The 133,608-nt window shown below is 36.4% G+C and overlaps 2 protein-coding genes across 7 annotated transcripts; one reads left to right on the forward strand and one right to left on the reverse strand.

Moving 5' to 3' along the window:
- Positions 1-22,086: 22,086 nt before the first annotated feature.
- SHPRH (SNF2 histone linker PHD RING helicase) lies at positions 22,087-119,574 on the forward strand. Of its 6 annotated transcripts, none has more exons than XM_050787324.1 (30): positions 22,087-22,306; positions 43,603-44,267; positions 46,470-46,599; positions 48,504-48,722; positions 50,620-50,698; positions 51,331-51,481; positions 52,937-53,045; positions 53,644-53,900; positions 55,475-56,134; positions 57,395-57,646; positions 58,465-58,543; positions 63,881-64,044; positions 64,157-64,413; positions 66,117-66,238; positions 72,348-72,436; positions 73,335-73,427; positions 75,876-75,983; positions 79,862-80,004; positions 80,788-80,961; positions 81,275-81,337; positions 82,917-83,142; positions 84,824-84,967; positions 86,071-86,172; positions 90,526-90,597; positions 93,747-93,935; positions 109,191-109,283; positions 109,899-109,985; positions 110,777-110,955; positions 116,094-116,174; positions 117,602-119,574. In XM_050787324.1, exons 2-30 carry the CDS (start codon positions 43,635-43,637, stop codon positions 117,696-117,698), a joined length of 5,052 nt encoding a protein of 1,683 aa, XP_050643281.1. In that variant the 5' UTR covers positions 22,087-22,306; positions 43,603-43,634; the 3' UTR covers positions 117,699-119,574. The 6 variants fall into 6 exon arrangements, with proteins under 6 accessions (XP_050643281.1, XP_050643278.1, XP_050643279.1 ...); XM_050787321.1 differs by lacking the exon at positions 22,087-22,306 and adding an exon at positions 34,638-35,290; XM_050787322.1 differs by lacking the exon at positions 22,087-22,306 and adding an exon at positions 34,638-34,871.
- LOC126952594 (nuclear envelope integral membrane protein 2-like) lies at positions 77,779-79,128 on the reverse strand. The gene is given in 1 exon segment (XM_050787402.1): positions 77,779-79,128. A coding segment is annotated over 1 exon segment (1,191 nt). The 5' UTR covers positions 79,066-79,128; the 3' UTR covers positions 77,779-77,874.
- Positions 119,575-133,608: the final 14,034 nt, after the last annotated feature.

A 133,608-nucleotide genomic window follows, 5' to 3' on the forward strand; every position in this document is an offset into this window, starting at 1 on the left:
TACATTATCAAGAATGTGAACAACCTGTAGAATAATAGGAAATATTTGCAAATCACATATCTGATGAGCATCTACTATTCAGAACTCTTATAGCTAAATAACTCTTATAACTCAATAACAAAAAGAAAACAAACCAATTAAAAAGTGAACAAAGGACCTAAATATATATTTCTTCAAAGAAGGTATACAAATGGCCAACAAGTACATGAAAAGATGCTTAACACAATTAGGCATTAGTGAAATGCAAAATATAAACCATAAGATACCACTTTACACCCAGGAGGATGGTGTTTTAAAAATGGAAAATAACAAGTATTGGTGAGAATGTGAAGAAATTGAAACATTCCTGCATTGCTAGCAGGAATGTAAAATGTTGAAGCCACTGTAGAATACTGTCTGGCAGTTTCTCAAAAACTTAAACATAGTATTACCAAATTACCCAGCAATTCCCCCACTAGGTATATACCCCAAATTATTAAAAACAGAGACTCGGCCGGGCACAGTGGCTCACGCCTGTAATCCCAGCACTTTGGGAGGCCGAGGCGGGTGGATCACGAGGTCAGGAGATTGAGACCATCCTGGCTAACACGGTGAAACCCCGTCTCTACTAAAAAAAGACAAAAATATTAGCCGGGTGTGGTGGTGGGTGCCTGTAGTCCCAGCTACTCGGGAGACTGAGGCAGGAGAATAGCGTGAACCCAGGAGGCGGAGCTTGCAGTGAGCCGAGATCACGCCACTGCACTCCAGCCTGGGCAACAGAGCAAGACTCCATCTCAAAAAAAAAAAAGAGACTCAAACAAATACAGGTACATGAATATTCATAGCAGTACCATTCATAACAGTCAATTTATTCCTTCCTGCCTGCCCCATCCACTCCACACATGTTCCATTAAGACACTGAAAACAACTCATATGTTCATCAATGGATGTATTGGTAAATAATATGTGATTTAGACATACAATAAAATAATATTTAGTAATAAAAAGGAATGAAGTACAGATACATGCTGTAATGTGGAGGAACCTCAAAAACATTAGGCTATATGAAAAAAGTCAGATGCAAAAGGTCATATGTTATAAGATTTATTGATATGAAATATCCAGAAGAGTTAAATCTATGCAGACAGAAAACATAATGCTGGTTTCCAGGTAATATGGTCTGGCTCTGTGTCCTCACTTAAACATCATTTTGAATTGTAATCCCCACGTGCTGGAGGAGGGACCTTGTGGGAGGTGATTAAATCATGAGGGCAGTTCCCCTATGTTGTTCTTGTGATACTGAGTGAGTCCTCAATAGATATGTCAGTTCTGTAAGGGACTTTTCCTTGTTTGTTTGGCACTCATTCTCTCTCTTGCTGCCCTGTGAAGAAGTGCTTTCTGCCATGATTGTAAATTTCCTGAGACCTCCCCAGTCATACAGAACTGTGTGTCAACTAAACCTCTTTTCTATATAAATTACTCAGTCTTGGGTATATCTTCATAGTTGCGTGAGAATGGACTAACACAGTAAATTGGTACTGCAGACAGTGGGGTGTTGCTATAAACATACCTGAAAATGTAGAAATACTTGATGTCAAGGCAGAAGTTTGCTGCGGGGGTGGAGTCATCTTGGAGAACCTCTGCTAGGGCAGTGCAGAAGGAAAATGTGGGGACTGAGCCCCTACACAGAGTCTCCACGGGGGCACTACCTAATGGAGCTGTGAGAAGAGGGCCACTGCCCTCCAGACCCCAGAATGGTAGAGCTACCAACAGCTTGCACTGTGTGCCTGGAAAAGCTGCAGACACTCAACACCAGCCTGTGAAAGCAGCCAGGAGGGGGCCTGTACTCTGGAAAGTCATAGGGGCAGAGCTGCCCGAGTCCCTGGGAACCCACCTCTTGCATCAGCGTGACCTGGATGTGAGGCATGGAGACAAAATAAGTTATTTTGGAATTGCATGGGGCCGGTAGACCCTTTGTTTTGGCCCATTTATCCCATTTGGAATAGGTGTATTTACTCAATGCCTGTACATCGTTCATTTTATCTAGGAAATAACTACCTTGATATTGATTTTACAGGCTCATCGGTAGAAGGGACTTGCCTTGTCTCAGATGAGACTATGGAGTTGTACTTTTGGGTTAATGCTGAAATGAATTAAGACTTTGGGCAACTGTTGGGAAGGCATAATTGTGTTTTGGAATGTGAGAAAGATGAGATTTGGCCGAAGCCAGGGGCAGAACAACATGGTCTGGCTCTGTATCCCCACCCAAGTCTCATCTTGAATTGTAATCTGAATTGTAATCTCCACATATTATGGGAGGGACCTTGTGGAAGGTGATTAAATCATGGGAGTGGTTCCCCCATGCTGTTCTCATGACAGTGAATCTTCTTGAGATCTGATGGTTTTATAAAGGATTTTTCCATTCTTTGCTCTGCACTTCTCTCCCCTGCTGGCACATGTGAAGAAAGATATGATTTCTTCTCCTTCTGCCATGATTGTAAGTTTCCTGAGGCCTCCCCAGCCATGCGGAACTGTGAGTCAATTAAACGTCTTTCCTTTATAAATTACCCAGTCTTGGGCATGTCCTTTTGCAGCGTGAGAACAGACTAATACACCAGGGAAGAGGGGGTGGTGGGAAACAATGGGGAATGACTGCTTAATGAATGTGGTCTTTTCTTTTGAGATGATGAAAATGTTTTAGAAGTTGATATAGGTAATAGCTGTGAATGTACTAAATGAAATTGAAATGTACAGTATAAAACTGTTAATTTTATGTAATGTGAATCTCACTCTTATTTAAAAAAGAAAAAAAGTGAAGGAAAAAGCTTTAGGTCACAATCCACGCAATAAAAGCCAGTAGGTTGGATTAGGCCCACGAGCTATAGTTTGCTGATTACTATTTTAAGAGGTCACTACAATATAACAAACAAGAATGACATTGTTATTGTCTATGACGTGGTTAGAAATTTCATAAGCTCTTTGAAGGCAGGATTCAAACCTCTCTTTCTACTATAAATTCATTATTCTTGGAGCAATCCACTGCTCAATAAATATTTATTCAGATGAATTAGTATTTTTTTTTTAAATTGGGATACTGGATAGGTCTTAATCACCCTTTCTCACCGTTAGGTATTTAGAAAGTAGCGTGAAGTTTTCGAAGAGTGAAATAATGAATTCTTTGGGAAATGTTAAGCCTGTGAAAATTCCAGGTGTGTGTGTTCGGTGGGGTGCATGAGGGGATGGGTGCGTGTGTGTAGCAAATGTGGATCTGCAGCTTAGAGGTGAGGTCATAGCTGGACATATGGACATACAGATTTGGTTAACATATATGAAATGAATCAGTGCTATCTAAAGTCATGGTCTCCAACTACAGCCAGTCCCTCATCACTGATCAACAATCTTTTTGTTTGGCCCCAGTTAGTCTCCTATAATACTAATAAATAAAATTCATCACTATCTCTGGAATCCTTATTCCATAACATTATTTCAATCTCAGTTGACTTTTCCCCCCACCATATAAAGATTATCAGAGAGGATCATATTCAATGTTTCTCACCCATCTACAAATCCATCCCTATTTTCCCTTTTAATTTTTCTCAGAGGTATAGTGTCCCACTCTTCTCCTAAGGTGAACTATTCCTCTATATCTTAGGTTCCATTCCCTCTCTTCTCCCAAAAGTCCCAAGTGCACGAATTATACCTTCCATACTCATCCCTCTTCAGCAGATTAACAGGGTCAAGTCCCTCTTATCTACAACACATTCTCTCTCTGTATCACTTGCTCTCTTTCTCTTACTCTTTCTCTGTCTCTCTCTCTCCCTCTTTTACTCTCTTCCTCCTCCCTGTCTCTCCCTCCCTTTCTCTCTCCTCTCTCTGTTGTTACACACACACACACACACACACACACACACACAAAATCCAGAATAAACTCCACCCACTCTTATTTAATGAAGAGGAGGAGTGTAAAATTCCAGCTAAAGAAAATTTCTGAATTAAAGCAACACTTAGTAGACCACAACAGCTGGGTACAAGAAAAGCAGGAGATGCCATTCCGAAGTCAGGGATGGCAAATATAAGGTGTTATTTCTCAATGTGATCAATTAACATCCAGCACTAGTTTGAAAATTCTATGAAGTCAATGATTGTGTTTGATCACATCCTTAATTCCTAAAAGAATGTCTTGGAAGAGTTGGGGAAGGCTGAAATACCACTGAGATAAATAGGCACTTGGAAGGGGGACTTTAAAGGCATAATGATAATCCAATCCAGGGTGGAATTTATAAAATTTGTGACACCAATCCATATGTTGTTCTCTATCATTGGTCAAAATCCTAGGTGCTGAAAAGGAAAATGGTGAGAAAGGCGGATGGAGAAAGACAAAGAATAAAACAGGTGCAGAAATAGGTTTAGTTGTGTACCTGACACCACCCAGGGTGACAGAGATTGAAATTCAGATTCTAATTATTGATAAGGATAAAACAATTAAGTACAGGTCAATGATTATTTACTATGATCCTTTAAAATTTTTAAAGCTTCAAAAGGGACCTTGTCAAGAAATCAACTTCGTTGAAAGTGAGTTGTGTGTGGAAGAAGCCCCACTTCTAAAGTGTAGGCACTCAGTTTTAGGTGCTGGTTCAAGAGAACTGAAAAAAGAAATAAACAGTTACCACCATACCTCTTTCATCAAGTAACAAGAAGCAGTAGTCTACTGCTGAGGGAGTGGGCATGGAGAGAGACCTCCTCAAAGGCACAGGTGTTAAGGGCCTGCTAAAAGCTGAGAATGTAGCAAGAATAGAAAGGAAGATGCTCTCCCACTCCAGGCCTCACAATAATCACAATATAAAGCAATCTCCACTGAGTAATATAAAGACTGTGCAGCATTAAAGATAAGTAGAGCAACAACAAAACCAAATCCAGTTCAGTTCCTGACTACATCAACTCAATCTTCTGTTGACAGAAAAGTAAGTATTCCTGTTTCTGAGCAAAAATCTTATTTATAAAAGTCTCTACTGTTATATATAATGTTAGGTATTCTTTTAAAAATTACTAGACACACATAAACAAAAGAAAAGCAAGAAAAAATATTACTAAATGTCTAGAGATAGAACAGTAAACAGAAACACAGTGACATCCTATATGTTGGAGCAATTATACAAATAGGTTGATACAACTACCAGCAGAGAAATGGGAGATATAAAGGCAATTGAAAATCTAGAAAGAAAAATATTCAGAAACAAAGAATTCCTTTATGTGCTTATCATCAGACTGAACAAAACAAAATTAGAAAAACAACAACAGTGAACTTGAAGATAGGTCAGTTGAGTTCTAAGTGAAATGCAAAGAAAAAAAAGTGGAGGAAAAAATATAACATAGTATCCATGGGCTCTGAAACAGCATCAAAAGCACCTAAACATGTGAAGCTAAAGAAGAAGGAGAGAATGAAAAAAAAAGATACGTTTTAAGGAATACTTGCCCAAACCTAAAAATCAACGAAAGTCAACAAATTTCATTTCAAGAAGCTGAGGGAACCCAAAGAAAGATAAGCACAAAGAAAAACATATCTGTGCAGATTAAAACCAAAGGTAAGAAAAACGTCTTAAAAGTAGAGAAAAATGCAACATTATATAGAGAAAAACAAGTAAAAGAATGACAGCATAGTTCTCATCAAAAATTAGGGAGCCAAAACTCAATGAAGATCACCTTTGAAGCACAAAATGAAACAATAAAACATTGTCAACTTAAAATACTACAGCAAGGGAAAATATCTTTTAAAATAATAGCAAAATAAAGGCTTTTTCACACAAACAAAAGCTGAGAGAATTCACCTGAGCAAACCTGCACTACAAGTAATGTTGAAAATTCTTCAGGTAGAAGAAATGAGACTAGATAGAAACTTGGATCTACAAGAAGGAAGGAAACATACCAGAAATGGCAAAAGTAAGTACAAATATAAAAGGAATTTTATTCTTATTTTAATATCTTTAACAGAAAATTGTCTAAAATAAAAATAAGAATGATGTATTGGGTAGTTTAAAACAAATGTAGAAGGAAAATGTGTGGCAACAGTACAAAAGATGTAAGGGAGAAAATGGAAATATGCTGACGTATATTCTTATAAGGTTCTTGTACTCTGTGAAGTGTTAACAATATTATTTGAAGATAGACTGTTAGAGATTTCTATTATAAACTTTAGAGCAATCATTTAAAAATTTTAAAAGTGGAATAACTAGCACGCCAAAAGTGAGCATAAAATGGAATCATAAAAAATACTCAATTAACCTGAAAGAAGGCAGAAGAAAGCAGATTGTTAAACATTAAGAACAGTTGAGCTCCAAATGGGCTGAAAATGTTCATTTTTAAAATAGAGCCACATTTCCTAGAAATAATGACTTGGTGAGGAAAAGATCAGAAAAGATAGTATAACAAATGATTATCACAGTTTTGAGTAGTAAATAAATACTTCCATGGATATGTTAGTCATCCAATAACTATGACCTTATTAGAGAACATAATTACAGTAGCAAAAGCTTGCTCCAATACTGAGTGAGACCAAATATACCTTTTTTTAACTTTCTATTCTTTCAGTTTTCATTGAGAGGAGAACAAAACAGTTTGTAAACATCACTGAGAAATAGGATGCCATATACAGGGTTCAGATATAATGAATCACCAGTTAGAAAGAATATAAGGCTAAAATCATCACTCATGAACTAAAGAGCTCGAAATCCAGGGAAAGGCAGAGGTAAAGGAATGCTTTCAGAGAAGCAGAGAATGCAAAAAATAGAATTCAAATAAAGTTTCTTGATAGAAAAGCAACCAACCACCTATGGAAAACACACACACACACACACACACACACACACACACACACAAAATTTAGAGCTAACAGGACAACCCTCTTGTCTGCATGTTATATCTCTTCTAAATCCTATCAAAGTTTGCCCATTTACTTTTCCAAGAAAAGAAAGCATATAATAGTCTAATGAATAAGCACTCTGGATTCAGACAGATCTGCTTTCAAATCCTAGCCCTTCTGCTTACCTACTCCTTAACCTTGAAAAAGTTACTCATGTCTTCTCAACCTTCACCTCTTTAATATTAAAATAAAAACAATGCCTTCATGGAATAGTTTTGAAGATTGATGAGATTGTGAATGAACAGTGCCAAAGACTGCCTATCACACATAAGATACCACATATGTAACCACTGTTATTTGAGAAAGTAGTCTAAATTCACATTGCTATTCTAATTGTTGTATTTACAGAAAAAAATTGGGTTGAAGCATCTTTTTAAATATAAATTATCATATATAACATATCTAAATTGCAGAATATGTGCTACCTATAACAACGTCCTGAAGAGGGTCTTTTTGAATGGTAACCAATCCTTTCATCACCAAGATGTCTTTTATGGTAACTTCATAACTTCATAGATGCAAAGAATTGTGCCACTTCATTTACAACAATGCAAAAATATCTCATTAAATTAACATCATCTAGCCGAAAGCAAAGAAACCTAATGCTTTAGTTAGCCTAAGTGGTGGCCTTTCCTTTGGGAAACAAAACTTCCACTAGACTTCCTTTTTTTTTTTTGAGACGAATTTCACTCTTGTCACCCAGGATGGAGTGCAATGGTACAATCTCGGCTCACTGCAACCTCCACTTCCCAGGTTCAAGCGATCCTCCTGCCTCAGCCTCCCGAGTAGCTGGAATTACAGGCACCCACCACCATGCCCAGCTAATTTTTGGTATTTTTAATAGAGATAAGGTTCCACCATGTTGGCCAGGCTGGTCTCGAACTCCTGATCTCAAGTGATCCACCCACCTCACCCTCCCAAAGTGCTGGGATTACAGCCGTGAGCCACCACGCCCAGCCAGACTTCTTTTAAAATTTAAATTTCTCTGATAGACCATGAAATATTTAAGAAAACTCTAATGCTCCCAGCATCCCTGATCAGGAACCACTACTCTAATATACTGAGAAGCATGCCTGGCAAAATCAAGTAATTTTATTGCTAACCAAGTGATAAGATAATCCTAGAAAACCAAATTACCTACATCACTTTTTCTTCTCAAATATTATTTTTGACATATTCTATTAAAAATTATGAGAATTCCAAATATAAAAATGCCAGAAAAGTGTAAGAACAACATAAAGCAATATCACCATAAATGACAAATATTTTCTTAGACACATAGGAACTAAAATGATACTTAGCAGTGGATCCTGGTCAAAGGACGTCAATCAGAGATTACTTGATGGAAGAGGCAATTTTTGAGTTTGGTTTTAAAGGGGGAAAGAAACATAAGTCAGTCAAAACATACACATGTTTTTCAGGGAGAACAGCTTTCCAGATAGGACATATTATATTTGAGAGCTAAAAGGCATTACAGGAATTGGAAACAAGATTAGCTTGGAAGAAAAGAAGGACTTATATTTGGGGATAAAGTCAAGTGTTGATGTGACTGGGGAAGGTCATCTGTACTATCTACTGTCTCCAACAAAGTTTATACCTAATTTATCATGATCTTGTTTTGTTTGTAGTTACTTTGTTTTTAGGGTTTCCAAGTCAGAAATTTTACCAAGTTCTGATAGTCTGCTCCAGGGTACATAAAACAAGGGGAGTATAAGTCTATAAGATACAGAGGAATTGCAATTGGCTATTTTCCCCTCCGTATGTAGTTTTGTTCTATTTTGTTTTTGTCAATTACAGATTTCAACATAGAAACAGTCTGCTGAAGAAAATAGCTTCTAGATATATGTTGTTCTTCTGACTGGTTGCTAAGAATTTTCAGTTCTTAATTTGGGGTCAGGTCCTTATTGTAATTATAGATTTCACTTTGAAGCTTAAAAATAAAAGGGTTGCTGTGTGCTCATATATCTGTCCTGCATACATGTTATTTTTTTTAATGTGTTATTTTTAAAGCATTAAAATTGCTTTGAAAACGTATTGCTAAGTGTCTCTGTTTCAATAGAAAAAGCTCAAATTTTGTCTGAGACATAAGAAGACATAATACCAGGAAGTCCAGGAGTCAGTCCATTGAATGGCTAAAAGGAAAATGCCCCTCATTCATTCATCCATTCATTCAAGAAATATTTTTAAACACTGACTTTTATATATATTCCAAACATTTTGCAATAATCAATGACTAATGATATGGTTTGGCTGTGTTCTCACTCAAATCTCATCTTGAATTTCCATATGTTGTAGGAGGGACCCTGTGGGAGGTAACTGAATCATGGGAGCAGGTCTTTCCCATGCTATTCTCATGGTAGTGAATAAGTCTCATGAGATCTGAAGGTTTTGAAAAGAGGAGTTCCCCTGAACAAGTTCTCTCTCTCTTTGCCTGCTGCCATCTATGCAAGATGTGACTTGCTCCTTCTTACCTTCTGCCATGATTGTGAGGTTTCCCCAGCCACGTGGAGCTATAAGTCCAATCAAACATCTTTCCTTTCTAAATTGCCCAGTCTTAGGTATGTCTTTATCAGCAGCATGAAAACAGATTAATACAGAAGGTTGGTAACAAGAGAGTGTTACCTGCATTGCAGAAAAGATACCTGAAAATGTGGAAGCGACTTTGGAACTGGATAACAGGCAGAGGTTGGAACAGTTTGGAAGGCTCAGAAGAAGACAGGAAAATGTGGGAAAGTTTGGAACTTCCTAGAGACTTGTTAACTGGCTTTGAAAAAAATGGTGATAGTGTTATGAACAATAAGGTTCAGGCTGACATGGTCTCAGATGGAGATGAGAAACTTGTTGGGAACCAGAGCAAAAGTGACTCTTGTTATCTTTTAGCAAAGAGACTAGCAGCATTTTGCCCCTGCCCTAGAGATTTGTGGAACTTTGAACTTGAGAGAGATGATTTAGGGTATCTGGTGGAAGAAATTTCTAAGCAGCGAAGCATTCAAGAGGTGACTTGGGTGCTATTAAAGGCATTCAGTTTTTAAAAGGGAAGCAGAGCATAAAAATTTGGAAAATTTGTAGCCTGAAAGTGCAACAGAAAAGAAAATCCCATTTTCTGAGGAGAAATTCAAGCCAGCTGCAGAAATTTGCATAAGTAACAAGGAGCTGAATGTTAATCCCCAAGACTATGGGGAAAATATATCCAGGGTACGTCAGAGGTCTTCACAACAGCCCCTCCCATCACAGGCCCAAAGGCCTAGGAGGAAAAAATAGTTTCGTGGGCCAGGACCAGTGTTCCCGTGCTGTGCATCCATTTAAACAATGTGCTGCCATTTAATATGTCTTCTATTTTAGATACTGAGTTTCTAACAACAAATTAATTCATAAGTACCTACAATATATGCTTATATAAAAGCAAACACTCCAATACATATGACAACTGTGTACTTGACATAAAAACAACACAATAAACACACCTGCATGACTGGGTTATTGGAGAATTCATTGAGTTACAAAGATGAATTTTTTTTTAATAAAGCTATACCAAATCTCTTTTGTTGAACTTCCTTTTCCTTCTGAGGAACTATTGTCTCACTATCCTATCTAGATTATATTATTTTTAGCTGCTTTGAGTTACTAAAACAGTCTGATTCCAATTTTTTAAACTTTGCTTTGTTCATTTTAAAATTTAATTCTACATTTGATTCAAAGACCTTCTTATATCCTTATCCTAACCCAAGCTAGGGCTGTGGCTCTATCGGCAGAAATATCTATTTTTCACACACATTTTTCTTCTCTTTGCCTCTTCACTGTGCTGATTCTGTCATTATTGAGCATACCTGAACCATATGAGGAATGGAAGAAAATATAAAATGATCACTGCTTAGCGCTTGAGTCTAAGTTGCATACCCCAATTCTACTTTACCAAAGAGTTATTGGAAGTATGCATGGTAACTGTTTATGTGGTTCTTGAATCCCCATTCTGCTATTGTTTCTTAGATATGTGGTTTGTGTAGAAACCCTTAGGGAGTGGAGAAGGAGAGAAGAGATAATCTGGATACTCCTAAGTCCCAGTCTGAAACACTTCCAAATAGCACCCAACTGTATCACCATTAACCTCTAACAACTGTGCCCCACAAAACTATTCAGAACTGTTGGGCACACGAGTCAATGAAATTATGCCAAATAATAAGCATATATTCCGAGAGAGAAGAGAAAAATTAGATAATGTTACTAGTAGTTTCTATGAGCTCACTTCGTCACTTGTGTCTGTGCTACCAAAGGATTCAAGAAATCTAAGAGGCAGATGTGAGTAGATACCATTCAGAAATTGAAATGCCAATCTTCTTCTTGCTGTGACCTTGAGGAGAGAGAGAGGAGAGAACACACTTTGTTCATAATCACAGCATTTCTCCAAATCCCACTACCTCTCCCTTATAATGACTATGAATGAGTGGACAGGGGCGTAGTGTCAGAGCCTCTTCTTGGAACTGGCACGTCTCAGTGAGCCCTAAACAACGACAGCTGTCCCCAACTACTGGTGGGCTTGGAATGTAATAGAAGGAATACATTTTCATTTTATTTTAAGCTTTGGGTCATAGTCATTAACTGGGGGCATCAGGGAAGGATGTTACTTTATATCTTGTCAAATATTAGCTAACAGAATCTCAGTTGTTTTCAGGTAGCTAAGATTCCTTGATGTGAGGGAAGGTAGAACTTTTTGCTAGCCCTAGAAAATGACCCATGATTAATATAAACCAGTCACAGAAGTTCCATTTTCCCATTCTCCTTCATTACAAACTCTCCTTCCCATATTCCTTGGAGCTAGAGGTAGCCATGTGACAACAGCCACATTCAATGAAACCTAAAGGAAAGTCTGTTTGGGAACTTTTGGGAAAAATTTTGTTTCAAGATACAAAGATCTTGCAAGAAGAAAGTTTTGTGCCCCTTCCCCCTTCTTTCCACTTGAGATACTAGTGTGTGGTTTTGCTGCCTAGAGCTGCTGTAGCCGTCTTGAGGCCATGAAGGCAAAGTCAATGAAAATGTGCAGGTGGAGGCCTGGCGCAGTGGCTCATGCCTGTAATCCCAGCACTTTGGGAAGCCGAGGCGGGCGGATCACGAGGTCAGGAGATCGAGACCATCCTGGCTAACATGGTGAAACCCTGTCTCTACTAAAAATACAAAAAAATTAGCCGGGTGTGGTGGCGGGCGCCTGTAGTCCCAGCTACTTGGGAGGTTGAGGCAGGAGAATGGCGTGAACTCAGGAGGTGGAGCCTGCAGTGAGACGAGATCGCGCCACTGCACTCCAGCCTGGGCAACAGCACGAGACTCCTATCTCAAAAAAGAAAAAATTTTCAGGTGCAAACAAAGCAAAATTTATGAACCAGCTGCTACAGCAAACCTGCAGCCACTTTCTTCCAGACTTCTTGCCTTTATTATTTAAGCCAAAATTCATCAGGAATTCTGTTAATTGCATGTAAAATCCTTCCTAACCAAGATAACTCATGCTTTAAAAAATTCACAGTTAAATTATTAATAGCCATGCATTTTTTATTTAAAAATTATATTTACCTCCAGATAACTTCCTTCAAGATATCAGGACATGCAAATACACTCTGTCTTGATGATAATATTGTTTTCTGTAATAATTATTGATTGGTCTCATTGTCTTTAATAGTTGTGACTTCAAGGGATTGGGAATGAACTACCGTTTTTTTTTAAAAAAAAACCTAAACATTTTATTTTCAAGTTATTTAACATTTAGTTCCTAGAGTTGGGAATACAGATTCAATGAAAAAATAAAATAAAGTTCTAAAGGGTGTGTTACAATTGGAAAAGTTAGAGTTAGACTAACCTTTGGAGTTAAGGTTATCATATAAAGAGATTATCATATAAAAAGAATTCAATAATTTGAACATCTGTCTCTGCAGAGGTATAGGTTATTGAACTTGGGAGAAACCACTACATGGTTCTAATTCCTACTTTAAAAAATTATTCTTTATGGGTAAAGGCAACAAAATATTTTAGAATAGCTTACAAGAACAGTTTAATGTCATGCACATTTTTTCAAGGAAAACCTTTTTAAAAATTAAATATAATCTATCACATATATGAAAAAGAACAATGGTTAATTGAATATGTTTATGATATATATTTAGATGTCACTTTCCATATTCTAACTGAATATTTCAGTTTAAGTAATATCTTTCTACAAACTACACATATATACTCAGATCTACTTTGGAGAAAAAGTGGCATATAACTATATATTGAATTATCTTTTACTTTTAATTTGTTCATAGCACATGTTCTAGTCATAAAATCAAGTTTTCTTCATTTTATTAAACTGATTAAGTGTGATAAATAACCATAGATAGAATTTATAAAATACAGCACTAGCTCTTTCTACCCAAGGGAGCTATTCCAGTTGTCTAGTTGCTTCATAGTCTAGTTATTGCAGCTAAAAGTAAATGGTTATTCTCTGGTTGGAGATTTTATCTTTGTAGGGAGAAATAAAATATTTGTTTGTTGAAGCAAGATGAAGCCGTTTTTGTTTCCCACAGGTATATAAGACAGATATTTCCAATGCTGTTATTCTCAAGTTACATTTGCTAATATTTCAAAAACAAAATTGGTTTGGGATTTTTTTTCTGTTGCCACTGAAGAATCATTAGGCTGTATATCACAAACAAAATGTACTCATTCAAAAAGAAAGGCCCCAGTCTTCCAGTGTATCTATTCCCTTACGTTGTTATTCTCAAATTGCTTGCAAAATAGTATTTTCCCTCTTGTAAGCTCAATGCATATAAACCACATATATACAAGAATCTGGGTATGACTTAAAAGTAAACCAATTTTCCTGTTTCTTAACAGTTGTCTTTACCAACCAACAACAATATTCTCTGATTATAATACCCAAAAATGGTGCAGACGTAGATGAAATTGTGATTTAGGCAAAGCTATTTTTCATGCCTTCTTAACCTCACCTCTGGAATGATCTTCCTGTTTTCTATAGCCCTAACCAAGGAATCATTAATTCAACTGACTACTTTTCACACAAGCATCTGGATGTATTGGACTTTGCAGGGTCATTGCTTGTCAAATGTATATACCCTTTCTCCCAGTCATTTGGAACTCTGCTTTTCCTGGTGAATCTCATTCTACCTGGTTTTATTGGGTTACCCTCTCCTAAGATATTTCTATATTTACTAAAACATTCTAAAAATAAAGTAAATGTGTTTTAAAAACTCTAAATTGTTATGTAAATGTAAGTGACCATTGTTATTTTTATTATTATGAATTTACCAGTGATCAATATCTATTGAGTACCTATTATATGCCAGGTACTTTTCTTTTTTTTTTCTTTTTTTTTTAATTATTATTATTATACTTTAAGTTCTAGGGTACATGTGCATAACGTGCAGGTTTGTTACATATGTATACTTGTGCCATGTTGGTGTGCTGCACCCATCAACTCATCAGCACCCATCAACTCGTCATTTACATCAGGTATAACTCCCAATGCAATCCCTCCCCCCTCCCCCCTCCCCCCTCCCATGATAGGCCCCGGTGTGTGATGTTCCCCTTGCCGAGTCCAAGTGATCTCATTGTTCAGTAATTGGGATACATCAATGAACAAACCACACAAAAACCTCCAACTTCTTTCTACCAAGGAGAAACAGAAGATAAATACTAAATACAATAAATAGATTATATAATATGCTATAAGTACCCTTGAGAAAGTAAGAACTATAGGTTAGGGAACAGAAGTATAAGGTAGACACTATAGAGTGGGATATAACTTTAACGGGTATTCAGGTTTCATTGAGGGAATGACATCTGAACAAAGATTTGAAGGGGTTGAGGGAGTTACCCTTGAGACTACATTGGTGAAAGTGTTCCAAGCAGAAGAAACATCCGGTGACAGACCCTAGGGCTTGAGGGTACCCAGTGTGACTGAAGACATGCCAGGAAATCATTTTGTCTGGAACAGAGAGAGTGGGGGAAAGAGCAGTAGGGAATGGGAAATGGGAAACCAGCTCATGTAGAGCCTTGTAGGCCATTAGGATTTGTTTGGGTTTTTTTGGGTTTTTTTGGTTTGTTTATTTGTTTTTGAAACAGGGAGTCATTGAAAGACTGTGAGCAGAGGAAAGATCTGACTTATGATTTAATGAGATAAGTCTGGTTGCTTTGACAAGAATACATGGTAGGGAGGCATGAGTGCAAGCAGTGAGACTAGTTAGGAGACTACTACAATAATCCAGACAAAAGATAATGGTGCCTTAATTAGACCAGGCTAGTAGCAGTAGAGATAGTGAGAAATGATCAGTCCCTGGATGCATGTTATGGGTAGAGCCAACAGCATTTTCTGAACATGGGATGAAATTTAAGAAAATAAGAATCAGGGATGACTCCAACATTTTGGCTTGACAAGGAATTTTTGGCAGGATGTAGTTATCATTAGCTGTTACTACCAGTAGGCTTGAAAAGTTACTATTACCAAGGTCTGGGACAAACTGTAATGACTGTAATGACTGTTCTTTAGCCTGCTTCTCATCTTAAACACAAGCAAGCAGGGTCAATTCTACGCACCTGAGAAAAAGTGTCTACATGGTATGATTTCCAGGGTACCAGGAAGCTATAATGCCCTCCAAAATCTCCCACTTCTTGTTTGTATTAGAAATCCACATTGTTAGAACTTTTCTGAAAGGTTTTGAATACTATTACAATACAAATGACCCTGAAGACAGATGCCTTTTAAGCTGTTATCAGTTAACAAATATGTTTATATTTTAGCATGCAAGAACAGTCGAAGAAACAGAAAGAGAGACCTGGAAAAAGCCTACTCAACTGGTACAGTTTCAAAAAATAAGAAACCTGAGGGCCATGGAAGTTAAGTGACTTACCCAGAATTATAAAACTCAGAGGAACATGATGTGAGACTAGAATCCAGGTCTCCTCATTCCTGGGTCAGTGCTGGTTTTAGGTAGATTTGCCTGGGAACAGAATGAATAGCGCAGGATGAATCCCTATTTGGGAAGACCATGGTGCTGAAGGCTGAAATGGACTTCAAACTCCAGCAAGAATCACATAGAAATCCTATTTGAGGCTGTTCCCTTTTGTGCTTTTGCATCAGACCAGCTCTAGGACATCTCTCTTTATTTTCATCTTCTCCCTTTGATGCATCTTTCCTTTGAGCCTCTTCCTATAATCATTCTCAAGATTCTCTCCAGTTAAAATAAACAAGTTAAGATGTAAACAAAAATTCTTACATTGATCCTAGATTCTTCTTCATCTCTCACAACCACCTCCAAGAAAGAAGACTTTACACTGGATGACCCCTTCTCTTCACCTCTTATTCAATCTTCAGCCCAACTGCAAGCAAGTTCCCCTTTCACTGCTACTTAAATTCTCCAAGAAAAAGTCATCAGTGGCCTCCTAAAAGATCAATAGGATCTTTTTAGTTCCTGTATACTTGACCTCTCTCTAGCATTTAACTGCTGACTGTTCCCTCATCATTAAAACTCTCTCCCCACTTGGTTTCTGTGACTTTATGCTTTCTGGGTTTCCCTTCCTCTCACTCAGCTCATATTTTCTCAGTCTCCATATAAGCTCTTGCTCTTATATTTGCTCTTTATTTAGTGGTGTTCCCCAGGGTTCGATTCTTAGTCCTCATCACTTCCTGATTTACAAATTGTCACTGATTTACTTTGCCTTTCCCTTGACTTCAACTACCAACTATGTGCTCATGACATCTCTATTTTCAGCCCAGGATTTCTGCTAGCCCCATTCTCATGTAGTCATTCATTTGGTCATTCAACTCATCTCAATCAAGTGCCCCTATGTGAATGGGTGGCCACCAATACCTGAGCCTCAACACAGCCAAAGATGAAATCATCTTTCTCTCCAAATTGGACCTACTTATATACTTATTTCTGTGAAAAGCACTGCCCAACTCTCAACAGCTCCTCTCCTCTCCATTGCTGCCTTGGTTCAGCTCCTTCCCATACTTGAGTTCCCCAGCTGCAATGGTGCTCTGAGGGTCTCTCTGTCTCCAGTCTTCCCAACTGTTCCATCTTCCATAACATGACTAGAATTATGTAAGACACAAAAACTGATCATATCACTTCCCTGATTAAAATCATTCCATGTTTCCATATGGATAATGGGATAAATTCCAAATGCCTTGTCATGGTATAAAATGTTTCGATACTCAAACTCTTAGCTACTCTCCTATCTTACTTCATCTTTTGTCCATGCCTCACCACCTCTTCATTTTCACTTTTCATTCCCCGTGTGTCCAGCAGCTTGCAATCTCTTCAAATAATGCAGTCTGCTTTCCATCTCCAGGCCTTCCAGATTTAAGAGGCTCTTCTTGTCTAGGATACCATAGATCCCTGTTTACCTGGAACATACCTATTAATCCTTCAACATACAATTATCATTTCCTCTATGAAGGAATTTCTAAACATCCCAACAAATAGAGATTATACCCTCATTTGTGCCCTCACAATATTCTGTATTTCTATCATATCACATACAAAAGTTCATTACACAGTTTTTAACAGTTTGCCTTTCTTACTAGACAGTGAGAACATTGACAAAGATGCTACCTCATTCAACTTTATGTTCCCAACAATTTGTAGTGTTTGACAGACAATTCTGTAAAATATTTACTGAACAGTGTTTATCATGTGCCAAGGATTTCTGCATATATGATATCTTAATTCAAATAAATATTTGTATACTAATACAGTTTCAAACACCAAGAACATGGCTAAAAGGGAATAATTTAGAGATAGAGGAAGGGGTGTGGATTTCCTGTATTCTCTAAATTATTCTCATATTGCAGGTATTCTTACAGTACCCGTCTACGGTGCTTCTGCCAAATAGACCTCATATATTTTCCTTGGTATTATATTAGCAATAAAGTAGCAGAGAACTCAACTCTGTAGAGAAATTGGCCATGTATATTTTGACTTCTTCTGTGCATTATTTTAAACAAACAAAGCCTCCTATAACTTTCAGGCAGGGTCTCTACCAAGCCACAGCATTTTTCTTCAAAACGTGGATGATGAACGCTTTCCTGTGAGACTTGATTCCATAAGTGCAAAGCATCCAAATTTCTTAAGAAATTGAAGGATATCAAATTGTAAGGACAAGCTCAGACTAAGTTAGGAAATCTGTCTAGATTGGTATTTTGATACTTGCTACAAATGACTTTAATATACCAGGTTTTAAAAGAAAACTGAAATAGCAAAATAACTCATAAAATAGAGATAATAGCAACGAAACTTTTTGTTGATTTTATGTAGTTATATTTATCTCTAATTAGAAAATAAAGCATATGGTACAAGAATCTAAAAGCAAAGTTTATTTACATCTGCAAATATAGGGTTTTTCCCATCATTTATTTCAATATCTTAAATTTTCTAATAACTTTTTATAGCCAGCAGTCACTTAAGAAATATTCTATTAGATCTCCTTGAAATGTGCACCATCAAAGGGATGAGGATAATGAGAAATTTAATAACTAAAACTGGTCCTTTAGGGTAGAGAAACCTTAATCAATCTGAAATGTTTTCTAAATATATATCTGTATTCAAAATAACTGAAAGCACATTTTCATAAATATGCTGTCCTACATAAGATGATGTTTCTTTTGTAATCAGTGTAATAATCACTGATGTTTTGGATTTATTTTAAATAGTTGATTAAATATTTCATTTCTGCCAACATATCCATTATGAATTATCTCCCTTAATGAGACAAATCTATGCTTTTCAGGTTGATTTTAATACATCACATCCAACTGGAAATAAATTGAACAAATATTCTGCACAGGAGAAAATAGGCATTAAAGCAACATGAACTTCTTCACTGGTCTCTGGTAAAACAGGGAAAACTTTATCTCCCACACCTTTGTAAATCAAAATTCAAAACCTCTCTGTTCAAAATATTTGGGGCAAGTAAAAAATTCTGGCCATTTTCATATTGTTTGGCTAAAAACTTTTCCTACATAAATAATTCCTTTTGAATGGATTGAAACGCAATGAAATATATATCAATTTTATTACAAATGAATCTTTTTTTGATGAAGGTCATTCAAACTGTTAAAATTCCAAGTTAAGAACTTCTTGTTTTTTTCTAGCTGTTAGGAACCCAGAGAAATAAGTTTGCTTGAGGTTTGGAAGAGGACAATGTCAAAAATTGCAGCATCTAAATTCTGAAGGTCCCAGGCCTGATACCATGTCCTTTTTGTTTCCTTACCCACATTCTCTATTCTCTTTTTAGGTAATCTCATCCACTTTCTTTTTTCTTATTTTTTTTTTTTTGGAGATGGAGTCTCGCCCTGTCATCCAGGCTGGAGTGCAGTGGTGTGATCTCGGCTCACTGTAAGCTCAAGCTCTGCCTTCCTCGTTCATGCCATTCTCCTGCCTCAGTCTCCCAAGTAGCTGGGACTAAAGATGCCCGCCACCACGTGTGGCTAATTTTTTTGTATTTTTAGGAGAGACAGGGTTTCACCGTGTTAGTCAGGATGTTCTCGATCTCCTGACCACATGATCCACTCACCTTGGCCTCCCAAAGTGCTGGGATTACAGGCATGAGCCACTGCGCCCGGCCCACTTTCATATTCATGTAGTGGTTCTCAAATGTGGCTCCAAAACCAGCACTGTCAGTATTACCTGGGAACTTGTTAGAAAACGTGTTTTCCAGAGCTCTCACTTCACAGCTTCTGAACTGGAAACTCTAAGGGTGGCCCCCAGCAACTGATGTTTTAACAAACCCTCCACGTGATTAGACCCACTGGGATAATGACTCCTTCTACCTATGTACAATTATCTGCTCCCTGAGATACCCTTGCGGATATTTAAACAGTCATTTCACACTTAGTATGTCCATCAAGAAGACAAACCTTCATCTTCTTCCAAATCTTCTCCATTTCAGCAAATGTCACTACCATTGACTCAACTTGCTCAAGTTCAAAACGATGTCATCCTTGATTCCTCATTTTCTCATTTCCCCCCATCCATTCTATTACAAAATCTTGTCAATTTTGCCTCCCAAATATATTTTAAATCCACCTACTTCTCTCTACCTGCTCCTTTTACATTCTTCCAATCTGCTTTCTAATCGGTCCCTCTCTTCCCCTTTTATGCCTCTCTGATCCATTATCCATATGACAGTCAAAATGACTTTGAAATTCAAATAATATCACTTCCCTGATTAAAAATTTTACCATCTTTAGATTGCCTATAGAATAAAATTCAAATGCCTCACCATGATCTACAAAGACTCACATGATCTGGCTTCTCCCTACTCATTCCTTTTCACATGATACTACCTCAAGTATCTACTGCACAACAAACACATCCTCTTTGTTCTTTGAATATGCCAATAACTTCTTCCACCAGGAACCCTTACTCTTGCAATCCCCTTTGCCTAAAAGTGCCTAGAGTAACTGGCTTATTCTCATTCTTCAGTACTCAGCTAAAATGATAATTCCTCAGAAAAACCTTTTCTAACCATCTTATTTAAAATAAAATAAATCATCCTATTAAAATTTCAGCCCATTACATGGGTTCTTCATAAAATTCTCCAGAGTAAATATCACTTCTACAATCATCCTCCTTCTGTGTTGATTTGCTTATTGTTATCTGCCTATACCAATTCAACTCTAAGTTCCTTAAGGAGAAAAATTTTGTCTATTTTGCCATTTTATTCCGAGTTTCTAGCATGGTGCCTCACATTCAATATATGCTCAGAAGCAATTTTTTTTTTTTTTTTTTTTTTTAGACGGAGTCTCTCTCTGTCACCTAGGATGGAGAGCAGTGGTGCGATCTCGACTCACTGAAACTTCTGCCTCTGCTCAAAAGTAATTTTTAAATAAATAAGGCAGCACTGCTTTTAGCTGAGTTCCTCAATGTAACATAATTAGCAATTTACTTTGAAACTATGGTATAAAGAAGGCATATCTTCTTGTTCACAAATTTTGCCCAAAGGCTTCATGCAAAAATGGTAATTTTTTTAAATGAAGTCTTGGGCAAAATTAAAATGTAATTAATATTTGGACAATTAAATTAGAAAATACATTATTGATTTGAACATAATACTTATATGCTTTTCACTTATTTTTTTTAATAGAGTGAAATGTTTTAATAGAGTGCCATGTTGTCCAGGCTGGTCTCAAACTCCTGGGATCAAGCAATCTGCAGCCTTGGCCTCCCAAAGTGCTAGGATTACAGGCATGAGCCACTGTGCCCGGCCTACTTATGTGATTTTTAAAAGATAAAACCCATTTCACAAGTGTGCTAGATGGCTTCAAAGGCCACATCTTCAGGCTCCTATGGCACAGCAGACCTTTCTCTGACCACAGGGACATTTTGGTAGAAAAGTTAAGAATCAAAAAAGAGATTTATCTTTAAAAATCTGGTAAAACACGTTCTCTTCCCCCAATCCCTATTTTTAGCTACCACTTTCTCTTTCTACTATGGGTCAGATACTGTCCTAAGTACATTTAGTCTTTTCAAGAACTCTGCAAAGTAGATATTATTAATTCCAGGAAACTGAAGTTCAGAGCAGTTAAGGAACTTGATCAAAGTCACACCAAAGATTAGTCTAACTAGTAGATGCATGTTTCCCAATATATATTTTGTCAACAAGATGTTACTAGCATTTTAGGAACAAAAAAAGAGTTCCAAGGTCAAATAGCTAAGAAAAGCTATGGAATCTTTGATCTCAAGCATTCTCAGCTCTATGGAGACATAGGTATTCTCACATACTGATGGCTGGAGAATAACTGGCATAGCAACTTTGAAAGGCAATAATGACAGTTGTCTAGGCTGGGTGCAGTGACTCATGCCTGTAATCCCAGAACTTTGAGAGGCTGAGGAGGGTGGATCGCTTGAGGTCAGGAGTTCGAGACCAGCCTAGTCAACATGGTGAAACCCCATCTCTACTAAAATACAAAAATTAGCCAGATGTGGTGGCGGGTACCTGTAATCCCAGCTACTCGGGAGGCTGAGGCAGAAGAATCGCTTGAACCCAGGAGGTGGAGGTTGCAGTGAGCAGACATCACACCACTGCACTTCAGTCTTGGTGACAGAGCGAGACTCCATCCAAAAAAAAAAAAAAGGCTATAATGACAGTTGGTTGGTCTCCATTTCTTCTCCATCCCAAGAGACATTTTCTGCATTTCTCTGCTCTAAACTGTTCCCTGAGAGATTGATTCCTACAAACTCATCACCTGAGCTGCATCACAGCTGGCTTTCCATGATACTCAGCCAACAGGAGATACCAGTAGAAGATAGGAAGACAGGTCAGATCATTTCTCACCTGTTGTCTCCCTGCTTGGTACCTCATATCTGATCACAGCTGCATCTCTCTAAGACTCCAGCTCCCTTTGGACAGTCAGCTCTCTCTGTAAGTAATATTATTTCTCCTTCTCCCTTCAAGTTTGGGCTAATAACAGCTTCCCTTGTTGCTAGTTTCTGGGTGGCTCACTCTCTCATGTTAGCTCACTCAATCCTGTCAATTCTTCTGTGGTGGACTCCTCACTAAAGTCTCTTGAACCATTTGAATCGCATTCTATTTTATGTTGAAATCCTGACTTGCTATGTGTGTGTGTACATGTGTGTGTGTATGTGTGTCTAATATGGAAATCCAAGATATACTGTTAAATGAAAAAAGAGGAGCACCATTATGATATGATCCAACAAAAAACACTCTAAGTATTTCTAAGTGCATATTTGTGTTAGTAAATATATAGAAAAAGATCTAGAAAGATCTTTTCCAATACAGCAATAAAATTTGGGATGATACACACTTTGGGTAGGAAATGGGATTAGGCATCTAGGAGAGATTTTATAATATTTTAATTTTTTAAGTGAATACATTCATGGACTACCTGTATAATTTTAAATATATATATATATTTTTAAACTATTGCAAATCATTCAGGGAAAAAAATCTGCTACACCTCCACCTATTTAACCTATTATTAGACACATTTGGCCACTTAATCCTTCTCCCTGGAACCTTTGTTGCCATCTCACACAGTCTAGAAAGTGCTACATCGGGCCATCTGGCCCTTAGTTAAACATGATTAAGAGAACTTTCTCTGTTTGGATTTTGCTTCTTGAGACCTACCAGATCCATGATGCCATTCATGTGTATTTCCTCACTCTTCTTATTATTATCCAATCCTGTGACCTCCCGTTCATTGGTCTTCTCCTACACTAAGGGGCAGACATCTCAGTTCAGCATCAAGGATTCTGAAGGAAAACCCAGAAATGTTTGCAGTCCTGTTTTATGTTAACATGTTCTACTTAAGCTTTTACAGCTACACTGTCCAGTATGGTAGTCACTGGCCATATGTGGCTCTTAAATGCTTGAAAGTAGCTAAACTGAGATGTGCTATAGGAATAAAATCGAAACCATATTACAAAGATCAAGTACAAAAACCAAGAATATAAAATATCTCATTAAGAACTTTTATATTGATTACATGTTACAATAAAAATGCAATTATAACAATTACACTATGATAATATTTTGGGTATAATGGGCTAAATAAATTTATTAATTAAATTAATTATTAATAAAACTAATTTCACCTAGTCCTTTTTACTCTTTAAATCTGGCTACTAGAAAATTTAAAATACATATGTAGCTCACATTATATTTCTATTCAACAGTACTAGCTAAGAGATGCCTACTTTTTTTATATTTAGATAAATACTTTTCCACAGGGCAGTCAGCTAGGCTGACAGTATAATTTTGACAGCTGCAAACAGGTTAGCCCCTCCAACAGGCAGTTCTCTCACCCTCAGGATAAGGTCACTCAATAAAATCAGAATCATTTTTACCATTCTTGACATCAACCTCCAGAATCCAGAAAACCAAGCTGAACATATCATGTTCAGAGTAAATATGTCCTCTGATGCTAACCTGGAACAGAAGAAAAAGAAGAACTTAAACTTATTGACTGAGTTGGCTCCCTCTTAATGAGGATTCAGTGATGAATAGGACATATCCCTTGCCCTCAAGGAGACTACAATCTACTAAAAATGAGACAACGAGTAAATAGCCAATTACAGTACAGTGCCAAAAATGTCATGAGAGGCACCTCCACAACGTACTGAAAAAAACAAAAAAGAAGCACAGTAACTCACACTAGGAAAATCAAGGCAAGGTAGTCTGAAACAAGACCCAGTGAGTTTGAAAGGAGTGAAAAGTTGTGAGCTGGCCTGAATTGGATGGCATTATTTTATTTTATTTTATTTTATTTTATTTTATTTTATTTTGAGACAGAGTCTTGCTTTGTCTCCCAGGCTGGAGTACAGTGGCACGATCTCGGCTCACTGCAACCTCTGCCTCCTGGGTTCAAGCAATTCTCCTGCCTCAGCCTCCCGAGTAGCTGGGACTACAGACATGCACCACTACGCCTGGCTAATTTTTCATATTTTCAGTAGAGACAGGGTTTCACTGTGTTAGCCAGGATGGACTCGATCTCATGACCTCATGATCTGCCTGCCTTGGCCTCCCAAAGTGCTGAGATTACAGGTGTGAGCCACCACACCTGAAGCATGTATACATAGCTGGAGAGGAGAAAATAATGCTAGAGGAGCTTCAGGTAACACAGTATGGTTTCAGTACAGAATCCAAGAACATAATGAAAGATAAAGAAAGGCAGATAGGTAGAAGCCAGGTCAGAAAACTCATTACTGATCAAGCGAATTTAGAGTTCTTCTTGAAGGAAATGCAGAGTTATTGAATAGTAAGAACAAGAAATAATTTAATCAGATATGTTTAAAAAAATAATACTGACATGTGGAAAGGAGTTGAGTAGAGAGGCACATGACTTGAGGCAGGGTGACCTTTAATTTGTTGCAGTGCTCCAGTGGAAATATGGACTAAGGCAATATGAACTAGCATAATGAGAGTAAAAATGAAAGTTCATGGTCAGAACTTGGTCATCAAGCAGACATCAGACTGGGAAGAATCAAGAATAGGGAGTAGCACAATGAAATTTACTCTGTGCCTCCTACGTGCCCAGAACTCTACTCCTTCCTTAGATAAACCCCCCAAAATAAACTATTAGCAACTTTCCAAGATAGAATCAAGCAAAAATAAAAATCTTAAGAGAGTTACTTCTAAAGAGAGTAGCTTTAGACAGTTTTCCATATTCCACCAAATTTAATGCCACAGAAGAAGTTAGGTTAATATTATCTATTGATAATACTAATTAATGTTAATTATCTATTGTTAATAGATAATATTGTTATCAATATTAAATATCTATTGACATTTTCACATTCTAGTTTTAGTAATTTAAAACACAATTTTTCAACGTGTCCTTTTAGAATCCGGGATAACACAGTATATTTATGGTTCCCAATACAGTAAATGCAAATCCTCCATATCGTTCCAAGGATTTTTCAATCCTGAGTAAATCATCATACCTTTTTCTCTGGCCACAAGAAAATTCGTTTAATCGAAAACACCCATCAATTTAATAATCTAAGATTTTTTTTTTTTTTTTTTTTTTTTTTTTTGAGACGGAGTCTCGCTCTGTCACCCAGGCTGGAGTGCAGTGGCCGGATCTCAGCTCACTGCAAGCTCCGCCTCCCGGGTTCACGCCATTCTCCTGCCTCAGCCTCCCGAGTAGCTGGGACTACAGGCACCTGCCACCTCGCCCGGCTAAGTTTTTGTATTTTTAGTAGAGACGGGGTTTCACTGTGTTAGCCAGGATGGTCTCGACCTCCTGACCTCGTGATCCACCCGTCTCGGCCTCCCAAAGTGCTGGGATTACAGGCTTGAGCCACCGCGCCCGGCCAATAATCTAAGATTTTTTAAAAAGATGCCAGCTTTATAAAAACTTTAAATTAATATAATAATTATAGTAACTTACGAAAAGAAAATACTTAGATGAAGTCAAGTCATACATGTGAAATTACACCAATGTCAGTTGCACTGTATGGATTATTATTGGCATTGGCTGAGGTATAGAAAATGAATCATCACAGTATCTCTCATATAACTTAGTGAGTAAATATGAAACATTAAGAAATACACAAGAAAAGCATGCAAAAAGAGTAAATAAGCTCATTTCACTTATCAAGATCTGTTTAGAAAAGATAATTATAATTTAGACAAATTTTATTTTAAGAGTGGATATGATGCCAAAGCATCTGAATATTCCACCCAAAGATGAAAGTTTCAAAGTCTATATCAGTGGTATTTACCTGCCAACATAACCTAGTTATGAACACTTACATTACCACAAATATTTATTAAACACCTACTGTCTGCAAGATAATCTGGTAGGTACTGAGGATTCAAAGATACAGGTATCTAACTCAGTGATTCTCAACCAGAGGTGATTTTATCCCCTAGAGGATGCTTGGCAGTGTTTGGGGACATTTGTGATGGTCATGACTGTGGTGGGGGGTTGCTACTGGCATTTAGTGGGTAGAGACTAGGGATGCTCCTAAACATCCTACAATGCACAGGAGAGCCCATCATAACAAATTATCTGATGCGAAATGTCAACAACACTGAGGTTGAAAAACCCTGACCATGAGATGTTTTCTTTTTTGCTTTTCTGAGCTTCAGTTCTAAAAACTGAAAAGAAAAAAAAAAAAATTCTACCTTGCTTACGAGCAAATGTGTATACAGTACATAATACACTTAAAGGTGTTTATATTCCCATTATACTTCTTGAATTGTAACTCAAAAAGAGAAATGAGTTGCCCAAAGACATGCAGCTAGTGTTGGATCAAAGATTTTAACCTGTCTGCAGAGTCTGATTCATTCTACTAGAAATTTGAGAAATATGCCCCTGGCTAGGAAATACTCACCCCATATTGCAGAATATATGAACACTGTGATAAAATTTATCTCTATGATTTTCCCCATTAAATTTCAGTGTCTTCAACAAAGGTCTGATTCTGTATCCTTTTTCTTTTTCTTTCTTTCTTTCTTTTTTTTTTTTTTTTTTTTTTTTTCTTTTTGAGATGGAGTCTCCCTCTATTACCCAGGCTGGAGTGCAGTGGCCCAATCTCGGCTCACTGCAACCTCCACCTCCTGGGTTCAAGCAATTCTCCTGCCTCAGCCTCCTGAGTATCTGGGGCTACAGGTGCACACCACCATGCCTGGCTAGATTTTTTGTATTTTTAGTAGAGACAGGGTTTCACCATAATGGCTAGGCTGCTCTCGAACTCCGGAGCTCATGATCTGCCTTCCTTGGTCTCCCAAAGTGCTGGGATTACAGGTATAAGCCACTGCACCCAGTCTCTGTATGCTTTTTCTATTTGAAAGGGAAAAAAGAGCTCTACATGATGTGAATTCTAAGGAAACTTCTTTGGCCTTTACTTTTGCAACTCACCTTTACTTCATGAACTCACAACTAGCTACTATATTTACAGTAACCCACAGGAAAGGAGGGAAATAATTGAGGCACCCAAATCTCTTTATTATCATTTGGGAAAATTAGAAAGTTTTACGTTGTCTGATCCATCCAGAAAAGTGATTTCCATCAGCACAACACAACTGGTGAATTTTCTTCCTTGTCCATTCATTCTATTTGAACCCACTGGACAATTACGTTTTAATCTGTCTTTGTGGCTATATTCTTTTCCTTCTGGACAAGAGAAATATAATTTCAAAAAATGAGTATTCTTGTCATAAAATAGAGAACCATATTATATAGCTAGAGAAGACGTCATTAAAATAACAATTACTCAAAAGGCTGAGTAATTCAGATGTCTCTGAATTTTAAGGTAATTCAACAATCTTTGGGAACATGAAGAATGCCTAAAATCATTCATTTCTGAAATATTTATTTTTTTAAAAAATGCATCTTCAGTCCTAACTTCTTTGAAATCATGTCTTAAGACACTTCAGGCATTTTAATCAATGCTGAAAATTTTCTCAAAACATTATTTAGGATATAATTTCCAATTAGGAGTTTTATTTCGTGTACTTAAGATATGGTTCTTAACACCTGTATTTGTGGATGTTTATTTTCTATTTATTTTCATGACACTCTTGGTATGTTAAAGGTACGAAATGGGTTTCCAGGAAGGAAGTCCCAGTTTATAACATTGTGGCTACAGGAAATGAGGGTTTGATTTACATGAGCTTGGTTTTTTAGCCATCCAGGAATCAATTAGTTCATAAGTTGGAGATCATCTGTTCAAGTGGTTCCCAAACATCTGTTGCTGTATTGGTTTCACTGGAGTTACCTGAGATGGTTGGATGGTTTGGTTAATTTTTGAAAAATGAACTCCCAGGAACTCATAGTCAACATGGGGGTGTTATGGCATAAGATCATAATTAGGCCAGGTCCAGTGGCTCACGCCTGTAATCCCAGCACTTTGAAAGGCTGAGACAGGCCGATCACTTGGGGTTGGGAGTTCAAGACCAGACTGGCCAACATAGCAAAACCCCGTCTCTGCTAAAAGATATAAAAATTAGCCAGGTGTGGTGGTGTGCACCTGTAAGCCCAGCTATTCAGGAGGCTGAGGCAAGAGAATCACTTGAACCCACGGGGTGGAGGTCACTGTGACCTGAGATAGAACCACTGTACTCCAGCCTGGGAGACAGAGTGAGACTCCATCCCAAAAAACAAACAAACAAACAAACAAAGAACATAATTAGTAATTAAATACTGTTATTGTGTGGTATTTAAAAATACTTATTTAAATTTATTTAAAGCCCTAATGACGAGTTCAGAAATTTAACAGAGCTTAAAGGAAATGGAATTCAAACTAATTTTGTCATTGTCCCAAGGTGACCTAAATAACACACAAATGCTGAAGTCTGAGCATGGCGCTGCCCTGCTAGTGGATGGAAGCTTTGGAAAGGCTCTTCATTTCCTGGCAAGCACCATTTTATGTTAACATTATTATGAGTAAGATTTCTTGAGGTCTTAGATTCATTTTGAAAATGCTATCTACTATTTTTGTACTTCATAATGACACATGATAGTGACCGTTGAAATACTCAAAGAATATTTTACTTGTAGATCTCAAAATTGCATAATGAATATTACTCAGAGTCATAAGCATTGACAGAGTCGCCTACAATATTCCTATTCCTTAATGCCTAACACCATACTGACAAGATTAATTGAAAAATACGCCTTAGGAGAAAAAGTAACAGTTGGGTAAGGAGGGTGGGGAGAATCTGGGATAGCGGGAAGGAGGGCCTATGATACAGATTATACTATCTTCATTGTTAAACACTGAATATAATCTCCCATCTTTCCTTACCAGCAGATTCACCTTCAACCTTCTTGCTTTTACCTAATTTGAATCGTTGCTTCATTCACACCTAAAACAAACACTGTCATAGGTTCATGTCCAATGCAGCATTTTGTGTACAGACTACAAGTTTTGCTTTAGAAGTTATGGGAGGCAGAAGGAACACAGCTTGAGTTTTTAGTTTTCAGGTTGAGCTTGCAGCAGGGGAGACAGAACAAACTTTGGACTTTGAAACCAATCCAACTTGTAAATCATCAAGAAAAAATGAAATTGAAAATTAAAAATTAAATCTATCCAGGTCTAGTCTAGGGAAAAGCTGTAAAGTTCTTAAAATGAGGATTTGGGTTCAGTTCCCACACCTCCTGTCCTTGATATATCCTGCTTATGCTCCTGCAAAGCATGTCCGACCCTTGGTACCATTTTATGTTTGGTTGATCTGATATCACTCCTTTCAGCATAGCTGATGACTCCTGCTAGCACCAATTTTCCAAGACCATGTTTTTTCTTCCCACTCTTTTTTTAGTACTACATGCTTTTTAACAGTGGTTTTGGACATTGTAATTCATTCCAGAATAGTGGAGATTTTGATCCTAATATTTTCAATTTGTCAGAAGAAGGGAAAGCAGTCTCAAGACAGGTTGGTAGTAGGAATTGGCAACAAGGAGTCATCTTTGGGAATCCCCAATCATACTGGGTGGGCCACCTACTTTGTTTCCAGAGCGCTGGCAAAGGTAGGTGGAATACGGAATAAATTTCTCTAGTCATTTTGTTAATAATGTATTCAGGAGAACACAGTGTTGGTACTGAATGATCCTTATTGTTGATATACAAGCCCTATGTCACCAAGTAATGACACACCTCTTGCCTTCAGTTTGCCCATGCTTACTTAGTAAGTTTGATGACTAAGTTGTATATTTTTATTTGACAGACAACATGATTTAGTAATAAGAGACAATAGCCTAGACAGAGGAATCAGGAGTTTTAGGTCCTCTTGTTCTCTTACAGCTAAATTGTGGCAAATTACCAAATTTCTGAGTCTCAGATTGCTCTCCTGTAAAATGGAAATTTTAAAAGCCTATTACTAGTCTGGGAACCAAATGGAAAAATAAATATAAAAAGGCTTTGCAAAATATACAGTTCTTCACTGATAAAGCATCATTTATCTTGTTTCTGTCCCTAAAGGGAGTTAAATTTGCCTTAAGTCCTCTACTCCCTCTCAACTAGTCCTCCTCCTTAAGAACAACTTAGAATATTCATTTGTAAAATAGATGCCCCAGTTAGGGGTATGGCTACAATAAAGCCACTGTCCCCAAAAGAAAATGAATCTACAGCTAAAGTTAGTGAGACCATACAAGGAAGAAAGTGGTCTGATTGATCTCATATTACAATTTCAAGAAGGAGCAGACGAACTCCATGAACACTGAGTTATTCGCTGTCAAGATGCATGATGTCCAATCAGTTCATTCTGATTTGTGGAATGTCATTAGATCACTAGCATCTAATAGGTGGATGAACTCAGTGTACTCAGGGGTGAACAGGTGTCTCACAGCTGGGAGCTGCCAGAGGGTCAAGGTGCAATCATGAATGATGTTTTCTGAAATTAGCTCTGATGATTCTAATATTGAAAAACATTGTTCCACAGAGAAATTTTTCAAAGAATACACAGAGCATTTGGTAAATACGGGATTGAACACTGGAAAATTTAAAAGAATTTTGTTTCATTATAATCACTGAATGGCAATGTACAGAATTCCATCTCTACAGTTGAAATTGCATCTCCATACAATAGACAACTGGACCTGAAGCTTAATATCTTGAATGGACATTACCATGATTACATATATAAATTACCACAATCAAGGTGAACAAAGGTGAAATGATGCTGTGGTTATTTTTAAATATTTCTGCCTAGCATTAGTTGGATAGACTCAGCCAAACTTTGGGCCTACTTCTCTGCTCCGATGATGATAAGTGACATAAAAGTAACAAGGATAACCTTACACAGCACAATATATGTTTAAATAGCAAGTTGCAAATTACACTTCCAGAAGCAAGGTTATATCATCTTGTATTTGACAAAATGATTGGTTTGCAAAGGAAGGAGGATCCTACTTGCCCATTGTTCCAGCATTAGCACTACTTTTTCCAGCTTGCCTCATAAATCCTGGAATAAGGTAACTGATTTCCATCTATAGGCATACTTTGGAGATATCACAAGTTTTGTTCCAGGCTACCACAATAAAGCAAATATTGCAATAAAGCAAGTCGCAGGATATTTTTTGGTTTCCCAGTGCACATAAAAGTGACACTGACACTACAAAGTAGTGTATTAAGTGTGCAATAGCATTATGTCTAAAAAAAGTATATACCTTAAGAAATATTTTATTGCTAAAAAATGCTAACATTCATCTAAGCCTGAGTCTTAATCTTCTTCCTGGTGAAAAGTCTTGCCTCAATGTTGATGGCTGCTGACTGATCAGGATGGTGATTGCTGAAGGTTGGGATGGCTGTGGCAATTTATTAAAATAACACGACAAGGTTGGCTGCAGCAATTGACTCTTTATTTCACAAACCATTCCTCCATGATACGCAATCTCTTTGAAGGCATTTTACCTGCAGTAGAACTTCTTTCAAAACTCAAGTCAATCCCCTCAAACTCTGGACTGCTTTGTCCACTAAGTTTATGAAATATTTTTAAAATTATGCTGTCATTTCAACAATGTTCACAGTATTTTCCCAGGAGTGTATTCCCTCTCAGGAAACCAGTTTCTTGGCTTATGGATAAGAAGCAATTCTTCATCCATTCAAGTTTTACTATGAGATTGCAGCAGTTCAATCATATCTTCAGACCCCACTTCTAACTCTAGCTCTCCTGCTGTTTCCACCACATCTGCAGTTACTTCCTCCATTGAAGTCTCAATCCCCTCAAAGCTGAGACTTTGAGTCTCTGGGTGTTGGAATCAACTTATTCCAAACTACTATTGATGATATTTTAACCTCTTCCATGAATCTCAAATGTTGTTAATGACATACAGAATAGTGGATCTTTTCCAGAAGTTTTCAATTTACTTTGTCTAGACCCATCAAAGGAATTACTATCTATGTCATCTATAGTCTTATGAAATTTACTTCTTAAATAATAAGATGTCAAAGTTAAAATTACTCTCAATCCATGGGCTGCAGAATGGGTTTTGTATTAACAGGCATGAAAACAACATTAATCTCCTTGTACATCTCCATCAGAGCTCTTGGGTGACCAGATGCATTATAAATGAGTGGTAATATTTTGAAACAAATCTTTTTTTTTTTTTTTTCTGAGCAGTAGGTCTCAACAGCGGGCTTAAAATATTCTGTATATCTATGTTATAAGCAGATGTGCTGTTATTCACACTTCATTGTTCCATTTATAGAGTACAGGCAGAATAGATCTAGCATAACTCTTCAGGGCCCTAGGAGTTTGAGAATGATAAATGAGTATTGGCCTCAAATTCAAGTCACTAGCTGCATTAGCCCCTAACAAGAGAGTCAACCTGTCCTGTGATGTTTTGAAGCTATGAAAGTCCTAGATGGCCTTTTCTTTCTATAGAAAGCTGTTTTATCTACATGGAAAATCTGTTGTTTTGTGTGGCCACATGCTTCAATTATTTTAGTTACATCTTCTGAAAAACTTGCCACAGCTTCTACAACAGCACTTGCTCCTTCACCTTATACTTTGATGTTATGGAGATGGCTTCTTTTCTTAAATCTCATGAACCAACCTCTGCTCGCTTCACATTTTTCTGCTACAGCTTCATCACCTCTCTCAGCCTTCACAGAACTGAAAAGAGTTAGGGCCTTGCTCTGGATTGGCTTTGGCTTAAGGGAATGTTGAGACTGGTTTCATCTTTTATTCAGGCCACTAAAACTTTTTCCGTATCAGTATTAGGCTGTTTCATTTTCTTATCATTTGTGTTTTCATTGGAGTAGCACTTTTAATTCCCTTCTAGAACTTTTCTTTTGCATTCACAACTTAGCTAACTTTGGCACAGGAGGCCTTTTTTCAGCTTATCTCAGCTTTCGACATGGTTTCCTCACTCAATTCCATCTAGTTTTCGATTTAAAGTGAGAGATGTGCCACCCTTCCTTTCACTTGAACACTTAAGAGTCCGTTGTAGGGTTATTAATTGGCCTAATTTCAATATTGTTCTGTCTCAAAGAATTGGGAGGCCTGAAGAGAGGAAGAGAGACAGGGGCCATTGGTGAAGCTGTCAGAACACACACAACATTTATTAAGTTTAGCTTCTTCTATGAGCAGAGTTTGTGGTGCTCCCAAAAAACTACAATAGTAGCATCAAAGATAACTAATCGTAGATCACCACAACAGATGAACAGCAAGTGAACACATGCTGCTTGAAAAATGAAGCTGACAGACTTGCTTGAGTCAGGGTTGCCAAAAAACTTCAATTTATAGAAAAACACATTATCTGCAAAGCACAATAAAGGGAAGTAAACTAAAAGGATGCGGGGATTTGCTTATGCAAACAGTTTCGTGTCTGTGATAAAGGAATATACTAAGTAAAATATGGACTACCCTGGACTGTCTCCACAACTACAACCGATGTTCACTTGGGCAAGAACTTAGTTCAAGTGCTTCGGTGGTCACACAACCCAAAAGGCCTCCACAGCAGAAATGCTGCTATTAGGTACTCACTCACTAATTATTGAGTCCCCAGTGTTTCCTGAGGGTTATTTCACAGGCTCCTGACTCTGAAACCTCTCAAAGTTATTCCAACGTTAAGCTCATTTCTACGAGAAAGAGGTGAGAGGAAAAAAGACCAATAGTGGAAGGCCAGCTTCAGCACAACACATGTACTTAATAGTTTCTCTCATCTTAGACTATATATTCACATTTCCCTTTAAAGTCTGTTTTTGCGGGAGAGAAGCTTTATTCCTACCTACTTAGTGGCTGCTTTATAACAGTAAAATAGACGCTTTTGCAGAATTCTTTTCTGCTTTTTTTTTTTTTTTGGTGAGACAGAGTCTCACTCTATCACCAAGTGGGGAGACCTCGGCTTACTCAATCTCTGTCTCGTGGGTTCAAGCGATTTTCCTCTCCTGCTTCAGCCTCCCGAGCAGCTGGGACTACAGGTGCGCACCACAACGCCCGGCTAATTTTTCTATTTTTAGTAGAGACGGGGTTTCGCTATCTTGGCCAGACTATTCTCGATCTCCTGATCTCAGGAAATCCGCCCGCCTCGGCTTCCCAAAGTGGTGGGATTACAGATCTAAGCCACCGCGCCCGGCCCCGGCCTTTTATTAAAGCTACAAATCACACACACTCTTCGCCTCACAGGAGAGCCCGCTACTTCGGGCATCCAGCCCTCCTGTATTCTCTAATGGCGTGGGGCAGAGCTATCGCGAGACTCCACTGTCTCCTCAGCAAGTCTTTAACAGTGTGGACTTGCGCAGAAGAGACTCTTGAAGCCAGTTCAGGAGAAAGGGGGCGGGGTGCTCTGACGAGCGCGTTCGCCTTGACCCCACGCTACAGCGCGCGCCGGGCAGCTAGGCGCTGGGGTTTCTGGGTCTCCCGGGGAACCCGTACACTATCCCGCAAAAAGCGCTTGTGCCCACCTCAAGCCAATGTTCGGTGGGTGGCGAATGCGTGCCCGTGATCTGCGGGATCTGTAGAGGAGCGCAGGCCTGGTGCAAAGAGACTCAAGAGGCTCGGAGAACCAGCTTGGGTAGGCGCTTGGGTGATGGAAGGTCAGGGGTCAGAGGTCGGGAGGGAGGGAGGTGGCCTCTGGCCTCCGGTACCAGGGAGGGAGGACGCTGGTTGTCCTGGAGCCCGGGAAGCTCAAGGGCTGAGAGGGAGCCGCTGCGCGAGTCTTCCCCACCCCTTCCCGATCCCGGATTAGCGAACCCCGGACCACCGTGTCCCTCCGGGGATAAAGTGGGGTCGTGGGAAAGCAGGCTGTGCTTCTCATGCATTGGGGCCTGCGGTGTTTGTCTCGAGCGTCCAACACCCTAGGATCCGGGAGTCCGTCGTCACGCTCCTCGGCCTCGCGGTCGTTTGTTTGCTCGGCCTGCTGGGAGCGATCCGGCGCTGACAGCCCCGCTCAGACTCCGGGAGCCGCTTGTGGGTCTTTCGGAAGATAACTGAGTGGGTATCACCGTGCGCCGCAGATCTGCCCCCAGAGGCTGGAACTGGGCGGCCGCCTCCCTTCTTTGTGCGCGGCATTGTGTTAGTAAAAGGGGAGGCAGAGGCTTCTCAGTCCGACTCAAAGTTCTCCGTTACCTCTGGAGCCAGATTAATTACATTCGAATTCAGAACCACTATTCCACATTGTACAGTTTGGTAGTTGCTAGGTTTATGAACGAAGATAGGGTGTTGTTTGATGATTGATGGTCACTGTATAATAAATACAGTATTATTAAATAATGACCAGGAAGCTTTACACTTTTTCCAAGTAGTTGGACATTATCACGAGGTAGAAATCTTAGATGTTTGATGCCTTCCAACTTGTACTTAAGGAACTTGGGGCTTTTTCTGAACAAAATAAGATAATTTTAAAGTTATTACTGTTACTTGAAATTATTCCAGTGAGCATTAGTAGGAATGATGAAACTCTTGAATAGAAACGATCCATGATATCTTTACTGTTACCAAAAAGACTAGTTTATGATTAGTAAACATGCTGGAGACAGAGCAGTCCTGAGCAGTATTGTGATAATTATGTCCGTGTTCGCAAACCTGGACTTTCTAGAGCTTTGAAGGACCAGTTAACCAGTAAGCTGGCAATTGAAAATAAAATAGTTTACTTTTGAGAGATGCTATTGTATATCCTCTTTGTCCACTCGAAAGGAGCTGGACTTACAGAATTATTAAAGCTTTTATTATTAAGAGTTTAGGCTAGTAAGATTTAGGGGAAACAGAATTTGGTGGTGAAAAAACTTAGGGCATTTTTCAAGTTTATGTAACTAATACATTTTAGCATTTAGTAGATGGAAATACTCTCACCTTGCTGGAATTATTTCTACAGAAAAGGAAAAGATTATGTTAACCCTGGGTCATTAAGAGCTTCCTAGTACTTAGTAACGAGTGGGCTTCGTTTCCGTAAGACAACATTTTGGACAGGAATATGGCAAGTGTATAATCCTGTTTGCCCTTTATAGCCTAAACCCAGATCTACCATGGATTTGTTGTAATTCAGGATTTGTATGTATCTTATAAACATGAAATAATATTTTTGGGGGAAAAATGTGAATTTAAGTTGTGTTATTCATTTGTTGGATTGTCTTAGTAATTTAACATTTTATGTTTATTTTTCTAGCATTCCATCCTTGTTTTCTGTTGAAGGTAAAGTTCAGTCAGTTTTCCTGCCTTGTTCTAGTATTTCATTTTTCTCAGAAATACTAAAGAATAGTTTCATATTACCTATAGTCTTCTAGAATGTGGATAAGAGAGACTTCTCTAAAAAGAAATATGAGTAAAGTACTGTTAGGTCCTCAAAAGGAGGGAATATATCCACAGAATTAGAGATCTTTGTTTCACCCTTTTTGTATGTGTTTACTTCCTAGTACTGACCTGGCATTGGGAGTACAGCACTGAATGGGATACTACTCCTGCCCATCTTTCAAAGTGAACATTGTAGCAGTTGGGATCCAGGAGAGAGAGGACCTTAACTCAGCTTCTCTGGTCATGGAAGCCTTTCCAGGGAAGACTGGGATGGAGACAGGCATAAAAGCAATTCAAGCAAAAGGCTTTTACATTTAAATACAAGACAGTAAAAGTGTGGTCCATATAGAAAACTTCACATAATTACATTTTACCCAAACACTGCTAATTAAGAAGGAGGAAGAAATAGTTGTCACTGATAAGGTATGAAGAAAACTGGAAGAATATGGGATGTGGTTAGGTACAGAATTTCACCAGTACTTGACTTACTAGTTGCCATATTGCATTTTAGTCATAAGTATTTTTGACCAAATACTATTTTCTTTGGTGCGAAAAGTTAACCCTAAATAGAGATTTCTTTAAGTAAAGACTCAGTCAAAACCAAGAGCTTTTTGTTTGGTTGGTTGATTTTTTTGATCATGAATGTTTACTCAGCTAAGAACTGGACAAAGGCAGAGCATTGCTAGAAATTCTGGTATTGACTTTTCTGCAGTGTATTATTATCACTGATAAGTGCCTTGAGGCACTAATATTGGAAGAATCAGGTTGAAAGAAAACATCTGAAGGAATGTGCAAATTATAATGGTGTACATAATTTAAAAGATACTGGATAGGTTTTACCAGAGAACAGAATAAATAGTTGAAGTAATGTTTTCTGGTTTGGTAATGTGTCTGTTACAAAATTATTGTAGGAAACATGGCACATGTTACTTCTCACATTCCATTGGCTAGGACTGGTCACAGGACCATACTAAGCTGGACAGCCATTTCTCAACTACTCTATACTTTGAGTGGAAATAAGTGGATTTTAGTAGGCAGCTGGTTATCCATAACAAGGTTTTTTGTAGGGATTCTAAAAAATAAAGGGAGTAGTGCCTGGGTGTTTCCCTGAGACATTCTGACTTAGTTGGCTAGGCGTCAGGATTTTTTAAAATTTCCCTGGTGATTCTGATGTGCAGTCAAGTTTGAGAAGCACTGATCTGTGGTCCCCCATCCTGCGACATTAAAGTTTGGTTATTGTGAAATGTAATTTAGAGCAGGGGTCCCCAACCCCCAGGCTACGGACCGGTGCCAGTCCGTGGCGTGTTAGAACCGAGCTGCACTACAGGAGGTGGGCTGCGGGCAAGCGAGCATTACCACCTGAGCTCTGTCTCCTGTCAGAGCAACAGAGTCAGTAGATTACCATAAAAGCATGGACCCTATCGTGAACTGCATATGCGCAGGATCTAGGTTGTACACTTCTTATTAAAATCTAATGCCTGATGATCTAAGGTGGAACAGTTTCATCCCTAAACCACCCCCTCCCCACCCCACCCCTCTCCTCCGGTCCATGGAAAAATTGTCTTCCATGAAACCCGTTTATGGTACCAAAAAGGTTGGGAACTGCTGGTTTAGAGTATTCTCAGGATGACAATAAATAGCAACTACCATTTATGGAATACAGGCCAAATTTCTGGTACTGTGCTGTTGTACTTAAACTATTTCTAACCACAATCCTGCTATCATCCCCATTTTAGAGATGAGAAAATTGGCACAGAAGACTGCATAACTATTTCAGTGCCACACAGTAAATGCCAAAGCTGGAATTAGAATGAATGTAAGACTTCAAAGCATCGCGTTCTCACCTTTAAGCCACATTACTTTGCTAATGTGAGACTCTGCTAGAGAGTTGCTTTTGGAGTTTTCAGAGTTAATGATTCCACAAGAACCATGTTATTAATATTATTATGGTTAGTGTGATACATTTTGTAACTGGCCCAATTCCCTTTCTACACTCCTTCTACCCCTTCACCCCCCATATCCATGCTTTTTGCCATGTGCAGTTTCACCTAGTAAAGAAGTGTAGTATATTTCTCCACTACTTAACATTGGGTCCATGGATATGTCTTGCTTTGGTCTGTGGCACCTTAGTGGTTTTTAAACACTTTGAAAACTACTTGTGTGATTGGATTTGCAAGATGATACACCTCAACCATTGCCATAAAGAACATTCCTGAGTTACTTTGCTGATCCAAGGAGAGAGGATAAGAACTATATTAAGCAGAGCCAAACTGCTTTTCCAGAAACCTAGCCTAGATTAACCTCCTTCAGCTAATGTGCAGATCTATGAGAATAAATGATTGCTGTATCAAGGTATTGAGCTTTGGGGTAGTGTGTTAATACAGCATGTTTGTGGCAGTAGTTAACTGATAAGGCTAACTTTTCAAAGTTCCTGCAGTGACCTGACTCACTTTCAGTATTCCAGCTTATGCTTTGAAGAAAACTGGACAAACATAAACACTTAGGAAATTAAGAGCTTTCTATATGATTCCTCCAAGATAAGAGAGGATAAGATGCTTTAAAAGTAGTTATCATAGCCAGTGAAGCACTGGCTAAGAGAATAGAATTCTCATGATTGACTTAAGCACTGTCTGATATATAGACTTTTTGCAATTATGTGAATGCTATATATTTGTGCTGTTCAGTGCAGTAGCCACTAGTCACATAGGGTTATTGAGCACTTGAAGTGTGGCTAGTGAGACTGAAGAGCTGAGTTTATAACATTTGATTTTATTTACAGTCACACATCACTTAATGATGGGGCTGTGTTTTGAGGAATGCATCATAGACAAGTTTGTTATGTGAACATCTTAGAGTATACTTACACAAACCTAAGTGGTACCGCCGGCCTACTACACACCTAGGCTCTATGGTACAGCCTACTGCTCTTAGGCTACAAACCCGTACAGTATATTCTGTACTGGATACTGTAGGCAGTTGTCACACAGTAGTATTTGTATATTTAAACATATTTAAATATGGGAAATGTACAGTAAAGATATGGTATAAAAGATAAAATATAGTACAGCTTTGTGGGGTGCTTAGCATGAATGCAGCTTATAACACTGAAGGTTGCTCTGAGTTAGTCAGGGAGTGAATGTGAAGGCCTGGGACAATACTGTACAATTCTGTAGACTTTGTAAACACTGCACGCTTGTGCTACACAAAATTTAGTAAAAAATAATGCAGTCAGGCGCGGTGGCTCACGCCTGTAATCCCAGCACTTTGGGAGGCCAAGGCGGGTGAATCATGAGGTCAGGAGATCGATACCATCCTGGCTAACACAGTGAAACCCCGTCTCTACTAAAAATACAAAAAAAAATTAGCTGGGCATAGTGGCGGGTGGCGCCTGTAGTCCCAGCTATTTGGGAGGCTGAGGCAGGAGAATGGCATGAACCCAGGAGGCGGAGCTTGCAGTGAGCGGAGATCGAGCCACTGCACTCCAGCCTGGGCAACAGAGCGAGACTCCATCTCAAAAAAATAAAAAATAAAAAAAAAAGTAATGCATTATGATGTTACAATGGCTATGATGTCACTAGTCCATAGGAATTTTTCAGCTTCTTTATGGAACCACTCTAATATTTGGTCCCTTATTGACCAAAATGTCATTATGCAATGCATAACTGTATTGAAAGTTAAGTAGTCATATGCAGCCAACAACTACCTTATTGGATTTGCTTTGGCCAATAGTAGACAGAAACTACTTACTTGGAGCTGCCAAGGAAACCACCTTCCTTTGAATCACAGGGCCACCTTGTTTCTAAATAAAGGTTCAATCATCAGGGAAGGAGAATAGACCTTAGGCAGGTAAATAATGTCACTTTAGTTTCTTTATGGTTATTGGTCTATTCATATTTTCCTTCTTGGGCCAATTTTGTTCATTTGTATTTTGTTAGCAAAATTTTATCATTTATCATTTTATCCAGATTTTTCAGGTTTATTGAATAAAGTTATATTTAATATTAAAATTTCTAAATCTTGTGCATCTACTTTTTGTTTCTGCTCTTTAAATCAACTTTAAGATATAGTTTATATATAAGAAAATTCAATTTAAAGTATATAATTTGATGAGTTTTGACAGATGTATACTCTGCAATCATGTGTTGAACATTTATGTTCCAAAGCCTGCCTTCCTGTTCCTTTGCTGTCAGTCACCTCTTTCTACTTCCTTGCCCCTGATAACCACTAATCTGCTTTCTGTACTTAGGTTTTTGCCATTTCTAGAATTTCATGTAAATGGAAGCATATAGTATATAATCTTTCACATCTAGCTTCCTTCAGTTTAGCATAATGCTCTAACAGTTCATTCATGTTATTTTACAGAAGTCTCTTTTTATCACAGAATAGTATTCCATTGTATGAATATGCCACAATGTGTCCATTCACCAGTTGTTGGACATTTGGGTTTTCTTCCAGTTTGGGGCTTTTAAGAGGAAAGCTGTTAACGTTGAAGTTTAAATTTTTGTGGATTTATGTTTTGATTTCTCTTGGATAAATACCTAAGAGAGGGATTGCTAGGCTGCGTATTAAGTTATATTCAATTTTATTAGAAACTGATAAACTTTTCCAAAGTGTGCTGTATTCGAATGTTGGAGAGTTCAGTTCTGTTTGAACCATATTTGCAGTGTTTTAAATTTTTGACTATTATAGTGTGTGAATAGTGGCATCTCATTGTGATTTCTGGGTTGAATTTGCATTGCTTTAATGACTGATGCTGGTGAAAGTATTTTCATGTGCTTATTTTACACTTATGGGTCATCTTTGGTGAAATGTCTGTTCAAAATTTTTGACTGTTTTTTAAATGTTTATCTTACTATTGATTTGTGAGAGTTCTTTACATAGTCTGCAAACATATCCTTCATCAGATACTTGATTTGCTAATATTTTCTCCCATCTATGACTTGCTGTCATATTTTGATGACAGTATCTTTTGAAGAACCAAAATATTTATTTTTGATGAAACTTAATTTATCATTTTCTTACATAGTCTGTGGTTTTTGTTTCCTGCTTAAAAATTTTTGTGACTTTTTTTGGGCGAATCCAATGTCATTTAGGTTTTCTCCTCTGTTTTCTTTGAGAAGTTTTAGTTTTAGCTTTTATTTTTATTATCTATTTTTAGTGAACTCTTATATTTTATGAGGTAAAGCTTCATTTTGTTGCATATTGGTATCCATTTACTAAAAGGATACCTTTCCCATTGACTGCCTCTGAACTTCTTTCAGAAATCAATTGACCATACATGTGTGGGTCTACTGCAGGACATTTTATTGTGTTCCGTTGATCTATATGTTTGTCTTTACACCACTGCTGCGCCATTTTTATTTCTTTTGACATACGTCTTGGAATCAGTGTAAATCATTCAACTTTATTTTTATTTTCTAAAATTATATTGACTTTCCTGTATTGTAGGCATTTTAATATAAATTTTAACATCAGGTTGTCAGTTTCTACTAAAGAAACCTGTTGGAATTTTGAATGGAATTGCTTTTCTGTAAGTTAATACTAAGAAATTGACATCTGAACATTTTGAGTCTTCTAGTCCATGGACATAGTATGTTGTATAGATCTGTAATTATATACTATTATACTATTTTCTAAATTTTTATGTATGCTTGAAAATTTTCAGAATAAAAATATAGTAAGTTATCTTTTGGAGAAATTTAAAAATCAAAAAAGTTTACTATATTTATGCACATATTTTTAATTTTTGCTTTTTATTTCCTTGTGTGTGGATCCAGATTTCCATCTGATGTTATATTTCTTCTACCCAAGCACTTCTAACATTACTTAGATTTTAGGTATACAAGTGATAAGTCCTTTTGGCTTTTGTCGATCTTTTCTTCACCTTCATTTTTGAAAGATATTTTGCCAAGTTTAGAGCTGTAGGGTGGGAGCAGTGGCTAAACCAGAAAAATAGGGCAAATCTGGAGAGAAGTCCTCACTTTTCGGTACTTTAATCATGGCATACCTTATTGTGATTGTTCTTTATGTTTGCCTTGATTGGGTTTCATTGAGCTTCTTGGTTTTCTGGGTTGATGGTTTTTATAGAATTTGGAAAATTTTCATGTATCATTTTTTCAAGAAGTTTTTTATATCCTTTCTTTTCTGCTGACATTCCAGTTTTATGCATGTTTGACTCCTTAACATTGTCCAGTAGGTTTCTGATGTTCTATTTATTGTTTTTTCAGTCTTTGTTTATCTTGGCTTCATTTTTGACAGTTTCTGTTGTTACTGTTGTTTCCATTGTTTAAGCTTATTCTCCTCCTTTTTTTCTTTGCCATTTCTAATGTGCTGGTAATCTCATACAATGTGTTTTTTGTTTCAGATGTTGCATTTCCATCTGCATAAATTTTATAGGAGTCATTTGTATATCTATAATTTTTTTGTCATATTCATATTTTCCTCTACCTTCTTGAACATATTGAGAATATTTACAGTAGCTGTTTGAATGTTTGTTTCTGCTAATTATATCATGCTGGGGCTTTTTGATTTTTTTCTTGTCATGGGTCTTATTTTTCTGTTTTCTTTTCTTTTTTTTTTTTTTTTTTTTTACGTGCCTGATAATTTTAGATTTGATGCCAGACATTTGTGTTAGATTTTGTTTCACTCTTTTAAAGTATTGTTGGGCTTTGTTCTGAGGGGCAGTTAAATTACTTGGGATTAATTGAGAGATTTACCTTCCTATTATATTGCTCATTAAATTATTTCTACAATTTTATACAACAAATTGCCTTTACTAAATTTATCTATTAAAGACTAGTAAAACCATTAGAATTTATTTGATGTATAGATTATGGTTAATATGTTCATTCCTTAGTCATATTGACCTGGTAAAAAATTGCTCATTGCTTTATATGTCACTGAAGATTTCATATTATGTTTATGGGCTGTGAATTTATGCTGAATTTCTCATCTGGTAACCCTTAAGTACTAAATCATCTCTTGGTATACCTCCTGTTGTTTCATTTGTCCTCTAGGGTTCACAGTTACCAGCCAAGAAAACTTGAAAATGAGCAGCCGGAGGAAACGTGCTCCTCCAGTGAGGGTAGATGAGGAAAAAAGGCAGCAGCTTCATTGGAATATGCATGAGGACAGAAGGAATGAACCTATCACCATAAGTGATGATGATGAGCAGCCCTGCCCAGGTTCCGATACCTCTTCTGCTCATTGCATCATTCTAAGTGATAGTCTGAAGGAAGAAGTGGCTCACAGAGACAAGAAGAAGTGTTCAAAAGTGGTGAGCTTCTCAAAACCAATTGAAAAAGAAGAGACTGTTGGTATTTTTTCCCCTTTGTCTGTAAAGTTGAATATTGTGATTTCTCCCTATCACTTTGACAATTCCTGGAAAGCATTTCTAGGAGAATTAACTCTTCAGCTTCTTCCTGAGCAGAGTTTAACTGAAAATTTTTCCGAAAGGAGTATTACATTGGTGAGTTCAGAGTCAAGCAATCAGTTCCTGATTTATATTCATTCAAAAGGTGAAGATGTAGAGAAACAAAAAAAAGAACCAATGAGTATTTGTGACAAGGGTATTCTAGTGGAGTCATCCTTCAGTGGTGAAATGTTAGAAGATTTGGGTTGGCTGCAAAAGAAGAGAAGAATAAAACTTTATCACAAACCAGAAGGAAATCACATTATCAAGGTACTTAATTTTTTGTGGTGTCTTTTGAGGCTCTTCTACATTGGCAGTCCACTTTTAAATTAACCTATGAGAGAAGTCTGAAAAGCCAGCAATAAACCTTTCATTATTAAGTTTCAAAGTACACTTTAAGCTTTTAATAACTATTAAAAGTATGTTACAACTAATCATTTTCAGGCTACACTTTTTCAAGATCTTCCATCTCTACTTTCAGTGACTTGTTTTGGTCCTCATCATCTGTTCCTCTTACTGCAGCAGTCATTTAACCATTTCTCTGTTTGCCATTTTGTGTTTTCAAATGCTTTGATTTTGTCTCTAGAATTGTATGATGTGAATGCAAATGAAATTCTGTTCATTACTGCCTACAGAATTAAGCATAATCTTTCTAATCTGGCACAGAAGTTCCTCCCTTGACAAGCCCTTGAGCCTTATTTACCCTTTATTACTCTGCTTTTTATTTTGTCCCAGAAACTCCAAATTGATTTATTTCTTCCATATACCACACTGACTGTCTGCGTCTTTGCTTTTGCTCTTATAGTTCCCTCTGCTTCAGTTGTTCCCTTTCCCTGATAATTTCTGGTTATTTTTAAATATTTAGTTTAGCATTAATTCACCCAGGGAGATCATTTCTCAAATCTATTGGTGGTATTATGTGCCCTCTCCTCAGAATCTCTGGTAGATTTTTTTTTTTTTTCCCAGCCTTGGCGACTTGTCATGTACTTAACATTTTATATCATTCCCCTTTGGTAAACTATGAAGCCTTTCATCTTTACAGCCTAGTAAAGTACCTGGTACCTAAATTTTCAGTAGATGAATGAATAAATTTGTAATTTATTTCAGTCTCTGCCATTCACTGGCCAAATAACTTTATGTGAATCATTTAAATGCTCTAATTTCAGTTTCTTTATGAAATGTCAGTAATACCCATTCTTCTTACAGCATAAAATTGTGTTTAAAATGAGGTCAGATAATGTAAGAAAGTATACTTTGCAAACTGTGAAGCAAATTAATATGCTTTTATGTTAAACTTGAAATTTTAAAACGTTAATTTCATGTTGTTTAACTGAAAACTGTTTCATATATTTCTTTCATCAATAACCTTAGTTATAGTTTTAGAATTGTCAGAAGGAAAGGAGAAAATTTAGAATTATTAGATTGCAATTAATTTTTCCCTGTACAGTGAAACTGTGTAACCAGACATTCCCTCTCTACTGATTTTGCCAAAATTGTGGCTCAGTGATAACAAGTATGTAACAATTTATGACTCACATATCTGTGTTCTATGTTCCCTACAAACCAAGTCTTAATCTATTGTGTTTTTCCCGATCCTGAATTTTACAAATATTTAAACATTTATTGCTGCTGTAGTAAGACATCTCCAAGCAAGCCAAGACAGAATACAAACAGGAATGAAATACACTTTGTCATTCATTTCTGTGTAAGGCTGGTGGATTTCTGTTCTTTAGTGAAAGAATATGAGATTCTCAGTGATTAGGGACTCAGGTACAACATAGTCAACATGAAGTAAAGGGAACTAACATTTATTGAGTGTCTACCATTAGAAACTTTTATAGTTATTTAAGCTAGATGTCTCTCCATTTTGTAAATGAGAACACTTGGGTCAAAATAAATAGGTTGTTTTTTCTCCAATTCATTTAGCTTCTAAGTATCAATGCCAGGATTCAAAATCAAGTCTTTCAACCGTAAAACTTCATACTACATTACTTCACTAGGGTCAAAATATTAACATTAATCAAGGTCTGTTTTTTTACACGTTTTAGTGTTTGCTTCAGTAATAAGGATGCCCAAACCTAACAGTGTAGAAGATTCCTAGCATGTATATCATAATCTTCTGGGAAAATCTGCATTTTTAACAAACTTGATTGATTAATTCATTAGTTTTGGGAATCATTTTATTAGTAGATAGAACTAGGTGTTCTTATCGCATTCTCCCAGGTTCCATTTCAGTTAGGGAAATATTTTTTTCCAGCAACTCGAATTGTACATTGTAGGCACTTACATTTGTAATTTGTTAGTGAAAATGAAACACGTGGGGAAAATTTGGTAGGTATGTATTTATTATTTGTGGCACAAATGCTATGAATACCTTTAAAAATAGTGATGCTAATTTTTTCTTTCTTATGTCCTCATAAAGAATGGTGTATTTCAAATGAAACTACTTTTATTTTGATTAATTATTTGTAGGTTGGAATTTATCTTTTGGAAGCTGGCCTAGCAAAACTAGACTTCTTGAGTGATGCAAATTCAAGAATGAAAAAGTTCAATCAGCTTATGAAGAAAGTAATGGAAAAGTTACACAATTATATTATTCCAGGTAATGTTTACAGTAAACTTAAAAATTGCTATTACTTAGGAGTTGTGAGTTTTTTTCTCTAAGTGCTGGACATAACAATCAGAAAAACAGCTGATAAAGTCATAATAAAAATTAAATGATTATATGGCAAATTATGCTTATTTGAAACGCACCCACTAATATAATTTATTTCTTTGGTTAACTCTGTGTTTACCTTATTGTAAATATTAAAGGAATATTTGCAGAGTCAATATGCAAGTCAAAAGGCAGAGTGTAAAGGGATCTGAGCTGTTGGGATTTTTGCATTATTCCTGTGCTTTTATTTTGTCATGGCCAGAAATTCTTGGCTGGCGTTTATTCCACCTCTCCTTTGCAGTCTGACAAATAATTTCAAAAGCCTGGTTCCCATAAAGACCAGATAACTTTGCTCTGTTTCTTGGCAAGACGTTGCATCTTTGGTCAGGACTGCAGATTCAGAGTTGTCTGCCATTGGTCACCATGGGAGAGTGTGGATGGCTTGGTGCAGCTCATCAACACTGCTGGAAAAAGAGCCCAAATTCTCCAAGTTCTGCTCATGGTGGGTCAGCATTATTTCAGGTGCAAATTATAGAACATTGTCATACTGGAGTATTTAAAAATCAATTTCTAACTTTGATTGTTATTTCTCTACTACATTTTTTGCAATGCTTTATAATATCAGTAATAGTAAATCATTTTGCAAGTTAGATACTTTAAATGAGGAAACCTCTGGTTTTGGGATTAGAAGGAATGAATTTAAGTACATGTAGAGTTTTTAAAGTTATGGCCTTTTAAAAATATTACAAATTTGTGCATTTTAAAACCTGGTATCTAAGGAAAGCTTCAAATTTAGCTATTAATCTTAGATTATATAATTACAGTAAAAGTCTAAAAGAACCAAGCATAAAGCTATACATTAATTGTGAAGTTTTGGAAATTTTACATGGCATATTTTTTATTGGAAAAAAGTAAGTCATGAATTTTTTGGTGTGATCTTTTAGTTTTAGAAGTTATGAGGTGTGTCCTGTAAAAGTATATAGGCCTCTTTCAAAGCAGTTCAGAAATAAATGATAGACTTTTTCACCTTGAAAGAGTTATGTTTTTAATAAAGAACCATTAACTGAAAGGAGTTTGTAAATATGTTCAAGGTTTTTATTACTTTTTTCATGTTATAGTAAGCATAAATCTTCTTCCACAGAACAATTGTGCCCACCAAATGAAATTAGTATTTTTACTATTTTACAAATTTGCATTGATAACTTAATAATCACTTGTCTTCCAATTGGCTGCTACTGCTACCAAATGCCTATCCTTTTATAGCATAAGAAATAAAATGAGAACCCGTTTCTTATTGGGCATAGAACAGTTATGTCTCCATATGGATTTTGTATGTTAAAATTGTAAAAGTAAAATAAGTGTTCCTGTATAAACTTCAAACAGTATTCATATTGAGTTCCTCAAATGTTTGTAAAATATCTGCAGTGGACAATACACGTGTCAGCTACGTGTCAGCTTCTCTGAGGGGCTACAAAAATGAAAAACTTTGCCTTTGTCTCACTGGGGAAGGGACCAATGGACATAAATGATTGCAGTTGGTATTGCAGTAGATTACAATGTAATATTACTATATCCAGAATATAAAAGGATTGCACAACAGAGGAGAACATAATTCCAGCCAGGGAAAGCAAAAGAAAATGCCATGGAAAAAGTAGCAGTTAAACTTCCTTGAAGAATGGATGAGTAGATTTTTGATTAATGAAAAATTAAAGATAGGGCCTTTCAGTGACAAAACACTCTGAGCAAGAACCCAGAGTTGGGCAAGTTCATCGTATGCTCTTAGAATAAGAATTGCTTATAGTTAGAAAAGTTACGTCAGTTTTTGAGTACATTTGTTGTGTGATGTACAGATGTGTTGGAAGAGGATGAAGATGATCCGGAGAATGAGCCAGAGGGACAAGACATTGACGAGCTGTATCACTTTGTGAAACAAACACATCAGCAAGAAACACGGTCCATCCAAGTGGATGTCCAGCATCCTGCACTGATCCCTGTGTTGAGACCCTACCAAAGAGAGGCTGTCAATTGGATGCTACAACAAGAGTGTTTCAGAAGCAGTCCTGCTACTGGTAAGAATAAGATGTTTAAAGAAAAATTGATTAGAGAGATTACATCAGAGATATTAGGGCAGGGGGAAATTAATCATTAAAATAAACATCCTGAAAATATAAGATAAAATGGGTGCTATGAACAAAATTATTTTCTAAGAAATTATTTAAAATTGAAATCTAGAAAAATGAATTTGTGGGTTTCTTCATTCAGAAAAGTTTGAAATGGTTTTTCCTGCCAAAAGGAAATCAAAAGCTGCCTCAATTGGAATTTTTGAAAACCAAGAAATTTTTTTTACATTCCTTTCAAACAAAGAATTGCTGTTCAGAATCTGGTCCAGTGGGAATCTTACTGATCATCTGTAAGAAACTCACAATGTAATGGTGAATGTTAGTGACAGAAAGCAAATTTACAAAAGTGGGAGACTTATGTGTGACTAATTTACCTAGATTTTGCATTTTTTTCTTTACAATAATGTCATCTGTTGAGTATTTTTATGAAAGTAGTAGTTTTACGGGAGGCTTTTATGCCACTTCTTTATTGCTGTCTTTTTTCAGTAACTTTGTGGGGGTAAAAGTGATTTTTGGTTACATGGACGAATTGTGTAGTGGTGAAGTCTGGACTTTTAGTGTACCCATCACCTGAATAGTGTATATTGTACTACTATGTATTTTTTCATCCCTCACTTCCCTTCTGAGTCTCCAGTATCCATTGTACTACTCTGTATGCACCCATGTACTTATAGCTTAGCTCACACTTGTAAATAAGAATATGTGGTATTTGTTTTTCTGTTCCAGAGTTACTTCACTTGGGATAATGACCTCCATTTTCATCCAAGTTGCTGCAAAAAACATTATTTCATTCTTTCTTATGGCTGTATAGTATTCCATGGTGTGTATATACACCTGCTCCCCTCCACCCACATTTTCTTTATCCACTCATTGATTGATGGGCACTTAAGTTGGTTCCATATCTTTGCAATTGTCAATTCGTACTGCAATAAACATGTGAGCATGGGTGTCTTTTTGATATAGTGACTTGTTTTCCTTTAGGGAACAAGTTCCAGTAGTGTTCTGGAGTGAATGATAGATCTACTCTTAGTTCTTTGAGAAATCTCCATACTGTTTTCCATAGAGATTGTACTAATTTGTATTCCCATCAGTAGTGTAAAAGCATTCCCTTTTTACTGCCTTTGTGCCAACATCTATAGATTTTTGAATTTTTAATGGCTATTTTATTCTAGAAGATAAAAATATAAAATACCTATTAATCTCTAAAGAAGCCAACTAAAAATTACTTGCTGTTTCATTGGTGGGTAGAGACATGCTACTTATTTGGCATTTGGTTTAAATAAGTTAAAATATTAAGGGGAAGGATAGTGGAAGATTCTGGTAGAAACAAACTCAGCACTTCTGAGTTATGGTTTTAGATATTTTTTTCCCAGTTAAGTAAGCCTTTCTTCTCACTCTCAGACCCATAGAAGAGGTCAGGTCTGATTCGGGTAAATGTGTTAGCCAGCTGGCATATGTCTATTGAGTTATTCAAAGACTTCATATAATTTATTGCAAGATTTATTTAAAAAGACTCATTTATCAGGTAGGGACTGGTTATATGTATCAGTTTTCTGTTAATTCTCTGTAATCAGCTACAGTTTGCTTATCTGTCCCATTATTTGCTGATGTGGATTTGTGCCCAAAACAAAGAGAGCTAAAGAGTAATACCAGAAGAAAGGAAACTGAGGGACCTTTAGCTTTTTACTCACATGTTAAGTATGTGGCTTTTCCAAAATGAGATTTCACAAGAATATGGGTATCACTATGTCAGAGTATCCTCACAGTTAACCTATTCGTATTTTAATGTGATTATCTGACTGAAGGCAAAACAAAAATTTGTTATTATGATTATATTTTTCTTTAGAAAGTGCCCTGCACTTCTTATGGCGAGAGATTGTTACATCTGAGGGTCTCAAACTCTACTATAATCCATATACAGGCTGGTAAGGCAAAATTTTACTTATATGCTTGATTTAAAAAATAAATATAATGAAAAACTGTCTGAGATTGTTAGCATATCTGTAACTTTGGCTTTACCTCATGAAGGAGTCAAAGGTGAAGTCTTATTAGACATCTCTATGGATAGGATAGATTTAGAATTAATAGCACTTGTCATTTTTCAGTGAATGAATTTGGAATAATAGACATAAGGTGCTTAGTTATCAAGATTTAAAGAGATTATTATTCTAAGTAAAAATGTTATCTTGTTTATTATGAGGCCAGTTTTTTTTTTTTTTTTTCTTAGTAATCATTAAACATCATGAATGAATCAGTAGTTATTGCCCTTTGTATTTTTCTTTTTATTCATAGATTCATAAAGGTCATAGAAAGAAGGCAGACATGTTCTCTTTTGACTGCCACTCATTTCTGCGGAGTTACTTGTCAGCTCAGGCAGTTTTTTTGGTTATCACATTTCTTATGTTCGTAATCTAAGGTTTGAATTATTTTACCCTAAAATACAGTTTCAGTAAACTTAGACTTTATGCATTGCTTCCAGTTCTCTTTAGAAAAAGTATAATTTGTATTCACATTCTTGTGATGTGATTTATCTTGTTTTTTTTTTTTTTTTCCTTAGCATCATTCGTGAGTACCCAAATTCTGGGCTGCAGTTGCTTGGTGGAATTTTAGCAGATGAGATGGGTCTTGGAAAGACAGTGGAGGTTTTGGCTCTGATTCTGACACATACTCGACAAGATGTCAAACAAGATGCTCTCACTCTTCCTGAGGTAGGAGGGGTACAGTAGGGCTTGCAAAAGCAAGGGACATATGTTCTCGAAAAGCATCATATGTTGAACATTTGCTTGGCACTTAAGTCAACACTTTCTGTTCACTCTGTGGGTAATGATTTATATTAGTGGTTAGTTAACTTCAAGTGGGCAGAGAGAATGGGGTGTTTGTGACCCAGAAGGTTTATTTTTTAAGTAATGTTGGCCAACCTGGAAGAGAATTAGCAGTCACTTACTAAACTTCCTTCTAGTTGGCAGAGAAACTCCTTTACAAAAGTACTGTTGACTCCTCAAATGTTTTGTCACTAATAAAGTCTCCATATTGCTACTAAATATTTTTAAGAGCTATTTAAAAATATTGTACAAATCTCAGATATATAAATCTTAGAACCAAATAATTAGAACTTTGTTAAAGAACAGGTAGCTTAGTAAATAGATTGCTAAATGAAACAAATTTCAAGTCCTTGTCCCAAAATACATAATTGTGTATAAAAATATAAATTTTGGAGTTACAGAAACAAAATCCACTAAGGCAAATATAGTATATAGCTCATATTTTCTAGTAATGAAATCCAAAATCAGCGTTTACATTAAATCTTGCTGAAATGAAGTCAGTAGTTAAAGGTGTAATTATAATTAATTACCTCTAGGATCCACCAGTCTCACAGCTTTAGCATTATGTTATCTTTCAGTAGGGTCAAGTTTGCAGAATTAGCCTTTCAGATTTGAATAGGAAATAGAAAAAATTATGTTTTCTTTGTAGAAGTGTGACTTGGAATATGTTGATTTAGCTCAGTAACTTCTCTCTGAGATGTCCTACTCATTACTCCTTTAATTCCAAGTTATTTTCATATTATTATAAATTCAATGGGTTAATTTTATATTTAAATATACCTTTAAAAGTTAATTTCAGGCCGGGCATGGTGGCTCACGCCTGTAATTCCCAGCACTTTGGGAGGCTGAGGCAGGCGGATCACGAGGTCAGGAGATTGAGACCATCCTGGCTAACATGGTGAAACCCCGTCTCTACTAAAAATACAAAAAATTAGCCAGGCGTGGTGGCGGGTGCCGGTAGTCCCAGCTACTCAGGAGGCTGAGGCAGGAGAATGGCGTGAACCTGGGAGGCGGAGCTGGCAGTGAGCCGAGATCGCACCACTGTACTCCAGCCTGGGTGACAGAGCTAGACGCCGTCTCAAAAAAAAAAAAACTTAATTTTGGAGGTTCCGCACATAACATTTAGGTAATTTAAGATAATATGCACATTTTTTTTAAGTGATAGCTAGCTGTAAACTCAGAAATAAAACAATGTATGTATCTACAGCTATTTGGCCCTTTCTCTTGCAAGTTTTTTACAACTGTTTTGCATTTCCATAAAGAAGGAAAGTTAATTTCAATAAACAATTCAGAATACTGAGAGCAAAACACTGTGTAACTACTGACTGTTGTTTGTATCAGGGAAAAGTGGTGAATTACTTTATTCCGTCACATTATTTTGGAGGAAAACTGAAAGAGACAGAAATCCAGAATATCGAATTTGAACCAAAAGAAAAAGTTCAATGCCCTCGTAAGTATGACATCTCTTAAAGGAAATACCTTTTTGTAGTGATCTTTGCTAAAGTTCTTGCAATCCTTAGAGATATCTTGTAATTGTTATAAATAATTGTTTTTACAGTTATGTATGCTTTTCATAAATGAATTCAATTACAAGTCATAATATCTTAACAAAAGTAAAGATGTATTATTTTGTTTGACTTGGCCCAGGTAGTTCTTGCTCACTCTGTTGTATTTAAATCTCTTTAGCTTGCAGTTTAAACCAGGCTTTATTTATCTTTTAGGGAATGAACGTTTCATATACTAATCATTGCGTATACTTAAATAATTGTGAGAGTTTTCTTTTATAATTCTGAATGATTGTTGTTTTATAACATTAACAATTCAATATGAGTAATTCTTCCTTCAATTATTTGTATTACACTAATTTGTTTCTTAATATGCTGAGATACATTTTTATTACATATTTTTTCAAAATGACACTATGTTGTAATAAATCTTTGATTTATTTTTTTCTTAACTCAGTCCTCATGCAGATTAAGATTAACCAAGTTTTACTTTCTTTTCATTTTAATTATTTTGACTGAATTAGCATATCCTTTTACATTTAGCTACACGTGTGATGATCCTGACAGCTGTGAAGGAAATGAATGGAAAAAAAGGAGTGTCCATCCTTTCCATCTATAAGTATGTCAGTTCTATATATAGATACGATGTTCAACGGAACAGGAGTCTTTTGAAACGGATGCTGAAATGTTTAATTTTTGAAGGTCTCGTGAAACAGATCAAAGGCCATGGTTTTTCTGGGACTTTTACATTAGGAAAGAATTACAAGGAGGAAGATATATGTGATAAAACAAAAAAGCAGGTAACAGAGCTTAAGTTAAGCTGCATATTAAGTACACGTATGTGATACCTTACCGAGTACATTGACAGATCCCACCTTGACACTGAAACTCTTACAATCTGAAGATAAAAAACAAAATAGGAAGAGTACTTATATCTGTAACTTATATTTTCTACTTTGTGGATATAAACTCCATGAGAGTAACTTTATTTTGGCTATCATTAAACCCAGAGGATAATGCTTGGCACATAACAAATACTCAGATATTTATTGAATGAATTATAAAATTAGTTGGCTAAGCGTATTATAGAGTCTAAAGCATCTTCTGTATTATTTATTTTTAGTATTTTTTTAAGAGACAAGGTGTCTGTCTGTTGCCCTGGCTAGAATGCAGTGGTCATAGCTAACTGCAGCCTTGAACTCCTGTGCCAAGCTATCATCTTGCCTTAGCCTCCCAAGTAATTATGAGTACAGGCTCATGCTACCATGCCTGGTTAATTTTTCTTATTTTTTGTAGAGATGGGGTTCTCACTGTGTTGCCCAGGCAGGTCTGGAACTACTAAATTCTTATTTTCTTTATATTATTATCTTATAAAATTTCTGCATTTTGTTAGAAAACTGCTTCTGTTGGGCCAGTAATTTCAGTTTGCTTTTAGGAAAATAGTTAAAATATTTGCAATCATAAATAAAGACTAAAGACAACAAGTCAAAATGTGGAACTAGCAGCTTGGCCACCAAGAAAAAGACAAAAAAATTATTTCCTGGAGTAGAAAGTCTGGTATTGTCCTTGGGTAGCATTGAAGACAGCAATCAACTGTGCTTTTGGTAATCCTGCTACCACCAAAACGAGAAAATTTCCCATTGAATACATGTTGTGTCTTAACTCCGCTGTTCGACCTCAGCCCTGATATCACTTGGAGGAAGCTGTCCCTGTTACCTACCTGCCTATCATGCTCCCACTATGTTGTACAACCCTCTTAGGTATTCCTATAGCATCATTTTACTTTTTACTGTTCTCACTTTTCCAGTAGACCCCTTTGAGACCAGGGGCCAAATATTGTTCATATTTGTGTCCCTAGCATCTAACACAACTACTGGCACAGAATTGGCATTTAATAAGTAATTATAAGAGAGGACACATGTAGAAAAGGGAAGGAAAGAAGGAATCAATGTGCTAATTGCAGTAATCAGTGGATTATCTTTTACTTTCTTTGGATGCAATATGTTAGTACTTGGTATTTTTGTAGTTGCCCCAATTTGTGTATTTATGTACTTGAAAGTACTAGTCTTGTATTGATTTAGGCAGACTAAATCATAGTATGTTAATAACAAAATATCAGTAGCTTCCTTTATCTTCCTAATTTTTTGTCTCTTCAAATCTTATACTTGTAGAGCCTTCCTTTTCTTTTGCGATAAAGTGAGGGTCCTTACAGAGGGCAGATTGGAAGCCACTTATCAGGAGTGATTCTCCTCAGGGAAAAGGGTAGCAAAGACTGGCTGCTAGATTTTTATATGAAGTACTTACATAAAGTCAGGCGTTTAATTTCAGAAGTGCAACTATGTTGAAATCAATTAATTAAATATTTTTTTCATAGGCAGTAGGGAGTCCAAGGAAAATTCAGAAAGAATCTAGAAAATCAGGGAACAAGGACACAGATTCTGAATACTTGCCATCAAACACCTCTGATGATGATGACGATCCTTACTATTATTATTATAAGGCCAGGAGAAATCGTAGTAAATTGAGGAAAAAGCCTATTCCATCCACAAAAAAGGGAAAAAGTCAACCATTTATCAATCCCCATTCACAAGGTCTCTGTCCAGCTACTAGCAACTCCGGAATAACTGATGTTGCTATGTCTAAAAGTACATGTATCTCTGAATTCAACCAAGAAAATGAAACAGAGGACTGTGCTGAATCTCTAAATCCTGATGTTAGTGATGTGCCACCTTCTAATACCATGAGTCCCTTTAACACCTCTGATTATCGCTTTGAGTGCATATGTGGTGAACTTGATCAGATAGATCGTAAGCCTCGTGTTCAGTGCCTGAAGTGTCACCTGTGGCAGCATGCAAAGTGCGTGAATTATGATGAGAAAAATCTGAAGATCAAGCCTTTTTATTGCCCCCACTGCCTTGTTGCAATGGAGCCAGTGTCAACAAGAGCAACTCTGATCATCTCTCCAAGTTCCATCTGTCACCAGTGGGTGGATGAGATCAACAGGCATGTGAGGTCATCATCTCTTCGAGTCTTGGTAAGGCCACTTGGACTAGAGGGAGAGGAAGATGTGAAGTTTTTCTTGTTCATGATAGTTTCCGAATCTTTGTTTCTTTGTTGTTTATCCTCAAAACTAACTGAATGATTTAAAGTAATGTTAAAGCTTAAAGAAAAAAATTGAGACTAAGAACTAGAACAGTACAGTGTTCTTCTTTTCTAACATCAGAATTTCAGCAGTTTAAGCATTCTGAATATAAAGATGTGAACACTTTTTAAAAATTCTTGAGTATGTAAATGAAAAAATCTTGGTATAAGCATTTATAGTCTTCAGAGAGAAATGCAATCCAAAGGCAGCACTGTGGTATAGGAGCTACTTATCTGACCTGCCATCTCTTAGCTCCAGAATCATCCTCTAAAGCTTCAGTTACCTCAGCTGTAAAATAAGAGTTTACTTATACAGCAAATCTTTATTGACCACTTAAATTATGTGCCAGGAACTGTGCTGAGTTTTAAAAATAGTATCCAGTCATTTGTGAAGATTATATGATTTCATCAAGTACTGGGCACATAGTAATATTATTGTTTCCTAATATTAATACCCATCACTAATTTCATTCTTCCTTCTTTCCATGCAAATGTTACTGAAGGTTTTTATATTTCATCCACTCTACATAGGCATGGAGAATACAGTAATAAGTAAAACAATTTTTGCTGTTAAGAAGCTCTGTTCTGTGTGGGTAGGCAAAGCTTTGAGTCTTAGTTCCATCAGTTTTGAGCAAGTCACTTTATTTTTCTTATGTGTGGGATAGGAATGTTAACTACCAACAGAGTTATTGTTGAAGTTTGGAGATAATGCTTAGCACAGTATCTGAAATATAAAAGATGTTTCATAAATAATAGCTCTTATTTTTCTACATTTTCATACCATTGTGCTTTCACATATGCTATTGATTCCATCCTCTTACCTACATATAGCCCTTTTCTTTTTTTGCCACCTATGAGAACCTTTAAGATATACCTCAGGTTTTAACTCCTCTGTGATTTCACCTTCTCCGCTACAGAATTGGTCTTTCCACTGTGATGCTGTCATGTTTACATTTATTACAGTTTGTTGCACATCAATTATGTAATTCGTCTTCCACACTGGAACATGTCTTTCTCTAAACAGATATGGGATCTGTCTCATAGCATGAATGCTCCTAAGAAAATAGAGAGGACTTAGTAAAGGTATAAATGAGTGAATATTTCATTGCCTTTAGTGAGCCTTTTTGCAGTAACTGCCTGTATTATTTCCTAGGTATATCAAGGAGTGAAGAAAGATGGCTTTTTACAACCTCATTTTTTGGCAGAACAGGATATAGTTATTATCACCTATGATGTACTTCGTTCAGAATTAAATTATGTCGATATCCCACATAGCAATAGTGAGGATGGGCGTCGACTACGGAACCAGAAGCGCTATATGGCTATCCCGAGCCCCCTAGTAGCTGTGGAGTGGTGGAGGATCTGCCTTGATGAAGCTCAGATGGTTGAATGTCCCGCAGTAAAAGTGAGAGTTTCTGCAAAATCTTTTGAGGGCTGGGGAAGAAGTGGTAAATGGAATTAGGGGAACTTGAGTAGTTTAATAGTTTAAGCATAGTTAACCTGTAGTACTGATATTGGTCACAAGTTTGTTATTAAACACTACTGGTGCTTTTCTCTTGTGCTTTGAACTACATAACCCTTTGAAATTAATTTTGTACTCTGTGAATCTTGGCTCTATGTGAAATATATATTTCTCAGTAAGATGTCAATTTATATATGATGCAAATCAAAGTAAACTGTGTTTAGGAACTTCTATAAGCATTTCTGCTAACTGGGAGCTCATCATGTAGCCTCAGATAGCTTTGAACCGTAGTTGACTTTGACAGTCTTTTAAATCAGAGGCCAAATGGTAGCAGAAAATACTACTTTAGAGACAGAATTTTAATTCAGCCTTTGAATGTCATATGTCTTTTTTCTTTTGTCTTTGGCCAGTCTATAACCGGAACTGAATATATGAATCATATCTATTAGTATCTGGAGGATAGAGTGATGTAGGACATGGATCAGTTATTCAGGGGGCTTTTTCATTCTGTATGTATTTGAACTACCCCTCTGTTTTAGGGGACTGCGTGGCAGCTTCCCATTAATGAGAACCACTGTACTGGAAGATGGTCCATTGAATATGACATTCAACATTAAGTGTGATAACTGTTAAATAAAAGCAGGTACATCTCACCGGAAGTGTAGCTTTTAATGGGCTGTTTCTCATGAGTATGACTGACTTCTGTGTTCTTTCTCTGGTTTTCTGGATTTTATTTTTATTTCATTTTTCTCTCTCATCAGGCTGCAGAAATGGCCCAGCGTTTGAGCGGGATTAATCGGTGGTGTATCAGTGGCACTCCAGTACAGAGAGGATTAGAGGGTAATGTATGGTTTCCTGATATATTGCATGCATTTGGAAAGCTTCATTTTTTAGAGAGAAAAGTATTGTTACGCTTAACCTTTGCTGAAGTCCTTATTGATGTGATAATTCATGTCTTTATAGTTGACTCCTAATAGTTTTAAGCATTTATCTTTTTAAATGGGACTCAGGTGATTTTTCTGTTTATGTATATGAGGACAGATATATATTAAGAGGTCTCATTACCTTAAGTTGAACAATTACTGAACCTGCCTAAACAGCATAGATATGTCTGAATTAAAATCAGAGTTCCAAAGTCATAGGTAGAAAACAGAAAGAATCTAACCCAAAAAGAAACACTAACCCAAAAAGAAACAAAGGGTAGAGGCAGGGAGGAGGAGAGGCAGAAAAAGAGAGAAAGGGAGTTAATTTCAATTGACTGTGTCTATGAAAATGGAGACTAGTTTTTATTGTGTGAACCCATGAATACTAGGGCCATAATTTTAGTAATTATAGAAGTTGTTAATAGCCTTATAATGTCACACTATATGTATATACCATTATTCCTTGTACCATTGCTTTTCTTCAACATTTAGATTATGTCTAGTTTTTTCCTCCTCTCCACACATACATTGAAATTATCCTTCTACGTTAATCTTATTCAATATCACTTTTTCTGTAGAACAGACACTGCATTTCTAAAACCTTTATTCAAGTTGTGAATATCTAAAATGAAAAGTTTAACTAAATCTTGTTTTATGTATTTCCCTAAAAGCTGTTATTAAAGTGTAGTTAAATTACAAAATTTAAACATACTTGGAGTTCTGTAGTAAATACTCATCTTCAAAACTTATCTTTCTGAAAACCCAAGTTTTTGTATGTTTGTGTTCAGCAGCATGACTTACTCTGCTAAAACAGAAATCTCAGCATCTGTTACTTTGACCTTTAAAAGCAGTGTTTTCCAATGATTATTTTTAGGAGGAAAAGGTTTTCTAGTAATATTTTCTAGTATATATTTAAATATGTGCATAACTTAAATGTTACGTTTAGATACATATTTATAGAATCATATCAGGTTCAGTAAAGGACCACATTTAGTGGTCTCCTTTCATGTTTGGAAACTGTCAAAATTGTAAATAGGCATTAATAAGGTCTAAGATCTTACTCAGCTCAAAAGTTAGCTGAGAGGATATAGAAAAGAGTACATGATTATCAGAGTTACTCTTTCTCATTTTAATATTGAGAGAATATGAGCAATAATTTCTTAGTTCCTGGGTAGGTTTTTTTGGAGATATAAGATGTTGGCAAGTGTTTTGAGCACCTGTCACCGTTCAACAAATTCTTGAGTAATTTTTTAAAAAACAGCTTTATTTTATTTATATCTTTGAACTTCATTGAGGTATGAATGACATAGAATATAACTAAATATTTAAAATACCACATTTGAAAAGTTTTGACATGTATGTGTAGCCATGAATATATTTGCACAATAAGGCAAGTTTCCTCATGTTCCATGTCAGCTCCAAAAGAGCTTTTCCAGACTTTCTAGAAATTTGTCTTTCCCCCTTGCCTCCATATCTCTCTGGTATCTTTATGATTCTTGCAATTAAATGGTTTTTTTCTAGTTGTCACACTAGGAATGTTAGCCTACTCATGACTTACTATGTTGTATTTGGACATGGAAGTCTCATTTCTTTTCTTTTTGTGCTAAACTAGGGTTTCTCAACATTGACATTTGGGGCCAGATAATTCATCTTCTTTGGGAACTGTCCTGATGTTTTAGGATGTTTAGCTTCTACCCACTAGATGCTGGTAGCACTCCTACAATTCTGACACCCAGAAATGTCTTCAGAAATTGCCAGACTGAAATAATGTCATCTACTTGGAGTGTCAAATATGGAAGAATGCTTCCTAACACTTTCCATCCCCTACACTGTGTGTCTACATAATGTATTCATTTGTATATAGAAATCATTGGCTTTGGGGAATATAAAAACCAGGGTTTACATCCTGACTTACTAGTTGTTTGTCCATAAACAAATTCCTTAAACATTTAAGTCCTTATTTTTCTTATCTGTAAAATAACGTGTTTTAAAGGTGAATTATGATGAAGTATACAAAGGATTTAGCACAGTACCTAACAAATATTAAATATTCAGTGAATAATAGTTGCTTCTACTTCTGCGCTTGTTGTTTTTTTTTCCCATTTATGTAGTCATTTATGTATTTTAGTGTTTTGAAAGTGTTGACTTTAAAATAACAAATGCTTTGTGATGCATTTATTATTTCATTTATTATTATTTATGTGTTTCATTTATTTCTTTGTGAGGTAGGATAGAATCTTAGTCAGATTTTTGCTGTTAGGAAACCACAGACTGGATAACTACAAAAAAGAGAAGTCTATTTAACTCACAATTCTAGAGGCTGGGACATCTAAGAGCATGACACTGGGAACTGGCGAGGATCATCCCATGGTGGAAGGTGGAAGGGAGTACATAAGATAGAGAAAAGCATCAGGGGCTGGACTCACTTTGTAACAACCAACCCTTGAGGTAACTAACCCAATCCCGCAATAATGACATTAATCCACTCATGAGGGTTCCACCCTCATGAACGAGTCACATATTATTAGGTCCCACCGCCTAACATTGTTCATTGAAGTTTAAGCTTCTAACACATGAACTTTTGGGGGATATATTCAAACCATAACAGATGATAAGCAAAAGTACATACAATCCCTGATCTATTGAGCTTACAGCTTAGAGGAGAACATATATTTCTTAAAATATTTCTTACATACTTAGATAAATATCAAAATTGCAATTGAGATAACTTTCACAAATGAAAAAAATGGAAAATTCTAACTATAACAGGTGTCATTAAAAAAAAATCTTATTCTGTAACATCATACAATTGGGATGCAGAAGGAACTGACAACTGAGCTGTGATCTGAAACATTAACATGGGCCAGGTAAAGAGGAAAGAAAAATCCTCTGTTGTAGCGGAAACAGAAAATATTAATGTAAATAGATCATGTGGCAGAAATAGTGTGGCTAGAGCATAAAGAGCTAGGGAGATGATGGTGGATGGAGAGACTAGGTGAGTAGAGATGGGACCATCCATGGAGGATGTTATTCCCCATGTTAAAGAATTTTGTTTTTTTTCTTAAAAGTAGTAGGAGCTATTGAAACAATTTAAACACAGTGGTTGGGGGTCATTTTGTGGTTACATTTGTATTTCAAAAGATCACTCAAGTCGCAGTGTGGTTTAGAAGAGGGTAAGAGTGGGTGTTAGGATATCAATTGATTGCCTATAAGAAGTAATCTAGGCAAGTGGTGCTGACACTTAATTTGGCCTAGGTTTGTCCTAAAGGTACAGAAAAAAGTGGATAAGGCAAAATTAACAAGCCTCAGGGACAGATCAGGAGATACCAAGATTTCTGACTTGCATAAATCCGTGAATGGTGACTGGTTTCCCCAGTGAATACTACCAGAAAAGAAACATGGGCCAGGCACGGTGGCTCACACTTGTAATCCCAGCACTTTGGGAGGCTGAGACGGGTGGATCATCTGAGATCAGGAGGTCGAGACCAGCCTGGCCAACATGGGGAAGCCTCATCTCTACTAAAAGTATAAAAATTAGCTGGACGTGGTGGTGGGCGCCTATAATCCCAGCTAGTCGGGAGACTGAGGCAGGAGAATCCCTTGAACCTGGGAGGTGGAAGTTGCAGTGGAGTCGAGATTGCACCATTGCCCTCCAGCCTGGGCGACAGAGCAAGACTCTTTCTCAAAAAGAAAAAAAAAGAAGCACGTGTGCAAAAAGATTATGAATTTGAGATTTCGGCAAGTTGAGTTTGAGATGGCTTTGGGACCTCAAAGAAGAGGTAGCATATAGCAATTGAATTGATTTGAGCTGAAAATATAAATCTGTGAACCTTTGTATAGCAGTGATGCATTGGTTCTTTCAGATGTTGCTAACTCCCAGCAACCATCAAGGTAACTTAATTCAATCTAAAGATTTGTTGATCATCTTCAGAATAAGTGTTGTAGGTGTGGGAAGGATATTTGTATTATTATTTTATGGCTTCTGAAGAGAATATATGCCCATTGTGGAAAAGTTTGAACTGTACATAAAAGTATAAATAAAATTACAAACTGTACATAGTGGCTCACACCTGTAATTCCAGCACTTTGGGAGGCTGAGGTGGGAGGATAACTTGAGCCCAGGAGTTCGAGATCAGTCTGGGCAGCATAGGGAAACCCTGTCTCTACAGAAAATAAAAAAAAGTAGCCAGGCATGGTGGCACACACCTATGATCTCAGCTACTCGGGAGACTGAGGTAGGATCACTGAGCCCAGGAGGTTGAGGCTGCAGTGAGCTAAGATGGTGCCACTGCAGTCCAGCCTGGGCAACAGCAAGACTTTGTCTCAAGAAAAAAAAAAAAAAAATTAAAAAAATTATACTCATAGTCTTCATTTGAAGACAAAACCACATCAAATCTTTTCTATGTAGATGTTTATATATTTGAGCTTATTCTGCCTGCACAATTTTATATTCCTTTTTTTTTTCCCACTTAACATCATATCCAAAGCAGTTTTTCTTAACTCCTTACAGATAAATATATGGAAAACTGTTTAGGGTATGCTAAGTGGGCGGGTGGAGGGGAATAGAATATAAAATTGAGTGTGCCCAGTAAAGAGATATACAAGAAGTCCCATGCTCTAAAGCTAACAAATACAAGGCATGCTGAATCAGAAAAGAAAAATAGTTCTATTTTATGGGATTACCATAATTTATTTATTTGAGTCATTTTTCTACATATTGTTGCTATGAATATCACTGTGTAAGTAAATCTTATCTATATTTTTATTACTCTCTTAGCCTTCTTTTCTAGGAGAATTATTAGATAAAGGATATGAGGAATATTGCATCAGAGAATATTCTTCATGTCATCTGTGTGATTAGAAATTCTTTTTTCCAATCCAGCAAATCTTGCGTCTATTGGTTTCAGAGCATGGTATTTCTTACGTATGTCTTACCAAGTACATTCAGTTGAGTGATTTTTTGGTTTAACTTCTAATAGAAATTTCAGATTTTTGAATTAAGTATAAGCTTTGTTTAATGAATGATTCTATAAACCTAACATTATTTTAGCACCTAGCACAAAACCTAGGGCAGAATAGATGCTCAATAAATATAAATGGAATTGGAATTGAATTTCAGATTTAAGAGCCTATACAGCCTGTATTTTAATTCATGGAAAGTTCTATGTGCATGTAATGTCTGTAGAAACGCTTCTGCAAACTAGTAATGAAGTAATAGAGTTATTCTCAATGTACTTTATTTTTTTCTTTTCAGATCTTTTTGGGTTAGTGGTCTTTCTTGGTATTGAACCTTACTGTGTCAAACACTGGTGGGTTCGACTTCTCTATCGGCCTTACTGCAAGAAGAATCCTCAGCATCTCTACAGCTTTATTGCCAAGATACTGTGGAGGTCTGCAAAGAAAGATGTAATTGACCAAGTCAGTACAATAAGTTTTTATTGATACAGGTACTATAAGAGAAAAGAAACAACTGGGATAGAAAGTTAAATTTTTAGGTGACATCTTTTTTTTTTTTCTGCTCCTTTTACAGATCCAAATACCACCACAAACTGAAGAAATACACTGGCTCCACTTTTCTCCAGTGGAAAGGCATTTCTATCACCGTCAGCATGAGGTGTGCTGCCAGGATGCGGTGGTAAAACTCAGGAAGATTTCTGACTGGGCTCTGAAGCTCAGCAGCCTGGACAGAAGGACTGTCACCTCTATCCTGTATCCATTGCTGAGGCTCAGACAGGCCTGCTGTCACCCACAGGCTGTTCGTGGGGAGTTCTTGCCACTCCAAAAAAGGTTTTATTATCAACTTTTTTATATTGCAGTTGATATATCATAATAGACAATATTTCTGGCCCATAGTTGCATTCAGAGACGTGTAACTGAGTTGTCAGTTATTTTTAATGGTGTGGAGGGTTTTCTTTGGTGTGGAACCTCATTTGCAACAGAGAATTATATCAAAATTATTTTCATGGTTTTCAGCTTTTCTCTTTTGCAGTGGGTTTGGTTTTTTTTTTTTGAGACAGTGTCTCACTCTCTTTCCCAGGCTGGAGTGCAGTGATGTGATCATAGCTCACAGTGGCAGCCTCAAATTCCTGGGCTCAAGTGATCCTCCTGCCCCAGCCTCTAAGTAGCTAAGACTACAAGTACACACTACTACAGCCAGCTAATTGTTTTATTTTATTTTATTTTATTTTATTTTATTTTTTGAGATGGAGTTTCACTCTTGTTGCCCAGGCTAGAGTGCAGTGGCACAATCTCAGCTCACTGCAATCTCCGCGTCCTGGGTTCCAGCGATTCTCCTGCCCCACCCTTGCAAGTAGCAGGGATTACAGACATGTGCCACCACGCCCAGCTAATTTTGTAATTTTAGTAGACGTGGGGTTTCATCATGTTGGTCAGGCTGGTCTTGAACTCCTGACCTCCAGGTAATCCACCCCGCTCAGCCTCTCAAAGTGCTGAGATTACAGGCATGAGCCACCACGCCCGGCCTGTTTTATGTTTTTGTAGAGACAGGGCCTTGCTATGTTGCCTGAGCTGATCCTGAATACCTGGCCTCAAGCAGTCCTCCTGTCTCACCCTCCCAAACTTTTGGGATGACAGGCGTGAACCACCACACCTGGCCTTGAACATTTCTTTTAAAATTAGGATTATTGTTGAGGTTTTTTAAAAATTATTATTTTGTTATTTAGGGTTTTGGCTGTACTCCAGATATGAAAGGCTTTTGCTCTTTATTTCATAGTTCCCACATCAAGGAATTAGATTACCATTAAATGTTTTCTATCTCTCTGATTATTCATTCTGAGAACATTAAGAAATTTGTGTTCATAATACTCTGTTGTCCCAGAAAGTTTTTGTGAATCAGACTGCAACTCAGGAACTGGCCTTTGGCTATAAGAGATAGAAAGAGGATTCAATTTTGTCTTTGCTTTTAAGCAGGTTATAGACAAATAAGGGAAATGATGAAAATTACAGATTTCTAAACTATGAAGTGAACATGGTAAATTTCAAAAGGTATGCTTACACATTACTATGTACAGTTAGAGTCCAAAAACAATTTATATGTGAATGGTTAAGGTTAGACAACCTTTCGGTGGAATGGCATTTAACCTTTGAGGATCTTCATTTTTTACTAATTAAAAAAATATTCAGGCTCAGAGGTTTTCTAATTAAGTTGCAGTGCTGGGATTCAGAGTCAGTCTTACATTTTAATATTTGTAATGTTTAAATATATCATGTTGTACTTTGTTCTTGAGGAAGATTTTTCTAGTTTCATTCTACCTTTACTGAAATGGGAAAAATTTAAAGAATGATGTGATCAAATAAAGGTACTTACATGGGAAAAAATAATGGTAAAAATGGAAGCAAAAAAGAAATGCTAGAGATATCACAAAAACTGCAAGAGTCTCATACTCTTGATCATTTGTGATATAACACTCCCACTGGAGTAACACTTGGGATTTTCTTTCTGGTTTTCAACAGTCTACCTTTTCTTTTAGCACCATGACAATGGAAGAGCTGCTGACATCTCTGCAGAAGAAATGTGGAACTGAATGTGAAGAAGCACATCGACAGCTAGTTTGTGCTCTCAATGGCTTAGCAGGCATTCATATTATTAAAGGTAGAAGGTGATTGCTTTGTTATCTCTGATTCTTCCAAACACTTCCTGAGTAAAGTTAATTATAGAATCAAAATCCCTCCCAAAAAGATACTCTCACACAATACTGAATATAGTTTAAATAGATTCAACTTAATAGAGAGCAGTTTCATAGAACATCTCAAAAAGCTTTGAAGTTTACATATGATTTAACCAAACATTTCCATTTTTAGTTCTTTTTTGAGGAAATGAGGATACACAGATTTGTATTTAAGTTGTTAATCTTAGTCTTTAATAGTATAATAGTAAACAACTAGTCAAAATAATTAGAAATAGAAAAATGGTTAAATTTTGACACATTAAAGGGATATTGTTCATTGATTTAAAAATAGTATTGTTTGTAGGATCATTTTTTCAGCAAATATTTGTGTGCCACACCTCATCTAGGTAACGATGTTATGGTAAATAAAGTAACTCTCTGATCTTGCAGACCTTAAATTCTTACAGAGGGTGACAAGTACACACACACCCTCCCACACAGACACAAAATGTATGTGTGTAAAGTTATAGTGTTATATATTATGCACAAAATTAAAGCAGGTTAGAAAGAGCATCTTATATTTACATATCTACATGGATGAATATTAGTGACTTCTCCATCTGTCATGGATCACTCTTTTTGCGTTAGGTCTAATATCTTACAAACTGTCATTTCACGTATTTTGCCTGTTATTATAGTTTTTACAGGAAAGAGAGTAAATCCATTCTCTGTTACTCTATCTTGGCTGGAAGCAAAGTTATATAACTGGCACTTTTAATAAGCTCCATGTGGATACACCTTTCCATTCCATATAAATATGAGAAACATTAAAACTGTATTCCGTAGGTTCAAGAGTTAAGATGAAACGTGTTAAGTAGAAACACTGAAAACATTCAAACTTCTGGAAATCAAAATTTCAATGTCTAATATAGAAAATTGACTTAATAAATAAATTAGACACCGCCTAAGAAAAAAATCAATAAAGTCAAAGTATAGAATAGCGATAGAAACTCTCCAACATGAAAAGCAAATGAAGAATACTGAAAATTTTGAAAAAAGCATCAGTGAGGTTGTGGACTACTTCACATGGCCTGATATAAATGTGTAGAGTCCCCAAAGGAAAAAAGAAAAAAAAAAAAAGGAAGAAATATATTGTGGGTTTTATATCATGTAAATGTACAATGTACAAAAGCAATAATACAAAGTCTTTGTGGGGAGACATGGATGTATAATATTGTAAGATTATTATCCTGTATATAAAGAGGTATTATATGAAGGTGGACTGTGACAAGGCAAAGAATGTGCATCCCACAGCCACCACTTCAAAATACAACAAGGAGTTAGAGGTAATCCAAAAGAATAGATAAAAGTAAAAAAATAAAAAATCAGCCGGGTGCGGTGGTTCATGCCTATAATCCCAGCACTTTGGGAAGCCAAGGCGGGCAGATCATGAGCTTAGGAGATAGAGACTATCCTGGCCAACATGGTGAAACCCCGTCTCTACTAAATGTACAAAAATTAGCTGGGCATGGTGGCATGAGCCTGTAGTCCCAGTTACTTGGGATGCTGAGACAGGAGAATCGCTTGAACCCTGGAGGTGGAGGTTGCAGTGAGCCGAGATTGCACCAGTGCACCCCAGCCTGGGCTACAGAGCGGGACTCCATCTCAAAAAAATAAATAATAATAATAAATAAATCTTCAATCAAAAAAAAAAGCAAAAAGTAAAAAAGGATTCAAAAACCAAATGAGATGATTAGAAAACAAACAGCAAGATGGTAGATTTAAACACAAGCTTATCAGTGATCACGTAAACTGTAATGGTCTGAATAGCCCAATTAAGAGGCCTGGATTGTCAGACTGGATTAAAAACAAACAATAACCATCAATGTGTTCTCTATAAGAAACCCACTTTATATTTAAAGATGCAAATGTAAGAGGATGAAAAAAGATACGTTAACACTAATCAAAAGAAAGATAAAGCCACTATATTTCTGTCAAGTAAAATAGATTTCTTATTAATACTGCCTGCTAACTGATTGTACCACTGGAGCTTCTAAAGTAGATTTCAGAGCAAAGAATATTACCAAGGATAAAGGGTGTTACTTTATCACTAGAGAAAAAAATTCTAAATGTATCTAAAACAAGAGTTTCAAAATAAATACTAAAAACTGATAGAATTATAATGAGAAATAAACAAGTGTGTAATGTCGGAGATTTCTACATCCCTCTCTCAGTTATGTATAGAATAATTAAAAAATAAGTGAGGGCATACATAGCTCAGACACTGCTGTGAACCAGTTGACCTAATCAGTGTTTATTGACTACCCAACCAAAGAGGAATATACATTGTTTTCAAGTACATGTTAAATGTGTATGCAGATATGGCATATTCTGGTCTGTAAAACAAGGCAGTAAATTTCAGAGGATTCATGCCTACAGAGTGTATTCTGTGGCCAGAGTGGTAGATGCCAATAACAGAAGGATAATTGGAAAGTCCCCAAATACTTTGAAATTAAAACACACTTCTAAACCTTTGGGTTAAAAAATAAAAGGAAAAGTAGGAGATACTTTGAAGTGAATAAAAATGAAATACCAAAATTTGTGGGGTATAGCAAATCAGTTATTAAAAAGCAATTCATAGCATTAAACGTACTAGAAAAGAAAAAAGTTTCATATCGGAGACTTCAACTGCTACCTTAAGAAATTTAAAACAAGAGCAAATGAAGTACAAAGAAATCAGTTGCCCAAAGAAATGTTTGCTTTTTGTAGAATATAAGGAAATATTAAGCCTCTTTGAGAAGCCCGTCTGTAGTTGTTAGCTCTTTAGCATAATAGAACCAGAAATGGCAAGTATCTCTGTATCTCTTAATTGTGCTAGATACTTGGATACCGAGTTACAAGGATTCTCAGAAGCTTAGTAGAAATAGCTCTAGACAAGAACTGAATAGGATGGGCCTTCTTATATGCTGCAGTTGGAACCCTGTGAAATGGTGTATATTGGTCAAAATTTCCGAACTTCAGTGTCTTTGTCAATAAAATATACAGGTGCTTTACTTACCTCAACTATTGTTCTTAATACAAAATGTCGAAGCACATTGAAAACTTTATAAAAACATAGAGATGAAGAATGATGTTATTGATTATGGTAATATGAAGGTTACCTCGGATTCTTACTACTTTCAACCTACTCACAATGTAAATTCTGTTATCATTATTTAATAGAAAAAGGCATATTATTATATATTCCTGTTAAATTGTTCACATATAGTACATGTAACTTTGTGGGCAAATCTCCCCTCTAGGGTATTCCCTAGAAAGTCCTCAATTTAGCTAGCAGTGTATTGTTTATTATTAAGAGAAATCCCCCACCAGAAAGTCCATTAATAAAGGATATATTCCTTCTGAATTTAATTGTAATTTACTTTTTTTTTTTTTTTTTTTTTTTTGAGACGGAGTCTCGCTCTGTCGTCCAGGCTGGAGTTCTGTGGCCGGATCTCAGCTCACTGCAAGCTCCGCCTCCCCGGTTTACGCCATTCTCCTGCCTCAGCCTACCAAGTAGCTGGGACTACAGGCACCCACCACCTCGCCCAGCTAGTTTTTTGTATTTTTTTTAGTAGAGATGGGGTTTCACTGTGTTAGCCAGGATGGTCTCGATCTCCTGACCTCATGAGCCGCCCATCTCGGCCTCCCAAAGTGCTAGGATTACAGGCTTGAGCCACCGCGCCCAGCCTAATTGTAATTTTCTACTTAATTGTAATAGATTTGCTGCTTTTAGTTTTTATTAACTTCATAGTGATGTGTTAAACAATATTCATTTTTTAAAGTAACATTACATATATAACTTACATAAATTAGATTCTTCTAATGTGCAGATCAGACAGTGAAGGTCTGACTTCTCAAAGAAATCTAAAATTAATTTCAAACTCTAAAAATACTTGCTTATATGTAAATAAATACGTGTGATACATTAGTTCATATTCTGAGATTCTCCTTGACTGGTATTAAACACATTTTATTATTCCAATTTTGAACATTGTGTTTTCTGCAGATGATTTTTGGAGAAAATTAACTTGACAATATCAAATCCACTACAGTTTACTCAGAAATGTTAGCGCCATCAAGTGGCTAAGAATGGGTATTTCCAAATTTGACTTAAACCTTTATAACATTGAATATGGGTATTTTTGTGTCTTCCTCAGAAAGCATGTCTTTTTAAAAATAAACATGAAAAACCAGGTATTATAGTGAATAGGTCAAATTCAGCTGCTTCACACTATAGTCTAATCACTATACCTTCTTTAAAAGGTATGGTAATTATGAAGAGAAAATTGTTAAATGAATTATTCTCTATAAATGATAGTATAAATACTGATAGAATTCATAATGTCATTTGAAAAGCTTTTATCAAGACTCTTAACTAAAAAAACTCACTGTGAAGATAACTGAATGTTAATGCCTGCGTTATAATGTAACTTTATTATTGTGAAAATAATCTCGCTTATTTAAAGGGAATAGAAATTGGCTGACTACAGTTCTTTGATAATGTGTGTTTTAGAAAACTTTGTATTAGCTAACTAATAGAACTAGATGTAAAGCAATAGTATAAGAGTTATTGTTCCAAAAATTTCTTTTAAATTAGGTATTTTGCACAACACTGAATATGCATAATGCCACTGAACTACACACTTTAAAAAGGGCTGAGATGGTAAATTTTATGTATGTTTTACCAAAATTAAGATATGTGTATAAACTTACATATGAGCTAAAAAAAGAAACGACCTCAAAATTTACAAAGGTTTGCATATATATATATATATATATATATATATATATCATTGTAACTATGAACATGGTCCTAATTACATGATATTCATCAAACCAGCTTGAAGTTTTTTTTTAAAAAGAAGTATGTGTGATACTTAGGAAAAAAACTTGCTCAGCAAATAAGAGCTAGAACATCTGTGTACCTTTTTTTGGTATTTGATTGCATGGTTTTGCCACTGTTAGATTTTTGCTTTGATAGTATTTATAATTTACCTGTTTTGAATTTTCCAAGCAGCAATTAAGATAGATTCTATTATTCAAGCCATTAAAAATGTTCATCCCTTATTTTATTGAGGTATCATCAAACTTTCTATATAAAGAAGTAGATAATACATAGGCATTGCAAGCCATAAGATCTCTGCGCAACTATCAGCTTGACTGTTGTAGTACAACAGCAGCCACAGGCAGTACAAAAACAAATGAGTAGAGCTGGGTTCTAATAAAACTATTTATGAACCTTGAAATTTAATTTTCACATGTCACGAAATTTTTTTTTTGAATTTTTTTCAACTATTTAAAAATGTAAAATTCATTCTAAGCTGATGGGCCCAACAGATAGGCAGAGGGTAGAAATGACCCATGGGCCATACTTTGCCAGCCTGTGCTTTAATCGATACTTTTTGAATTGCTTTATTTGAATGAGGTACTAATTATGAATAGTAGAAAACAGCATACATCTCAGACTAACTGATTTGTGTGACCAGAAGTAGAGGTGAGATCCCTAAGTTTCTGACATGAAGTTTTTAATTGCAAATTATTTGGCCTAATACCAAGAACAATAATAGCTACCAAGAATAGTATATTTTTCTGATCATTATATGTAGGTTGGTCGGAGTGTCTTAAATTTTTTTATAAATAATCTATAAATACCTTAAGTTTTTCCTTAATTTCAAACATCATAATGACTAGTGATTGACACCCTTTAACTTCAGCAAAAGGAAATGTTTTTGTCTAAATTAAAAGTTTATCCAGTAGCATAATCTCAAAACATTACAGACAGGTTTGATTATAAACATATTTCAGTATAATTTTAAAACATTACAAATGTAATATAAGAACATTATATTCCATGGAATTAAAAAAGGAACTGTACTCAGCCTTTTTTAAAACTTGGGCAATCATATTAATACCAAGTCAGATTTCTTTATTAAAAAAATAGGTATAATCATTACATTTTATTTTTACAGTATTCTTAAATAATGGACAACTAGATGACATTGGGAGCTAAATATGTGACTCTCATACTTTAAATACATTTTAATTCTTTAGGTGAGTATGCCTTGGCAGCAGAATTGTACAGAGAAGTGTTGCGCTCCTCGGAGGAACACAAAGGAAAACTCAAAACTGATTCACTTCAAGTAAGTAAAGACTAAACAATTTCATCATATGTATTCTGGTTTTTTTTTAACAAAATAATTTTTCTGAACGTTTAAGAGGATAAATGGTAACAAACAGTCATAATCACTGGATGAAACTTGGGATTCAGTCTTCTCAATAAGCATTTTAGGTGATTTGTGTGTACACTATTTGAGAATCAACTGCTATTCTGTTCCATTCAGGGACGTTTTGGGCACAAGCCTGACAAGGTAAGTCTATATAAGCTACATTTAAAAATAGCTCAGAGTACTTGTACTTCCAAGAGTAGGTCAGTTTTATCATTTTTGCATATGAATATCAACATATTCACATGGTTTTCATTAAAAAGAAAAGGAACTAAGCAATAAAACCTATCTAATGATAATTTTTAGAGGTCATTAGGGAGATTTGGATATATTAATTATAACACTTCCCTGGGATCTGTCATTGACTTCTTGGATCTGTCATTGACTCATAAACAAGGCTCTGTAGCTAAATAGGAAGTGAGCATGAGTTTATTTATTTTGGCAAGTTTAGGTTTGAGTCCCAGGTAAGATGTCATTACCATTCAGAATATTGACCTTGGGACTGACTAACATGTTCACAAGTACCAGAGTGGATATTTAGAGGAACGTATGAAAAAGTGGAGGGAGAGGAAAAATTAAATATAAATCTTATATTCTGCATGGATAAAGGTTACAAAAGGCAGGTCCTAGACCTTAACACCCTGCTCTTGAGTAAAGAAAACAAAGTAGTAGTACCCAGATTGTTTTATAGGAAAAGTATTCAGTGATATGATCTTAATGTGGTGTTAGTGTTCTGTGTGCCATATTAATATTAGGTTCTCTTCAGAGTCTTCTTCATTGACTGTCATAATTATTGCCTTTGATGTGTTTGTAGAGACTTCATGCTACCCATAACTTAATGGAATTGTTGATAGCCAAGCACCCAGGGATACCGCCTACCTTGCGTGATGGCCGACTTGAGGAAGAGGTAATTATTATTTTTTTCATTATGTCTATGAAAGTATATTTTCTTCAAACTTTATGCTCCATATAGTTGATATATCCTAGGACATACAACGTATGAATAAATGTAATCACGTTTTCCTGTTACTTTGATGTTTCAAATTTTGTCGTGATTTTGGGTAGCAGAGAATGGCGCAGTACGTATTATTTGGCTTCTCTGCTGATCTACCTGCAGTTATGTGATAAATGTTTGTTGTAGATATGGCTGTTGGTAGCCAACAGAACGGGATGTAAATAAATGAGTTTTAAAAAGGAAACTTTGATCTCATGGCAAATCTACAAAAGATGTAGCTTAGTAAATATACAAACTTTTGCACTCTCTCCACCTTTCTCTGTATTTTTTAAGGGGGTAAATAAAGTCAAATTTTTGGTGGTAGTTCTCTCAAAGAAGTTTCCTCTACAAAAAGTGTTGCCTGTTTTTGAAAAGAATGACATCGAAGAGTGATATTATAAATTATTTTACTATAAATTGTTAATAGCTTATGATGCAGATTCTTCCAGGGATTTTTGCTGTTGTTAAACATTAAAGAACTAAATCAAAAGAGGTATGTTTGAAATGTATTGAGCCTATAAATGGAGCCTTTATTTGTGTCAACAAGATAAAAAATGAGATATGCATAGCCTTTTTGCACTGGTTGTTTTGGGGATGGAGGGGCTCTGGTAAACTATTTTAATTAACAAAAATTTTATATATTTATGAGTAGAGAGTGATATTTTGATATATGTAGACACTAGAATGGCTAAATCTAGAAGAAAACCTAGGTAATACCATTCAGGACATAGGTATGGGCATGGACTTCATGTCTAAAACACCAAAAGCAACAGCAACAAAAGCCAAAATTGACAAATGAGATCTAATTAAACTAAAGAGCTTCTGCACAGCAAAAGAAACTACCATCAGAGTGAACAGGCAACCTATAGAATGGGAGAAAATTTTTGCAATCTACTCATCTGACAAAGGGCTAATATCTAGAACCTATAAAGAACTCAGACAAATTTACAAGAAAAAAAAACAGCCTCATCAAAAAGTGGGCAAAGGATATGAACAGACACTTCTCAAAAGAAGACATTTATACAGCCAACAGACACATGAAAAAAAATGCTCATCATCACTGGCCATCAGAGAAATGCGAATCAAAACCACAATGAGATACCATCTCACACCAGTTAGAATGGCATTCATTAAAAAGTCAGGAAACAACAGGTGCTGGAGAGGATGTGGAGAAATAGGAACACTTTTACACCGTTGGTGGTACTGGAAACTAGTTCAACCATTGTGGAAAACAGTGTAGAAATACCACTTGACCCAGCCATCCCGTTACTGGGTATATACCCAAAGGATTATAAATCATGCTGCTATAAAGACACATGCACACATATGTTTATTGTGGCACTATTCACAATAGCAAAGACTTGGAATCAACCCAAATGTCCATCAGTGACAGACTGGATTAAGAAAATGTGGCACATATACACCATGGAATACTATGCAGCCATAAAAAACGATGAGTTCGTGTCCTTTGTAGGGACATGGATACAGCTGGAAACCATCATTCTCAGCAAACTATCGCAAGAACAGAAAACCAATCACCACATGTTCTCACTCATAGGTGGGAATTGAACAATGAGATCACTTGGACGCAGGAAGGGGAACATCACACAGTGGGGCCTATTGTGGGGTGGGGGGAGGGATAGCATTAGGAGATATACCTAATGTAAATGACAAGTTAATGGGTGCAGTATATATGGCACATGTATACATATGTAACAAACCTGCACGTTGTGCACATGTACCCTAGAACTTAATGTGTAATTAAAAAAAAAAAAAGAATGGCTAAATCAAACTAATTAACATATCAATTACCTATTTTTGTGTGTGTGTGTGTGTGTGTGTGTGTGTGTGTGTGTGTGTGTGTGTAGTGAGAACATTTAAAATCTACTTTCTTAGGACTTCAGCATATGAATTTTGGGGAAACAAAATTTAGTCCCTAACACATATTACTGTATATTCTCAAGGATTGTTTTTAAACTGCAGTAACTCTAAGAAATTTTAATAACTCAATTAGCCAAATTTTAGAAAGGCGTCTTTGCTTTGCCTATCATTTGAAATATTACTGTTCTTTTTCTCCCCTCTTTGCTTATTCTAACTAAAAAAATAATTTAAATGAAAATTTGGCAGACAAGTCTTTGGTGTTTCTTAAATTTTGTTACTTGGACAGGTACATTTTGTTAACTTCCATATATAAGGAATTTTTAGTGTGACTTGTATGTTCTCTACAGTGTAGTTGTACTTATATGTTTAAATGCAGTTAAGTAACTTTAAATATATAAAATGAGCCATTCTTCTTGAAACATCATACTGAATTATATTCTGGATTGGGAGTGAAAGTTTATATTCTGTGTTTCAACACAGGCCAAACAGCTGCGAGAGCACTATATGAGCAAGTGTAATACAGAAGTTGCTGAAGCCCAGCAAGCTTTATATCCTGTGCAGCAGACTATCCATGAGCTTCAAAGAAAGGTATGCCAAAATGCAGTGTTTCTTACTTGTATTTGTCTCCAGATATCATTTTGGGTTTTGGTTTTTTTGTGGGGAGAAACTTGAATTTTTTATACATCTTGGAATTCCTAGCACCTAGTACATTGCCTGACCCACAATACAAGTTTATTTAACTGTTAGCAATGATTATTGGTTGAATGATCAATAAGTCAACTATTTGAGTTGCATAAATAAGTCAACTATTTGAGTTCTCTTTTTTTTTTTTTTTTAATGTTCAAACTTCTATTTACTCATAAAATAGTTACCATAAATCTGAATGGGAAATACATCCTTTGGTTCTTTAAAAATCCAAGTCTATATAAAGGCAGATTAACTTTAGTGGATATTACAAAAAAACAAAGTTCCTAGTATGAAAAGATGTCTGGCAAAAACAGACCTGTAAATACTTCAAAGAGGAACTATCATTTGAAAATCAATCTAGAAAGTTCCAGATGGATAGTCATGCTCTTTTTTCATGATTTAGAAAAACTACTAAATTTGGCTCAGGAAAGCAGCAGTGCCAAAATTCTGTCTATCCTTCCCCCATAACCCTTGTCCTGATAAAAAGATTTTTATGATCCCATCACAGGAAAAAAAGCCTGATCTTGATTCTCAGAATCAACTAAGCAACATCTTAACCCTGAGATTGTCTTGCCATGTTCAAATCTTTTCTCAGATCTATGTTTTGGCCTTCTTTCCTCAGGGTCAAAGCTCACAGCCCTTCATTGCACTCTGGAGTTGAATATCATGACTCAAGAAAAAAATTGTTTTGTAAGAAACTGTTATAAACACATATAGTTAAACAATTTTTTAAATGGATCAGTCAATTCAAAATGTCACAAGAAGTTAAATGCCTTCAATTTGAAAATACAAAAAAAAAAAAAGTAATCATAGTATCTAATCCTTATGTATGTATATAAAAATCTTATGTATAAAAAACTTTAAAATGTCTTAAGAAACATTTCCCTTTATCACAGTTAAATAGCAAGTTGGCCATTATTGAAAAATAAAAAGTAAAGCCACCAACATTGTGAGGCCCATGGCTTTGGAAGATGGCTTCTAAGCTTGTACCTGAAGATCTTATCTACCTGAGTCAAAGGATACACCAGGGCTGGATTTCTACAAGTGCTGCATCTCAGTGTGGTCTTGCACAAGTTGTTTAACCTCTCCAGAGCTCAATTCCACCGCCATTAGCACTTTCCAAACGTGTTCCAAGGAATATTAATCTCATGAAAAAGAGTTCTGTGGTCAAATTAAGCAAGAAACTGCAGCACACACTTTCTCCTCTTTGGGAGATTCACAGTGCACATGAGCATTATGAATGACTCTGAGAGGTACATTAGTTTAACTTTATATCAATCTTAGCTGACCTCAGAATACCTTTACTGACCAACACTCGGTAGTATCCTGTGAGCTGTACTTTGGGAAACACTGGTCCAGCATGTCTCAGGTCTCTTTTAGGACTTATACTGATGAAAATATAGAAAGAGTGTTGCAGAGTCTTCTGACACAGGTTCAGGGGATTAAGAGCGGATTTAGGGCCCTGGTTTTGACAAAGCACCTGTTCACGCTTATTAGCCCCTTGAAGAACAACGCCATTCCCCTGTTCCTAATGAAAGCCTTCATTCAAGGAAGGTGGTAGTGGCTGTCACAGAATCTTGGTATCCACCTACAGTACAGTAAATAGCAGAACTCACCAAGAATGTTAAGTTATCTTCAAAATGGGTTAGTTTTCCTTTCCAGAATGACTTGTTTTTCTCCACAGCAAATGTTTTTGCCACTGTTCACTAGAACAGTTCTGCCTAACTTTAATAGAATCCCTACCCTTTGCCCACTTCCTTGTCCAGAATGAAGTCAACTTGAAGGTCGCATGTCAGGCAGTACTTGGGTTAAAGAGCTGCTCTTCCAAGAAGGCACCCCCAAGGCCATACTGCTCTTCATGCAGACTGATTTCTTCAGGTGACAAGTGGCTTCCTCCAAGAACAAAGTCTGCAAATTTTCTAGGAGTGTGAAGTCTGGAGACCACCAGCCACGAGGGGAAGTCGGGTTTTCAGCAGGCCCAGCGCAGCTCCTCCAGAGCGCTGTTCGTTTCAGCATCAGCTTGCTCCCTATACTCGTCTTCTGTAAGATACTTCACCACCAGCTCTTTCGATGTAAACCACTGCTTTATTTTCCACCTCATATAACTGAATGCTCTCAGTGGGTAGTGCAGACTCCAGGAGGACATGAGGAGGATTATGGCTGCATAGGCAAACTGAGGCACGGCCACACCAGCATAGACCAGAACCAGGGAGAGGAGTCGTAGTGTCCACATCAGAAGACTTCTGCTCCTGTCATCTAATACATATATCCTGTTTTCATACCACAGCCACTTCAGATCTTCCATCAACTGGCACACAACATAAACTGAAGCAAACCAACAACCAACCATTAGAGCCCAAAAGGTGCTATACTTCGGAATGAATCGTTTCACCAACAGCAAGACAAAGACTGATGTCATTAGAACACCTAGCACAGTTCCCGAAGAGTAATAGAAAGTAGGGCTTTGACTCAGGGTCTCTGCATAAAAGGAAAGAAAAACTCCTGCCACAAACACAAGGAAGAGTTTGAAATCCATGATGTTTCGATTCACATGTATCATATAGTTAAATATCTTCCTGACAGGCTCCACAGAAAAGCACACAGTCTCTCCATATGGATTGATGATTATGGTTATTTCATTACATTCTTTTGGTATCCAAAAGTTATGAATCACACATTTGATAAAAGATAAAATGGTTTCTGGATATTGGCAATTATGTCTTTCTGTGATGTATACAATTCTGAACAGGCCTGAACTGGTAATTTCCACCTGCATAGTCGACCATATGTATTTCCACTCCACTTGGGAATTTTGATTGTAGCAGTAACAGTCTGACTCAGACGTTCTAATTAAATCTTTTTCCTTCAAAGCTTTACACCTACGAACTGACAACGCCGCCGCCGCCGCCTCCCCCCGCATGGGCAGTGTGGCCAGGGGCGGCAGCCAGAGCAGCAGCCACCACCGCCCCTGGCACGGCCCCATTTCGTTAGGGGTCAGCTCCGTGCGACCCCGAGCCCTAGGGGACCGGCTCCGCCGCGAGGAGCGGAAGTGGCGCCGAGTTCTCTTTCTTTTGAACTCATGGGTTTTCTCTGACCTTGAGTGTATAACAGTTGTCTTTTGAAGAAAGTAAAGACTTCTATACCCTCCTTTTTATCTTGTTTCTGAGATGTTTTAAAATGTTAAAACATTAGAACCACAGTTATTTTTCCTGCAGAATTTATACCATTTGTCATTTCTAAAATTTCACTTTTATGAAATCAGTAGCAAAATCTAAAGAGGTTACACAAATACACTTTTATTTTCAATGTTTAAATCAGGTGTTGCAAATTTTTGTCTTTCTAATTTATTAGTATTCTGGGATATAATTTTGTTATTGTGGATTATTCATTAAGTAGAATCTAGTTCAATTGGTTAAAGATTAGAATGAAGGCTTTCTTATGCTGATAAAGAGACCTGTGACTTTTCACATATATAGATTATTGAATTTTCATTTGGTGTTAATAATTTTTTTAGTTACAGCCTTGTTATATAAATGCATACAATAAATTCTCATTTATCCAGAGTAGCTAGGAAATAGGGGTTTCTCTTTAATTATATTTTCAAAAGAGGAAGCGAGCATTGTACATGGAATATGTATACTCATCTCCCCTCTGTGATAGTCCTTTTGAGAATAGCATTTATTACTTACTTTGAATTTTGACACCACCCTGCCCAGTGACGGAAGCTTTGTGAGTACTAAAAAAAAATAATAATTGATTAACTGCTACCTTTTTTACAGATTCATTCTAATTCTCCTTGGTGGCTAAATGTGATCCACAGAGCAATAGAATTTACTATTGATGAGGAGCTTGTTCAGCGAGTGCGAAATGAAATAACCAGCAACTACAAGCAACAAACTGGCAAGCTTTCTATGTCAGAGAAGTAAGAAAACAGGAAGAAAAAGTGTCTATCATAACTTTAAAAGCAAAGAAATCCTTGTATTTTTTAGTTTCTAATTTTTCATTATTACTGACTTTTTTTCTCCATTCATAAACTTATACACACACATTCATACTTCTTTTTTGCAGCCTTTTTTATGGGTACTATAATTGGGTTTAACTCAAAACTGCCACATACCTTTGTTACTTTAATTACTTTAATATTTTACACTTCATAATGTGAGCACATTAGTAACTATTGAAATTATACAGGAAAAGTGCTTGGCAAAGTGCCTCGTATATAGTGCATAATTACAGATTTAATTAAATGTATATACATATATATATATTCAACCAAGGAATATAACTCTTAGCCATTTTTCTTCTTTCTTCCCAATTTTCTGCTTTTATGTTTCATCCTGCAGGCACCTCATATAGAGCAAGGATGTCAGGAGGGCTATCTGTAGTCAGGCTTAAAACGGAAGAATGTGGCAGTCGTACACTTTCAAAGATATCTGAGACAGAGACATACATTTTTCCTACTCTTTTTCAGTTCCTGATCACAGGACTATCAAATTTTTTTGGTGTCTTTTACAGTAGACAGCCCAAAATTATACTTTGAATACACTGAAGGAAAACTCAGTCAAATGTTGCTGGTTAAAAAAAAAACCAAACAAACAGCAAACAGTTTCTTTAACACTTTGTTTGGCAACTGTTTTCTGAATTTGAGGAAATTGACCTATTATTCTTTTCTTTGTGTTCTGTGTGGTGCTGGTGTGGGAATCAGGTTCCGTGATTGCAGAGGTCTTCAGTTCTTACTTACAACACAAATGGAAGAGCTAAATAAATGCCAGAAGCTAGTAAGAGAGGCTGTAAAAAACCTGGAGGGACCTCCATCTCGTAATGTTATTGAGTCTGCAACAGTCTGCCACCTCCGACCAGCCAGACTTCCTCTCAACTGGTAGGTAATGGAAGAAATCATACAATGAAATGGTACTATTTCTTTAAGTTAGATTTCTTAGAGAAGAAACAATTGACTCATATAGTAAAGGTTTTTTCGTTTTAATTGAGACGGAAGTAGAAAGAGATGTATCAATCTAATTTAAAAAAAATTAAGTCTCAAGGACAAGGTATGAAAAACCATGTGATTTCTTTTTTCTAAAATGGCGTATCTAGTAGAAAGAGAAATGAAATTAAAATATTAAGCTTCTCCTTAAAATTATCAGATTGCTGGTTATTTTTGTGAATGTTTCTCTGTTAATCTTTTTTTTCAGCTGTGTCTTTTGTAAAGCTGATGAATTGTTCACAGAGTATGAATCAAAGCTGTTTTCCAACACGTAAGTTCTCTATTTGATTATTACCTGTCAAGAAAATGAAACATTTTTCAAGACTCAGTATTTGATATGACTATATTTTCCCCCACAGTAACCTTTATTATATTGTTTCTTTAATTAAATTGATGAGTACACCTTTGGCGTTTTGATTGTTTAATATGCCCAATTTTACCTATCCAGAAGTTACCCCCTAAATGTTCTTAGTGTAGTAATATATAATTAATTGAGGTGCAGTTTTGGGGAGTGGTAAAATCCCAGACTCTAGAGTCCGATGGATTTGAATTATACAGATTTTACTAGCATTTTACTGCTATTCGAGGTAGAACTTATAGTGTCTGGCATAACTTCTTCAAGAATAAAGAATGACACAATCAAATATGTTATTACTTTAATAAAACCATAAGTAAACATTGTCACAAACACCTGGATTCTCAGAGGGAAGCTTGTTAGAATAATAAATGTGTCCACTTTCATCCAGTTATGTTACTATTCTGTTTTAGGTCAAATCTGTTTCTGTTATTACTGAAGTAAATAATACATTTCTTCATGTTTCTATCCAAATTCTGTTCATTCATCTCCAACAGATATAACTTCTCTAGAATAGAAATTTTCCCCACATGTTTCCTTGCCAAGCGTTCACTTCTGCATGTGAAGGAAGAAAACAAGATTTTTGTGTTGTGTTATGGCAAATGAATCAGTAGTCTTTTTGTTTACTACAGTCTACATGATAGAATTAAAAAAAAAAAAACTGGCCAAATTTATGATGTTTTCAGCTTTTCCAGGGTTGCTTTGTTTTTTCAAAAGACTTCCAAACATGTTCTTTTAGAACTTACATTTTATGGAAAACAGTATGGCAATTCCTCAAGGATCTAGAACTAGATGTACCATATGACCCAGCCATCCCATTACTGGGTATATACCCAAAGGATTATAAATCATGCTGCTATAAAGACACATGCACACGTATGTTTATTGCGGCACTATTCACAATAGCAAAGACTTGGAATCAACCCAGATGTCCATCAGTGACAGACTGGATTAAGAAAGTGTGGCACATATACACCATGGAATACTATGCAGCCATCAAAAAGGATGAGTTTGTGTCCTTTGTAGGGACATGGATGCAGCTGGAAACCATCATTCTTAGCAAACTATCACAAGAACAGAAAACCAAACACCACATGTTCTCACTCATAGGTGGGAACTGAACAATGAGATCACTTGGACTCGGGAAGGGGAACATCACACACCGGGGCCTATCATGGGGAGGGGGGAGGGGGGAGGGATTGCATTAGGAGTTATACCTGATGTAAATGACGAGTTGATGGGTGCTGACAAGTTGATGGGTGCAGCACAGCAACATGGCACAGGTAGACATATGTAACAAACCTGCACGTTATGCACATGTACCCTAGAACTTAAAGTATAATAATAATAAAAATAAATAAAAAATAAAAAAAAAAGAAAGTTGTTGTTGAAGTTACTGACCCTGCTTCTGTATTTGCTTTGCAATATCACTCATTTACAGTGCTTTTCACTCACTGATAGCAGTTACCGTTGTTTTGTTCTGTTATGTTTTCAGAGTCAAAGGCCAGACTGCAATATTTGAGGAGATGATAGAAGATGAAGAAGGACTCGTGGATGATCGAGCACCTACCACCACCCGGGGTCTCTGGGCAATAAGTGAAACAGAGCGATCTATGAAAGCAATACTATCATTTGCAAAATCACATAGGTTTGATGTTGAATTCGTTGATGAAGGAAGCACTTCAATGGATCTCTTTGAAGCATGGAAGAAGGAATATAAGGTATAGTATTTTAAAACTTCCTTCCAAAATTAAAAATTCCTTCTTTTTTACATCAATTTTGACTGCTACTTTTTCTCTCTCTCTAGTTTTTTAAAATCTTCTTTTCGGATTGGGGTGGCATAATTTCTCTTTGCCTAAAATGTGATTGTTGTAATAAAGGATAGCAAATACCATAATACTCAAATAAAGACATTCTGTTTATTAAACTACTATAAGAAAATCATTATTAAACTGGAACTTATATGAAACTTTTTGTTTAGCCATGAAAGTGTTTTCATTCTATTATTAGCTTGATCTTCCACTGCTATTGTATGAAATTAGAGCTTTGTTTTCATTCTGTGAATAAGAAGCAAGTACCAACTACCTTAAAGACTGGGGAACATAGTAAATACTTCTCATCCTATAAGTCTGGAAACCATTCCAATGAATAAAGACCAATACGCCCTTTCATATTTGTACTTTAATGATTCCATCATATTAAAACTCTGTACTTGATATTTCATATTCATTAATTTTCAATTATTGTTTTATTTGGATTAGTTATCCATTGTACTGCTTTGCAGATGAGATAGGTAAAGGAAGGAAAGAAGTGTTTTATTTATAATGACATATTTTTATTCAATTTCTTTTTTTTTAAGTCTTGCTTTTTTAAAGTAGGATAAAAATTTTTATGCAGAAAGGTAGTTATTTGTACTATCAGTTCATATGTCATAAATTGGGGAATACTTTTATAGCATCGAAATCATTGGTTTATAATAATTTTTTTCTCACACATTACTCTTGTGAATACAAAGCAGATTAGCACAGTTAATTACAGTAAGCTTTGGAAGAAGTGTTATGTACGATGTGCAGTTTCCCTTGTATTCCTCCTTTCGACTCAGTTTGGCCACATGCCCTTTATCCAGAAGAGAGCTTATTGTGCGGTTCTCCCAGGTCTTGGTACATTTTTTTTGTACATAACTTTGCAGACCTTTTCACAGAAGAGCAACTTGAATGAGGTCCTGCTATGCATATCCACCAGATCTACCTGAAAATGTAAAGTCAGTGAAGAGAGCCTGTCAAAAAATGCATACTGATTGATACCATTTCTGTGAATTTCAGAAACATATATAACTGAATTATTAAGAATACGTTTCATATAGTGTAAGTGCAGTGAAAAGTATAGCAGAATAAGTACAATTCAGAATAGTGGTTGCTCCATCGTTAGGTATTGAAGGAGGGATATGTGAGGAAAGAGTGATACAGTTGAGAAAGAACACGCAGAGCCTTTCTAAGGAATTCATACTATTCTTTCTTAAATTAGATGGTGGGTACTTGATTGTATATTTTAGTATTCTTCATGCCATTTATACATAGTTGAATATGTGAAATATGTTATAAAAACATTTTAAAAAAATAAAACAGAGAAGAGATTCTGGCAGCCTATAATTGGACTTTATAAAGATTTTTGGTCCTACCAAGAAATCTTTGTATTCTGTTCCTGAGAATCTAAAGAGGCAGTGTCCTATAGAGATTTTTTCATTCACATTTCATTCTAAAAATGACCCCAGGAACTACTTGTTTTAGACACATAGCGAAAAAATGTGAGATCTCATTGAAGATGTTTGCTTAAGGCACATCTTGGTGATTTTAACCAGTTTTAATTACATGCTTTACCACTGTGTTTGTCTTTTCTGTTCAGTTGCTTCATGAATATTGGATGGCTCTGAGGAATCGTGTGTCTGCTGTTGATGAACTTGCAATGGCTACAGAACGACTAAGAGTGCGTGATCCTAGGGAGCCAAAGCCTAATCCGCCTGTTCTTCATATCATTGAACCACACGAGGTAATTGGCAAGTAAATCACAGAAAAGGGAACAGCAAGCAGATGTCACAGATATCAGAGACCCATAGAAGAGGCAGAATCAGGGCACTGAGCTCTACTATAAGTGTGTATTTAATCTCCATTTTTAATTTGACCCATAGAAAATTGTCTTTGTAGATCAAAAATGGTCGAAGATGAGCGATTTCGTATCTATTACATGCTTAGCATTTTGGTGCATCTTGTTTCTCTCCAGGTTGCACGTTCATCTGTTTTTGAATTTAAAACCTTATATGTGCTATTAAGACCAATGGATATTCTCAGTCACTTTTTAGACATTTTCTGTTACCTTAGTTTTATCAGAACTAGAAAAATCTTCCTTAAAAACAACTGAAACCTTTTCTTTTGCAGTGTTTCTTTTGCTAATGATGAACTAATATTAACAACTTTACCTTCTAATAAATTTGTCTTTGTAACTCAGGTTTAAAAACAGTACTCCACCAATCTTTTTTATTCTCCATTAAAAGATATTATTTCCTTTATAATTCATTATTCCTTATTTGTTTAGTGCTTTAAGTCTTTCTGTACAGCTTGGAGACTGTAATTTGGAAAAATTTAGATATATTCATTATATACTATCTCACTTAAATGTGAATTCTGAATAAGTTTTTCTGAGAAAATACATTCTTGTTTGAGTGTTCCTTCTCTGTCTGCTGTATTCTACCAGGGGGACAGAGGAAAGAAGGGCAGAGAAATTCTTTCCTGGATTTCATGAAATCACTGAGGCCAGAGCAACAAATCATGTAACTTTTCTTTATTCCATGGATGTATTACTGAAAAAAATGGTACATAATAGAATTTGAGTTTATTTTTTATCTAACTTCAGGTACACAGGGACATTTCCTATTTGAAAGAACTCTGCACTGAATTGTGCCTTTCATGAAGCAAAAAAAAAGAAGTCATTTGAAGTATATTATCTAGTATCCATTTTGAAAACTTGTGGTTTAGAATGTAAATGGGTTTTTTTTAAAAACAGAACATTTGTGTTACTGGAGAATTGTTCATATTTAATATAATTTAACTGTCTTTCTGAAAGAATAAAGAAGTTTTTATTTTTATTTTGTTTAGGTAGAACAAAACCGAATAAAACTACTAAATGATAAAGCTGTTGCTACATCACAGCTTCAGAAAAAACTTGGGCAGCTTCTTTACCTAACTAATTTGGAGAAGGTATTTTTTTTAAGACATGCTACTTTTTCCTATGCTGTATTATCATAAACGATTTTAGTGACTCCTTTCATAATGGTGCAAATTTTTTAAATTAATATTTTGTGTTATATGAGTCCAAACACTAACTATGTCTCTACAATAGCTACAGAGATCACAGAAGAATATTGTATCTATAGAAATTATATTATGCAGATGATATAGAAGGCATGCACTGTATAGTAGAGAACAATGTAAATGGACTGTAGTTCAAAGCCTTGAATAGTAAAAGTATTACAACATATCTCTTGGTGAAAATGGCATAATACAATTTATACACATGCATTCATTTGTAAATACAAAAATATTTTGTAATTTGTTATTTGAAACTGTGAAGTATGTTTGGAAAGCTACTAAATCAGAGTACATGGTAATAAAGGTAGACTTAAAATATTAAGTGTAATTCAAAACACATGTTCTGAGTTGTGATCTAAGTATTATATTGGACACTGATGAATTGGTGGGTCATTGATTAAATATAATTTCATTTTATTGCAGGCATTCATATTTTGCTAGTTGACAGAGAACCTTCTAGGGGCAAGATATAGTAGTAAATATTTGGATAGGGCAAGTGAGGACAAGCCACAGATTTGAATTCTTCTGGAAACTGGCATAACATATATTTAAGTGAATCAGTAAATCTCAGACAAAATTAAAAGTTAGACATTCATTATAGATTTAGCATGGCGACTAAGAAGATAGACTTTGGATCTGGACAGCCCAATTTTGAATCATGACTCCACTATTTTCTAGATATGTGACTTTATTTAAGTTATTCACTTTTCCTCGCATCATCAGTAAAATGAGAATGATATCAACACTACTTCATAGTATAGGGCTGTCTTGAGGATTATGTGAATTAATGTATGTAAAATGCCAGAGTAGTCTCTGCTCTGTTAAGCACTTTCTAGGTTTTTGCTGCTATTAATATTATTAAGATCATTATTACTGTTATGATTACCAACACTTGTTCTGAAAGGTAAAAAGAAGAAAAACATTTAAAAGTTTCATGCAAATTGCTAACATTAAGAAGATAACACTTAGGCTGGGCGTGGTGGCTCAGCACTTTGGGAGGCCAAGGAGTTTGAGACCATGCTGACCAACATGGTGAAACCCCATCTCTACTAAAGATACAAAAAATTAGCCGGCATGGTAGCACACGCCTGTAATCCCAGCTACTCGGGAGGCTGAGGCAGGAGAATCACTTGAACCTGGGAAGCAGAGGTTGCAGTGAGTTGAGATCGCGCCATTGCACTCCAGCCTAGGGGACAGAGCGAGACTCCATCTCAAAAAAAAAAAAAAAAAAAGATAACACTTAGGAAAGTGTCTCAACATTCCTGGGCATAAGTTTTTTAAATGTAAGATTTCTATACTTTAAATATGATAGTCAAAATAAAAAGACAGTTATCTTGTACGTCATTGTTTATATGTTAAAATATTTTTAAAATTTTAAGGATATAAATAATCTACCTAAGAAAATCCATTTGGCTATTAATAAAAGAAAAAGCATTTAATCTATGATGATGGAAAAATCAAATTACACGGGTGCTATTTTCTGCCAACAAGTAGGCACAGATATTTTAAATGATTACACACCCCAGTGGTGAAAAAGGGCAGGGAATGGATGCATTTTATGCATTACCAATGGAAATATAAATTTATATAAGCTTTTCCTAAAAGCACTTTAACAATATCTATCAACAATTTTATGTAGGTTGAACATCTCAAATCCAAAACTTGAAATGCTCCAGTGAGCATTTCCTTTGAGTATTGCATCAGCACTCAAAAAGTTTATGATTTTAGAGTGTTCTAGATTACAGATTTTTGGATTTGAATGCTCAACCTGTATGTGAAAGAAAGGAAAAGGAAAACTGGACAACATAGATAAAACGAACTGGAATCTACACGGTAGGATTAAATGGACATTATAGAACTGCAAAAATACAGTATCTGAAATCAAAAACTCATTGAATGGAAACCAGATACAGAAAAAAACAGGATTCATGAATTCAGGTATAGTACAATAGAAAATACCCAATTTGAAGTGGCATAGATAGAAAAAGAGCAAAATAGGGCAAAAGATTTGAGACACAGTTGTTTGATCTAGCATACTTGTAATTTCATAGATCTAGCATACTTATAATTGAAGTTCAAGAGGAAGAGAATAGGACAGGAGCTTGAAGAGATAATGGCTGAGAATTTTCTAAAACTGATAAAAGTATGACAAATGACTTAAAGATTCAAGAAGTTAAGAAACACTAAGCAGAATAAGTAAAGAAAAAAACAAAATACTGCCTAGGTGTACATCATAGTCAAACTGCTGGAAACCAAAAATAATGAAAAATAGAAATAAAAAAAGTTGAGGGATAAAACACTTAATACTTACAAAGGAGCACTAATAAAACTGGTAACTACGTAGAGATGTTTTTCTTTTCACCTTTAGAGATGTTTCAGTGTTTCCATAGTTTAACCAGTTGACATTGGAACATCTTCAAACTGCTAAAAGAAAAAAAATAGCCAAGCTAAAGTTCTATACTTAATGAAAATTTCCTTTTTTAAAAAAAGTAAAATGAAGATATTTTCAGACAAACATAAACTGGAAGAAGTCATCTCCAATAAACCCACATCACAATAAGTATTAAAGGAGCTTCTTTGAATTGAAGGAAAATTGTTTCAGATTGAAGGATGCAATTACAGTAAGGAATGAAGAGGAAGAGCTTAAATACGTGAATAAATATGCAAGGATATTGACTATTTAAAAGCAACAGTGCTGTCTTATGGGTTATGCAACATATATAGAACTAAAATATATGTCAGTAGCACAAAGGAAGGAGGTAAGCAGAGGTAAACTATTATAAGATTCCTCCAGAGGAATGGACAAAAAAGTCCGTAAGGCTATTGATCATTTGAACACTAATGAACAAATATGACCCAATTGACACAGACCACTACACCCAACAACTTCAGAATGCATATTTTTTAGGTGTATATGGAACATTTATCAAAATAGACCTTATGCTAATTCAAAAAGCAGCTCTTAAAAGTATGTGAGAGCATGTTTTCTGACTGAAGAGGAATTTAAACCAGAAATCAGTAATGGAAAGGCAACTAGATAAATCCCTAAAAGTTTAGAAATTGAGAGGATACTTTCGAATAACCCATGGGTCAAAGAAGAAGTCGAAATGGAGGTTAGAGAATGCTCTGAACTGAGTGAAAGTAAAAATATGTGACAGTGCTTAGAGGAAAATTTATAACTTGTTTAACTTAAGGATCTGCAAATTATCATGCATGGGAAAAATTCATCCCACTACCTTTTTTCGTAAGTAAAGTTTTATTGGAATATAGCCACACTCATTCATTTATCTATTGTCTGTGGCTGTATTCATGCCACAGTAGCAGAATTGAGTAGTTACAACACAGATCATATGGCCCACAAGGCCTAAAATATTTATAATCTCACCGTTTATATACATGTCAACTCTTTATTGACATATTGGAAAAGAAGAGCTATTGTGAATTATGGTAGATTATTTACGAAGTGCTACAGCAATGACCCTCCCATTCTTGTTGCCCTTTGGAACTCTGTGAGACTATCTGAAAAAGCCTAGTTTACCTTCTTGAGCAGCAGAACCCTCAGCTCAGCCCTCCCTGCAGAACAGATAGCTTACCAACTGCCAAACATGAGCATGAGGCCTTCATAGACCATCCAACCCCAGCCAACTCAGCCCATCCCCAAATCACCTGTAGTATCATGGGAAACATGTTTGTTTTAAGTCACTAAATTTGTAGGTGATTTATTATATGTAAAAAGGAAAACTGGACAACATAGTAAAACGAATCGGAATCTATATGGTAAGAACAAATGGACATTATAGAACTGTAAAATATATACATACATTATTGATTTACTTATAAAAATCAATAATTAACAGGAAAAGAATAATTCATTGATTCAATTTGTTTAGATGCCTTATCTGAAAATCTGTTACCTGAAATGCTCCGATGAGCGTTTACCTTGATTGTCATGTCAGCACTCAAATAGTTTGGATTTTGGAGCATCAGATTTCGGATTTTGGATTAGGAATATTCAATCTTTATGATTAAAATTGTTTTTTTTTCCACTCCTTGAATAAATGATATTTATAAGTAAGTCTCAGGAATAATAATGTTAGGTAATATATTGATGGGTCATCTACATTGTTAGATTATGTAAATTATAATTGCCAGTATTCATTTCCATAAATGAGTTACAAAACATGGATCAGGTTTTATATGTAAAAATGTAACTAATATATTTTTTAATTCTTTTTTGGATAGTCTCAAGACAAAACATCGGGAGGTATTAACCCAGAACCTTGTCCAATCTGTGCTCGACAGCTGGGAAAACAGGTAAAATTATAATAAACATCAGATGCATTTATAAAATACCTTATGGTTTTCAAAGGTTTCTACATAAAATTTTTCTTTTGCTCTCTCTCGTTTTTCCCACCACTAGTTTCTATGAAAGGCAAGTATTACCATTATCTTAAAGATAGCACTAGAGGTTAGGTGACATGCTTAGGGTAAGATATTTGAGCAATGCTTTTCTGAAATGGGAAGTGAAAAAATATTTCTAGAATGACCCCATCTTTTTCATTAAAGATGCATAGTTTTGAACATTGTTTCCAGTCACAAGGTTGTGTCCAGTAATTTGACTTTGTCGGGTTAATATAGTTATTCAGTAATTATACAGAAATGTAATATAACACACATAGACTTACTTAAGGAATTACATTAGTATAGAATCACAGTTCTTACTTGCCAGTATTAATATCTCATAATACTTGTACTTTAGAGTACAAATTAATCTCTCCTACGGAAATTTAGATGTGATTTTGGTAGACCACTTAAATATATTTCTTTGTGAATATTAATATACATAATGTTCATAAACATTAGGAGAACTGCAATTTATGAAAATACAAGTTTCTGCTTTCTATGATAAATCTATATATATATGTATCAGAATATTCATTGCCCTTGAAAATTTGAAAGATAAGCCTATTATTGTTGAAGAAGTAGAGATATTCTTGGCTGTTTTTTTCTATGGAACCGAGAGATGAAAGGTAAATATATGCATTCCATATTCTGACCAGTAATAATCAAGAAGAAAGTACCTTTTGGTTTCCAAGATTGGTGGAGAAGGTGAGATCACAAGAATATGTGGTAATACATCTTAAAGGGAAAGATGCTACATTGGAAACTGAGCAAATAGTAGTGTACAAATGCTGGTGACTTCTGACAAAAGTCAGTGATGAAACTGTGATAAAAGTTGTGATAAAAATGGAAGGGCCGGGCGCGGTGGCTCAAGCCTGTAATCCCAGCACTTTGGGAGGCCGAGACGGGCGGATCACGAGGTCAGGAGATCGAGACCATCCTGGCTAACACGGTGAAACCCCCTCTCTACTAAGAAATACAAAAAAAAAAAAAACTAGCTGGGCGAGGTGGCGGGCGCCTGTAGTCCCAGCTACTCGGGAGGCTGAGGCCGGAGAATGGCGTGAACCCGGGAGGCGGAGCTTGCAGTGAGCTGAGATCCGGCCACTGCACTCCAGCCTGGGCGACAGAGCGAGACTCCATCTCAAAAAAAAAAAAAAAAAAAAAAAAAAAAAAAAAAAAAAAAAAAGGAAGAAATCATGACATAAAGTAGTCTTTTTTGCTTTTAGTTTTGATAAGATTTATGCAACTAGAATGTCTCAGACATTTTATTTCATTTTGTCTTAAACATTTTCAGTTTTTAAAGTTCTTTCATATACATTAGTTCATTTAATTGTAGCATAACCTAGAAGACCATATTGGATTTCAATAATAGTAACAAAACTACTTTTCAAGCCCTGTTCATATTCACAATGTATAGTAGCTATATATTTTTTTCCTTTTTGGCTCCCCAGTTCTCCCCTTCTTCTAATTTAGAGTTATTAAATTAGAATCTATCAGAGATGACTCATATATACCAGCTGATGCCCCTAGAGGCATTGTCATTTGTCTCTTCTGTTTGGGTCAGTCAGCGTCCTGTCACTCCTAATGCTCAGGTGCCAGGTATCTCATTGCTTCTTCTCCATTGCACATGTAGGTGGACCTGTCTTGACATTTAGTTGGTCCATTTTGAGCTCCATTGAGTCAGAAAACTCCTTTCTAATAGAGTACCCCAGTGGCACTAGAGGTACATAAAGTACAATATAGTGCTGCTCTGTGTCATACAAAAATACTAGTAAAACAGCTCTTCAGTTTCATTAATCTTAACTCCTGTGGACTCTGGCAGAGGTACAGCTAGAGAACAGTAGGAATAGTATTAGCTGATAATAGGCAAAATAGTTGTTTTAAAACCAAGCTTATATACCTCAATTTTCTCTTCTTTCAATGTGAATTCTTTTCCTAAGAGCATCTTAGTTGATCCAGCAAAGAACCTCAAGTGGGCCAGCCTCATACTTTCTTTCCATACATGTGCATATCCTTAAAAAAAAAAAAAAAAAAAAAAAAAACATAGCTTAAGGATTTAGAAGTTTTGTCACTCAAAAGACAGTTTTTCTTATTGTTTTTACCAGATGAAAAAAGTTAAATCTACATTTCTAAGATGCCATAGCTTTTAGAACTTACACCTAGACTAAATCTGTTGCTCTTTTACATCTCTCATTGCCAAAGTCTCCATGGTATGTTGCAGAGATTCACAGAGGATTATTTTATTTTTTCCAGATAGGACAAGGGGTTTCTTAAAAATTTCTTTTTGGCCAAGTGCGGTGGCTCACGCCTATAATCCCATGCCAAGGCGGGTGGATCACGGGGTCAGGAGTTCAAGACCAGTCTGGTCAACGTGGTGAAACCCCTGTCTACTAAAAATACAAAAATTAGCCAGTCGTGGCAGCGAGCACTTGTAATCCCAGCTATTCGGGAGGCTGAGGGAGGAAAATCGCTTGAACCCTGGAGGTAGAGGTTGCAAGGTTGCAGTGAGCCAAGACTGCGTCATTTGCACTCCAGCCTGGGTGACAGACCGAGACTATTTAAAAAATAATAATAATTTCTTTTTGGTTGTATTTTAAAAAATATAACCAGAACCACTTTCAAAATAAATTTGAGATACTAACTAACCCATAATTAATTTCTATGTAAGTGCTTTAATTGTGAAAATATAAATCTGTTTTTTAAACTAAATGGAATATGTCGAGTATGATATTAACTCCAAATTAATGTTCTGATTCCCTCTGTTATATCTGTTGTTAGAGTGCTGAAGGACTGATTTACGTTCCTCCCAAATACAGAAATGAGACCACCACCTTTCTACAATGACTATCATGCTCACTTTTAGGATGAACACAACCAAAGATTATGAAAGCTTACTTTGGAATAAAAAATTAATTTAAAGACACAACTTGGCTTTATGACAAAGAATATTAATGTCATAAAATCTTTGGGAAGAAAAATTGTGATTTTCTTCTCCTTTTGATATACTTCTAAGTTGTAAGGCATCTTTGATAGCACTAAGGCTTGTTCTGTTTTCTTTTTAGTGGGCAGTACTGACCTGTGGTCACTGTTTCTGTAATGAATGCATTTCTATAATTATTGAACAATACAGCGTGGGATCTCACAGAAGCTCCATTAAGTGTGCAATCTGCCGCCAGACCACATCTCACAAAGAAATCTCATATGTCTTCACCTCAGAGAAAGCAAACCAGGAGGAGGACATCCCTGTGAAGGTAAAGTAGGTCAGGAACACGTAGAAGCATAGGTAAGGCAATATAATATAGGAAGCAGTATCTGATTAAGAAAGCATGAACATCAGAACAAGCTTGACAGTGAATAGGTAGATGCCACTGTTGTCCATAGATATACTGCCTGAAAGCCTCAGCTTAACCATCTAATTTTTTATTGTGAGAGGAACACAGAATGCTTATTCAAACATAATAGCGATAGTCATGTACACTGTGGCTAAAATGTAACAGCTTAAAATTCCAGTTTCCTATCATCCTCTATAATATTGCTATCCACCACAAGTAGATAGAGGTCTGGTTACATTAAAGATTTATTTAAAGTAAGAGTTTTCCTCATTCTTTTACTCAACCCTGGATCTAAGGAAAAAAGGATGTGTCTAAACAGAAGGATAAAATAAATTGGCTAATGAACACAGCTACAAGATAGATGTAATGTGCTTTTTAAACAGCATGGATTGCTATTTCAGGGTAAAGCCAAATTTTGGCTTTATTTTCCTAATTTTTTTCCATGCTTCATTCAGAATTTTAAGAAAATTGCTATAATTTGATATCCAGACTGGATCTGTAATTGGATTTACTGCTTTTAAGGGGTATTTAATAAAAAGCCAAGACTATTTTGTCCTTTCTTTTCCTTAAATATGCTTTTTTAATATTTTTTTTCTAACCAAACTTAAACAAAAGACACATCAGTATCTAAATGTAGTAGCAAATGTGGGCTTTAAGGAATAATTAGAGAATGAGAATTAGAGAATGGTGGGGTTGACTCTTAAGCAAGATGAAGTATTCTTTATTCCTTCTTCTGAGTTTTTGATACTCTCTTTTCACTTTTAAGTAATGTGGTTTGTAAGTAGAATCAGCTATAAGTTGAAATTCACTACCAGTAGTTAGGCAGTTATTAGGGTACCCTTCTCCCAAGAAAACTGTAGTTGCATTAAAGAACTTTTAATTGCTCTTTTTCACTGTTATTTGAGTAAAACCTGAAAATATCAGTCATATTACTCTTTAGTCTATTGGGATAAACAGAATCCCACAGTTAGAATAAGCGTTCATCCATTCATTCCACACATATATATTGGACATATACTAGCACACAGGCGGTGTGCTAGGCCTCATAGACGCAGCATACACATAAATAAAACAGATATGGTTACTATTCTTGTGGAGATTGGTGAAGGAGTTTGAATTGGGACAAGAAGCACAGATGTTAACAAATAATTAATGTGTTATAATTGTGATAAGCACTACAAAAGAACAAAGCTGGAGGCATCACGCTACCTGATTTCAAACTATACTACAAGGCTACAGTAACCAAAACAGAATGGTACTGGTACCAAAACAGACATATAGGCCAATGGAGCAGATGATTTGGCTGATGGCAGCCAATGATTTGGGTAATGGCAGTAGAAATGGAGAGACGTGGGTATATTATAGACATGTTTAAGGTAAAGATAGTAAGAGAATGTTGGCAGCATTAGTGAAGGAGATTTCATAGATCACCCCTGGTTTCTGATGTGAATAAGCAGGTGGGTAGTGGTATGGCTAATGATACAAGGCATTTGGAAGAAGATACATTTAGACATACCATATTTAAGGTGCCTAAGACATCCAAGTAGAACTGTCCAGAAAAGTGTTGATAAGTGGAGCTGGAGATACAAAATTCAGAGTCACTAACAGAAAAGTTTGCTTCAGATCACGTCCTATGAAGTCCTTAACTTTAAAAGATTGAATCAAGTTGAGAGGGCTGGAAAATGAGAAGGAGCAACCAGGGACCGGCAATCCAGTGGGGTATGCTGGCAACAAAGGCCACAGGGAAGCTCTGCTTCGGTAAGGAGGCAGTAGTTCTGAAGGTGGATCAACTACAGTATGGACTAGTTTGTCTAATGAGGTCACTGATGACTTTAGAAGGAGCTCTTTTAATACAAATGTAGAGGCAGAAAGCAGATTGGGAGGGATTGAGGGATGAGCAGGAAGTCAATAAGTACAAAAAATGCCCAACTGTTTTGTAAATTTAACTGTGAGATAGAAGCAGAATTGTAACCAGAAGATATGAGTACAGAAAGACATCACTTTTTTTTGGTTGTTTTGTTTAAGACAAAAGATTCTTGAGCATGTTTAATCTCCAGTGGAAAAAAAGGATAGACTGAAGATATAGGAGAAAGGATAATTTGTAATATAAGTTTCTTGAAGGAGAATGTTGATGTATAGAAAGTAGAGGTTTCATTGAAGTCAAATATCTATTGAGCCCAAAAGATATAAACAGGTGTTCTTATCTGAGAATGGGAAATTATAGTCATTGCAGAGAGGACAGGTCTGCCAGATGTGACTGTAGAAGTAGGTGACTCAAGTGAGAAGGAGAAGAAAAGATGCCAGAAGATTAAACAGTGAGACCTGAATTTTGGATGAGTTGTCCAGACAGACAGTATGTAATATCTAGAGTTGAGGTATAGAGTAAATTAGGCACCAAAATTCTTAGTGAATGTAGGGTAGGGTTCAGTAAATTATAGCAAAGAGTAGAGTTGGGATAACTGGGCTTCAGGAGGCTCAAAAAATGGAAGTTGTTATACAAATGAGAACTAATGCTCTGAAACCTGCATTTGCGTACCAGCAGTCAAATGCAACACTCAAATCCTTCTTTCAAAAGGGCTGCTGAGAGACCAGTATGTTTAGAGGATAGCCAGGTTCTAATTAGAGCAGGGAAGTGAAGAGCAGTATTTCTACAAGAGGTAGAAAATATGAAACAGTTTGTTTCATGAAATACAAGTTCCAGGGGGCGCCAGCGAAAGGTCCAGCAGTGAAAGAAGAAAAGTGAGAGGGTGAACAAGCAGGAAGGAAGTGCAGGACAGTATAGGAGGAACAGAATAGGCAAGGATACGTGATGAGAGCATCATGACCTAAGGATCATCTAGTCCTGTTCCCTATCGGTGAATCCCCTGAATACATTTTACAGTCAGCCCTGTGTGTCTGTGGATATAGCCAACCATAGATCAAAAATATTTAGAAAAGGAAAAATTTCATGAAGTTCTAAAGAGGAGAACTTGAATTTGCAGCATGCTGAGTTTACGTTGAATCCACGCAAATGAAATGATGTGTAGGGATTACATAAGGTAATCTGGAGATGATTTAAAGTATACAGGAGGATGTGTGTATGTTAAATGTAAGTACAGCATCATTTTATACAAGGGCCTTGAGCATCCTGGGATTTTGATATCCACAGGGGTTTTGGAAGCAGTCAGTCCCTCACAGATACTGAGGGAGGACTGAATTTTTAAAGCAAATGCCTAAGAGTTACTGAATGAAGAGGTAGGTGAATTACGGTGCAGCCCTGAGGCATTTGACAGTTACTCTTTATCCTGCCTGCAACACTGAGAGCTACGCTCCTTCCCAGTCCCTCTCTCTGCCTTTCTTCCCACTCCTATAGTTTCTCTTTTCCTTCCCATAAAGATAGTCTTTCTTAGCCCTTCCTTTTTTCTCTTCATTCTCTTCCTCTGGCCACAGCATCTCAAGGGCCACAGATGGCCTTTGTGGCTAAGAAGAGGTGGCTCACCCTTAGGTAAAAGCATGCATCCCAGTACAAGGAACTGGCGTAAGAAAGAACTGCTGTGTCGGGTTTTGTGCAGAGAGGTTAAGGAAGTGATTGCTCTAGCTACCAGTAAACAGCACAACCTCTACGAAACTGAGTCATTGAGCCCATCAAATCCAAACACCTGTTCATTTTATGGCAACTTTCCTAGACACCCAGGATAGAGATTGGCACAGTTACATGTGCCGTGCTGTTGGAGCAGGGATATCAGTGTATAAATACTGTTTATTGTGCTCTCACTTCTCGCTGTCTTTCATGGGTATTGATGAACACGTGAATTAACTGAAGCATCTTTAAAAAAAATTAAGATTATAGAATTTACTAAAGATAATTTCCCTTTGATAAAAAGATGCACATGTAATTACATTTTCTTTTCTTGAACGTAAGACTGAATATTGTATCATTGTGCGGGCAAGTTTTATCCCTCCTGGATGTCTTCACATTGCTTCATGCCATGTTTAGGTTGGCTCTTCGCTGCTTTTTCTGTTACCATTTGTGTCTGCCACATTTGCCTTGTGCTTCCTGTCTCTTCTTCTGACTTCTGTCACATTTCTGCCCTGCTGTCTGTCATGTCCTCCTTGAAACATCTGCTTATTGTATTCTGAGACTTCACCCCTCTCTTGTGACTCTTTGAAACTTCCACATAAAAGGTCATATTGCCTATTTTGGATTTGTATGTAAATAAAGATGGCTGTGTGTAAATAATTAAGGCATTATTTTCAAATTTTAGAACTACTAGTTCCAATTATTTCTAAACTATTTATATTATTGTTGATTATCAAATCCCTGATCTTTAACAAACAATACTGATAAGTAATTTTTTATTTAATTGAAATATTTATATTTTCTGAAATATGAAATTTATTTCTGAAATGGTTATTTCACTGTATTTATGTCAAGATTCTCAGACATAGCAAACCATATATCATGCATAATGCTTAATCATATAGCTGTTTTGTGGATAAAAGATATTTGGAAAACATAAAACTACTATTTATTAGTAGTAGACATTTTTAAGTAGTATTTCTTGGAAATAAGAGATTTTCCAATGTAAGGAATGCTGTTGATTGACCATAGATACAAAATGAATACTAGGATCACAAATGTCCTGTTTGGTGGATACACTTAAGTTGAAGACCATTTCTTCCCTAGCAGCAGTGTGACAGTATTCCTAAATGACCTTTGGAACCTACTGGGCATCTCACAAAGTAAACAAAATTCCCCTTGCAAGTTCTGACAACTGCCAGGCATTTTGGATGGTGAAGTGGGCCTCCTGGCAGAACATATGGCCCATGTGTCTTGTTCCCTGTGTCTTATGTTTGGCTAGGTTTCATACAAAGCGTTTTGCCAGTGGAAACCCTGACCGTATAATGAACAAGAGTCTTAGATAATAAGAAATTTCTGTCCGGGAGAAAATAGACATAACCACTACGTAGATACAGTGACAGCAATACAGCACCCTCTCCACCCACCACATACTACACAATTGCTTCTCTTGTCAAACTTTTAAGTATCTGACCATCAACTGGCCTGCTTTTTAAAATAAGTATTTTTGTTCATTCTCTACCTCCATAAACTTTGACTCATTAGACCTGGGATGTGGTCCAGAAATCTGCATTTTTAGCAAGCAAATATCTTAATAATAGAGATACCTTCTATGGCCTGTTTGTGGGAAAAAAACTCTGTATCTCTACATTCCAACTCACAGAGAAGCCTAGCCATAGTATTGTAGAATTCTACATGTGGAATCCTGTTCTGTTCTTTTTTAATTTGAATTTTTGTTCAATTAATTTAAAGATCATTTGTGACATCTGTCTCACACTTTTAAAATATAATTAAAATAAACATCTGAGTGGAAAAAAATGAATTATGAAATTCTGACTGAGTTTAAAATGGGAATAAAATAATTTGGTAAATATAATCCAGAAGTGATTATATTTAAATATATTTATCTAAATATTCTTATATAAGACAAGATTTGTATAACATGAACATTAACTGGTAAATTTGGAATGCAGTTGTATATTTTTTGTTAAAATATGTTATGACTAAATATAATTGCAAAAAAAAATACTATTTCTCTTTCTGTTCACTGGCCAAGTTAATACTTGTAATTCTGAACTGTTAGCCTCATGTTAAAGTTATCCATAGCTTGCAATAAATTGAACACACAGTAGAGACTTCTAAGATATAAACTAAAAGTTATCTTTATGAAATTATCTTTATGAAAACATCATTTGTAGAGTATAAACTCCATTAAAAGGTAGAGGACTTTTCATGAGGTAGGGATGTTGTTTTATTCACTGTTTTATATGAGGCATTTGGAACAATACCTGGCATATAATAGACACTCAGTAAGTATTTGAATGCATGGATGGATGACAATTGAATAGTCTGTATACCTAGTAACCCTAAGAGCCTTTGTATCCAAATAAAATTCTTAACTTTTTTTCCATTGCTAACTTACATCTTTGAAATAATTATGCAAAATGTTTAAAAGAACAGGATAATATTTTTGTGGCCTAGTACACTTGTAAGATTTTCCACAGCCTAGACATAATTTCCATTGAGCTTTATTCAAATATCATGTGAATGCTTGAAGAACCCAGTACTTGCCCTACGCATGTGCTTAAAAAGTATTTCCCCTTTGTAGCACCAATCATACAAGCTTCATAACTGCACTCAATTGTATCTGTGGCCACCAGTATGGGTTTTTAGCATGGTCAACAGGTGCAGACAGAAATAAAACAATGTTAACTGATCTTACTCAGCTGAACCTACTATGGACAACACACACACATTGAAGGAGTTAGCTCTATTTCAAAAAGAAAAGTCTAGAATAAAAGTAACAGAAGTCAGAAAATACCAAAATAGGAAATAACTTTTGACTAACAATCCTCTTAATATAAAACATTTTTGGAAATTTTTCCTATATATTTGTGTGTATTTCATATGTATGAATACATATATTAATTAATATATATAAAATCTCTAAAGATACAGCCTGCTTGTTGACATAAAGTAGTCTCCAAACAAGAATGTTCTCTCTTTTGTTTGATTAAAAAAATAAGACTGGGCCGGACGCAGGGCTCCAGCCTGTCATGCCAGCACTTTGGGAGGCCGAGACGGGCGGATCACGAGGTCAGGAGATCGAGACCATCCTGGCTAACACGGTGAAACCCCGTCTCTACTAAAAAAATACAAAAAACTAGCCGGGCGAGGTGGCGGGCGCCTGTAGTCCCAGCTACTTGGGAGGCTGAGGCAGGAGAATGGCGTGAACCTGGGAGGCGGAGCTTGCCGTGAGCTGAGATCGGGCCACTGCACTCCAGCCTGGGCTACACAGCGAGACTCCGTCTCAAAAAATAAATAAATAAAATAAGACTGAGTGTATTCATCATCTTCATTGCATTGACTTTTCTCTGATGTTCTTGAGGAGTCAGCAGCGACTTTAGCTCTTAATTTTACAAATGGAGCTAAGCATGACCATGGGAATCCACAGGTCCTGCACAGAAAAAGAGGTGGCAGAAAGATGTGGGCAGATGAGGTAAATAGAAAAAATAGAAAATGGCAAAGGAAAAGGAAGAACTAGATTGGTGACAAAGGGATATATTGAGTAACAAGCTCTTAATTCAGGGTGATGGATTGCCAAGCCCTGTTTCAGATAGTGCTCCAGTATTCACTTTTCTTATAAAGTCATTGAAATGAAATACAAAGCAACAATACCTTCCTAGTCACTGAGCATTATTTTTCTTTTATATGTGTAAATCAAGTGCAAGTAGCCCTTTGCTGCTGCAGCAGAGAACTCTCATATGTGTTCTCATTCCTTTCCTTTCTCTCTTAAGTAAGGAATCTCAGTAGATAGGATATGGACATGAATCGAAATAGAGTAAAGCCAAGCTACAGTGTATCTTTCTACACCAATACTCAGATTTTCACTATTAATGTTGCACCCTCTTTTTTCCCTAATAATAAGTCTTCAGTGCATAAGAAGCAGTTCATCCCTCTGAAATTGCATCAGTAAAATAGTTCATCTCATTCTGGAGGGGAGAGGATTAAAATCTAGATCGGATGCTACTTGGTTACTTTATTAGAAGAATTTTTTCAGTCTACTGAACATACGGCAAAGAAACAAAACTGAATTTTCTGTCATTTTAACACATTTAACAACTTGTAATTCAAAGGTTAGATTCTCCACATTTTACAACAGGAGGCTGCAACTATAGAACACCTTATTCCAATGAGACTTAACTCTGATAAAAACAAGTTAGTGGCACCTGTTAGAGCAGATAAGAAGCCACATGACATTTCTGATCTTGAGTTGTGTTACCAAGTGACTTCCAGGCCAAACTTCATTGGAAATACTCTTTATTGGCCTTTGGTGCTATTGGGTCTCTACTGTTTTTTCAGTGTGTTGGCTTCCTGCCCCAAATTCTGGAGCTTCTAACTTTGCACTTTATTTTCCAGAAAGTGAAAGACTTCACTTTACTTCACTTCTTTATTTTTAAACATTTTAGTTCTCCTGGCTGCTGACTTTGTGTCTTGAGTAGAAAACCAGGAGAGATAACAGCCATGAGCTGAGTGGGAACACTTTGTATGTCTCCCATCCCAGTTTTCTAGTTGACCTTAGAGAGAATTAGTGCCTTGGAGAGAAGAATGACAAAGATACAGTCAGTGAGGGTACAGGACAGAAGCTGTGTCCTTACTCCAAAACTGGGCCTTGGTCATTAATGTTTCAGAAACATGAAGGAAAACCAAACATTAAGCACAAAGTTAGGATTGGGGGTGTGTGTGTGCTGAAGAGACTAAGGAGAAAGGATGGGAGTAAGGAAAGGGACAATAATGTCAGAAGAGGACAGAGGTGCTTATAGTTAAGTACAGCTTTATCAACCTAATATATTAAGAGATTATCTAGCAGGTTTGTGGGATTTCTCTTCCCATGTACACTCTTCCCTAATGCATGACATTCCCTAATGCATAACATAGTATGCATCCCTAATGCATAAGCAAAGCTTAACTTTGCATCTGTTTACTGCTGTAGCTAAATAATGAGTTTGCCTGAGGCTACCAGTTTACCTGTCTTGAGAATGTTCATACTGTGTTAACAGCTTATACAGGAATAGATTAGTATCCACATTTCCTTTTGTTACTTTTTTGCTTTTTTGCAAGCAGCCTTGCCTGTATGTAACCCATTCCCTTTTTCCTGTGTTAATCTTACCTTTTTTTAACAATGTGAATATTTACTTTCTATAGCAGTAACCGCATTGAGTAGTCTTCTCAGAAGCCGGCAGATTTGAACCCAAGTTTATTTACATATTTAAAATAGAAGAAACATGAAAAAGAGCAGTAGAATGTGTGTAGTGCTCATTAAGACAGTATAAAGCATTCATTTCAATTGCCAAACCAGCAGATAAACCATCCTTCTATGTTTTTCTCCATATTCTGTAACATGCGTTAGAGTGTTATGTATTTGGAGACAAGGGAGTGTGTTTTTTCATCCAGTTCCTCGTATAGTTCTTTGTTAACTCCAAGTGAAAAACTGTATATATTTGTGGTAGTATACAACATGATGTTTTAATATATGTAGATATTATGGAAGGATTGAGTCAAACTAACATATCCATCACATACTTAACCAATTTTTTTGATAAGAACATTTAAAATCTGCCTTCTTAGCAGTTTTCAAGTACAGTTGGCCTCCCATATTTGCAGATTCTGCATCAGCAGATTCAGTTAACCGCAGATAAAAAATACTCAAGAAAAACCCAGCAACAATAAAAAATCACGATACAACATATTTAAAAACCACAAATTTTTAAAAGACACTATAATTATTTACATAAGAGTTACATTGTATTAAGTATTATAAGTAATACGGAGATGATTTTAAAGTATACAGAAGGATGTGTGCAGGCTATTATGTAAACACTGCCATTTTATGTAAGGCACTTAGCATCTGCAGATCTTGATATCCAGTGGGAATCCTAGAACTCCCCATGGATACCAAGGGACAGCTGTATACAATACATTATTATGTACTGTAGTCACCATGCTGTACAGTAGATCTTTAGATCTGTTCCTTCTGTCTAACTAAAACTTTGTACCGTTTAACCCACTCCCTTCCCCAACAAACTCCAGCCTCTGGTAACCACCGTTCTGCTCTCTGCTTCTGTGAGTTCAATGTTTTTAGATACCACATGTAAGTGAGATCATGCAGTATCTGTCTTTTCTGTGCCTGGTTTATTTCAGTTAGCATAGTGTCTTTCATGTACATAGATGTTATCTCACCAGACAGGATTGATTTACTTTCAGGTAAAAACATATTCCATTGTGTATATATACCCTGTTTTAAAATTTATTCATCAGTGGATGGACACTTACATTGATTCCATGTCTTTGCTACTGTGAATAATGCTGAAATTAACTGGAGAATGCAGATATCTCTTCCACATGCTGATTTAATTTCCCCTGCATATATACCCAGAAATAGAATTGCTGGATCATGTGATAGTTCTATTTTTAATGTATTGAGAAACCTCTTTACTGTTTTCCAAAATGGTCCTACTAATTTGTATTCCTACCAGTAGTGTACAGGGGTTTCCTTTTTCTCCACCTTCTCACCAATACTTACCTCTTGTCTTTTTATAATAGTCATTGTAACAGGAATGAGGTGTGTATCTCGGTGTGGTTTTAATTTGTATTTCCCTGATGATTAGTGTTCTTGAGCACCTTTTCCTATACCTGTTACCTATTTGTATGTCTTCTTTTGAGTAATATCTTTTCAGGTCCTTTGCCGAGTTTTTACTCAGGTTGTTTCCTTGCTCTTGAGTTTTTTGAGTTTCTCATATATTTTGGATAATAACTCCTTATCACATGTGTGGTTTGCAGATATTTTCTCCTTTGCTGTAGATTGCCTTTGTTAATTATTTCCTCTGCTGTGCAGAAGATTGTTGCTTTAATGCAATCCTATTTATCTTTTTGCTTTTCTTGCTTATGTTTTTTGGGTTGTATCCAAAAAGGCTTTACCAAGATCATTGTCAAGTAGTTTGTAGTTTTGGGTCTTATATTTAAGTCTTTAATCCATTTTGAGTGGATTTTTATATATGGGGTGAGATAAGGGTCCAGTTTTATTCTTCTGCATGTGGATAACTGGTTTTTTCAGCACAGTTTATTGAAGAGACTGTGTTTTCCCCATTGTGTGATCTTCTTATGTTTGTTAAAGATTAGTTGACTGTGTATGTGTGGGTTTATTTCTAGGCTGTCTCTCCTGTTCCATTGGTCTGTATGTCTGTTTTTATTACTGTAGTTTTGTAATGTGTTTTAGAATCAGGGAGTGTGATATCTCTAGCTTTTTGCTCAAGATTGCTTTTGTTATCCAAGGTCTTTCATGGTTCCATATGAATTATAGAATTGTTTTTTTCTATTTATCTTTGTCTGTTTTATGTTGACATAGTAGAATATTTGAGACTGGTTAATTTATAAAGAAAAGGAGTTATGGCCAGATACGGTGACTCATGCCTATAATCTCAGTGCCTTGGGAGGCCAAGGCAGGAGGATCACTCAAGGCCAGGAGTTCGAGACCAGCCTGGGCAACATAATAAGACTCTATCTGTATGAAAAAAAAAATTTAAATTAGCCAGGCATGGTGGTGCACACCTGTAGTCCCTCCCAGCTACTTGGGAGACTGAGGTGGGAGGATCACTTGAGTGCAGGAGTTCAGGGTTGCAGTGAGCTGTAATTACACCACTGCACTCCAACCAGGGTGACAGGATAAGACCCTGTCTCAAAAAGAAAAAGAAAGAAAAGAGAAAGTGTACTCGGGAAGTTGAAGGAGATTGCCCTTCTGGTGAGGGCTTTCTTGTTACATGATAACATGGCTTAAGTCACAGGGGTAGCAGACGAGTACAAAGAGAGAGCAACAAACAGGAGGAGGAAACTTACATTATAACAGCCTGCCCTCACAGGAGCTAATTCTTCTTGCACAAGAAAGAATTTACTCACTACCAAGAGAATGGCACCAAGTCATTCATGAAGGATCCACCCCCATGACTCAAAACACCTGCCACTAGGCCCGACCTCCCAACACCTCCATGCTGGGTATCAAATTTCAGCATGAATATCGCTGAGGACAAACTCAAATCATAGTACTATTTCCATGAAAAATGTCATTGGAATTTTCATAGGGATTGCACTGAATCTATAGATTATGTTAATATTTATGTAACAATATTAATTATTTCAGTTCACGAACATATGTCTTTCCATTTATTTGTGTTCTCTTTAATTTTTTTATTAATGTTTCATAGTTTTCAGTGTACAAATCTCTCACCTTGATTAAATTTACTCCTAAGCATTTTTTTTTACGGTATTATAAATGGGAATTTTTTCTTGATGTCCTTTTTGGATCATTCATTGTTAGTTATAGAAATGCGACTGATTTTTGAGTTTCTTTTGTATCCTGAAACTTTACTAAATTCATTTATTTTAACAGGTTTTTGGTGGAATCTTTAGGAATTTGTATATATAAGATCATGTCATCTGCAAACAGTTTAACCTCCTCCTTTGAAATTTGAATGCCATTTATTTCTTTTCCTTGCCTAATTACTCTAGCTAAGACTTCCAATACTATGTTGATTAGCAGTGGCAAGAGTGGGCATTTGTGTTTTGCTGATCTTAGAGGAAAAGCTTTCAGCTTTTCACCACTGAGTATATTGCTAGCTGGTAGGCTTGTCATTTATGGCCTTTATTGTTTTGAGGTACGTTCCTTCTATACCTAAGTTGTTGATAGTTTATTAAAGTATGTTGAATTTAACAGATATTTTTTCTGCAAATACTGAGATGATCATTTTTTTCCTTTATTCTGTGGTGTATCACATTTATTGGTTTGTGTATGTTAAACCATCCTTGCATGCCAGAGGTGAATCCCTGTTGATCATGGTGAGTGATCCCTTCTAATGTGTTGTGGGATTTGGCTTCCTAGTATTTTGTTGAGGATTTTTGCATGTTTTCATCAGAGATACTGGTCTGTAATTTTCTTATAGTATTCTCGTCTGACTTTGATGTCAGAGTACTTCTGGTCTTGTAAAATGAATTAAGAATATTCTCTCTTAAGTTTTTTAGAAAAGTTCAAGAAAGATTGGTATTAGTTCTTCTTTAAATGATTGTTCGACTTTACCAGTGAAACCACTAGTTCCTATGCTTTTCTTTGACGGGAGACTTTTTATTACCAACTCAATCTCCTTACTACATACTGGTCTGTTCAGATTTTCTATTTCTTTGTGATTCAGTCTTGGTAGATTGTATGTTTCTGGGAATTTATCCATTTCTTGTAGATTTCCTGATTTGTTGGCATATAGTTGTTCATAAGTCTCTTACGATTTTCTGTATTTCTGTGGTATCAGTTTTAATGTCTCTTCTTTCATTTATAATTTTTTAAATTTCACTCTTATTTTTTCTTAGTGTGCCTGAAGGGTTGTTCATTGTGTTTATGTTTTCAAATAACCAACTAAGAATTTCATTAGTCTTTTCTGTATTTTTTTTTTCCGTTCTCTATTTCATGTATTTCTGCTCTGATTTTTATTATATCCTTCCTTCTGCTGACTTCTTACTTTGCTCTTCTTTTTCCAGTTCCTTGTGGTGCAACATTAGGTTGTTTATTTGGAACATTTCTCTTTTTTTATGTAGTTGTTTATTTCTATAAGCTTCATTATTAGAACTGCTTTTGTTGAATTCCCATACCTTTTATTATGTTGTATTTCCATTTTCATTTGTCTCAGGGTATTTTTAATTTTTCCTTTTAATTGCTTCATTGATCCATTGAATGAATGTTCAAGAGCATGTTATTTAATTTCTATTTAATTTCTACATTTTTGTTATTTTTCCAAAATTCTTCCTATTGTGGATTTCTAGTTTCATTCCATTGTCAGAGAAGATACTTGATGTAATTTCAGTCTGAATTTGTTTTCAAGACTTGTTTTGTAGCCTAACATTTTCTGCTAGGAGAGTAGGAAGTAACTAGACTGGGATGAAATGGTTCAGAACTGTAGCATTTGGAAGGGATCATTGAGCGCTACCACTGAACTGGCCAGTCGTTGATAAAAGTGAATGCTCTGTTCTTTTCCTCCATAGAGTTAGCACTACAGTGCTAGGAATGTTGGTTACAAAAAAATTATTCTACTTTTTTTTTTTTGAACTTTTAGTAAGAAACATTAATTGGTGGAAGAATTCATAGTTATCCTGGTATTTCACTTGAAATATTTTTGAAAGTAAGCGCTTGCAGGGAACATGGATGTTTTTGTCTAAATTCTGAAATGATCACCTTTACACTAATTTCCTATTTTCTCTTCGCTCTTATTTGAGATAATTATTAGACTGAAATAGGTTCTTTGTAGTACATTTCTAATCTTGCAAGTATACTTGAAAATCTGCGTATCCAGAGAAAATAAGTGTAGAATCATTATTTTAGCATGAGGATTTTAAAACTTTTTCCATTATTCTATCTTGCTGACTTAAAATTAGTATAGCTTTCTTTCTTGTTTTGTTTGTATTTTTACCTTTGAATGTTTCTTCATGTAAAAGTGTGTTGAGAGGATTGAGGGAGAGGGTTATGCTGCTGTGGAAATATTTTTCTTTCTTTTTGGTTAAATCTGCCCTCCCTTGTGATATAATCTAGGTCATTATAGTGTTCATATTTAATATCTCAGAAAGATAGTAAGTTCTTGAGTGTTTACTCCTTACCAGATGTTAGGCTAAATACTTTGTATACATTTGCTCGTTTAATCATCACAGCCACCTTTGGAAAGAGATATAATTATCATTCAGCCCTGTTGGACAGATGAGGAAACAAAGGGTTAGAAACTGTAACTAGTGAGTTGCAGAACTATGAGTTCAACTTAAATTTCTCTCATTCAAAATCTCATAACCTTAATTTCTCTGTCATACCATCTCTGAGAGTACTCCAGAAGGAAAACTTTCTCACTGAGGGCTGCAGAAATACTTGCACTATTTTCCTCACTTTCTTATTTCTCCATTTTAAAAATCATTTTTTCACTTTCATCCTCATCTGATAGAAATGGTTATGGAAGATGCAAAAAAACAAAAACAAAAAACAAAAACCCAGTGTCTAGCTTTGTATGAATCTGTCTCATTCTAAGAGGCCATCATTTGTACCTCTGTCATTGTTTTTGGTAATACCCTTGCAAGAAAACGTTCTCTGTTGGTTGGATCCTTCACTGCTTAAGTTGGGAGTTTTGATTCATTGTATTCTTAACATTTCTAATGACATAATATCTGAAGAAAGGAAGAATAAATGAAGAGTGTTTTAAAATAACATTTCTGCTAATCTAATGTAACAAAATTTTGTAACTATAAAACCTGACTACTTAACTAAAAGATCTTATCTTCAGGGTCATAGCACTGAATGACTTTCTGGCATTCTTTTACATTCAAATGTCTGGGTGTAAATTTAGTGACTTCTACATTTCGAAGCTAAAGAAAATTTCCAGCAAACACAGAATGGAAAAGAGTAAACACATATGCACTTGATAATTTGTTTTGATGCATTTGTAGCTTTGATAATAAAAAGTATTTTATATTGCTTTTCCTTTCTGTTCTTAACTAGATTTTATTTAGTAGTAATGTGTATTTTTTGTGTGTGTTCAAAGGGCAGCCATTCTACAAAAGTGGAAGCTGTGGTCAGAACTCTGATGAAAATACAGCTTAGAGATCCAGGGGCCAAAGCACTCGTTTTCTCAACGGTATAATCAACATTTTCATCCTCAATATTAACTCGAACTGATTTTCCCTCGCTAATCAGTTTGCAGCTGAGAACTAATTTTTAATGTTTACTCTTTGATTTTTTTCCCAAATCCATAAGATAGAATTATTTTTAGAGAAATGTGATGATGCTTCACAAGGCAATTTGTATAGCTACATTTCATGATTTTTTATTCGTTTCGTTTAAGGATTTTCTTAGTTTAATATTTTTAAAATTGGGATTTCTGACCTTGAAAGTCTCATTTCACAAGAATTTGGGTTAAAAAAAGAAAATCTACTGAATAAAGTGTTGAGTAAAACCCCTAGTTTTCATTTTAGAAAACTAAGTAACTATATTCCAGAGTGCACTCCATTATGTATTTTCTACTGTTTCTCTTAATTCCATTTTCAAAACCAGCATTTGATGCAAAAAAAAAAAAAAATACTGTTTCAGATAGAGCTAAATAATATTGATGGTACTACATTTGAGAGTTTTGGTTTTGGTTTTATTTGCTTAACTCCAGTATAAAAGTCATTTTGATTTAATTACTTTTCAGATACCCTTAGATAAATGTTACATATAAATATTGGTTTTCTAATTGTTTTATGTGTTCTAGTGGCAAGATGTATTAGATATTATTTCAAAAGCTCTCACTGACAACAACATGGAATTTGCACAAATCAGTCGGGTTAAGACATTTCAGGTATGTTAAGATTTTACTCCTGGTTTTTGTAGTAGATACAGTTGCAAATTGAAACTGCTGTTAACTAGCTTAGTTACATTTATTGTCTTGTGTCACATAAGCCGCATAAACAGCATCTGAGTTCTTGATTAATTATAAAGTGAACATTTAGAAGCAGAGAAACTCTAGGTATTTTCAGTCTATGTAATTATACCTATATATAACAAGACCATTGGCTTTTTAAAGATCTCCCAACTTGAGGTTCTTTTTTTTTTTTTTTTTTTAAGTACAGGAAAAGATTGCCTATGATACACCTGTTGAATGGACAGGGGCCTCGCATCGCAAAGATTAAGTTCTAAAGTCGCTGTCAGGCAGAACTGCATGTGGTCACAATTATCCTTACATCATGCTCAGCATAGTGACAGACGTATGACCTCAGGCACACACAGAGACCAAATGAAAATTTAACAGATTCATGTCTCTTATCTCACATTCACTCTTGCACATTCTTTCTCTTTCTCTCTTTTTCCTCTAACCTCGTATAGTTTAATTTGCATGCATCACATGCATCTGTCTTGTGATTCCTCTAGATATTATGAAGAACAAGAGAGCTTATATGATACTTTTCTTCATAATTAAAATCAAGTGACAAGTTTACATTTTCTAAAGTTGGTTATTTTGCATTTAAGTTTCTTAGCTGTTACGTTTCACAATAGTAATAGATAGCATTAGACATATTTAAAGTGAGCTGTTACATACTGCTCTTATTTTAACTGATCCAGCTAAAATTAAAATGTACCTTTCTTTTTTAGGAGAACCTTTCAGCATTTAAACGTGATCCCCAAATCAATATTTTGCTGCTGCCCCTGCACACAGGTTCTAATGGATTAACTATCATTGAAGCAACTCATGTTCTCTTGGTGGAGCCCATATTGAACCCTGCCCATGAGCTTCAGGCCATAGGGAGGGTGCACCGAATTGGACAGACAAAGTAAGGACTAAAATTAGAATCAGTCACATTTGCTTCAGTTTTCTGAGAAACCAAATCAGTCTTTAGACTGTTCGTTTATGTTCATCATAGCCTACTTGTTTTTAATTACTTCCTTAGATACTACATTTTTTAATTATTTAATTATTTTATAACTTATTTATTTATAACTTTTTAATTATTTAATTAAAAGACATGAGATTTCCAACCCTCCCTTCTCTCCAAGAAGCAAACCCCCAGATTGTCCCAAATTTTTCTCTTCCCTCCCACAAAAACCTTATCACTTTATCCAAAAAAACTTGTTAGAAATACTTAAGACAGCTACAAAGTTGAAGGCATCCATCATGCCTTTGAGAATGGAGTTTTGTCTAAAGTAGTCCCGTGTTTAAAAGAAGACATGCTTTGTACATGACTGAAAATAAATGGCTCTTTTTAAAATTCTTAACCTTAAGAAAAGACACCTCCTAGGTCAGCTCCAAGAGATGATTAGATTCAGTTTAAGGCCCAAAGCAAACCTAATAGTGAATATTATTATATGGCATGTATTAGCTTTATTCATATATCAGAATAGACAATTATCTTTGATAAGGCCTGCTAAATGTGTTACCTTCTGGATGTTTAAAAAAGAAGTATCTTTTTTATTTAGAAATGTTAAATATCTTCGATGTTTAAAAAAGAAAAAAAAACACACATCCATAATAAGCACTTATTAAATCAATATTTATTGAGTACCTACTGTACGTCAGGCATTATTCTAAATACTAAAGGTTCAAATTGAATGATACATAATTTGTTTCCCCAAGTAGGTCACTGTGTAGTACAGGAAGCACGATTTAAAGTGTTGGGTAGAATGTGCAGAAGTATAATAATAAAAGGACTGTGTTAACAAAAGAAGGTAATGATCACTCGAGCCCTACAGAGTCAGGAAAGGCTTTATGATGTTGAGTCTTGAAGGAATAATTATTTCAAAGTTGGCTGGAAAAGGGTAGTCACACAGCCAAAGAGAGTTAGATATGCAAAAATACAGTGGTGGGAAATGACATGACATTTCTAGGGACTATAAGGAGTTTGGAATTGTTGCAGTATAAAGTATGAGAAAGGGATCATTGGCAGGAAATGAAGTCTTCTGTGTCATACTCAGAAATGTAGACTGCCCTGTAAGTAGTAGCGGGAGAGAAAATAAAGGATTTACTTGTAAACAGGGAAGAGACATGTTTATTAAACCCCTTAACAAATAGGGCAAAGTAACTGTAATAAATGCAGGCTTCATCTAACTTACCACCAAGTGTCATTTAAAATGCAGTCACGTCTTTACTTGGTTTTTTGTTGGTTTTCTTCTATGTTTTTAAATATTGATATTTTGTCCTACCAATGTTCTTCTAAAGCATAGGCTGGACTGGTCTCATATTTAAAACCATAAGTCCAAATGGCCATTCAGCATTACCCAACAATCTTACTATGCCTCCCAAGTAAATCTGTTTTTTTCTACCTTCTGAGGAGTCTGTCTTAAGTCTGTCTTCTTTCTCACCATTGCAATCTTGCCTCGTACAGGGGAAACATATACAATCAGATTAGAAGTACCTCATCTTTCCATCATCAACTTGAACAGTCTGCCTGCATCAGTACTCAATGCTTTTTGGTAGATTTTTATTGAGTATCTTCTGTGTGCCAGGTACTGCTATGGGAACATGAGATGTCCTCATGGAGCGCAATTCTAGCTGTAACGGGGTTGGTAGACAGAAAGATGGTAAACAATAAACATAAGTACAATCTAGACTATGTTCGGAGCTGGAAAAGTAGAGCAGGGTGAGGAAGTAAGAGTGCAGTGTTTGGGCAGGAAGGCATGCAAGGCCTTATTGAGAAGGTCTGAGCAAGGACTTGAAAGAAATGGGAAAATGGGAAAGTTAGTCATGCAGCTCTCTTGCAAAAGAATGTTCAAGTAAACAGTGCATTCGGTGCAAAGGCCCTAAGTCAGAAGTATGGTATGTTAGAAGAATAGCAAGGAGCCACAGTTGCTAAAGGGGAGAGAAGCAGGAGTTGAAGTGAGCGCACTCAGTGGGGAGAGGGATTATATTGGGCCCAGGAAGCCACTGTGAGGACAGTGCTTTTGCCCTGTGTGAAATCGGGAGCCATTGGAAGGCTTTGAGCAGAGGCCTGGCATATCTTAAGTTTTAAAAGAATCATTCTGAGTGCTATGATGGGGTGGGAGTGAAGGGGAACAAGGGAGAGTAGAAACAGGGAGAGTCTTGGAGGCTATTGCAGTCGTCCTGGTGAGAGATGAAGGTGACCTGGCCATGGCGGTAGCAGTGCACATGGTGAGGAGTGGTCAGGTTCTGGATATATTTTGCAGATAGAACTGATAGTACTTTTGGACAGACTAGACATGGGGTGTGAGAGGGTCAAGGATAACACCATGGGTTTTGGCTTAGATAACTAGAAGGATGAAGTAACCTTCAGCTGAGCTGGAGAAGTCTACAGGGTGGAACAGATTTGGTAAGAGAAGAACTGACATCCAAATGGAGATTTCTTTTCTGTAACTAGATGTACAAGTGCATTAAGTCACGAGACTGAATGAGATTACCTAGGGGTGAATTTAGATAGAGATAGAATTTAGACAGAGGACCATGGACTGAACTCCAGGGCACCAAATTTCAACTATTCTAGGAGAGGAGAAGAAACCAGCAAAGGTAACAAAGATCAAGCAGTGAGTTAGAAGAAAACCAGAAGACGGGTGTCCTAGGAGCCAAGTAAAAAATGTACCTCAAAGAAGAGGATATGGTCACCTGTTGCAAGTGCTGTGAAAAATGTCAAGGAAGATAAGGATTGAGAATTGATCATTAGATTTAGCAACATGGAGATCAAAATCAGGTTAAGTGGTAGAGGTGACAGTCTGACTTTAGTTTTGGAGAAAATGGGATTTTGTGTATTTCTTATTTAACAAATACTTGTATAACAAAGAGAGGTTAGGTAACTTGCCCATGGTCAGACAACTAGTAGAAGCGGTAGCAGATTTCAGGCACAGCCATTCTGCCTTCACAGTACAAGCTTTAACCACAGTGCACTGCTGCTTCTGTGTGGCTGGTACAGCTAGTATTTTGAGGAGTTTTGCTGCAGAGAAAAGGAAGAGAATGAGATCAAGAGAAGTATTTGTTTTTCCTTTCAAATGGGAGAATTAGTAAGAGAATGATTCATTAGAGACAACAAAAGCTAGTGAAGGAAGAGAACAGGGAGAATGCTTGACAGTGTCCTTAAGTAGCCAAGAGGATATGGGATGGAACACTGAAGTGGAGGGAGGGGTTGGTAGGCAGGAGCATGGATATGTCATCCAGTAATAAGCAGGAAAGTACCTCATATGCCTTCCCTTTTATTATAGCAGAAGTGTCCCTTTTCTTTCAAAAGCCACTCATTCATTTGTCCTGGACTCCATTCCTTCTCGTATTTTCAAGGACAGGTATACATTTCCCTTGTACAGGTTGAGTATCCCTTAACTGAAATGCTTTAAGTGTTTTGCCTTTAGAATTTTTTCAGATTTTAGAATATTTGCATATACATAGTGAGATATCTTAGGAATGAAACCCCAGTCTCAACATGAAATTTATTTATGTTTCATATACAACTTCTACACATAGCCTGAAGGTGATTTTATATAATATTTTAAATAATTTTGTGCACGAAAGCAAGTTTTTACTGTGTTTTCACTGTGACTCATCACATGAAGTCAGGTGTTGAATTCTCCACATCACGTTGGCACTCAAAAAGTTTTGGATTTTAGAGCATTTTGGATTTTGGGTTTTTGGATTAGGGATACTCAACCTGTCATATATTACTCCATAAATATGTCTTAATATTATCCATCTTTAAAAAGAAAAAAACACTCCGATACATCCTACCTCCATCTCTACTTTTTTATCCCCCATTTTCTGTCAAACTGTCTGGTTTATTTTTCTCTCCACCATATCACTGAAGTGAGGCTTATAACATTTTTAGTGACCTACTTCTTGCCAGTGGTCTGAGGCTTCTTTGTCTACACCCCTTCGATGAATTTTTCCAGTCTTAGGGCTTTAGGTAGCTTTTACGGGTTGACGACTCTCAGGTATATATTCCCCAGCCCAGACATGCCCATATAACTCCTATCCCAGGTGCATATATCCAGTTCTAGCTCTGCACACATATCTCTGGACTCACCGTGGATACCTGTCTAATAGTTATCTGATAGGTTTCACATGGACAAAATAAAACTGTGTTGCATCTGCACTCTCACTCCCACCCTGAGCTTTCCCCATCTTATAATGTGGCACTGTCATCTGTTCCTGCCCAGATCAGAAATCTAGGACTCTTCTATATTTTTGTTTTCACATCTCACATCCCAGTCATCTTTTAAGTTTTGTCAGCTCTGCCTCCAAAAGATATTCCAAATCTACTTGACTGCTGTCTTCTCCACTGACACAATCATAGTGCATTCACCCTTACTTACCCAGATGACTACAGAACTTAACTAACTTCTCTGGTGCTCTTCTTGCTGAACAAGAAGTACATCCTCCACACAGTCGCCAAAGGGATTTCTAAAGTACAGTCAGGTATACATCAAATCATGCATACAAACCCACCAAGGGCTTCCCATTATAACCACAATACAATTCAAATCCTTGGTCACATCCTGGAAGGCTGTGTGACCTGGCCGCTGCACACTTCTCCACCCTTATTTTCACCTCCCTCCCTTGCTTGCAGGATGCTTCTGCCATGCTAGCCTTCTTTTGGCCTCTTGAACATGTTAGACTTGTTCCAGGCGTGTTCCCTTCCCGGGCAATGTGCTGTTTCTTCCGTTTGGATGTTCTTCCTACTCCTCCTTTGCCTACTGGCCTCATTCCCATCACTGTTGTTTCAGTTTGCATGTCAGCCTCCTCTCAGCATTATATTTACTTGAAACTGTCTTACTCCTTTATATGTTTATCGTCTGTCTCTCGTTAGAATGCCAGTTCAGGAGATTAAATAGTTCATTTTATTTGCTGCTGAACCCCTCCCAGCACCTGCCACAAGTGGGCACCAACTGACCGATGAATATAGCATGTAAAATGTGAAGTCAGTTTGTACTGATTCGTTTTACAGTGTTTTTAAGCTTAAAATTCTTCTGTACCTTTTAGACCTACTATTGTACACAGATTCTTAATTAAAGCAACAATAGAAGAAAGAATGCAGGCGATGCTGAAAACTGCTGAGAGGAGGTAGGTAATAATTTATGACAAGTAGAAGGGGGAAGGTTTTCCTGTTAAAAGTTTGTATCTTTGGAACTTCTTCACTTAGATGACAACAAAAAATACAACACAAATACTTCTTAAAAGCAAGGTCTGACGTTTTGCCTTTTCACTGTTTCCCAGTCAGTGCTCCAGACTTTGCATATTTGAATTAATGTATTAATCATAACATAAATATAAACTATACTACATTTCTTTGCCACATTGGATCACTTTCTAAACAAAATATATCTTTATGCCTGACGTAAGCCTTAGTCTCGTATGTGTAAACTAAACTCTTTTTGCTACTTTCTACATCACACTTGTTAGTCACGTGCAAGTATAAATATCTGAACTTTAAAATTTGATTTTAAAATTTAAAATTTGACTGTAAAATTTAAAATTTGGGAGTCTGAGGCAGGTGGATAACCTGAGGTCGTGAGTTCGAAACCAGCCTGGCTAACATGGCGAAACCCCATCTCTACTAAAAACACAAAAATTAGCCAGGCGTGGTGGTACATGCCATAGTCTGAGCTACTTGGGAGGCTGAGGCAGGAGAATCGCTTGAACCCAGGAGGTGGAGGTTGCAGTGAGCCAAGATCGTGCCACTGCACTCCAGCCTGGGCACCAGAGCAAGACTGTGTCCCAGGGAAAAAAAAAAAAAAAACTTAATTGGTTAAGGTTAATTGTGGTGTCAATCCAAAGACAAAACAAAAGCAGAGAGACCAAACCAGTCTTAATTTTAAAAGCTTGACTCTGGAATCATAGAATTTTCTAATATTTATGGTATAATTTATTTAAATCTTTTTGAAAACATAAATCTTTCTACATCTTTAGGAGGTAGGTAGGATTGGAAGGTACCCAAGGAAGAGATGATTGCCTTAGAAGGGATTGTCACATAGCAAAGAAGCAATTTGAAACCACAAATTTTCTTCCATTGTTGATTTCTGGGAAGGAAAGAGGCTTCCACAGGAGCCTTTTTACCTAAAACATGAAGGCTTTTTAAAGTTCTTGTTTCCTTGCGTATCAGACTTCAGTGATTTTTATTTAGGTTGTTTTAATAAAATAACAGTTATGAGTTGTTTGAAATTCTCTTGAAACAATTTAACTTTAGGTGGTAAGAAGGTAATTTGTAAGGTGAGAGCCTTAGTAGCAGTTGTCAAGGGTTTTATTCTTTGTTCTGTTAATTGCACAGAGAAAAAAACATTTTGACAAACCCTAAACGTAATATATAGAAGTCTTCACTAGTTTTGACAAGGTATAACAATGATCTTATCACTTGCTTTCCTCTGGGAGTTTCTTATAGCCCAGTTACAAAAACTTAAGAAAAAATATGTGTCTAGTTCGTATTACTACAAATACAATCGCTGATGGCTTGGGGTTTCTTTCTGACTGTGCTCATTTGGAAAACCTTGCAGTCACACGAACTCATCAGTGAAGCATTCAGAGGCTTCCGTCTTGACCGTGGCTGACCTGGCAGACCTGTTTACCAAAGAAACTGAAGAGCTTGAATGAACTACACTTGATTCATTCCATGGACTTTAGTGTATTAATAAACTTTCATAGCTGTAGAGCAAAGTTACAAGTTTTAAAAACCCAGTAGATAACAGTTACCACTGTTCCTAGTTGAATGAATTTGTTTCTTGTTCTGGTTATACAGTGGCCTAGTACTTACTGAGTCCTTTTCAATATACTGTTTTCAAAAGATCTATAAAGATTTTTAATTTTACACTCCTAATAAAATTTTTATTTTTTGTCCCAAATAATACCTATATCTGACAATACAAGGGAATTAAGAGAGGTAATGTGTACTTTTCTTATGAAAAGATCAGTCATAAAAAGAGTTGGAATAAGAAAGTAAACTAGTCTAGTTTTATATGACCTGGTATATTCAACCAACATAGATCTCAGTTTTTGGAAGGGCCTTCAGTATCTTTAGCACATGATTCACCAGTATCTTGTTAGTAATATTTTAAGTAGATGGTGAACTACATTAACTCATTTTTTGAGTAGGCTTATACCATAACTTTACAACTAGTAATTTTGCAACTCCTTAGAATAAGTTAATGTCAGACAGTTATTTCTTTCTTCTGCATCTTGCTACTGAAAACAAAAACAATGAAAATACTCATGTTTCTATTATGTGTAAAGTGGTGTTAGTGTAGACAGTTAACTCCAAATAGATTTTTTAAATGTATTAATGATTACCTTAAAATTATCTGCTTTCTCTACTCTTAATTTTTCTTATTGTTAAAGTTTTTATATGTTGTAAGATTGATGTATCTGTAAATATTGCAGTTTTTATGATTTTGTTTTATTATAACATGGAAATATGGCAGGGTTTTGTTTCAATCATTATTATACTGATGTCTTGGATTCTTTTCCTCTCCCATGTTCTTGTGTAACTAGAACTTTTTAGCCAGTGATATCTGAATTCATGGTAGAGTTGTTATTTCACTCCAGTTGTTCCTCCCTTAAGCACGAGTCTTTGACCTTTTGAACAAGAGAATGCCATGTTCACATAAGCGAATCGTTGCAAGTGGTAATAACCAAGTGTTCTTCTTCTGTGAGGAATTAATGGACTTTGAAATTGCTGAATAAGGAGTAGCTTGTTATATCCTAGCCATTTGATGTAATGCAAATGTTCTTGTTTGGCTTCCTTTTCTTTGAGCCTTCAGAGTTTTAAAGGACCTTCTTTGACCCTCAGGACTTACTAGCTCCTAGTCAGCTGCCTGGAAAACTCATAGAACCATCCCCTGGATCCCATTTGTCCGAGAGGCTTTGGTGCTCAGTTAAGGTGCATTTTCTTACTCTAGGTTTATAGAGTGATGTAATTCAACTGAAGAAAACACACACATGCTTTTGGTGCTTATTCTTCAGTTAAAAGGAAGTATGCATTGATTCTTTTATATGAAATTAAATCAAACTTATTTTTATAGCTCTTTACATATTAAAAAGAGCTTTCCTGTACATTTACGTGCTTAATTTGCCCAACAATCTTGTGAAGTTGATATAATTAATATCATTCCTGTTTTAAAGGTAGAGAACTGAAGTTCAGATACATTGAAACTTTCTTAGGACATGTAGCAAGTAAACAGTGGAGCCCAGGTACCCTGACTCCATATCTTACATTCTTTTACTAATAACATGTCATGCTGAGATTCAGAAGGCCCATGCTTATAATTTAAAAATGAGACTACTTCAGTATTTCTTTGTGTTTATTTTCTACTATTCCTTTCTGAGCTATGTTTTAGAGAAAACAATTTGATATGCTTCAATTTTGTAAAAACAAATTACATATATATATAAAAATTATCTGTATTAGACAAAAACTGTTTTTATTTATTTCTGTAAGATATCAATTAAATAAATATTTTAGTGGAAATGAAAATTGTGGAATTCTTTGATTTCTGAGCCTCAGAACATATGGGTTTTTTTTATTTTTTCTTTCAATAAAAGATATCAAAATGGCTAATACTACAGAATCCCATATTTTATATACATTTGTTACATCTTAAAAACAATTATGACAGTTTCCAATTGTTCAAAACAAATACAAATCTGTTCCTCACATTTTCTTGGCTGCAAAGGATTTTTTAAGTTTTCTTCCTCTATTATTTTATAGCCTCTGAAATATTACTATGTTTATAAGTAGTTGTTCTTTTTTTTTTTTTTTAATTTATTTATTATTATTATACTTTAAGTTGTAAGGTACATGTGCATAACGTGCAGGTTTGTTACATATGTATACTTGTGCCATGTTGGTGTGCTGCACCCATCAACTCATCATTTACATCAGGTATAACTCCCAGTGCAATCCCTCCCCCCTCCCCCCTCCCCATGATAGGCCCCGGTGTGTGATGTTCCCCTTCCTGAGTCCAAGTGATCTCATTGTTCAGTTCCCACCTGTGAGTGAGAACATGCAGTGTTTGGTTTTCTGTTCTTGTGATAGTTTGCTAAGAATGATGGTTTCCAGCTGCATCCATGTCCCTACAAAGGACACAAACTCATCCTTTTTTATGGCTGCATAGTATTCCATGGTGTATGTGTGCCACATTTTCTTAATCCAGTCTGTCACTGATGGACATCTGGGTTGATTCCAAGTCTTTGCTATTGTGAATAGTGCTGCAATATGACCCAGCCATCCCATTACTGGGTATATACCCAAAGGATTATAAATTATGCTGCTATAAAGACACATGCACACGTATGTTTATTGCAGTAGTTGTTCTTAAATGGGTGCTATGCTAATGAACCAGTGAGAAAAAATGAGATAGCCGCAATTGTTAGAATAGCCCCAGTCATTAAACTTAAATGTGTTTGGACCTGGAGAATCATTTTCTGTTACATGATTCCATATGAGTTTACTAGAACTGAAAAGATATGTACAACGTAAAGTGCATATACCTTACTTCACAGCCGTTTTGCTTCAAACCCAGATAACTTTACTGTGTTTATTGCAGCATCAGTGTTTCTCTTTGTATGTGACCTGAGCTGAATAAGCCATGCATTCAGTTTTACGAATTGTTATCTTTCATAGCACATGAACAACAAACTAAAAATCTTAACATGATAATTCAACATGCAACTACTAATACTTTACAAATAATGATCGGACCAACTATTTATCTAAATATTTAGGAACTGAATTTAACAGTGCAAGATTAATCACCAACACAAGCTCTCCTTTCAGGTGGACAAAGTAAGAAATCATGTCTTTTTAATCTCCTGCTCTCATTTAATAGCTCTTCCAGTGTGCTTAAGTTATTTGTGTTTATTAAATGACAAGATAACCTTTCAGAAATGCAGAGATCACCCATGCTGAATAACCTCAGGCTTACTTAATTCAAATAAAAGGTGTCTTTCAATCTTTCTAGAATTTAGGTAAACAAAATCCCACAATGTGCCATTTCATAATTTTTAACTGGCATACAAATGCAAAAATGGAATGTAAAAAAAAAGAATTTAAACCAATTAAATGAATTAAAAACCAATGCAAAAACAAAAAGAAGGCATTACAACAGAATACTACAAGCAATGCATTTTAAGCCTGTCTACTCTGATAAAGGACATGTAGTCAGTAAGACTTCTTCAAAGTGAGATCAGTTAACTGTTTATAAAATTTTCTGTTTACAAGAATCCTTATGTACCTCTGTTACATTGTGAAGCCGACATGAATGCTTATCACATGTAAGGGTTGAATATAAATCATTTGCAAGCCTTCCCTTAGAGGAAGGCTATGTAAGTAATTGATAACCCCAAAGGGGGTTCGAGCCCTATGCCAGGTATGTGGTGTTGCCTCTGAGTTACAAAACAGATAGTATCACATCCAGAAAATAGCACGAGTACTTGGCAGAGGCCAGAGTTGCCATCTCCAGCCTTCCCTTGCCTTCAGACAGCCTTTCAGGGGCATGTATAGCTCGTCTTTGAAGAGTGAAGGTCCCCACACCATCCTTGTATCTTCTTCATTTAATGTCAGTGACTCTCAATACTGACTTTGGGGACTGACTTTGTTATCTTGAAACCAAATTTTTATTGCAGCTTACGCTTCTTTTCCTGCAAAATAGAAATTTTAAAAAAGCAGCCTCCATTATCTGTATAAAGATCTTTGTATAGGTGACTACTATTATTAAAATCAATAACTTTTTCTCTCCCTATCAAAAAATCAGCCTTTTTTAAATGGTCTGCCTTTCCAAACCCTATTGTTATCTTTGTCTCTCCGGTAAACCTGTTCTTAATGCTCCATACCTGCCTAGAGAGCATATTAGAGGAGCGATTTGTCCAAAGACACATTTTCGATCTATGGGATCTTTCCAGACCTGTGATTTGTATGTGCGCACAGTTCTGATCACTGACTCTTCCAGTATTCTAAGGAGCAAACATTTGTGCTCAAATTTCCTTAGAAATAATTTCTGTACATTTTATTATTTATTTAGGTTATACTTACTGAAATTACCTGTGGTCATTTTCTGCCAAGACTATTTAACATTTACCGCATCATGTCCCTAATTCTTTACCCAGATCGTAAGGCACCTCATGCGTGCCTCTTCTGTTCTCTTGGCTTCCCATAATCAAACAACTGCTATCTCCAGTTATTTTTCCAGAGCCTTTGTAAAAATTTCCATTGACTGAGAGCATCATTGCCTGTTGATAACGTTGAGTGTATTTTTCCTTTGTTCCAGAATCATGTCTTCTTTGGTAAATGCAAATCTGTGTTTTAAACAGGAATGCATTTTAGTTTCTGATCTTTATCAGAATGTTTATAAGTGATTCCGCTATTAAACTGTGAAAGCATCAGTGTGGAATGTTGTATTTACCTAAAACTTCCCCAGTGCTTTTCACTTCTCAAGTCCATAATTATAATCATGTTAATGTTTATGTTCTGCAACTGACCATTTTCTACCCTGCACTCAGATTTGCCTTCCCAGGTTTTCTACCAGCATGATAGGGTGCAAGTAAAACTTTACACCTCTGTAAGAGGCACTTCTGTCTTTTTAATAAGTTGTTAATGATGACTCAAGCAGTCATCTCGTTTACCCAGTGATTTATTTTTAAGGGATTACTCTTTACGCATACAGCAGAAGATTTAGCAAGTTTCCTTCTTAAAATGGCTTTGGTCTTTCAAGCAAGATAAAGATCTCTACTGAGTAAACCACGTGTTTTATTTTTAATTTTTTAATTTTTATTTTTTGAGACACAGTCTGTGTTGTCCAGGGTGAAGTGCCATGACAGCTCACTGCAGCCTCAACTTCTCAGGCTCAGGTGATGTCCCCACCTCAGCCTCCCGGGTAGCTGGGACTACAGACATGCACCACCACACCTGTTTATTTTTTTGTAGAGACAGGGTTTCGCCATGTTGCCCAGGCTGGTCTCGAACTACTGGGTTCTAGCAATCCACCTGCCTCGGCCTCCCAACGTGCTGGGATTACAATAAACCACCTTTTAATTCTCTCTCTTTTTCCCTTCCTTTCTTCCATTATTCCTTATTTCCTTTTCTTCAATCTTATTTCCTCTTTGGTTTTGAAACTGTATGTTTAGACATTGGAAAAAGCAATTTATCCACCATTACATAAAAAGGACGCTTATCAGACCACTGCCCAAGCATTCCTAACCGGAGTCAGTGGACTTATGGAGGGAAAGAAGGTCCACAGGTGAGCTTCAAAGGGCAAACTCCCAACATTGTGTACCTTCCAGCCGCTTCCTGGAGACAGAGTTTCATATTGTCTGTCAGATTCTTAAAGGGATTCAAGGCCTAAAAGGACCCATTGCCATAGACCATCAGTTTCGAAGTGTGATCCTTAGGGATCGCCAAGACCAAGCAGTCTGAAAGGCCCTGGGATTTTCTTCATATGTGTCAATGAAAACAACATAACACATTTATTAACAAAGCTGACATATGAGAAGCTGCTTGCCTTCAGTTAGGGAACTTTAAAGAGATTTGCAAAATTGTACAACAATGCCATTCTTTTCACTAAGTCTTTGTTTTATTTTAGAAAATAGTTATTTTTCATTTCACAATGTGTTATTATATGTTAACATGTAATAGGTTTATTATTTCTAGTTAATATTTTTATATTGCTTAGTTTTAATTTCTAATAAGGTAAATAGTTGTAGATATAACCCATATAAACAAAAGCAAAGTCTTAATAGAGTCCTTAATCATTTTGAAGCATATAAAGTATTCTTGAGCCCCAAAAGTTTGAGAAACATTGATCGCTTGTATCATCTTCAGTTTCTCTCCATCAAGAACAAGGCAAGGAATTGGCATAATTTTTTCCAGCCAAGCTCATATCAAGGTGCTATATGCACATTTGTAGAAAGAAGTCTACCCACAACAGGTGCATTGGCTCACACCTGTAATTCCACCCCTTTGAGAGGCTAAGGTGGGTGAATCACTTGAGGCCAGGAGTTCAAGACCAATCTGGGCAACATGGTGAAACCCCATCTCTAGTAAAAATAAGAAAATTAGCTGGGCATGGTGGCGGATGCCTGTAATCACAGCTACCAGGAGTTGGGAGGATCACTTCATTTTAGGATGAGGGAAGGAGGAAGAGAGGGAGGGAGGAAGGGAGGGGAAATCTGGTGGACTTAGTATAACAAGGAGTTTGATTTAATTTTGCACCTTATGCTTTGTTTGAAAAAAAATTAAATGGTTAAGGTTGTATATGGTAGCTTTTTAAACCAAACCCTGTCTCCATATGAACGTAAAGTGGACAGTGATGTTCTGTGCTTTGTAATCAAAGAGATAATTGTCACCTGTAATGGTCAGTTTTATCTATCAACTTGGTAAGGCTGTAATCCCATTTGTTCAATCAAACACTAATCTCTGTGTTGCTGAGAAAATATTTTGTAGATGTGATTAACATCCATAATCAGCCTATTTTAAATAAGAGAGATAATCCTAGATAACCTGGAGGATTTTATTCAGTCATTGGAAGGGTGTAGTAACAGAGTGGAGCTTCCCAGAAGAGATGCTGCTCAAGGACAGCAGCTTCAGATCATTCCTCTGTGTGCCAGCCTGCCCTCCCTGATGGCTGGCCCTCCAGATTTCAGACTTGTCTAGCCAACTCCTACAATTATGTAAGCCAATTCTTTGGGATAGATCCCTTAATTTATTGCAGCTACTGGTTTTTTTTTTTTTTTTTTTTTTCTGAATTGTGACTGGTACACCACCCTTGGGGAAGACTTTCAAATGTACAAAAGAAGGTACCCAAACTACTAGATTTTTGCTCAGCAAATGGTGATACTGTTTATGCTGCAACTTTTAAACAGCACTATAATGTTTCTAAAAAAAAAATACCCAAAAATGTTTAGCCATGACCTAAACACATAAAGAATAAAGATTGTGAAAAAAAAAAAAAAAAAGAGAGAGAGAGAGAAAGAGAAGTTGGCTAGACGTGATGGCTCACATCACACCTGTAATCCCAGAACCTTGGGAGGCCCAGGTGGGCAGATTGCTTGAGGCCAGGAGTTTGAGATTAGTCTGACCAACATGTGAAAACCCTTTCTCTATTAAAAATACAAAAATTAGCTGGGAATGGTGGCCCATGTCTGTAGTCCAGATGCTGAGACACAAGAATTGCTTGGACCCGAGAGGAGGAGGTTGCAGTGAGCTAGATCATGCCACTGCACTCCAGCCTGGGCTGCAGAGCAAGACTGTCTCAAAAAAAAAAAAAAAAAAAAAAAAAAAAAAACCCTTGGGTGGGTGATATAGTTTGGATATTTGTCCTTTCCAAATCTCACGTTGAAATTTGATCCCCAATATTGGAGGTGGTGCCTGGTGGAAGGGTTTTGGTTATGGGGTTGGAACCCTCATGAATGACTTGTTACCATATGTGTGATAATGAGTGAGTTCTTACTCTGTTATTTCCCATGAGAACTGCTTGTGTAAACAATCTGGCACTTCCCTCCTCTCTCTCCATCTCTTGCTTTCTGCTTTTTGCTGCCATGTGATGCCTTTCATGAGCTTTTTCTTATGAGATCTGCAGATCAACACCAACACCCTTATTCTCATCCACTTATCAGTCACATGTCACCTATCAATGGAGATGAGAGCTAATCACTAAGAAAGGAGAGTAATTGGACTCTAATTTATTTACTCCAAGTATATCGTTGTTTCCATGTGCATGATTACATGAGTAATTGCAGATTATACTCTCTAGCTTTAAACTCACTTTCTCAAAATGAACAAGTGACATTAAAAGATTGCTCCTACAAAGAATCCTTGTATCAAAGATAATAGTAATAATGCCAGAAAACGACAAAATAATAGCACAGCTGATACTTTTACAACTGACTACTGAGTTCTGTTAGCTATGTGACTAGGTAAAAACAATGAAGACTGATCAGATCTGTCAAGCTGTCATACAATGAAAATTCTGGATTCTCAAGAAAATCTAAAATACAAATTTACACCCATTATTAATAACTACATTCCTATTTTATTTATCCATTCCCACACTGCTAATAAAGACATACCCAGATTGGATAATTTATAAAGAAAAAGAGGTTTAATGGACTGAAAGTTCCATATGGCTGGGAAGGTGAAGGAGGAGCAAAGGTACCTCTTACATGGCAGCAGACAAAAGAGCTGTGAAGGGGAAGTGCCCTTACAACCATCAGATATCGTGAGACTTATTCAAAAAGCTGCCCCCATGATTCAGTTACCTCCCACCAGGTCCCTCCCATGACACATGGAGATTATTATAGGAACTAAAATTCAAGATGGAATTTGGGTGGGTCACACCCAAACCATATCACCTGTTATGTTTCAGTCAGATATATCTTTGCACAGTGACAGCCCATAAAAGAGAATTTCAAAATACACTGAACTTAGAATCAAGTCAACATTTGCCATTTGACAAAGTGCTGAACAACAATGATGTGGTTTGGCTGTGTCCCCATCCAAATTTCATCTTGAATTGTAGCTCCCATAATCCCCACATGTCATGGGAGGGACCTAGAGGGAGGTAATTGAATCATGGGGTCAGGTTTTCCCATGCTGTTCTCATGATAGTAAATAAGTCTCATGAGATCTGATAGTTTTATAAAGGGCAGTTCCCCTGCACATGCCCTCTTGACTGCCACCATGTAAGATGTGCCTTTGTTCCTAACTCACCTTCTGCCATGATTGTGAGGCCTCTCTAGCCATGTGGAACTGTGAGTCCATTAAACCTCTTTTTCTTTATAAATTACCCAGTCTCAAGTATTTCTTCATAGCAGTATGAAAATGGATTAATACAGTAAATTGGTACCAGTAGAGTGGGGTACTGCTATTAAGATACCAAAAAATGTGGAAGCAACTTTGGAACTGGATAATAGGCAGAGGCTGAAACAGTTTGGAGGACTCAGAGGAAGACATGAAGATGTGGGAAAGTTTGGAGCTTCCTAGAGACTTGTTGAATGGTTTTGACCAAAGTGCTAATAGTGATATGGACAATGAAGTCCAGGCTGAAGTGGTCTCAGAGGGAGATGAAGAACTGATCGGGAACTGGAGCAAAGGTGATTCCTACTATGCTTTAACAAAGAGACTGGCTGCATTTTGTCCCTGCCCTAGAGATCTGCAGAACTTTGAACTTGAGAGAAATGATTTAGGGTATCTGATGGAAGAAATTTCTAAGCAGCAAAGCATTCAAGATATGACTTGAGTGCTCTTAAAAGCATTCAGTTTTATGCATTCACAAAGATATGGTTTGGAATTGGAACTTATGTTTTAAAGAGCATAAAAGTTGGAAAATTTGCAGCCTGATGATGCAATAGAAAAGAAAAACCTCTGAGGAGAAATTCAAGCTGGCTGCAGAAATTTACATAAGTAATGAGGAGCCAAATGTTACTCACCAAGACAATAGGGAAAATGTCTCCAGGACGTGACAGACATCTTCATGGCAGCCCCTCCCATCACAGGCCTGGAGGCTTAGGAGAAAAAAATGTTTTCACCGGCTAGGCCCAGGGCCTTGCTGCTTTGTGCAATCTCAGGACTTGGTGCCCTATGTCACAGCCATGGCAAAAGGGGCCAACATACAGCTCAGGCCATTGTTTCAGAGGCAATGGGTAAATACACCCATTCCAAATAAAAGAAATTGACCAAAACGATGGGGCTACAGGCCCCATGCAAACCCCAAGTGTTGGCAGCTTACACATGGTGTTGGCCCTGCAGGTGCACGAAAGTCAAGAACTGAGGATTGGGAACCTCCCCCTAGATTTCAGAGGATGTATGGAAACACCTGGATGTCCAGTCAGAGGTGTGCTGCAGGGCAGAGCCCTCATGGAGTACCTCTGCTAGGGCAGTGCAGAAGAGAAATGTGTGGGAGGCCCCCACAGAGTTCCCACTGAGGCAATGCCTAGTGGAGCTGTGAGTAGAGGGCCCACCATCCTCCAGAGTGCAGAATGGTGGATCCACCAACAACTTGCACCATGCCACAGACACTCAATACAGTCCCATGAAAGCATCTAGAAAGGGGGTTGTGCCCTGCAAAGCCACAGGGGTAGAGCATGAAGTTGGATGTGAGGCATAGAGTCAAAGGAATTCATTTTGGAGCTTTAAGATTTGACTGCCCCTCTGGATTTTGGACTTGTGTGGGGCCTGTATCCCCTTCATTTTGGCCAATTTCTTTAATTTGAAGTGGGTGTACTTACCCAATGCCTGTACCCTCATTGTATCTAGGATGTAACTAACTTGCTTTTGAGTTTACAGGCTCACAGGCAGAAGGGACTTGCCTTGTCTCAGATGAGACTTTGGACTGTGGACTTTTGACTTAATGTTGAAATGAGTTAAGATTTTAGGGGACTGTTGGGAAGGCATGATTGGTTTTGAAATGTGAGGACATGAAATTTGGAAGGGGCCAGGGGTGGAATGATATGGTTTGGCTGTGTCCCCACCCAAATTTTTTCTTAAATTGTAGCTCCCATAATCCCCATGTGTCATGGGAGGGACCCAGTGGGAGGTAATTGAATCATGGGGGTGGGTTTTCCCATGCTGTTCTCATGACAGTGAATAAGTCTCACAAGACTTGATGGTTTATAAAGAGCAGCTTCCTTGCACACACTCTCTTGCCTACCACCATGTAAGACATGCCTTTGCTCTTCCTTCACCTTCCACCTTAATTGTGAGCCCTCCCCAGCCATGTGGAACTTGTAAGTGAATTCAAGCTCTTTTTCATTATAAATCACCCTGTCTTGAGAATTTCTTCCTAAGAGTATGAAAATGGACTAATACAAACAACAACAAAGAATTTAAATAGTGAATTATATTCAATAGCCTGTTTTTGTTTAAAAATTTTAAAATACTGTGTTTTAATAACAGCAAAAAGATTCTGTCCCTTTAGTAAGTAAAAACACAATATTTTACATTGTTTTACTTTTATTCTTACTCCAACTATAATTTATGCATGCTTTAAAATAGAAATAGCTAATAAGCTATTTACATTTTAAACAAATATGCACTGGATATATAGTTGTACAAACCTTTTACTGGTGAGATATGTAATTAAATAAGTTTGGAGGTCACTGGAAGTGAAATAATTGTTGCTCTTATGAATGTGAGAAGCTTTTATTCTAGATACGTTTTCATCACTCAAAACTTTTTTAGGATGCTTGAAATTGCTTTCAAAACCAATTAAGAAATCACACAATTTCTTCATAACCTCACATCATTTTATTAACCAAAAATATATGTTTTCTATTTTATGTACATTAACTTATATTTTCTAATGTATATAGTTTCTAATTTATACTTATTACGTGCCAGGCTTGCTTTACATGTATACACTTCCTGAAAAGTTTCTTTTCAACCTTTTTTTTTTTTTTGAGACAAGATCTCACTGTGTCACCCAGGTTGGAGTGGCATGATCATGACTCACTGCAACCTCAACCTCCCAGGGTCTGGTGATCTTCCCATCTCAGTCTCCCAGGTATCTGGAACTACAGGCACATGCCACCACACTAGGATGATTTTTGTATTTTTTGTAGAGATAGGGTTTCTCCATGTGGCCCAGGCTAGTCTGAAACTCCTGGACTCAAGTGATCATCCTGCCTCAGCCTCCCAAAGTGCTAAGATTACAGGCATGAGCCACTGCACTCAGCCTGTATTTTTAATCTTATAATTTGCAGTTATGGGTCAATAATTCTGCAGAGGAAATGTAGACCTATGTTACTGTTAAATAATGAATTTATTCCATGTTCCAATTTTTTGGTCAAAAAGCATATAAAGCACCTAATTTATGCTTAATAATAATTTATTCTCTCATGAAATTTCTATTGGAGATACACCTGGTAACATGAGGGAAAAAGTCAACAGTAAATGTTCTATTTTCAGAAACCTAAACATTCAGAAACTTAATAGTGTCAACAAATGTTAGTACTTAGTCTTGTGTCTTCCAATATTTTCATGTTTTTTTCTCCCTCACTGGGTAGAGAAGGTGTGAAGAATTTCATCATTATATCAAGATGGTGGGAGGAAGCTAGTCACCTTTTCTTTTTTTCTTTCCTGTTTTTTGTTTGTTTGTTTGTTTTTGTTTTTGTTTTTTGAGATGGAGTTTCATTCTTGTTACTCAGGCTGAGTGCAATGGTGTGATCTTGGCTCACCACAACCTCTGCCTCCCAGGTTCCAGCGATTCTCCTGCCTCAGCCTCACAAGTAGCAGGCATTACAGGCACCCACCACCATGCCCAGATAATGTTTGTATTTTTAGTAAACACGGGGTTTCACCATGTTGGCCAGGCTGGTCTCGAACTCCTGACCTCAGGAGATCCACCCACCTTGGCCTCCCAAAGTGCTGGGATTACAGGCGTGAGCTACCGCACCCGGCCACTAGTCACCTTTTCTACTGAATACGGAAGAGGCGCCTATAGGATCGATTTTGATTATCCATAAGAAAAGAAAGTTTTAGAATGCAGAATAAATTATCAAAGGAGATAGCGAAATCCTTTCTGAAAAATTTTAAGAAAAGGAAATTTTTTAAGTACAGATAAACTTCAAGAGTTTCTTTTAAGTCCTATATTTGAATAACTGTGGTATTTTCTCTTTTAGGTTTTTTTTTCTTTCCCCCAAAATATATGGTGTTAAGTTCCAGAATATCTTCAGCCAACTAAGAAATACAAAGAGGGGAGGGGCGGTGCTATTTTCTTTTTTTAAGAAGTTAGTAAACAGAGAAAAAGCAACTATTTCTTTTTTGAAATGTATCAAAGAATTTAATGACTTCAGTAGAAGAGGCAGTGGGTGTTCAGTAAATAGCTATTTAACTGGTTAGACTAAATAAAAATCTGGTAACTATGGCTCACAACAGAGCAGAGTCATATAGTTACTAAAACATTTGCACAAATACTGTCCACCAAAGGGACCCAGCTCATAAGCACAAAGAAATGACTAATATTTCTCATGTAACTGTATTATTCCCATGTGTTTCATATTTAAATTTAGAGGAAGTTTTAATAGTACCAAATTCATATAAATCTTTTGAAGTCCAAGAACAGTAAGAAGTGCTATTTGATTCTTATTCCTTGATTTTGATATCAGTAATTGTTATACACACTGATTAGCTTTTATCTCTAAATTTTATTTAATATTGCCTAATGCTGGTTGTTTCTTTTGGAGTCCTATAAATCTGGCGGCCAAGAAAAACGATGGCTCTGCTGCAAAACCACAAAGTGGCTTCATTAACATTTAGTGAATCCCAAGTAGAAAGGAACAGTGAATTTGCTGAGGAAGCCATTCCCAGAGTAATAAAGTATTAGTGTTTTTCTCACGGTAGACAAAAGTCATGGGTTTTCCTCCTTGGCAGGGAGTAAACTGAACCTTAAAAAGCAGTTATTTCAACAACAGAAAGACAAATAACCCAATTTAAAACTGGGCAAAGGATTTGAATAGACATTTCTCCAAAGAAGATAGCATGTAAGTGACCAATAAGTACATGAAAAGATGATCAACAGCTTTAGCTGCTGGGAAAGTAGATATCAAAACCAAAATATGAAGGTTTGGAGAGGAGGAAGGGATGAATAAACAAAACGGGATTTTTAGGACAGAGAGCCTTCTGTATGCTACTACACGGGTGGATACGTCATTAAACATTTGCTGGACCATAGAATGTACAACACCAAAAATGGACCCTAATATAAACTATGAACTTTGGATAATGATGTGGCATAATTTGAAACAAATGTACAACTGTGATGTGTGATACTGATAGTAGGAGAGGTTGTGCATAGGGTGCATGGGGTTGGGGGGAGGTAGGGATATATGGGAACTCTATGTACTTTCTGCTGAATTTTGCTGTGAACCTAAAACTGCTCTAGAAAATAAAGTCTGTTAAAAAACGATGAGCCATCACTTTACACCACATGAGTTGTCGATGAAAAGAGTCAAACTCTAAAATATTTGAAGAGATTTATTCTGAGCTATTCTGAGCCAAATGTGAGCAACCATGGCCCGTGACACAGCCCTCAGGTGGTCCTGAGAACATGTGCCCAAGGTGGTCGGGGTGCAGCTTGGTTTTATATATTTTAGAGAGACATGAAACATCAATCAAATACATTTAAGAAATATATTGGTTTGGTTCAGAAAGGTGAGACAACTCGAAGTGGGGCCTTCGAGGGTATAGGTAAATTTAAACATTTTCTGGTGGACAATTGGTTGAGTTTGTCTAAAGACTTGGGATCTATAGAAAGGAATGTTCAGGTTAAAGACAAAGGATCATGGAGAACTAGTTTTGTTGTTCAGAGGAATCTCAGATAGCAGACTTCAGAGAGAGGGTAGGTTGTAAAATGTTTCTTATCAGATCTAAAAGGGTGCCTGACTCTTAGTTGATTATCCACTGGATCTGCAAAGAAAGGAAGGAAAACAAAAGGGGAAGGGGATTTTCTATACAATGTGGATTTTTCCCACAAGAGACTTTGCAGGGCAATCTCAAGGCATGGCAAGGAAATGTATTTTGGGACTAAATATTTTTTCCTTGTCTCATAATGTTATGCCAGAGTCAGATTGAAAAGCAAGTCACAATACACATGGTCAAATAAAACCCATCTGATGAGGATCCATGGTTTGTAGGACTTGACTCCCCAGACCCCTTAGGTAGGAATTTGGACAATATAAAAAAAATCAGAGATTAGTTCTCAAACAATAACCAAAAGATAGACAATAACAAGTTTTGTTAAGGATATGGAAAATTGGAACCCTCAAACATTGCTAGTAGAAATGAAAAATGGCACAGCTGCTTTGGAAAACTATCCATGTCTTAAATAGTTAAATGTATACCTAGCAGCTATGCCACTCCTATGTACTTAAGAGAAAATAAAACATATATTCACACAAAAACTCATATGAACAGTCTGGCAGGTCCCTGGAGTGTTAAATGGAATTACCACATGACCCAACATTTCCACTCCTAGGTATATACCTGCAGTTGTCTACTAGAGCTGCCATAACAATGTATCACAGACTGAGTAAATTAAACAACAGAAATTTATTTCTTACAATTTTGGAGGCTGGCAGTTGAAGATTACAGTGCTAGCAGGTCTGTAAGATCTCTAAGATCTCTCTCCTTTCTTGCAGATGCCTGTTTTCTGTGTCCTCCCATGGTCTTTCCCTGTGCAGATAGGCCTCTGATGGCTTTTTATAAGGAAACTATTCATATGGGATTAGAGCCCCCATCCTAGCAGCCTTACTTTAGCATAACCACTTCTGTACACACTTACATTTCAATACAGTTACATCCTGAGATACTAGGGGTTGGGACTTCAAATTGTGAATTTGGTGGAGCCACAGTTCAGCCTATAATTATAACGGAGAGAAATGAAAACATGTCTTCATAGAAAAACTTGTATGTGAGTATTTATAGCAGCATCATTTATAGTAGGCAAATGTGGAAACAACCCAAATGCCCATCAATTGATAAATGGACAAACCACATATCGTTATACTTCTAATGGAATAT

The sequence above is a fragment of the Macaca thibetana genome, chromosome 4 (assembly GCF_024542745.1).
Source record: "Macaca thibetana thibetana isolate TM-01 chromosome 4, ASM2454274v1, whole genome shotgun sequence".
In the NCBI taxonomy this organism is placed as follows: domain Eukaryota; kingdom Metazoa; phylum Chordata; class Mammalia; order Primates; family Cercopithecidae; genus Macaca; species Macaca thibetana.

What these genes read in the sequence shown, in the direction of transcription:
- SHPRH (XM_050787324.1), top strand. Translation starts at nt 43,635, where the DNA reads ATGAGCAGCCGGAGGAAACGTGCTCCTCCAGTGAGGGTAGATGAGGAA. An exon ending in AGGCATTCATATTATTAAAG is followed by an intron (nt 66,239 to 72,347) that starts GTAGAAGGTGAT and finishes TTAATTCTTTAG; the next exon opens with GTGAGTATGCCTTGGCAGCA. An exon ending in CTGAAAACTGCTGAGAGGAG is followed by an intron (nt 116,175 to 117,601) that starts GTAGGTAATAAT and finishes AAAACCTTGCAG; the next exon opens with TCACACGAACTCATCAGTGA.